The 144,179-nt window shown below is 38.6% G+C and overlaps 1 pseudogene; it reads right to left on the bottom strand.

Annotated features, from left to right (window-relative positions):
* Window positions 1–32,618: 32,618 nt before the first annotated feature.
* Window positions 32,619–132,689, bottom strand: LOC142440207 (caspase activity and apoptosis inhibitor 1 pseudogene; annotated as a pseudogene).
* Between the last annotated feature and the right edge of the window lie 11,490 nt (window positions 132,690–144,179).

Genomic DNA, 144,179 nt, shown 5'->3' with positions numbered 1-144,179 from the left:
ATGGGTTTAGACTAAAGATTTGTTAAACTTTTTTAGACTAAAGATATCTTGGCTATCTTCCATCTTTTTTCCTTTGTATATTTAGTTCTCCCATTAAATATTTTGTTCTATCAAATTTAAAATTGAGTTTTAGGAGGTAATGTTAAGTTAGCATTACAGAAATATTAGAGTATATTTGAATACATATATGTGCATGAGTTCATAGGTAAATGAGTAGTACAAAGCTGTGTGTAAAAATATTGTTCACCTGTGTGTTAGGCAGAGTTCCCTAGAGAAACAAAACCAGGACACTTATGATTACATACATATACAGATAGATTCATATACAACAAGAAGGAATATAACAGCTAAATGGCCCACACAATAGTACAGAGGGCTCAGTTCAACTCACTTCTGTGGAACAGTTAATATACTGGAAGTCCTTCAATTCAGGAGGGCTTGTGTGTCCAAGGTCAAGGAAGCAGACAGCTGAGTCTTCCATCAGGCAATGCAGGGAGTCTGCCCACTGGCAGCAAATAGCAGGGTGGGTCACCGATAGTCAGCAGCTCAATAGCTTAGCAAAGCTAACCTGGATAGGGCATCTAATCAATCAATAAAAGATGACAGGATCCACCATCCTCAAGTCCAAGGGATATACACACCAGCAGCCTGGCAAAGCAGGTATTGAAGGAACATCAAGCCCTAGCTACAAGATCCATGGGTTGGCTGTCCCACAGGCAATGTAGCTCACAAACTGAGGCAGAGAACTAGCTAAAGCAGCTACATGCTGGTCCAATAACCAGAGAGCAAGAGAGAGAGAAGCAGGTCTGGAGGGAGCCATACATCTCTTTGTCCTTCAAACTGAGACCTTATTAATCCCACATGTTCCTATTGGCCAGGTTGGCACAATGAACCTACTTATCACAACATGTATACTTTCAAAAGTTAACAATTTTTCTTTTTTTAAAAAATTATTCACTTTATAAAAAGTATCTATTGTAATTTGTCCCAAACCCTGGTATTTTCAGTTGCTTCATAGGTGTATAGAAACTGGACATTGAAGAATAAACAATAAAGAAGTTTGCAATTAGATAAGATGCTGGAGAAGAATGCTGAAACTAGTATGGACCACCAAAATAACAAAGAATCTCTCTTGGAAGATATAGACCAGAATGTTCCTTAGAAGCAAGATTAATGAGACTGCCTCACATATGTGGACATGCTACCAGGAGAGACTAGTCACCAGAGAGGCACATCATGCTTGGTAAAGTAGAGGAGGAGTAACAAAAAAAGGAAGGCCCACAACACGTTGGACTGGCAATAGCTATACTGAAGTTTTCAGAGGTTGTATGTCATGATGATCTGAGATTTGAGGGGGAAAAAATGTTGGCATGAAATTGACAAAATGTTGAATTAATTTTATATACTTTTTCATATTTTGATATACTTCCTTTTACATTTTAAAAATATTTCAACATGAAAATGTAATATAAAAATGCTATAAAATATAAAATTTGAGGGTATTCTAATTAACATTTTGCCAGAAAATATTTTCTCTTGGGCATTAGTCAGAGTATACTTAACATTTCAGAGAAAAGTTTTCAAGTTAATATCAATTTTTATTAACTATTAAAATATTTAAAATTGCCACTTCTTGCCTTTATTTTATTTCTCATTATTCCTCTCCATTCTCCTTTTGCTCCCCTAGAAATCACTGAGAAATCATTACTGCTACATTGTCTATTACCGGTCATATGAAACTACCAACTTCTGGGAGCAAACCTCTTGGCTCCCCTGCTGGAATGAAGAGGGCCCCACTCTAGCTGCTACATTGACTCACGTGTTTAAAAACAGGGGACAAAAATTCAAGAGCAAAGATTGCCACCTTAACTGAAAAATGATACATCGAATGAAGCAACCCAACTGATACAATTTTTATGATATACATGTTTCACTGGAACTTCAGGAAAGAGACAGACTAGCAAGAACCCACATCTCCCTATCACTGAGTCAAATTTGACTCACAGTGAGTGACACTCTAGAATAGAGCAGAGCTGCCTCCTAGAATTTCTGAGGCTATACATCTTTATGAGCGTAAAAAGCTTCATCAATCTGCCTGTAGAATGGCAGGTGGATTCAAACTGCTGACCCTGTGGTTAGGAACTCAAGATGTTACTCACTACACCACCAGAGTTCCTTCTAATCTACAAAGTAAGAGTCTGGCTATGTACTTCAGAAAATCAGCCAATGAAAACCCTATAGATCTCAATGGTTGGATGCAGTTGTTTGTGCCCTGAGTCAGGAGTCTTCCGAAGGCAGGTAACTCCACTGTTAACTGATTGAGGCGCCAGGTGACTTGTTAATATACTGGGAGTATAGTTTTCAAGAGCAGCAGGTCGAATTTATGGCATACTTAAAAATGAAAACAAAAACAGCATGTTTTGAACTATTTTCACCCTCTTGGTTGACCAGCATGGAGCTCTGCTGGTGCAGTGGTTGAGCATGGGTCTTCAGTGAGCATGGTTGTCAATTCCAAACCACCAGCAGTTCCACAGTAGAAAGATTGAGCATTCGACTCCTGTAACAGTTACAGTCTCAGAAACCCACCCGGATCTCTGTGAGTCAGCATTGACAGTGAGTTAGTGTTAGACTGAACAGCCTCTTTTTATAGGACCAGCCTCAGAAAGTCTGTAACTGAATCAGCTTGACTGAGAAATACGCAAAAGATTCTCAGCTTTGGGGCAGAAAGATATACATAGACACACAGAGAGACAAGATTTGTATTTTCGCAAGCAGCCTTGATTTGTGGCAGATTGCCAGAACTCACAGAAGCATGTTATCACACAGTTAGGAGGCATTGTAGCACGGAGGAAAGGTACCAGTTTTAGGTATTGTATAGAATAATTGTGGTGTAGGTATTCCAATTGATAAAAGAGCAGAGATTTTGGCATTACATCAATAAGCAGTATAATTAAGATAATAGGTAGCACGCCATTTAATCAAGTTACTTACTGTAATACCAATGTGGGTTAACATACATTAACACCCTCTGAATGCTAATTACTATGACTCTCAGAATTTTATAATGTGCAATATATTTAACAGAATTTAGCCTAGCTCGATAATTACTATAGCGCTAATAAATAAAAATAGTTATTATTCAAGATGCATGATGCTGCTCGTTTCACAGATTACTTCAAAAGTACTCTGAAGTTGCAATATACCACTATGATGAAAGGACAGTGATAAGTCTGGTTTTAATTATTAATGGAAACTTTGCATCCTCTATTCCTAATTCAGTTTGTGCAGGGCCACTTTTGAGGAACCCTTGTGGTAGTGTTAGCTAAATATTGGACGGTGAACCACAAAGTCAGCATGAATCCACCAGGCACTCCTTGGGAGAGATATGAATCAATCTGCTCCCCAAAAGATTTAGAGCTGCAGTGATTTGGGACTGGGCAACTTTGATCTCAAATAAAAAGCTTAAATACAGAGGTTCTTACATACACAAGGCTCTTAAATGCTCCCCATTAAGTAAGATGGCACTTTTAATTGTGCAAATGCATAGATGAATGATTCACTTGTTTAAAAACATTATTATAATTTAAGCATAATTAAAATACTTGAGAAATAATAGCAGTTTTTCACTTAAAAATAATATATTATTTTTAGGACAATTTTAGTGTGCAAAAGAATGGAGTACAAATAGTTCCTAAATAAATCTACCCACCTCATGCACAGCTACCCCTGTAACTATTATCCTGTGTTTGTGTGGTAATTTTGTTTCATTGATGAATGGATTCTTTATTATCTAATATTCATAGTTCAGTTAAACCTTTGTGTTTCAAAGTTCTGTTCTTTTTTTGAACAATATATAAGCAGGTATTGACTATCTGAAAGATTAGCTTTGCTATTGTTGCTGGGGGCAATTTAGTCATTTCTAGCTGATAGCATTTCTAACTACTCTCAGTAGAATCAACACCACCAGGCCTGCCCCCGCCTCACAGTCATTGGCACATTTGAGACCATTTCTGCAGCCACTGTGCCCATCCATCTCCTGACACTCTTTTCTTTTTCTTTTTTTCCCAACAAGTGACCAATCATGATGTCCTTTCCCAGGGACTGGTCTCTCCGGATAACATGGCCAAAAAACTTCAGAAAAAAATCCCTATCCTCCTTCCCAAGAACTACTCTGGCTGTTTTTCTTGCAAGACCGACTCCTTCCTTCTTCCAGTGTTCAAGGTGCATTCATTTCCCTCACCATCACTAGAATCAAATACATCTACTTGCCCTCCTTAGTTATTATCCAGCTTTCACTTATATATGGGACTCTTGAGAATACCTTTGTGAGATTCAATTTAGTCCTAAAGGTCACTGTTTTTGTCTTCTGCAGAAGATTTCCCCAATACAGTGAGTCTCTTGATTTGTTTGCATTGCGATTTACATGAACATTGATTATTTTTCAAGTAAAATTAAATCATTAACATCTTTAATATGTTCTCCTTTTATCATGATGCTGCTTATTGGCTCAGTTGTGAGGACTTGCATATTTTTCAGGGTGCACTGTAATTTTTCAGGGTGCACTGAAGACTGTACCCTTTGATCTTCATCACTAAGTGATTCAAGTCTTCATTTCCAGCAAGCCACGCTGTGGTCATTAGCACATCACATATTATTAATGAATTTTCTCCTATCTTGATGCCTCTTTATAATGATGGAAAGCAGGGAGATTACATTGAAGACTAATGCTGTATTTTATGCATATAGTCCAACTTCTAGTTGTATATGCTTAGTATATAGATTGAAGAGATAAAATGTGGATACACACCTTTGCTAATTCTAAACCACTCAGCATCCCTTGGTGGTTTCAAATGACTCTCTCTTGGTTATGTACATTTTTTTTCATGAGAACAATTCAATGTATAGGAAAATGAAATAGTTTAAATGTGGCTCTTTTCTCAATTGCTCTATAAATCCTATAAAATGAGTGGGTGAGACCATGCAGATAAGGTGTGAAGGATTAAACTCAGACATTGGTTACTTTTGTTCTGTTTTGTTTTTTCATTCTTCTGGGTATAATAAGAATCATCTCATAAGCAGGAATTGAGAGACTCCTGATGCAACAAGAATGAACGGTCAATAGACAAGTACGTGCAAGATCCTATCTTAAGCAGCAGATGTAGCGTGGGGATCTTGAGGAGACAGAGCACTGGTGCCAGGCCTCCCCACTGGGACAAGGGGATGGTGAGGCAGAGTGGCAGGTCTCCATTTGTGCTACTCTATTAACTTCTCTGATAATAAATAAATGAACTCTAGCTCACTGCCATCAAGTCAATGAGAACGCACAGGGATGCCCTGTGGGTTTCTGATACTGTGATTGTTTATAGGAGTAGAACGCCCGTCTTTCTCCTGCAGAGCTGTTGGTGGTTTAGAACTGCTGACCATGTGGATCACAGCCCAACACATAAACACTACAAATCCCTAATAACTCCCTATAAACGGTGAGTAGTGACTGTGATGGAGGCAATGACTTATTGCTTCTCGCTGGACTCTATGAAGAAGAGTGCAGCAACAGGATGGGGAAGATTATTAACAACCTATAATATGCAGATAATACAAATTTGTTTACTGAAAGTGAGGCCTGAGAGTGTTTGATAATGAAGATCAAGGATTTCAGCCCGTGGTATAGATTACAACTCAATATCAAGAAGACCAAAATCCTCACAACTGGACCAAAAGGTAATATCATGAAAAATGGAGAAAGGATTGAGATTGCTAAGGATTTTGTATTGCTTCAGTCCACAATCAATTCTCAGCACTCCAGAGAACAAAGATGTATTGCATTGTGTAAATCTTCTGCACAAGACTTTGGAGTTTTGAAAATCAGAGAGGTTTCTTTGAGGACTAACATGCAGCTGACCTAAGTTATTTCCAATCACCTCATATGCTTGTGAAAGTTGGACAATGAATAAGGAAGACTGAAGGAGAATATATGTGTTTGACTTATGGTGTTGACAAAGAATATTTAGAGTACCATTGACTGCAAGAATAGCAAACAAATTTGTCTTGGAAGAAGTACAGTTAGAATGCTCCTGAGAGGCGAGGATGGCAAGATTTCATCTCGCTGAATAATTCTAACTATAATACATTTTAGAAATGACAAATTTATTCAGACAGTAAAAAGATCAGTGGTTGCCAAGGTGTTCTTCAGAGAGGTTGTGATTAATAAATAGGTGGTAACATTGCCCAAAGAATTTGGAAAGGCGATGCAAGGAACTGGAGACTAGCTCGTTGATCCTTCATTCTGCACACCCCACCAGTGCATTGCAATCAACCTAACAGCAGGGTATGTTGGAAACTTAGTGACAAAAGTCACTCGGCTGTGCAAAGAGTTGAGCGTTTGACCATTATCAATAATTATAAAATAATTCAGATTGGACAAACCTAGATATGCCTCTTAGAGAAAGGACTGGTTATCTGCTTCTGAACATTCACAGCCTTGAAAATCCAAGGGGGGCAATTCTACTCTGTAATACATTGTGGTACCATGTGTTAGGATCAGTGTGAAAGCAACTAGTGTTATTTATTTTCTGTGGGGTGGGGGGTGAGGGGCAGTTATTCTGGCAAAAATCTGTAAATTGATTTCTTGATGGAATGATGCAGAGCTTATGAAGATTTAAAATACCAGGTATCGCTAAGGTTGGTGGTAGCATCTTGAAAATGGGCCTAGTAAGGAGTAAAAGTGCACTGAATGGTCAAATATGCTTCATCTGTCTACTGAGGATGGCTCACAAGCCTTCTTCCAGCCCTGATGCTGAAATAGTCTTCATATAATCTAGCATCGCTGATTATTTGCTCGGCATACAGATTGAATAGTTCTGGTGAGAAGAGACAACCCTGCTGCCCAGATTCCCTGATTTTAAGCCACGCAGTGTTCCTTTGTTCTCATCACCTGACTGCCTCCTGCTCCATGTCCTAGTTACCCACGAGTAACTGAAGCATTCTGCAATTCTCAGGCGCTCCGTGATTTGTTAGGATCCACACAGTTGAATGTCTATCTCAATAAAACACATATAAACATCTTTCTGGTGTTCTGGAATACTATAATTGCTATGTGTAGCCTGTAGGAACTATGATGTTCAAGCAAGGAGAGTAGTTAAGGGAATCCCCAGGCTAACTTAAGGAGGAGTTCTAGTACAAGGGTAGGACATTGAGCACATGAAGGTGTGTACTCAGTGAGAGAATCCTGGAAGAGGATAAACTGAATAGAATAGCTATTGTATCTGAACGTTTTGATAATGATTCATAGCATTGTACAAAGAGCTTGGAGATTTTAGGAGTAATCTACGGAATGCAAGCATGCACACACATAGGAGCATACAAATTTTGTAAGAAAGTGAATTAGAGGTAATTTTTTTCTCCCAAACATCTTGAAGCATCCTTGTATATGCAGGTAAGTCACTAGCATAGCTACTCGGGTTCTAGGTCACGTAAGCATGCGTTTATTCTGACAAAACAGGATTAAACAGGTTTATGTGACCAATGGATGGCTGTGGACAAGTTCTCTCAGTATTACACTGTGTTTTAGTTTTGTAAGGTGTCTTCAATACATAGAATATATATATATATATTGCTGTGGGAAAAAACAATTTTTGAGGTCAGGGCTTATTTCAAACATTTAAGAAAATTTAAGTAGGCATTTTACAAAGCAATTGACGCTTGGCAGCAATTTTAGAGGAATGATGTCCCAAATATAGCAACAGTTTTTGAAAGATCAGACATGAAAAAATAGATCACAAAGATCTAAACAATTTAGACAAGAGAGGAATGACCATCATTATTGATGAATGAAGAAACTGTGTCTGAAGTATGGAAGAAAGCTATGGAATTATGACTGGTATGATAGGTAGAGAAGTTGATATTTCACTTGACTCATCATTTCCAATTTTGAGCATATACTTTGCTCAAGAAAAGTTTTGACTCTGCGGAAGTCAAAAGCGTTGCACCAACCCAGCTCGCTCCAAGTCTGTCAAGCAATAGCTGAGCTGGTACAGATTAATTTATGGAGTGAATTAGAGTCGGAAGGAGCCCCAAATTTAACAGTTTGATACTGAGAGCAAAGTCTAATTAAAAAATTGCCTTCTGAGAGTATGTCGTATAGTTAAATTCAAGGCAGACACCCCAGCTGAGAAGGTGATGGTGACTATTTGGGGGTTCTCTAAGAGGTAATTTGATAGATTTGTTTTTCACATGATAAAAGATGATTCTGAGTTCTCTTGTGAAGCTATTTTAAGAAGACTACAAACTATATTCTCGAGGAAAGGCCAGGACTGTTTTTCACAGATCTATTTTCGATAACAATAATACACCTGCTTCTTCTTCAAAGGTAGCAGGGAAATTTCACCTCAGTCACCCTACAGCCCCATGCCTGTCTCTTCCAACATGCTGACCTCAACCGTGGAGAAAAACATTTCAAAGGAATACAATTTGAGTCCTTCAATGATATAAAAATTATTGTTTTGATATGGTTAAAATTGAAGAGGGCAGAATTCTTTAGCAAGGGTTAGAAAAAATGGAACACTGCTTTCAGAAATGTATAGAGCGAGATGGGAAATATGTTGAGAAAAGTTCATCATATTAAAAAAATATGTTTATTGAAGGTTTAAATGATTATGTGCCATGATATTGTAGATTTTTTTTACTTAGCTTCATACTTGTTGACAGACTATAGAGAACTATTACACACTGCATAGATTGATACATAAGTGACACAACAGTAAACACGAGTACATATACAAATTATTACATATAAATTAACTCGCTACATAGTTATGTCTGAAAAAAATAAACTCTGTGGTAAGTGATTTTTTTTCTTTTTCTGCTCCTTGAAGCAAAGAAAGAATAGTCAACATTGGAAAATAATTCTTAGGAAACATAACTCATCAATTATCTTTGAATCAACATCATATGGCCTGTACTTTTCAGAGCTTAGTGCTACGGAGCTATTACTAATCTTATGTTCTATTAACAGGCTTAGAACATTTGGTGCATCCACAGCAGGTACTACTGAATGGCTGCTGCTTCAGTCACAGCAAATTAAAAGTAATTATAATCTTTTAGTCAGTACCCTTGAAGAATCCCCTAACTTCAGTAGGCTTCAATGAAAATATTAATGCATCCCAGGGTAATTAATTTATGGTGTCATTAGGTTAATCACTGCCCCAAATAAATATTAAATCAAACAGTAGCTTTATTATATGCCTTGTTAGTTGTAGTATTAGATTATTTCAAAGGAATTGAAATGTCTACATATTTTATATAATTAAGCACATGTGTTCAACAGCACAAACAAAAAAGGTAATCAAATCTATCTAACAATGTAAAATATTCTTAAACACCTCTGACTTTATATGTCTTATTTCTATTTTCAAGCCTTTGTGCCTCAGCTTAAGCAGCAATAAATATCAGTGGTTGTCACCAGTCCCTAGATCTTAGGAGAGTTTGGCCAAGGCCAGATTTACGTTTCAAAACCTATCTTCACAACATTCTGTTTCATAAGGACATGAGTAGCATAATTGTTGCCTTACTTTACTCATCCTTCTACGATAACTTTCTGTATTCTCTGTCCTTAGCACACAAAAATATTTATTTAGTTTTGTCCTATATTGGATGGACTAAATTGTGATTGATCTCTAGTTCTGAAAGTTAGCTGTGAAAACTAATATTAATAAAGAACTTACTGTGGGTTAGGAATGGGCCAGCTATTGAGGAACAGTGTAAGTTACATAAATTGATTGCACAAAATGGGGAGTTTTCATGGAATTCGGGATTGTCTGAAATATGATGCCACCAGTAACGAGGAGGTAGAGATGAATTTCAAGAAAGATGGGAAGCTGTGCATGTCAGGAATTCATAAGCTGTGGTGTGGGCTTCCTCTTCCAATTCTGAAGTTTTCATCGGGAAACACATGTTTGTGTCATGGTGCCATTGCTTGTAGGAGTGTCACAGTAATGTTCCTTCTAACAAATCTCTAACATAAGGAATAACTGATATTTCAGCTGTACATTGGAATATGCAGTACATGTACGAAATCAGCTGCTATATCATAAAGTAAGGTTTACTGGCTGTTTCCCTACTCCTATGCTCATCTGACATAAGTAGATGTCTTTATTTGTCTTGCCATTTCTTTTTCATTATAGTGTTAGAGCCTTCCGATCATAGTTCCTCCCCTTCTCAATGCATTTTAAAGTTGGATATTGGATAAGTAAAACCAAAGAGAAATTGATGCATTTGAACTATGCATTCTCCATGAAAGTTGAAAGTACCATGAACTTTGAAAGAACAAGCATATCTGTCTTGAAAGGAATACAGCCAGAATTCTCCTTAGAGGCAAGGATGGCAAAACGTCATCTCCCATCCTTTGGACAAGGTATCAGGAGAAATCGGTCCCGGAAGAAGCCTTCCTGCTTTGTAAAGTAGTGGGACAAAGAAAGCGGGAGACCCTCAACAGGATGGATGGATGCATCTGCTGCAGCAATGGACTCAAATACAGCAATTGTGAGGATGGCACAGGAGTAGGCTCTGTTTCTTTCATTAAGCCCATAAAGTCACTGTGAATTGGAACTCACCAGAAGGCACCTAAAAATCCTATCACCTGTTTAAGCACATGAACATATACATCTGCCTCATCTTGAGTTACAATAGGCCTGAGGGCAAGGATGCTGTATTACCACAGGGAAAGGATGACCAAAGTGGGGCTGAGTGCTTACAGAGATTGTGAGTGGAAAATACAGAGAAGACGATACAGACAGAAGGAGAGAGCGGTATTGATGAACAGAGCAGGTGCTGTGTATTTACACTCATTTCTGGCAAACGACAGGGAACATAAAAGCAATTCAGTAGGTTTTGTCAAATTGCCTTCTTGCAAATTGGAGTAAGAGTTCTTGAATAACCATTTCAGTCACAAGAAGCATGGTATTTGTGTGAAGTCTTTAAAACCTATGTCAACCAATTTTAAATTGGCTGTAAGGAGTTGTCTTCCAAAATTGCTCCTTGGTTCAAATTTCTAAAATATCCATTTTATCCAGGGGACTAATTGAGTGTTACTCTATATATAATCATACTTTGAGGAACAGTCTAAAACAAAAGAAAGAGAGGTGAGTAATATCATTTGAAAACTCCTAGGCATGTACTCTGGGTGTTCAAGTCTGCAGATGCATGTCATTTGGATAATATTTTATTTATTTTTTGGAGGAAATATCTAATAACCATGAGTACAATTAGTCATAAAATGTGTAAATAAGATAAACAAGCTAATTATGTGATTTTAGAAAGCTAACTTTGATAATATGGAAAATTGAATCAAGAAAGTCTAAACTTAACACCATATATAAAAATAATTACTAAAGCCAGGTGGATTTAATTTTGTTATTATTATTATTACTATTTTTAGTTATAGGAGTATTAACTATTATTCATTGAGAGCACACAATATGCTATACTTTAAATTTCTTTATTCACTATAGTAATTAATGCTTATAACACCTCTTCAAGAGAAATATCATTTTTTCTCATTCATCAGATGAAGTTTAAGAAGATGAAGTAAAACTTGTGTGATTTCATGCAGTGAGTAGTTAGTAAGTTAAAGATTCACATTAAGTTCTTCTGACTCTGGATGCTCATGTCTTGAATAACCACTCTAACTAATCTTTTACTTCCAAGGACCTCAAGTGGTTAAGCCCTGGATGACCAGCCAGTAGGTTAGCAGGTCATATCCTCTCAACGTTGAATTGGAAGACAGTTCAGACCGTCTACTTCTAATGGACGAAAATCTTGAAAACGTGGAGCATTTATCCCCTGATGTGCTTGAAGTCTTCGTAACCTGAGATGAACTTAATAACACTAACACCACACCAGCCACCCGAAGAAATGAAACTGACATCATGGAAAGAAGAACCAGCAGTGGTAGATTAGATGGGGTGTGTAGCTTCGGTCAGTGAGGGAAAGGTTCAAATACGTTTATTTGAATAAAATTGTGAATCTAATTTCACTAGAAAAGAGTTTACATTGCAAAGAAGATTGGGGCAACAACTTTTCCCATGGCATACGATATTCTATTATATTTGGGGCATTTCATGGATGTATAAACATAGCTTATAATGTCTTATTAAATTAATTATATATGTGACATGACATAATTTTTTTGCATGAATGTTCCTAGCCTTTTTTATAAACTGTCAAAATATATCCTGACTTTATTAGTGAATTCTGTTTGGACCAGTGACCTCTACCCTCTGATAGGAATCTGCATATGCAAAATTTCTTTTAGGCATTTATTACATAACATGTCCATGCCAGTGGAAATACGAAGTTATTATTACTAATCTATGAAAAGACATGTATACAAATTATTGGTGCAAGGCATACGAAAGGTTATGAATCATAAATGAGAGAAGGTTTTATAATAGTGCTTCGCAGTTGGTATCTTTTTGATAATAATAAAAGAAAGCAATTAAAGAAGGTGAAAACATACTTGTGGTTGCTAGTCTTTGATTGAAGCCCTTGTCAGTGACTTAGTCATGGGGATTATGAGTTTAATGGAGCTAAAATTAAATACTCCTTTTCCCCTCTGAAAAATTAAATACTTTTTTTTCCCATTCCACGACAAGTAAATGTATTGAAGGTGAGAATAAATAAAATATGTATGTTTTTATTTACTGTCTATTTTCAACAAGAAGCTGGATAATTTGGCTTATATTCTCATACCCAAGATTTGAATCAATATTGTAACACGGGACAAAACTAAAGATTCGGCAAGGACATTTATGGGCCTGGAATACATAGGTGATGAGTTTTTGGATCTCAATTCCCAAATCATCTCGGTACTTAAATAGGAAGGGAAGGTAAGCTTGTCCTTTCTTCTTGACCATTGCCTTAATTCTTTATATGAGACCTTCCCCAAACTATGTCTCTTGGATCAATTTTTAGAACTGTTAATTCGTTGTAAGAAGTAAAATTTATAACAACAATCATTAAAAATTATCTATGAAATGCATTGCTGTTAGATGCCAAGCAATCCATTCTGACCCATCAGAGCCCATGAGTAGAGAGCTGACTGGCTCCAAAGGGATTTCAAGGATGTGAGCTTGCATATGCAGGCTGCTAGACTTTTCTTTTGAGTGTCTCTTCATGGGTTCCAATTGTCAATTAGGGGCTAGTAATTGAATGTTTACTTGTAATAACAACCCATTGTCATCAAATCAATTCTGATTCCTAGAGATCCCCAAAGCCAGAGGAGAACTACCAGATGGGGTTTCTAAGGCAGCAGTGAAGCAGTTGGTGGGTACACAGTGTTGACCTTTGGTTAGCAGTCCCACATTGAAATCTGTGTCTCTGACCTACTTCAACCAAGTCTGAATTTACCTAAGTAAGGGCTAACAAATAAATATTAGTAGCCATTGACTCTGAGATAGATCACTGAAGAGAATCCGAAAAGAGCAAAGGCAGAGACTGCCTATCAGAGCTGAGTTGATAATTCACCCTTAGGTCCAGGACGTAAACACAAGTTTCAGAATAACCACTTGGCCTCTACTAACAGCCATAAAAGCTTTTTTTTTAATCACTGAAACCCAATCTCCTAGGACCCTATTAAATAGTTATTGAAAATAAGAAAGGGTTGACAAATCCATATAAAGTTAGTTTATCAGAAGGGAAATCAAAATAGTCAGATGATGGAGACTATAAATAGAGTCAAAATACTCAAGGTGACAACTTACAGGTAGAATCTTACAATAGAAGAAGGCATACATCAAAGAATGAGAGGTTTCTAGAACAGTAATTCTAACGCAGTGGATTAATTATGACATGTGCTCACAATTTTTATTTAAAAAAAAAACTGAAGGCCAAACTCTATCACGGACCAATTGAATCAGATGCTCTAGGATGTGACTTGGTGGGTTTGAATAAAACACTTCCTATATGGTTATAAATGACAATATTATTAAAAATGATATTCTTGAAACTGTAACTGCTGTTCCCCCTGAACAGGAAAAAGATAGCATATCAACAAAGACTCCCCTGGTGAGGTGATCCCACCCTCTATTGGGCACCATAGAGGTTGTTTAAAAAAACCTTAACTATGTGAAAGAGTTCATGTTGTTTAGCAATGCCTGCTGCTGGCAGCAGACAGGAAAGGGCCAGGAAACCTGTGGAAGCAGTGTTGCTGTGTTTTTCTTTTCACCCTGGACAACTTACTAATGAGGTTCATCTCCCTCCCTGAACTCAGTAAGAGTACTTAGTTGTCAAAAGACTTGTGAATGAGGCCTGTGTAGCAATCCACATGAAAAAACAACTGTGCAGGAAAATGGCATTTCTTACACTCTCAGATGAATTTGGTGAGAGGACACCAAATCAAATCAAATTATTATCCTGTCCACAAAACTACAAATGTAGCTGGTGTGGAAATTGGACTGCTAATGTAGAATTATTATTTTTTAAATAACTCTCATTCAAATTGATTATACTACTATAATTTTTATAAGGCAATGAGGTCAATTTTCTTACAGTAAGTCAAAATACTTCACTCTACATTATGAAATTGTTACTTTAGTAGTGATAATTATGCTTGACTTTTCTAACTTGTGTTCATCTTACTTTCTTGTTACATTTAGTCCCTTTTTTATAGTCCTATGTAAATTACTTCAAATGATTTACAATCAGAAAGCGGTAATATTTTTCAAGAGGTAGTTCAAATACAAACCCATATTAATGCATTTAAAGTATTCCAACAAATGGGAGAAACATAGATACTATTCAATAGTAACATTTCAAGAAGCTTTTGATATTAAACTAATAAATTCTTTAATCCATCATACATTCTTGAATTATTCTCTCAACACATTAATGTAATTATAATATCTCTAAGTGTGTCAGAATGCTGAATATATATAAAATATATATGCAAATTCATGTAATTATTGCATGCTTATCTTTTGTCTAGTGCTTTATCTCTCAAATTAGATTTGAAACCCTTCATTGGCATTGTCAAGTTTTGAAATGTACCATTTTACAGGAAACTCAAGTTTCCTACATAATGGCAATTTTTATATGCATATTCAACAAAGTAAAGTAATTACAGGAAAATCTAATGTTAAAAGAAATAAAAAATAGGAGTGGGCTTTGAGAGTGCAGAACACTTCAATTCTGCTTCTCCTCCTCACCACAAAGAAGATATTTAAAGCAGCATGGTATTAAGTGATCAAATGTCTTATGATCCTTTTCATACCACTTCCAGTTAAAATACTTCCATTACATAAGGTAGGGACCATAACGGCATGGGACTTACTCTTTAGAGGGTTGGACGTGAAATACTATTCTTCATGAGAAAGCCTGATGTCTTATAGAAGGAAAACATGAAAGTGTCGTTTCCCCCTTTGTCGGATCACATCCGTTGTCGCTGAGTCAATGAGACTTCTCGTGACCCTATCGGGTTTCCCAGACTACAGCTCTTTATGAGAACAGATAGCCTGGCCTTTCCCTGCCAAGTGGCTGCTGGATTCAACCCGCTGCCTTTAAGGTTAGCAGTCCAATTCCTAACCCACCACACTAGCTGGGTTCCTTGGTTTGGAATAGATTATTTAAATAAAGAGGTGTCTAGCACCATGGGATAAGAATGAAAATTCTAAATGGCATATGAATGGGAATTCTCTTTACTGTACTTTTCTTTGCCATGGGGATCAGTACTATATTATATTAGCAATAAAATGGAATTGGTGGGAAAGATTTATAAAATCATTGTAACGTTTGAAATTATCTGACAGCATCTTTCATGAGGCAAATAAGCTATAAAATATTTACTAATTCCTAAGTAAAGGTGGTTTCCAAGCAGATATCAAAACAGTTCAAGATTCTAGTAGTTAAGTTATTGGTGAATGGTACAGTTTCACTTCATTACTACAAAGAGGTTGGCAGTCAGAATCCACCCAGATGCACTCCAGGGAAAGACCTAGTGATCTACTTCTACAAGATTACAGCCATTGAGCTGATCCCCCCTCAGAGGCATGCTGAATCTAATCTGGTTTTCAACATTTTCTGTATTTTTATTTGTTTTGTTTGTTCATACTAGGGTGTACCTCAGAGGTGTTATGTCATTGAAGGTCACGCTCATGAAGTTGTTTTACATGTTTTTTTTTGTGTGTGTGTATGTGTTTTCGTAAATGAAACCCAGGATTGATGAACCTATTAGGACAGCAAGTAGAAATTTTGGGGGGAAAGGGAGTGTACAGTGGTAGTACACATAAAGGAGAGAAGATATAAAGGAGTCTAGAAAGAAAAAAAAAATGAATGTTTGGAAACTGATTGTGGTAGAAATTGTATAATTCTGCTTGATGTAATTGAACTATGGAATTATATGATATGTGCATTACCTCTCAATTAATAAAAAAATTAAGAAGATAAAAAAAACCTACCTTATGTAGGAAAGTTCTACTGTGAAACATGTAGGGTTGCCAAGCGTTGACAATCAAGCCAACCACAACAAAGTCTGGGATTGGTTGGATTATTCATATGTAAATATGGATTATTAATATGTTATTAAGAATTCAACATGCTTTTCCCTATTCTAATCACCAATAATTATGAATGCATCAAGATAGAATAGTTCATCAACTACAGAATGAGTTAATTAGTAGAATTCTTCAGTTTTTATATCACTAGCATTAGTGGGCAGTATATACATTTGAATAATAGTTGTCTTGACAGGATTTCCTTGTATGCCAATAAATATTATCCTATCATAGATAGCATTGTGCTTCAAGACAGCATGTTATCAGGAGAGATCAGTCACTGAGAAAGGACATGATGCTTGTTTAAAGTAGAGGTGCAGTGACAACAAGGAAGGCTCTCCACAAGATGGATTAACATAGGAGTGGAAGCATTGGCTTCAATATTAAAATAATTGGGAGGACGATACAGGAGTGGGTAGTGTTTTCTTCTGTTGCACATAGGGTCACTGTGAGTCAGAACAAACTTAACAGCATCTGACAACAACAAGGGTATGAAAGGGGCCATGGGACTGTCATCCCATTGTTTTCTCCTTAGCTTATTTATCCTGCTGATATTATCTACATAGACATGCAGAGATAATAATATGCACAAACACAAGACTGAGCAAAACAAATCCACAATTGAAAATAAAACAATAGTTCCAGGAGGACATGGGAGAGGTGAGAGGTGGGGTGGTGGGGGCGGGGAGGAGGAGGTGGGTTTTAACAAACCTAGGGACAAAGGAGCAAGAAGTGACCAAAAATCAATGACGAGGGGGGTGTAGGAGGTCTGGTAGGGCTTGATCAAGGGCAATGTAACCGAGAGGAATTATGGAAACCCAAATGAAGGCTAAACACGATAGTGGTGCAAGAGGAAAGTAAAAGGAAATAGAGGAAAGAACTAGGAGGCAAAGGGCATCTAAATATAGGCATGTAAATATATTTATATATCACAATGGGGAAATATATCTATGTACATATATTTATAGGTTTATTTTTAAGGAAGCAGATGGACATTGGTCCTCTACTCAAGTACTCCCACACCACAAGAACAGTTGTTCTATAATCCAGCATTCTGAGATGATCACCTTCCTGACATGATCGCTGTAAGACAAAGCAGGTGCAAAAGCAAATGTGGTGAAGAAAGCTGGTGGTACCTGGCTATCAAAAGATACAGCATCTTGGGTTTTAAAGGCTTGAAGATAAACAAGCAGCCACCCAGCTGAGAAGCAACAAAGCCCACATGAGGCAGCACACCAGCCTGTCTGAACACAAGGTGTTGATTGGGTGAGGTATCAAGCATTAAAGACTCAGAGCAAAAAATCATAATGTGAATGAGGGTGGGCGGGGGGATTACGGAGTAGAAGCCCAAAGACAATTTGTAGGCAATTGGACATCCCCTTACAGAAGAACCATGGGTAGAAGATGATGGGCCAGTCAGGGTGCAATATAGCACCCATGAAACATACAGCTTTCCTCTAGTTTTTTAATGCTTCTTTCCCCCACTCGCATGACCCTAATTCTACCTTACAAATCTGGCTAGACCAGAGCATGTGCTTAGGTACAGATAAGAGCTGGAAACACAGGGAATCCAGGACAGATAAACTCCTTGTGACCAATATTGAGAGGTCAGGAGGGTAAGGGGAATATCAGGAGGGTAAGAGGAAGTTAGGGGTGGGGGGAAACCAATCACAATGACCAACTATAACCCCCTCCCAGGGGGATAGACAGCAGACAAGGGGTAAGGGGAGACATCAAACAGAGCAAGATATGAAAAAAAAATTATAAATTATTAAGGGTTCAAAAGGGAGGGAGCGAGGGAGGGAGGGAGGGAAGGAGGAAGGGAGGGGAAGGGAGGGGAACAAATGAGAAGCTGATACCAAGTAGAAAGAATATGCTTTGAAAATAATAGCAACATATGCACAAATGTGCTTGACACAATGGATGTATTTATAGCCCCCAATAAAATGATGTATTAAAAAAGGGATCATGGGTAAGGCAGATACAAAATATTTCTTTCAACGTTGGAGATTTACATTTGATTTATGGCCAATGCACAACCACTACATACAAGCCTGTCAATGGAGGCCTACAAGTTACCATGATATTGAAAGGGCCAGTCCACCTTCCAGACTAAGATGAACAGGGAAGAAAGCTATGCTGACTTACATAGGAAAATCAGTCCATTAAATCCTATAGATCAAAACAGTTCTACCCGAACCACATATGGAGGAGGCACAGTACAGAGCCAATATTTTACTCTGGTTCACATTGGGTTAACATTATTGGAGGCCTAATTTACGGAAGCCAACAGAAGGACAGGGATGTTAAGGATAGATCTAGAGAAAGTAGTTGGAGGAAGAGTGGCGGGGACAGTAATGGTAAATAACAAGCTGCTTCTGATGGCTTCTCCCACATGTGCCATCATATTTCTAGTATTTCATTGAATTTCCCTGTGCTAACTTTTGTAATTCATCATTCTGGAAATACTTTTCTAAATGTCCTACATAATAATTTAAAATGTATGCTATTTTTCTACCAAGGGAAAGTTATATGATTACACAAAAGCAAAGTATTCCTTCTTTCTAACTACTACACTTTTGTAAGAAAGATTAATGTATTTTGCTTACTTTTCAATGTTCTGTGAAAATAGGAATATGCATGGAAATTTAAACATTAAATAATTTAAAGTAAATAAATCATTTGTAATAAGTATTAATGGCTAAAGATAATTTGTGTGGGTTTTTAGAGAAAAAAATCATCCCACTGATAATAGCTATAAAAATTGAAGAAGCCAAATTTCAGTAATTTCCAAATTTTGCTTGGAAATTAAAAGATGTTGATGTTAAAATAAAGTAGAATATAACAAAACATCAGGTAGAAATTAAAAAAGAAAATTACCTCAAAGAGTTATATAAAGTCATGACAATAAGATAAAATGTTACCATGCTGGTGAAACAAAAATACATTCTCTGGACACTGAAAAAAATGCACTCTAAAAGTCCATTCGGATAAAAGTGGTTAAAGCAATATTTTTTAAATAATGAAACAGAGGTCAGAGTATGGAATAACTTTTTATGTTCATATTGTTTGGGTAAACAAACATCACTTTGGTAAAAATCTAATTAAAGGGTAAGGTGATTTGTGCTTAGAAATCAAATTTATTTCAGACAAATCTATGGTAATATGATCAATCTTATGTTGTTCATAATTCCATCTTCCTTAGATTTATTTGTGAAATGAAGTTGATAAAGTAGTTAATATCTGCATCAAAGTACATTAGTTTGTGCTCATCCGTCTCCTGAGAGAGTGTATGGTGAAGGCAGTAGATGAACAAAGGCACTGAGGGCAAAGCTGAAGCTGCACTTCCTATCGGTACTGATAGGGGAAAAGGCTCCGGAAACAAAGAAACACATGTTTAGGGACTTCACCAAATCAGTGTAACTTTACCAGTGCTCACTAATCTGTGCCAAGGAATTTGGAAGACAGCCTCCTGGCCTACTGACTAGAGAGTTCACTGCCATCAAGCCAATTCTGAGCCATAGTGACCCGACGGGATGGGTAGGGAGGCTGTGAGACTGCAGTAAACAGCAGTTAACTTTGCAGTGAGCAGCCCGATGACCCCTGGCAGGAAAATACCCACATTTGTGCCCACTGAAAGGTGATCGTACAGAAAATGGAAATTATCGAACAACATAGTTACTATAAAATAAAGTAAGGTTTTACTGAAATGATTGATGAGATGCTTCTAAAATATTTGCAGCGGTAGAACATTGGGAAAATTCCCAGAAGGAAGAAAGAGATCTGGGACGAGGGATATCATTGCTGATGTCAGATAAGTCTTGGGGGAAAGTAGGGAATGCTGTGAAGGTGTGTAACTGCTTTATTGAATATGAAATGCCACTTAACTGTGTATCACAATACATCATGTATAACTATATGAAAAATGAGGATTCTGAAATTCTTAATGTACTTAATTAAGATCAGGAAAGGTGTGTATTGGGGTTGCATACTCATATGCCATCCGTAAATTAGGTGAAACTATGAGCTGCGACATGAAGAAGAACACTTCACCAGAACCGGAGAGGCCCTTGGCAGCCTGCAATACGCAGGTGACGTAACCTTGCTTGCTGAAAGCGCTTAGACTGAAACGTTTACTAATGAAGATAGTTTGTTTGTACTTCCACATACAGAGACCAAAATGACACCCAACAAGAACGAAAATTTACAGCATACAAATGGATAAACGATTGAAGTTTTCTAGGATTTTGTTTTATTTTGATCACCCAATGGAAGCACTGGTCAGGATATCGAACGACATGTTGCCATGGGAAAATCTGCTGCAAAAGGACGTTTTAAAGTATTCCCCCCAAAAGTTGTCACTACGCTTTCATTAATAAACTAAAGTTTTAAAAAAAAAGTATTCATGCATTTAACTTATGTTGTGGAAGAATACTACTGAATGCCAGAAGAATCTATCTGGGAAGAAGTATAGCTAGAACATTCCTTAGAAGCCAGGATAAGTAGACCTTGTCTCACATACTTTTGCCATGTCATCAACAATGACCAAATCGCTGGAGAAAGACGGCCTATTGGGAAGAGGCTCAGTGAAAAAGAGGAAAACCTTCAAGGAGATGGGTTGGACGTTGTGGAAGCAACAAAAGCATCGACCAGTAATTGGAGAGGTGCCTGACCGGGCATCTGTGGTTCTCGTCTACAGATGAGTAGGAACCAAACTGATGACACTTCAAAATATACCATTGCTTTATGCCAAATGTGTTAAATAAATAATTGATAATTACCTAACAAATGGTGGATGAATGAAGCTCAAATCTTATCTTCTGGATTGAGGTGGAACCCCACATGTTTTCAGACAGTTCAGATATATGTTTCATTAAAACACTTCGTTTCAAAGGATGTCAACTGTAATTAAAGGTCATATTCTATTAAATTCGAATCACAGACAAATCAGATTTTGGATGTGTACATTGTTTTCCCTATTCTATGTGTTTTGTACTTTGTGGTTTTTAGTATTTTATTTAAAATCATATTTTAACTTAATAAATGCTGTGGGTTATGTGATCTCCTGCAAATCACAAGGTCAGCAGTTTAAACCCACTAGACACTGCTACGGGAAAAGATGGAGCTTTACTCCAGGGAAAATATACCATCTGCGGAATTTCATGTAGGCTTGTACGGAGTCACAAGCAGTTAGATGGTAGTGGGCTTTCAATGTTGCTTGGAGTTTGTTGCGTTACTTTCTGATCATGTAAATAATACAGATGTGAGCTTAATATTCGGAAACCATTATTCTATGTAGCCCATAAAAGCCCATAAATATGACCACACATAAGAAGACACAAACATGTACACCCCATTTAGCTGCAGAAAAATTAAGGAAATCATTAGATGCTAGGAATTTGAGGCGGCCTACTCCCTTAAAGGGGAGAAGTTCAGAGATGCTGGGAAGAAAAAGCACTATGTCATAAGAGGGTCACTATGAGTTGAAACAAAAGCTCTGTAACAGCAGGTTTGGTTTATTTTTGGTTTAATATGAAACGGCTGAATTCTCCGTTAGCAGGAACTTTTAGAAGGCTAAAGTCCCAGACTTTGTTTACAATGCCTTCTAAATGCTCCTGGAAGGCCACGCTGAAGGATCTGTTATCCAAATCCTCATAAGAGTAGGCCAATTGTGGGGGAAACAGCACAGAAAACATTCTCTTTTTTTCTTACTTAACCTATAGAGAAAACAAAATAAGTCATGTACTTTAATTTCAGGCCCACATTTATTTGGCAAGTTGGCTTTCACTCTGCTGTTTCTTCCTATGGGTACATTTCCACATTTGCCTTTCAAAGATGTTCGAGGAACCAAATTCCCTTGTCTAATGTAATTCTTCTGTATTTTTATCAGGCTTGTTCCTCTTACTCCTCCCTGATTCTAGCGTCATCAGAAGAGTTGATGCATAGCGTCCAGCTTTCTGTCTCTCCTGCTACCCAAATGCTTAAGCGAGGACACCAGCCTTCTTCAGAGACGTGCCCCGTGCAGAATCCACTCTTCTTGTCACTTAGGAAATGCTTCTGACCCCTAGATTAAGCTTCAGCGTAAATGTAGGACTACTGGGTTGGGTGTGAGTCTGTCACTGTAAAGTCACCTCTGTTATATAAAATGGAACTGACATTAGTTCTCTAAGTCAGATGGCAAATGTGTGAAGTGACCTCTTAATTGTTTTTAATAGCCTGTCATTTTAGGAGGTGTAACCTAGGTGTGTATTGCTTTAGACAGTTTTCCTGGCATTCAATGTAATGAAATTCCATCTTAGATCATTATTTAAAGGATTTTACCAAAATTATTTGGACTTTTGATCCTTATCATTACTCTCAAGAATTGATAGCCATGCTAATAGATTGCTTCTGACATTCTATTTCTCATCCACTCACCTGGGACTGTCCTGGACCTAACTTACGCCTGGCTCTATCAAGGACTCAGCAAACTGGGCATTTGGTTTTCTGACATTTGACTTCCTATTACAGCTGTTGTGAACTGTGCTGTGGTGAACATGGGAGAGCATCTGCCTGTTGGTGTTGTGTCTCTTACGTCTTAGGGGTGTATGCACAGCAAAGGCATTGTTCAGTTGTATGCTGCTTCAGGTAGCACTGTATCACTTTTCACTGTGGTTGTACGCATTGACAAGCCATCAGCAGTGGATAAGTATTCCAATGTCACCGCATCCTCTCCAGTATTTGTTTTCCTCTGTTGTTGTTTAATTGGGATTTTGCTGTGAATGTAAGATGAGAGCTTATTGTTTAAATTTGCATCTCCCAGATTACGTGATCTGGAGCATTTCCTTGTGTGTTTGTTAGTCATTTCAGTGTCTTCCCTTATGAATTGGATATTCATGTTCTTTGTTCATCTTTTTAATTGGATAATTTATTTATTAAAGTGCTACATATTCCTGTCGTTTTAATAATTAGTCCCTTTTCCATGGTGTCATTGCAAAAGATGTTTTCACAATCCATGGGCTCTCGTTTTACTCTTTTGATGAAGATTTTGGATGTTGCTTTTTTTTTTAATAAGTCCTAATCGTGTATTTTGTCCTGCAATATGTCCCACATCATTCCCAGACTTTCTTCAGGGTCTTTTGCCTTTGGTGTGGATTGTTTTTCTGGTCCATTGCAATTCATTTGAATGCCTTGAAGCTCACTGGTTTGACTTTCCCTTTATTCCCATTCTATTCCTCAAGCCTTTTATTATGTTGACTAATTCTGGTTCCACACTGATAATCTACTTGGGTTGTTTGTTTGTATGTTTTAAGGACGTTAGTTTTTCCGTTCCTTTCATTGGGTCCTGCACTTCTTTTGAAAGATCTAAACATCATTGTTCTGAATCTAGGATTTGCTCCTTCCAAGGACTTTCTTTCAGCCCACTCTATTAGGTTTGGGTGGTTTTTCAGTTGTTTGTGTTTGTTTTTCTTGACTTTTTGTGCTTACTCTGGTTGACTGTTATTTCCGCGGCATCATGTCATGGCACAGCTATTAGTGGTGTGTGAGTTGCTGGCTTCTATAAGGTCGTTGTCTCTGTAAGAGACTATTATTAACGTAGGAGTAGTCTAACAGAAGCCAGAAAAATGTATGGTGGTCAATTGGAGAAATGGGGAGCGATATGGGTTTGATGGTTAGATTCTGTGAACTAGACACACCTGGGTTAGGGGAATGGTGTAGTCCAATCTATCGATCAGGTCACAGCCTGACTATACCTCCTTGGGAGTGTGACCTTTTGAGTAAGAAAGACAGCAGAATTGAATGCTCTTTGGCCCTTTGCCTTATGACAAAGCTCCACCTTGTCTCTGGTTCCTCAATCGCCTGTCCTGTTATCTGCTGATTTCAGGAGCCATCAACAGATTAACTATGGTGGCCTCAATCAACCACCTTCCAATTAATTTATCTATGCATCTGTCAGCCTGTGCTTCTTCATTGTGTTCTTGTTAATCAGCTTCAATGAGACCACAGAAACCTGACTTGAACCAGAATGGACTTACCTGTTTCTACAACTGTGCAAGACACTTCTCAATATAAGTCTCTTTCTCTATAAAGTGACATGCAAATGTCACTGGTTTAGCTTCTCCAGAGAACCCAACATAACACAGTGGGCAAGTGGGGAATGTGGGAAAGGTGGGACTGAAGAAGTGAGAGGTTAAAATAAAAATAGTGATAGTAATAATAGAGAGCTATCTTGATAGGTCAATTGATTTGTAAAAATAATAGGAAAATGTATTTTAAGCAGGCTAAGCAGAATTAACATATTTCATAGAACTATATTTCTTGGGGAAAAGAGAGAAAACAGAAAGAGATAAAGAGTAGATTTGCAGAGAAGAGGAGAAATCAAAGAAACATAAGACTTGGCCACGGCTGTTGACGTTTTGTGGCCATCGAAGGGTGAGTGTGGGGGGGTCTCTGCACTCAGAGGTCTATGTTGAGTGGCTGTGCCTGAATCTACAGGCCTGGGATGATGTGTATTCTCAGGAGGGTGGGATAGTACTGGAAGAGTAAGTGAGAGAAAAAAATTTAAATAATAAAAATATAATAGTACAAAAATGCAAAAACCAAAGAAAATGAATAAGGTAGAACGTAAAACCACCTTGCAGATGGGGATTTCTGCTCCTCTGGTGGTGTTCCTGTGTGTCCATGCATGCTGTGTGGGAAGGTGGGCACTTGATGTGGGGAGAGCACCAGAGAAGAAATTAGGAAAATAGGAAGAGAAGAAAAATAATGGCAGCCTGTGGAGCTTGAGTGCTGAGAATGTCTACACCGAACTGCCCGTGAGACCGACTGTCCACACAGACACCTGGACACCAGCAAAGTGAGAGGTTTGCCTGGCGGGGTTGCCTCAGGGGCAGATGGAACTGCCTGTCCCTGGGCATGAGGGGCTCACTAAAGAGGCTCCTGAAGTTGGTCAGCAGGAACTGCTGCTCTCTGACAATAAAAAAATGTTGGTCTACGTCGCTGGTAAGTTGAGTTTCCCACTCTTCGGAAGTACAAGATACCCCTACTAGTGACTCCTGTCCGGTAGTTGCTGAGGAGATTTCCCCTCATTTTTATCTGGTGGCCAGATACCTCCAATTATTTTTAAGTTTTCTCCCAGAAAGTAGTTCGTTGCTAAATGCTTGAAAACCCAGCCAGAATAATCTTGTGTATTTTGTTTGTATAATAAAATGAATTCATTTTAACAACAATATATGATTCTTATACATATTGGTACTTGTATTGATTGGAATTAAATATGAATGATATAAAATCTCTTTGTGTGAATCAAGTTACTGTCATAAAGTTTTATATATCTGGTTGAAAATAGCAAAGAGTATTCTCTAACCCAGTAGTTTTCAACCTGTGGGTTGTGACCCCTTTGGGGGATCAAACGACCCTTTCACAGGCATCACCTGATTCATAACAGTAGCAAAATGACAGTTATGTAGTATCAATGAAAATAATGTTATGGGTGGGAGTTCACCACAACCTGAGGAACTATACTAAAGGGTCACGGCTTTAGGAAGGTTGAGAACCAGTGCTCTAACTCATCATAACTTCTTAGATTACATGGTTGTCTAAAACACTGTACAGAGCTACCAAACTACGGAACCGCCAGTTGGGCATCTTGTTTTGTAAATGTTTTTGATTGATTCCACTGAAAAATATATTTCACTGAATGCACAGAACATGTCAAGAAAGGTCCTTTGTGGATTGTGAGTTAAACAACCTTCGGTTTCCAAACTAAACATCAACATCAGGTAAGTCTTCGGAAATCTTTACAGGAGCATGCTTTGGAATTTAAATTTCTACCTTTCTATAAAGCCAGGTTTCAATTGCCAGCCTATCCAAGCCTGTTCTTCTCAGTCATAAGTCAATAATCTAAAGCAAGGTTTATATTTAAGTTGTCGGATGTCAATTGTTTCTGTCAACATTGTATTTGCCAGGAAAATCTGTCAGATAGATACGATAATGTGACAGCTCTGAACATTGTACCATGTATCAAAAAACATGTACAGACCCCAAAGAGTGATAGTATATCTCTTAGAAAAGACAGAAAAGGGAAAGGAAGCCAAAGAATAAAATTGTAATGCATTTAGGATTTAATTCTCTCTCAAGAATAATAAAGGGGTCGATATTATTCAAGTATTCCAAGCAGAGCGAGAAGTACAATGAAGCACCCTTCACAACAAGGCATTTCCATCGTGCTGTCTCGGAGACAGTCCCAGCTATGGAGAGTGATCTTGAATAACCCATGTCTGCGCTCCTCCCTGATCTTGTAAGGGAGTCTTGGCAGCAAAAGACTCCCCTCCGGCTACTGTTTGTATATAGAAAATATACGAAGAGATAAAGAGCATATCGATGTGCATCAATATGTGTATGTGTATATATATGAATGCATAGAATGAATGTATACATAATAATGCACAAATCATATTTATTTTTGTTATATAATTCCCTTGACCTACTCTTTCACCTAAGTGCAAAATATATGAAGTTAAAACTTCATGTTGTTTTCACATCTTTGTAGATTTCTTTGTTAAAACAATTAAAAAGGGAAATACAATTTCTAGGGGGAGGAGAACTAGATTACCCCTCAGGATTGGAAGTGTCAGTGTTCTGGGGGAGCCTGCAGATGTGGCAACACTACCAGGGTCATCTTTGCAAAATACAACCCAACTCAAACAATAGTTACTGCCTTGTGACCTTCTTGCCCTTTCTTATCTCACTACCAAGTTTTTCTTCTCTTCAAGAAAACTGTCACCTCCTTTATCAAAGTCTCAGTAATCAGCACTCCCTCCCATTGAAGTCACCTAGCGTGAGTAATAATTGGCATTTCAGTACCATCTCCTATAGGGGTCGCTGTACCAGACGCCAGCATAATCAAAAGGGTCCTGTGGGCTTGGCAGTGAGGTGCACACTCACTTCTGCTATGTTGGGGTTGGACTATTGACAATTACTTTTCCCTTGCCTTAGTTTTCATGTCTGCAAAATTAGGGTAATAATAGGACTTGGCACATGATGCTGTCAGAGTGAGACTTCCTTCCTACACCGCTCTCCCTCCCACCCCCATCCCCAAACACTGTCTCTGGTCATAGTTAGACAACAGCAACACTGTCGGACAGAGTAGAATTTCTCCACAGGCTTTCTGAAGCTGCAATTCTTCATGGAAGTTGACTACTTCACCTTTCTTCCACAGAGAACCTGGGGGTTCAAACGACTGACCTTTTGGTCAGCAACCCAATGCTTAGCAGGTTTATTACATAACTCGAGCCACTAACCTACCTTACAGAAAAACAAAATGGCATCACTAGCTCTGCTGTCCATGTGAGAAGCTGGAAATCCATGTGGACTTGGTGAGGAGATACAATCTTTTAACCACATAAAAATTGCACCTTGAGGTTTACACACACTCCTGCTATGTCCTAGTTGGACCTTTGAAAATTACATTTTCCTTGCCTTAGTTTTCATAACTGTAGAACTGGGATAATAATAAGATTTGACACATGATGTTATCCTCGAAAGAAAGAATTTTCCCCACCAGATTATCAGGTGTCCCCTTGCTATCCTAGCTATTATGGTTAGCATGGTAGATAGATTCTCCCTTGTAGGTGACGATTCTTTTGATAATATTGAAGGGCTTTCATTCAGATCTTATTAGTAACAATGTGTGATTCACATGTACTTCTAAAGAACACTCATTTGTTTATATTGCAGATTCCAATTTGGTGTGGGATTGTGAGAGTTATATAATCTGTTGTCAATTTGAAAGGATTATGAGTGAAGGAGTGGAGTCTAGTCTGTCAATCATTGTAGAGTCAATGCGGCCTCTGGGTGGGCATGACCTTCCCCTGAGGATTCTGGGAATTCCTGGATTTCTTCCTTGGACTCAGGAGACATTGCCTCTTAGCTCACTCCCTGAAAGACTCTCAGTTTACAAGACACATGGAACTACTCTAGACCTATGGAGCTGGAGAACCCACCTGGAGACCCCTGCCAGCACGGAGATGCTTACACCTCCAGTGCACCCACAAGACTTCCCATGCACTGGCCTGTCATCTCCCTGCAGTCAGCATCATTAAATGTGTTTCATGAGTCAGATGAGGACTTAATTGATTGGTATCAGACATATGGGCTAATATCAGACTTAAGGACTTTATCTAGACTGGCCTGGTATGTTTTCTCAATATTCAATTGCTCTTGTATATAAATCTATTTTTTATACACATGCGTGTCCATTAATTTGTTTCTCTCGTCTTCCCAGAGTAACACAGGGATTTAGAGGTTTTATAACAGAAATTGTGTTGTTCTAAAGATCTGATAAAAGTTATGAAATAAAATTATCTACTAAGGAGATGATGGTCCTAAATTATCTTTGTTAATTAAGACAATTCATTTCCATTTTAGTATTAGATGAATTCTCAGATTATTTTATTGATTATAAACTTTAACTAAACTTTTAATGTTGTTTTAGACTAAGATTTTCTTAGCAGATAGATCTGAACTCATGTTGGGCATTGTGCTAGGTTTAAATTAAATAGCACAATTTATGAAGTGACTATAGATCTTTAATAACATGTAGGGATTGATGACTTTTAAATAGTTAACTCAAGTGGAACTTATTCTGCTGAGCTGGATGCTGAATTTTTATATTAGGTTTGGTGCAGTATTTTATCAAAGAGAATTTCCTTCAAAATCGTGGTGTGAACTTTTGCAATTTTTCAACAGCTCTGAAGTTTAGGTATGTCATCTATGACATGTGTTACAGAGGTGATTTCTAAACATCATCAAAGGCCTAATTTTTAAAGAAATTATAGGCAAATAATTTTAGAATAATACTTAAATATGATCCTTAGTTTTGTCTTGTTTGGTTAGCAAAGTGGCTTTGAGTGTATCACATTTGAAATGATACATTTATAAACCATTATTGTCTTGAATGAGAAGATGTGCTGAACCTAGTAACATATTCCCATAAAACTCAAAATTCACTGCCATTAAGTCAATGCAAGCTCATTGGGAATATGCAGGACTAGTAAAGCTACTTGTCTGTAACTTTTCACAGGAGTAGAAACCTTATTTTTATTCAAAGAAGTTGGTGGTTCCAAATTGCTGACTTTGGGATCGCAGCCCAGCCCTTCACTCACTACACCACAAGGCTCCTGCTGACTCTCGTGTCATAGTCCCAGAGCATCTATCAATTGAAACGTCCCACTGATTCCCTCACTAGAGAGAGGCCATGGCTAACTCAGGGTTATCCTAGACCCATTTTACTTATTAATGGAGCCTATTATCTCCATGAAGTAATATGATTTAGTCCCTAGTGTTAGAAAAAAAAAAGAAAACGTAATCTTTCTTTTCTCCTTTTGTTCTGAGAAAATCAATCCATCATAATATCACATTCAATGTCATAATATTGAACTTCGTGGATACAAACTTTTTAACATATTAAAATGTGGGTGTAAGAAATATACTACTAGAATCGTCTTCAGTGAAATATCTGTATAAGTCTGGGTACTTTAGAGAAACAAGTCCACAGAAATTCATATATCAGAGAGAGTTTTGTATAAAGGTTAAATGTGCATCAAGAAAACATCCCAACCCAGTGCTGCCCAAGACCACAAGTCCAATATTAACCCATTAACCCATATGTATGACACCAATCCACAAGGTCCTCCTCCATCTCACAAAGCAGATGCAATGATGCCGACTTCAGGAGGAAAGTGGAGTCAGTGAATGTGTAAGCATCTGGCAGGAGTCTCCACACGTCTGCTCCCGCACCCAGAGCTGCAGAGGGGCAAGTCCATGTGACTTCTCCTCAGGGATGTCTTGCAGGAAATGAGTCTTGCCAGCTGAAGCACAGAACCAGCCAAGGCAGCTGCACCTTAGTCTGACCATCAGAAGGTAAAAGACCTGAGAGCTAGAAAGGCGAGGATCACTGAGCTGTTTATCTCTCTGCCCTTCAATTAACCCCACATGTGTGTATTGGCCAGGTTGGCACAATAAACTACCTCATATCAAAACTCTTTATTTTAGTCAAATGAAATAACAGTAGAAAGTAGTGGTATAGATATCTTATGCTGGACTAGATAATTTTAAAAAGTACTTTCAAAATGAAATATCTTAATCACTTATGTGGATGAAGTTAGTAATGTAAACTGGTAATATACTGCTGAGTGGTATATCTAGCACAACGATATTATATTGTATTGACTGTAACAAATTAAAGATAGCCTTGAAAAGAATGGGAATTCTATGATAGTTCATTGTGCTCCTTAGAAACCTGTACATGGCTCAATACCAACAGAGGAATGAATTACTGCATGGTCTAGAAAAAAGGAAGGTGTGGGTTAGGGCTTATCTCTCACAATACATAGTCAATCTCTATGTTGAGAGATGATCAGTGGGAGTTGGCTTATATGAAGTGGAATGCAATACCAGAATTGAAGGAAGGCTTATTAGCCCATGCTCTATGCAGATGATATACCTTGCTCTATGAATGAAAGGAAGAACTGAAGTACTTGCTGAAGATAATCAAAGATTGCAGCCTTCAGTGAGGAATACAAATCAATGTAAAGAAGACCCGAATCGCCCAACTGGACCGCCACACAGCATCATGCTAAATGGAGAAACGATTGAAGTTGTCAAGGCTTTGGTCTTCTTTGGATCCACACTTAATGCTCAATAAGCAGCAGTCAATCAAGAGATCAAATGATGCATTGCTCTGGGTGAATCTGCTGCATGAGATCTCTTTAGAGGGTTGAAAAGCAAGGAGTTTAATAAGGCGTGCCAAACCTAAGACATGATATTTTCTTTTATTTTTCAAGAAGAAAAATTGCTTTATTTTAAGTTCAGTGTCCCTATTTGAATTTATTTGGGTATCAAACAATCACAACTAGTCATAGGAGGAAGAAGCATCCTTCATTATTGCAGGGTTTAACTTATTTACAAAAACTATGCAAAGTACAATTCATTATGATGTCAATTTACTAAAGGTCCATGAAATTGATCTTGCCTTTGGAAATGTATTAAAAGTCCTCAAACTCCAAAAGACCATCTTCATTATTTTTTATCTCATCAGCATTTCAACAACAACAACAAAAAGAAATGCTAACCAATAAAATATCCTTCTTTTCTTGACAGCTTAAAATTTAAATAAATGCAAGTTTGTTCTTTTTAATTGAAAACAAATGAACAAAAAATTGAACCAAGTGCTGAATAATAATATCAGAAACCTGCTAGAATGATAGAATGGTTTGTCCACTGGAATTAATTTGGCCAAGTAGTTCTACATAGGTAATAATTGCCTTACGTTAAGCCACATTGTTTAAAGCAAAGTATCCCTTGGCATTTGAAATCTCTACCCCTGTCAAAGATAATCTTCCAAGTTTTAGCTTGTTTTCATTTTCAGCTTACATATCTCCTCCAATAGAAGCATGTCCAACATCCCCTTACAGAAGGGTCATGGGGAGGAGATGGGTCAGTCAGGTGCAGTGTAGCACCAATGAAACATACAGCTTTCCTGTACCTCTTTAATGCTTCTCCACCACACTCCCTCTATCATGATCCTAATTCTACCTTACAAATCTGGCAAGACCTGAGCATGTACACTGATACAGAGGAGAGCTGGGAACACAGGGAATCCGGCACAGATAAGCCCCTCAGGACCAATATTGAGAGTAGCCATACCAAGAGGGGAAGGGGAAGGTGGGGGAAGAAAGGGGGAATTGATCACAACGATCTACCTATAACACTCTCCCAGGGGGATGGATGACAGAAAAGTGGGTAAAGGGAGACATTGGTCGGTGCAAGGCATGAAAAAATAAAAATAATTTATAAATCATCAAGGGTTCGTGAGAGAAGGAGGGTGGGGGAGGGGAAAACATGAGGAGCTGATATAAAGGGCTGAAGTAGAAAGCAAATTGTTTGAAAATGATGATGGCAACAAATGCACAAATGTGCTTGACAAAATGGATGGATGGATTGTGATAAGAGTTGTATGAGCCCCTAATAAAATGATTAAAAAAAACCTTCATATACAAAATTCTATGACATGGGGTCATATCTAAAAGTCAGCCCTCATAACTGTGTCAGTGATTTGAGATCACCAGATTTCACTAGCGCCTTGACGGCTCTGGCCCTCCTCTCCCCGGCTGCTGTGCAGAAAGCAGGGCGTCCTCTGGTGGAAGCGCAGTCAGCGTGGCTGCCTGGGGTTCCGTTAGACAAGACTGTGCCAGTACCAGAATCCCAAAGACACTTTTCTCAATGTCTTCCTCCAGGTCGCCGATCTGACCACTTTCATTTTGGACCATAGGTTCTGAGGTCTCAGCTGCTCCTTTGCTGCCTGAGCCTTTAGGTCACTGTCAGAAATATCAGCATTTACACTAAGTACAGCTCCATGTCCACCTTTGCTTGTTTTATTACAAACCTCCAGGTTGCTTGTTCTCCGTCAGAGATGAAGTAGAATCTATGTCTTGTGGACTGACTAAATCTGATCCCATCTTAGGGCCATCATTGCCTCCTCTTCCTTCTCAGAATCCCTGCTACTGTCAAACTCAAGAATCTTCAGGGTTTTTCAGATACGAGCTCTAACTGGCCCTGGCACAGTTGAATTTCTCCCATTGAACATTTTTTAACACATCAGGAAGCATCTTCTGTAACTTCTTCTCCCCTGTGATACAGAAACACTGCGGAAGGATTTCTTTTTTGTCTGATATGTAGAAATTAATTGGTTCTAAGTACACAGTCAAGTCCAGTCTACTTTCTTCAAGGTCACTGTGTTCTGCCAAGAATAATACTTTTTCCAAAGATGGCACAATATGTTTGGTTTCGTGACACCGGAAGCCTGCAACATTGAGGGCAGGGCCGAGGCTCCTTCTCTTCCTGGGCAGCTCACTGCCCTCAAGGCTGTCCTCCCCACCCCGGAGCTGCTGAGGCCCTCACCCACCAACTGGTGACACCTCCTTTGCAGTTCCCTCAGCGGGTAATGCCACTGCAGCCACTAGTGCTGGTACTGTCACTGCCGCTGCTGGTGAGGGCGGGGCCAGGTCCGGCCCTGTGGCTGCTGGGGTGCCTCCTGGTTGCTCCCTTTGGGCCACTTTTCTGGAGAAGACTTCTTCATTATCTCTCATCAGCTACCATAAGATGAGAGCTGGCTGTCTCTGCTGTCTCTGCAATGCACCATGGTATTTCAATTGTCCAATATGCATATGTAAGTTGAACATTGAATGAGGAAGACCAACAAGGAGTGGACACATTTCAATTACAGAGCTGGCTAAGAATATTGAAAGTACAATGGACTGCCAAAGGAACAAATTCATCAGTCTTGGAAGAAGTACAACCAGAATGTTCCTTAGAAGCAAGGCTAATGAGAATTTATTTCGCATACTATTGATATGTTGTCAGCAGAGGTCAGTCCCTGGAAAAAGTCACCATGCTTGGTAAAGTAGAAGGGCAGTGAAAAAGAGCAAGGTTCTTGAAAAGATGAACAGACACCAGGGTTCCACAATGGGTCCAGATATAAGAAGAATTGTGTTCTGTTCTGTTACACTATGAGTCATAACCAACCTGACAGCATCTGACAATAACTGCTGAGCTTGCATAGTAACGTATGCAATAGTAACTTCACCAAGTATCTTAAAGAAAACAACAACAAACCAAAAGCCAGAACATTCATTTCTTATACAAGATTGATAAAATATGTAATCAGTAATCAAGAATAAAATGCCTAAAAGCAATGCTGATTTCAGAGAACTAATTATCTTATATCTAGGTGTAGTTAAAGCAAAGACCATGGTGGTACTTTCATAATCTGTTGTCAATTTGAGATGTAAGGGTGAATGGGGTAGAGTTTAGCCTGTCAAGCAGGTAGAAGTTTGATGACCTCTTTTGAAATTGCCAAGGAGATCAATAGCTCACTTGAGGCCAGATACATGCTCACACCCTGCGAGACATTATTAATGACAAGCCTGATAAAGCTACACTGATGAGAGAGGAGGAGCCATTTGGAACCCCCTGACAGCAATGAAATGCTTATACTGCCACTGGATCCACAAGATCTTCCACCCAATGTCCTGTGATCTTCTTGCATTCGGCATCATTCCATGTGTTTCATGAGTCTGAAGAGGATTTTATAAGTTGGTATCAGACATATGGGCTAATATCAGACTTCCGGAACTGACCTGGATGGGTCTGGGATGTTTTCTCAATATTCAACTGCTCTTGTATAAACAGCTGTTTCTTATATACATACGAGTGTCTATGGATTTGTTTTTCTAGTTTACCTGGAGCAACACAACCACCAATTATGACAGTATTATATCTCTTCCTCCCATTGAGTCAATTTTACCTCACAGTGACTCTATAGGGCAGGATAAAACTGCCCCCATGGGTTTCTGAGACTGTAACTCTCTAAGAATGTAGAAAACCTCGTCTTTCTCCTGAGGAGAAGCTGGTGGTCTCAAACTGCTGATCGTGTGGCTAGCAGCCCAGTGTGTGCAGTCAGCGACAATTATACTAAAATAATAGCATTCTATGACTCCCTAAACCCAACATAGCATCAGTTAGTGTGACCATTTTAGCCACCATTCGTTATGTGGTGCTCACTGCATTCTGGCCTCTATGCCCACGGTTATACTCTTATTTTGGGACAGGGATGGTCTCCAATATACTAAAGTTTATAAACAAAGTCACCACTTTGCTGAAAGATAAGAACAACACCCCAATTAAAGTTATTTCTCTGTGTATAAGAGCCATCTCAGGACTAGTGAGAGGAATCCCAGGACCACAAGGTAAGGAATGTCACCAATGGAGAATGTCCAAAATTCATGTCTGGAATGGTAGAGGCCAAGGACAGGCGCTGCAATATGGAGACCGTGGGACAGAGTGAAGGAACCAGGCTGAGACTGAGGCAAGGAGAATAGAAGACAGCAAAGAACCAGTACAGAGTTATGAGGTTGTGAGGCAGAATGACCAGCAGGCTTCCTAGCCAACACAGGCAGAACCCACCCAATGGACCACATAACAGGATGTGGAGGCCAAGGGAAAAACTTAGCTGCTCAATGAGAAGTACTCCTGTGAAGCAGTAACTGTATCCTTACTCTTTCTTGATCCTAACTGTGGTAATCTGTCAACTTCCCTAGGAAACTCCATGACTGTATTTTCTGTGAGTTCTGTGTGGTCAAAGCAATGGATTATCAAACCCAGCAAAGAAGTAGAGTGCTATGGGAGTATCCGTTGGTAGCAGAAGAGGTATGATAGGTAGGTTTATTGTGCCAAGCTGGCCAATAGGAATGTGTAGGATTAATAAGGGTGCAGTTTGATTGGAGAGCAGAGAGATAAATGGCTTTGCAAGTCCTGCTTTGGGATCCCTATGATTCCTATCAAAAAAGATAAAATGGATATCAATTCAAAATTTAACATTTCCAAGTACAAAATTATCAAGGTCCATGAGAGAAGATCAACCAACACAAGTTTTAGCTATGAGGAATTCTGGTATTGCATTTATAAGATACAAAATATAGTGTATTTTAAAATAGTTTTTGTGTTTTAATAAAGCAAATAGAGTCTCACGAGGAGAAAACAAACAAAAAAACCCATTAAAATGGGCTTTGGATGAGGCTATCCAAATGACACTTTGTGGAAAAAGAATAAAAGTTAAGTAGTAAGAATGTAAACCAGACAAATAAAATTTTCAAATAAATTAGAGATGAAGTAGTATTTGGAGAACCTGCCTACAGATCTGAAGAAATTATTCTTAATCAAGTCAGAGAGAAGAGAGTGAAATTTTAAAAAGATAAATAATGCAGAGTATTAAAAGTCTATGAGACGTTTAATCATAGTCTGAAACATAGTGAATAGATTTGAAATGCAATAAGGTATTAATAAAAATATAGAAAATTTAAAAATTACTACAAAATAGTTTTTAAATAAGCGATATCTAATTTGTAACACTCAGTTATTGAACAATGTATATGTCAAAATAGAGTACTAAGAGGTAACAGGTTCTAGAGTCTAGCATTTTTATGGGTAGAGGTTATGACATTAATAGCTATTATTATTTTACTTTAAGCACACAAATGAAAATGTACTGAAAGAATAGAAATACATGGGTACTTGAAAAATTTCTTGTCAAAATAAAATAAGATATTGGAGTTTGTCCTTTGAACATATTTAACCCTCCTTCTGGAATGTATGAGTTCACATACAGTATATAGAGATATAAATAAATTTGCACATATGTATATATATATGCTTCTATACTGAGTAAATGCATTATATTTTGAAAATAAGAATTCCAATGAATAAACTGAACAAAACAAAGCAACTGATCCCATAGTCCAATGCCTAAAAATGGAATGCTGTAGTGAATACTAGGGATTTTGCTGTAATCTAAATTTAAATGCAGTTTGTCTTTGTATTGTAGGAAGATCAATGATTAAACATGTACACTCTCAAAAATCTGTTGGAACTATTGAATCCTGGAAGCAGTTAATTGGGGGAAAAGTTAGGATGAGTCAGAACACAACTGTAAACTCTATTACTTGAGAACTGCTTGTGGCCCATATTAGATGCATGATGCTGATAAGTCAAGAGACCTTTCTGAGTCGAACAACTCTGAGATAACATACAGGAAGAATAACGCAGACCCTGGAACAATGTCAATGCTCAAAAAGTACCATATGGTAAGAAAACTATCCATGGTAATGATGATAGGTCATTCCCCAAAATGCTCTCTTGAAATATTCAGGTTAAACATCATTTTGGAGAACCTGATTGTCTAATTCAAAGATCCTAATTTAATTATATGTGCCCCTATACTCAAATAATCCCACATTCAAATATATTGGATTTATTTAGAACACGGATATATATATATATATATATATTTATATATTTATGAATTAAAAATTATTTTATTGGGGGCTCTTACAACTATTGTTACAATCCATACATCAATTGTATCAGACAAGAAGCTACCAACCAAAAAAGCCCTTGGACAAGAAGGCTTCACAGGGGAATTCTACTAAGCATTCATAAAAAGCTGACACCAATCCTCCACAAGTTATTGCAGAGAGTAGAAAAGGATGGCAAACGCCCAAACACATTTTATGAAACCAGTAAGACTTTGATACTCAAACAGGGCAAGGATCCCGCAGGTATAGAGAACTATAGATCAATATCGCTAATGAACATAGATGCAAAAATCCTTAACAACAAAAAATGGCTAATAGAACACAAAGGTATATAAAAGATATCATCCACCATGATCGGGTAGAATTCATCCCAGGGATGCAGGGATGGCTGAACATCCACAATCCATCAATATTATACACCACATTGGTAAGATAAAGTATAAGAACCACATCACATGATAATATTGATAGATGCAGAAAAAGCATTTGACAGCATCCAACACCTATTCCTAATTAAGACACTTGTAAAGATAGGAATGGAAGGAACATTTCTCAAGTTAATACAAGCTATCTATGAAAAGCCAACAGCCAAATCAAAGTCAATGGAGAAAAAATATGAAAATAATCCTTCTGAAAAAGAGGACCAGACAAGCATGCCCCTTGTCCCCTCTTCTATTCATTATCATATTGGAGGTCCTAGTCTACAACATAAGACAGCAGAAGGACATTAAATGTACCCAACTGGGTGAGGAGGAAGTGAAACTATCGTTATTTTCAGATGACATGATTCTGTACATTGGAAATGCCAGAGGCTCCACAATAGGAGTACTGACAGTTATAGAGGAATATGGAAAAGTGGCAGGATACAAGATCAACAAACAGAAGTCTATCAGTTTGCTATTTACATTGTACAGGACCCTGGAACCGGAGATCAAGAAGGCAGTACCCGTCACAATAGCCAAGAACAAATTGAATACCTAGGAATATATTTAACAAAAAAATTTAAAGACTTGTACTAGAAACACTACAGTACCCTACTCCAGGAAACCAAATGCGACCTCCACAAATGGAAGAACATCCCACGCTCATGGATTGGAAGAATCAATATAGTGAAGATGTCAATCTTACCCAAAGCACTTTATAAGTTTAATGCTAGTATGATTCAAATACCAACAACCTTCTTCAAAGAATTGGAAAAACTGACCACCAATTTCATATAGAGAGGGGAAAAACCCAGAATTAGCAGAGAACTCCTCAAGAAGGAGAAAGTCAGAGGACTTGCTTTACCTGACTTTAATACCTATTATATAGCCACAGTGATCAAAGCAGCCTGGTACTAGCATAATGGCAGATACTCAGAGCAATGGAAAAGACCAGAAAACCCAGAAATAAAACCATCAGCATATACACAACTGATCTTCAGCAAGGACTCCAAAAGCATCAAGTGAGAGGCAGATGCCCTCTTTAACAAGTGGTGATGGAAAGAGTAGATGTCCACATGTAGAAAAATCAAACAAGATGTTAATCTCACCCCAAGAACAAATTCCAGGTGGATCACACACCTAGAAGTAAATGCCCAAACTATCAGGACCATCAATGAAGGAATCAGGGCAAACCTAAGAACCCTGGCCCAGGGAACTCATAGGCTTCTGCAATAGGGAAGGGTACACCACACAGGTGAACTGGAAATAGACAAGTGGGATTTACTAAGAATTAACCACCTGTGTGCATCAAAAGACTTCACCAAGAGGGTAATAAGACAACCCACAGACTGGTAGAGGATTTTTTAGCAATGAACAGCAGACAAAGAGCTTACTATTAAAATCTATAATACCTTCCTTGCCCTGCAAAAGAGAGGAAAACAGTTAACCCCCTGAGGAAGTGGGCAAAATAAATGAAGTGAAATGTGACTAGGGAAGAGACTTGTATGGCCAATGAACACATGAGAAAGTGCTCCTGATCATTAGCCATAAGAGAAATGCAAATTAAAACAGCCGCCATGGATGCCAGGTATAACGTATAATATCCACATGGAAAAAATAGAAAACTTAATTGAAAGTTGATTTTGCTTAAGTTTATCCTATCATTTTCAGACACATATGGTAATATCATAAATAATTAGTAGAAAATTAGTGAAATGATAAATAGAACCTGGCATATTAAGAATAACTTAACAATTCAGGATTAAATTTTTAAATGAAATGTTTCTAGCTCATAAAATCCTATCACTCTAAAATAGAACAAAAGGTAAATGTATAAGACAGATAAGAAAAATGGTACAGATTAAGTCATAGAATATCCATGTGAATAATTTTGAATTTCAGATTTTTTAAATTGATGATATTCACAGGGTTTTTTCACCTATTAAGGTCCCTTCAAAACTCTCATGAATAGGATTTGAAATTCATTCTGTATTCTGAAATTCTAAAGAAAGTCTTAAGAGCTTATATGGATGATAACAGAATATTAACTTTAGGATTTTTGTTTGTTTAACTGATTGATTATTTTACTAAATATCTTCAACTACCTTAGAGTATTCTGGACCTAATTCTATTTTCCATAAAGTAAGCTTGTGATCAGCATGCATTCATTACCACCTCACAACAGATAAAATTGCATGTAGTCAAAATGAACAACAGGGGGTCACCAAAGGACAGCTGTTGCGAGGAGATAGGTGAATTTTGACCAGTCAGTTTGCTGTACTAAGGTGGCTGGAGATTAGCTATGATACATGAAACAACACCGCAAGTATTTCAAATATCAGAAGACTCGTGCAACCACAGACAGGTTTCAGTGGAGTTTCCAAACTACGACAAATTAGGAAGGAGGTAGAGATCTGCCCCCCAAATTAACCAGTGAAAACTCTACTGATCACACCAGGTTAGTGTCTAATGTGGTTCGGAAAGTAACCTAGGTCAGAAGCCAATGAAAATATACATGGCAGCAACACCGGACTCAAGCACGGCAAGGACAGTGAGGATGAGGTGAGATATGATTGTGTCTGTTGGACACGCGGTCTTCCTGAGTGGAAGCCTACCCAAGAGCAAGTAACAACTCTTTCAGTGATAAACTCTGCTTCTCTTCAAATGACTCAAGGATACAGAAATGGTACATTTGGATTTTTGTTTGTTTGTAAAAGATATTAAAATTCTGAATATTTAAGTATAGTGGTGTGGTTATGTATATCAGCTAAAGTGATATTTCTTCATATGGCTCTTCTAAGCATGCAGCGTAACTCCCATCAAAGTATGGATGGAAGTCTGTGAAACACCAAAAGAAGGGATTGGTCTGTTTCAGTTGCCATTCACTTGACCTTAAGAAAGACAGTTCCTGGTGTTTTCTGATCCTGGCTTGTGGTAGCCTGGTCACTTGTCCAGTAAACTCCATTATTGTAGTTTTGTAAGTATTGTAAGTATTGTTTGGGGGTTCTGTTGGCTATTGTAAAGAACTAGAGGGTCTTCAGGGGAATAGTTGGTGCCAAATAGGGTCAATCAAGGATGGAAGGTGGAGGCAGGTCTGACCTTTGTATTATAGCACTCGGCTTGGCCTGGTTTGGAATCTCCTCCCTTATGTAGCCAGGGGCTATCTGAATGGTCTCATGCCATTTTTTGTAGTGTAGAAATGGTGATCTCTTATACTTTTATTTCAACTAGTGAATATATTTGTGTAACCCCTAGGTGGTAATCCCCACGGTGTTGGAATTATGGATCTCAATCACATATATTTATGTGCACAGATATCAAACACATATTTATAGATCTACCTATCCCATTATCTATTTCACGAACAACAAAAGCCAAATATTTTAAAGATGGAGCAGAAATGAGAACCTACACATTAGCAGGTGCAGCCTACACACTTATTCTACTTTGTAGGCAACGTGCTCTCAGGGAGCTTTGAGTTGATCCTGACTACTGACCTATGTCCCACAGTACAACTGCCCTGTAATGTACCCTAGGCTGGGATCTTTATGAAGCAGGTTACCAGGGGGGTGTTTTACCTTATGGAACCACTTTAGCAATTCAAACTGCTGATCTTTGGAGGCATAGTCTAGTGTTTTAAGCATTGTGCAACCAAGACTACTTAGCCTTGTCATAGTAGTTAAGATCGAAGGCTCAACAGCTTAAATTCTTCCTCCACCAATCTGTGAAGTTTACATTAGTATAAGATTTCCAAGGATTGCAGGCACATTATGTTTTTCTAAATTCAGATCACCCCAACAAGAGTAGAATGAGCCGTAGATATAACTAGGTGGTTGTTTTCTGGTTTAGAATAGGTTCACTCCATGACCATTGAAAATCATAATTTTTAGTGGCTAATCCCTCAGAAGTGGGAAGCTTATTATTTCTTAATATTTTTCTGTAGGATGCATGTCCCACTGAAACACATTCACCACAGGTGGACCTACTAATTTTTGAAACACTGATGGCATCACCTCCAGCAACACAGAACACACGCTGCATGGTGAACAACTCAATTGCTTCCAGCCCAATTTTAATCACCTTAAATTTAGCATCGAAAGTCCCTATCAGCTAACGAAATCTGTCCTAGGCAAATCCAGGTGGTTGATCAGCAAAATAAACAAGGGAGTCAAATTTAACTTAAATGTTTAGAATAACTAGCAATCATCAGAAGAAGTTTTCTAAATAAATGAAAATATGCAAGTATAGAGTTAATAATTACAAAGTAATCCTTTGGGCGGACATGTAAATCTACAAGGGAAGAGTATATTCTCACTGCTCAGAGTGTGTCCTCTAACAGCCTACTTCACTTGTGATACTGATAACAATGCTGAACCTTGGACCACATTGCAGATACATTAAGCCAGAGTCTATATTGTCACAGGACCCACTCCCTTACATACCCTTTGTAAATGCTGATGTAAAATGTTAAGAACACGTCTATAATTAACATCTCTAGTGATCTAAAACAAGTAAAGTCTCTAAATCACCCTGGTAGGTTCCATAATCCGTATAGAGGACTTTTCAGGACATTCAGATTTTGGAGTGTCATCTGCACTAAAGTTTACCACAGGTTTTTCGCCACTATCCATTTGTCATGTTGTCCTATTGCTGTGGCCTTTGTGTTGCTGTGATGCTGGAAGCCATTTATATTTCAAATGCCAGCAGGATCCCCCATGATGGAGAGGCTTCAGTGGAGTATCCATACTGAAAACAGAACATAAAGAAAGAACAAGCTGTCCACTTCTGAGGGATTAACCACTGAAAATGTTATGAATAATAGTGGCATATGTTCAGATATACAGTCAGAAAATGAGCCCTCAGGATATAAAACGCTCAAATTGTGACTATGGAAGAATTAATACTTCAAAGTGAAGTAGACGCTAGTGATATGAATGGAGTAAAACTTTGGGGAACCTTCATTTTCTGATGGGACAAAACTCACACGGAGGAGAAAGCTCTGCACGGACCTATTAATAATCATAACATTGAATTTTCAAAGTATAAATATAGAAAAATGGAAAATTATCAAAAAGAAAGTGGAACATATAAAGATTGATGTTCCATGCATTAGTGAACTGAAGTGGATTACTGAAAGTTGGAAACAAAAAGGAAGAAACAGTATTTGAAAAATATAGCCTTGGAAAGAGAATTGAAGTTGGGGAGTACCTGACAGAATTTTGTAAAACCAGTTTTCAAAAACATAAAGGTGACTGACTGTACATGCATATGGATCTCATCAGATAGACTACATCGGAATAACATTGACTACATCACCAGAAGAGATGATGAAGAAGTTCAATATCAGCAACCAGAAACTGACTATGAAACAGACCATCAATTACTAATACGCAAGTTCAGGTGGAAGCTGAAGAATATTAAAACAAGTCCACAAAGGCTAAAATATAACCATGAGTATTTGAAGAATATTACAAGAACAAATCTAGTACATTGAATACTAATGAGAGAATATCTCCAATCTGTAGGCTATTATTATCAATAACACCGTACATGAAGAAAGTAAAAGGTCATTACAAAGCCAATAAAAGAAAGAAAACACCCAAGGGGATTTCAGTAGAAACTTTGAAAGTTACTCTTGAAATTTGAGTAGCTGAAGCCCATGGAAGAAATAATGAGGTAAAAAATCTGACCAGAAAAGTTAAACAGAAACCTCAAGAAGCTATAATTCAGCACAATCGTAGAATGCGACTTGGAGTTAGGAAGCCAAGAAAGAACATGCCTAGCAGACCTCAAGCTGAAAGCAGTAAATAAGTGTTTTTGAAAAGGCTCAAATTTTGATATTGAGGAAAATTATGGGGAAAATATTAAACAGATACAGGAAACAACAAAAGAAAATGAAAAAGGAATACACAGAGCCACTGTGTCAAAAGAATTGGTCAATGTTTCTTATTCTCACGAGGTAGCAATCATACTCAAGAACCAATGGTCCTGAAGGAAGACGCCCAAGCTGCACTGAAGGTATTAGCCAAAAAACAAGGCTTCGGTAATTGTTGAAATACCCTCTGCAATGTTTCAGAAAAACCCTAATGAAGCAGAGTAAGCACTTAATCATCTATGCAAAGAAATATGGAGGATACTACCTGGTCAACAGATTAACGAGATCCACATAGATGCTCATTTAAAAAAAAGCTGCATCAGAATATAGAAATCATCAAGCAATAGTATTGATATTGTATGCACAAAATACTTTGATGAAGATAATTTTGAAATGGTTGCAAGAACACATCAACAGGGACGGGCCAGTGATTCAACTGTGTGGATCAAAATAAACTATGCAGAATGTTAAGAATGGGAATAACAGAAAACTTCCCTGTGATCATGTGAAACTCACAGATAGGCTAAGAATCAGGAGTTTGAACAGAAGAAGGGACTCTTGCATGGTTTAAAATCAGGAAAGGTGTGCATTAGGGTTGCAACTTTTCATCATACTCCTCCAATCTGTTCACAGAGGTAATAATCTGAGAAACTGGACTATACCAAGAAGAACACGGCATCAGAATAGCACAGGATTGGGCAGTGTTTTGTTCTGTTGTACACAGGATCACTATGAGTCAGAAGCAGCCCAAAGGCACATTACAACAACATCAGAGAGTCTCTACTTCAGAACTAATCAGCCAGTATTTTCTTGACAAATAATCACCTTCTTACATCACTGCAGCAGATGCACCTATTGTTCAAGTGATTAAACAGCACTTCTCATACTCGTGGCATCAGACTCAGAAGGCAAATGGAGTGCATAGTGCAAGTGCAGGTCCGACAGCAACGCATAAAGACCCAGTGATATGGAGACCTGGCTGTGAAGGTAAAATGCTTAGGCTTGGATTGTAACACTCCCACCTAAGAGGTTCGTAACCTTAGTCAGTTTTATCAGTTGGCCCAGTTTTGCTTCTGTATCTTCAAAGTCGGGATAATTTAGTAACCATCCTACGTGAGTGAAAAAAAATAATTTATGGAAGCCATGGTAGCTTCTTTCAGTAGTTCTTATAGCTATTGATCATTTAGGTCTAAAATAAAAGAATACTGTGTTTAATGCTATCTGTTTAGGCCATTGAATAAGCTTATTGTTTATGACACTAGAACCATGACATGCTGTACATTAAAAAATTCAAAGGCCATTTAAGGGACAGGAAAAATTACATATAGCTTTCTCTTTCTCTTTCTCAGAGTCAGAATACTCATTAGCTTATTAAAGGCCTTGAGAATTCCTGTCATATAAATGCTATTTAATTTAGTATTTCTGAGATTTACATTCTGGGAATTAATATTCTTTGGATCGCTACTTTGAAAAATGCTAGCTTAGAGAGCTAACTTTCTTTAGAGGCACGAGGCTGTATTTTTTGTGCATTGATTTATCAACTCTAAAAATACTCCCACAAAGTAATCAGTATTTCATTGTAACTAGAGGGCACTATCTCTATCTGCACTTTCTTTACTTTCTTATCTGATAAGAAATCTTATGACAATGGATGAAAGAATGTCACACAATTGAAAGGGGTTTGAGAACAAGGGAAAGAAGACAATGTTCTATATGTGTAGACAACAATTAGTGAGAAACGCTTTAACCAGTGTGTTGTACAGTACTCAGAATTGTCTATAACTCAGCACTTGCAGTTTGATGAACCACAGGCAATGTTTCCTGATATCCTAAGACTAGAATGTATGTTAAATGTACCTCAGTTTAATTGTAAATATTAAAAAATAGTTTTCTATGAATTAAAGTGCTTAAATGAATGTTAGGGAAAATCTATTATTTACTAATTTATGACTATCTAACAATATTCATTAAAATATCCATCTTCCTCATTTTAGGTGAATTTTACTCAGACCATGGCTTTAAAATTATGTGTAGGTTGATGATTCACCAATATATTAATCTTGCTTTGACTTATCCTTCGATCTGGGTTTCTATATCTAGGCACTTTTTTGGCAGCTCAATTGGGGTGCTTAAGAAAACCTCAAATTTAATTTGTCTCATATTAAAATCTTGATTCAGCTCCATCCTACTCCATCCCTAACTCCTTACATGCATTCTCCTATAGTCTCAAGAAAGGCTCTGAGTAAATGGTAGCTATTTGTCATTTCTAGAATTTTATTTTAAATTTTAGTATGCAATTTAGTATGCTTTGGGGAGTGGGTGGGTAATGGAATGTATCTCAGTTATCACTTTAAGTAGACCTAGATTCCAATTTACTTTACTACATAATCAAACAATGGTGGTTTAGATGTGAATATATGTGGTTATATGTTGGGTTGCTAACCACCAGGTCAGTAATTCCAAACTACAATGCTTTCTACTTATAGGGTTACAGCTTCAGATAACCACAGGGGCAGATTTACCTTTGCCCATAGGGTTCCTATGAGTCAGCATCAACTTGATGGCAATAAGATGTTTGGTTTTGTTGAGTGTGTCTGTGTGTGTTTGTGCATATTCAAGGCTATGTCTAATCCTCTATCAATATTTAAATTCTCACCCAAATCGCCTTTATACAAGATAGGGATGTTATTGTGGTTGGTGCTGCTAGGTTGTGACTTCTGGTGAGCTATGTATAATAGAACAAAACCCGTCCTGCTCCTTCACCAGGCTCAGAACTGGGAAGCTTGCGTTCATTGTTGCCATCACTGTATTGATCTAGCTCCTGGGGGATCTCGTTCTTTTGCACCTGACCATCTACTCTACCAACATCATATCCTTTTCCAGGGACATCTTGATCATATGTCCACAGTACACAAGATTAAGTCTCTTCATCCTTGTTTATAATTAGCCTTCTTCCTCCAAGAGAGATTTGTTTGTTCTTTTGAAAGTCCATGCTATTTTCTGTATCCTTCGAAAGCACCACAATTTGAATACATCGATTCTTCTTTAGTCTTCTTAATTCCTTTTTCAACTTTCACATGAGACAATAGAAAAGACCATGGTTTGGGTCAGGCAACCAGTAGTCCTTAAAGAGGTATCCATGTTCTTCAAACCTTGGAGAGCAACTTTCACCGCTGCGTGCCATTTGACTCCTTGAGGGCTGCGTCCCTGAATTGGATTGTAGATCCACTTAATATGAATCATTTGCCAGTTAACTTTATCTATTGTTTCAATCGTGAGTACGTATGCTTTCTTTACAGTTAGTAGCACATTGTACTGAAGATATAGTACAATTGTTTAGTCATCTTTCTTGTATTTAGGAGAGCTCCTTTGAAGACCTCAGTACGGTTAAGATGGTGCCTGCTCTTATTATCTTCTGTTCCAGGTGTTCCCTGAAACTAGGGACTGATGGAGTCCTTTGTCCTACCCTGCGCGTGGCAGTAAGAATGTGATAGGGTCAAGGGGAAAGCTATTAGAGGAGGCAAGGTTTCTTGGCTAGCCTTATGGTTAGGGCACTGACATTTATATTTTCAGTGTCTCACCTTTTATTTTCCTTTTTGTGGAACATTTGCAAATGCTCATTGTGTTCCAAGGATCTGAATACACACTCTTAGGTTAGGAAGTCCAAAAACAAGCCCTAAAAGAGGCAAACAAAATTCCTTGTTTCCATAATAAAACACGAAGAGAGATCAGTCCTAGGAGAAAGATGCAATATATGGTAGAAGTCATGTAATATCTGGTTTACAAGAAGTAATACCAGACTGTCTCAAAGAGTGGGAGATTCAAGACAATGTCAAGATGTCCAGGAAGAAAAAGAATGTTTGGAAACTGACTGTGGTAGCAATTGTACAATTCTGCTCAACATGATTGGACTATAGATGATATGCCATAAGTATTAACCCCCAATGAATAATCATTTTTAAAGGCAAAATCACCAAGAAATCTCAACTGTCCGACTCTTCCAAGATGCTATGCTGATGCATTTTATCCCAGTCCTCCCTTGAAAATATTCCTTCTTATTGCTGGTTTCCGTAATTCCCTTCAGTGTTCCACGGCGCTCGTGAAAACTAGGAGGAAATGTCTCACGTGTTGGTGGGTGCTGTTCAGTCCCAAATCTGAAGGTCAAGCAGAGATGAGGGTCCAGAGCCAGAAACACAAAGTGTCCTCGAGTCACAGCTGCTCTTCTTCCTTCTACAAAAGCTCTTTAAAGAAATAGATGTCTGTTCTTCCATGTGAGTTGATGTATTTTAAAAGTGAATTTTAATACCAGTATACATAACTTTTCCATGATAAACAAAGGCTGACGTCATAAGTTACTCAAACTCCGAACTCACTTCCATGAGTCATAGAGACCCCCTGTGAGTTTCTGAGACGGTACTTGTTTATGGGACTATAAAGCCCCGTCTTTCTCCCAAGGAGCTGATGTTGGCTCTGAACAGCTGACCAAGCAAATTACAGCCCAATTCATAACCACTTTACCAACAGGGCTCCTAGTCTACTAAGGTGGAATCCTAGTGATATCTCCAAGGAAACAAGGGCATGCCTTGGCTCATACCCTCTACTAAAGTCAGGTCTCAATGCCACTCTAATCCTATTAGTTCCATAGAGAATGCCTTCCAAAACAGGGTGATAGGCACAGCTGTAGAGAGCTCAGAATGATACCCTATAGCATAAGGTATTATTACTCGAAGGGTCATATTAATTGACTATAACTCAGTACAGTGTCATCAAATAAGAGGAAGACCCCAAAGAGGATAGATTTGCATATTGGCTGCAACAGTAGTTTCAAACATAACAATTGGGAAGATTGCGCAGGCCAGGGCAGTGTTTCACATGCATGTGGTGCAACAAATTGTCTTAATATGGTTCATCTACCCAAGTCTCTGTAATGCCTACTAACTAATTGGGTGGGACTTTGTCAATAAGGTGTGCGTAAGACTAATAGAGAGGACTAGTCACATTTTGATGGCAAACCCTAGACTGTAAACATGAGCCAGCTTTGAAAAAGCAGCTGCAGAGAAAGCCCAGGACTCCTGGAGGAGCATGTTTCAGATCCCTGTCTGAAGCAACAGAAGCTGAGACCAGAGGCTCCAGAGACTGTGGCACAAAGATGATAGGCCAGAGCAAGAGGAGCAGCTCCAATTTGGGGACAGTAAGACAGAGCTAGAGGCAGGCTTCCTGGTCCACGGAGACAGGGCAAAGATTATGTGGCTGAGAAGCTGAGGACCAGAGAGAGACTTGGTTGCTGGCTGAAGAGAGTTGGCACCATAGACCAATAACTGTATCTTTATTGTTTACGGATTCTGACTTGTGGTAACCTATTCACTTCTCTAATGTGTTGTTGTGAGGTTGTTATGTGTCACTGAGTGGGCTGGGACCCATAGCCACCTTATGCACAACAGATTGAAACACTGCACCATCCTCACAATTGTTCCCATGCTGAAGGCCACTGTGCTAATTCAACATGTTGAGTACCTTTCTTTTCTCTGTGGATCCTTTGCTTTACCAAACATGATGTTCCTCACCAGGGACTGATTTCTCCTAACAACACGCCCAAAGGATGTGAGGCAGTCTCCTTAGCCTTGCCTCTAGGAACACTCTGTCTATCCTTCTTCTAAGACATATTTTTGTTGCGCCAATAAACACCATAATTATCAGGATTGTCTGTGATTTCTGTGTGGCAACTTTAGAGAATTAATGAGCTCCTCATAACCATAGAGTGGTGTGGGAAGAACGGTTAGTGGAAGAATAGTTCAAGATGGATGGGCGTGGAGACGTGCCTGACGTCTGCCTTGTAGCAATGGTGAAGCCAGAGGAGGTCTGCTGCGGTTCCCCCCAGCCCATGCAGGCAGCAGGCTTACTGGGAGGTGGGACCCACTCCATGCATCCTAACAATAGCAACATAATAGAACTAATATGCAACCAAGTATAAAAGTTTCAGTAACTTTCATTAAAGTATCTCCCACATTAACTGACTTCGGCTTCCCTAACTTGGAGCCCATTAAAAGGCACCGGTTTAGAATCTTGATGTATGTTGAAAGAGCAGGGACAGTACATCAACTGATGCTAAAAATAGGCACCTCTTGTTGTATTCCGACATTTCAGCCAGCATCCCGGAGCTCTTCTGGGAAAAAAGTATCAAACAGAAGGACAGTGGCTCTGCTCCTTGTTTATAATCTACAGAGACCTGCTGATGGTTGGCAACACTTTAACAATTTAAAGAGCCCGACCTCCATGCTCTCAAAGCATTTCAGTGAATATGTAAAAGTCTCCTTGAGGACTCCAGTGTTTGGAAACATAATGGCAAAATTTTGACTGAGGCCCAGTATTGATTCACCTCCTTAAAGGTCTGGCAGTGACATTTCTGCCACGAAGCAGTTTGCTCATGCACTTAATATTGGGAAAACTGGACGCCAGTGGTCAGGACCTTAATATGAATGGACATGTTTGTCTTTACACATTCTATCTTCTAAAGAACCCACTTATCACTGTCCACATCAGTCACGAGTGTATGTGTGAGTGGTCCCGTAACAACGCCCCAACACCCCTGGCAAGTGAACCCCAGGCAAAAGACAAGAGACCAAATGTATACTTTTTTTCTCTTCTAACTTTTACCTGCTGCTTCAGAAATCACTTGTGTACTCAGTGATTTCATTTCTTATCTGTCTAATGTGAAAGATTAAGTCTGTCCTACCTCTCAAAGATATTTGCTAAGAATGAATAAAGTTGGCATTGCCTTGTGGCTTGAGATAGGCTGAAATAGACATTTCAGTTCTGACCTTGGCATAAAGCGAGATTCATTTCCACATCTTGTATTCCCTAGATCAAAATAGGTACCATGTGAAGTCCCCATCTCCCACCCCTACTTATATGAGATAAAAGAGCCCAATCCTCCAACTTTCCGGTAGAATTGGTGATAAGAGAGTACAGCTGGGGGCCTGGGGTGATGCATTTTAGCTTGCCTTCTAGAGACAGAAATTTTAGTTAAAAAAAAGCACTTTAGCAAACTGTTATTAGTATCCCAGGTTCATATCTAAAGCAATTGAAATTTAGAATAGTTAAATATTCTGCCAGAAATATCATGTAATTATGTCATGAAAATAAAATATTTTCGTAGATAAAGGGTGATTTCTATTTCACATTTCTTCATAATCTCTTGGCATAACTTATTCCTCCCACTGTATCTTTTCATTCGTTTCCCCTTTTTTTGGTGGTACCACCTACAGACAGAGGAAGCAGTTGAAAATATGTGTATAAATCTTAACAAACTTTGATCAGAGGCAATCCAAGTTCCCAAGGCTATAAATCTCATAGTCACATGGGCATGTCTGTTATTTTTGCTGGACATAATGGAAAAAGTTTCTCAACCTAAACTCAGGAGAGGTTCATAAATTATTCAAACACTAAGTTATATTGGTGAACCCTAAACAATATAGTAATAGCAACAAAAATTATCTGAGGGATGAATTGGGAGGCAGCAGGGGCAAAGGTAGTGGAGGGACAGAGTAAGAATCTCATAGGGGTACTCCCCCCTATTTGTATATCACAATCTTTTACATGCATTTATTCATTTTTTAAAATTCTGCTAATTTATGCACATTTATGTATGTATGTTATATTTAGTAAAATGCATTTTATATATATAATTTTTCATAAAATGTAAGACCTGAAGTAAGAAAGTGCCAGTAATGCTCTTTTCTCCACAAGAAATACAATCTTTTGTGTAAGGAATATTCATAAAGAGGTCTATTTAAACTTTGGAAACTGCATTTTTAAGGTCCTTTAACTTTGGGAAGTCAGCTATTTTAAGAAGATTTAAGAGAGCAGAATATTCATCTCCAAATGATTTTCCTTAGCTCAGACAAGGATCAAGCTTCAGAGGCCTTTGTCTATAGGCAGCACCTGAAACAGCCTTTTTGCTCTCCGGTTGGCAGAGGAGGGAAACTGTCACATTGCCCTAAGGGGATCAATTCACAGGCTGCTAATCAGGATGGGTTCCGTGTGATATGGACATCTGTCTAACAAGACCCAGATGAAGACTGCCATGTCTTTGACACACAGGAGACAACTGCACCGTCTTTAGATAGTAATGCTTTCTGTCAGAGCAAACCTACCACGAACACATGGCACGAAATGGCTTAGAGTTGAAAGGTGCCTTCTCTATACCCTAATCCCTAACCGATCTGATTCTCTCTTCTTCTTCTTTTGACAAATGCGGCGTTTCATTCTTTCTAGCTATGAGACAGTACATGTGGTCCCTTTCTTTAAATCTGAAGTGACCCAGGTAAGCAATTGTTGAGTTCCTTTAAATATGTTCAAACTAAAGGGATGAACTTCATACTGCAAACCTATTTATTTTCAAGTGATAAAAATAAGAAGCTCATAGAAAGAAATTGGAGTTTCGTTAAAAAAAATACTGTGAATACCAGAGAATGTTTACAAGTAATTCCCAAATCTAAAGATCATTTAGTTTTCTTGAATATATGAATATTTTGTAAACTGGTAATAGCAGGGCTTTCTACCCTTAAATCTCTGTCCAAAATGTTTTATGTCATCTCTTGGCAAATGATTTTAACATTCACTTTTCACCTGATATAGCTTCCCACTCGTACAATTCATTTCAGAGGCATACCTTGTTTTCTTTGCTAAAATTTCATTTCCTCCCATCTCAGAATTTGATGAAATCTATTTCTTCGTTTCTCGTCTCCCAGTAAAAGCTGACAACAAGTATCAGACCAAATGTAGCTGTCCCATATGAAGTAATACATTTCTGTCAAAGATTAGACATTAGTTTTTTTCTTGACATGCGATGACTGAGATTGTTCTGTTAGTTCCCAGAGGTACAAACAACTTAACCACTTAAAGACTGAGCCTCGTTTTAAGAAGTAAGTCCTATTCTAAGAAGTTTGCTTTGATTTGAGAGGTAGTTTTTTAACTGAAATACGGCTGTTTTGATGGTGTGAATTTGACACCTCTGACAACAAGAGGAAGAACTCATTGTAGCTAATCAGAGTCACTTGAAAATTCAGGCTTACTTATGAATGTAGGGAAGCAGCCAGAGGATGGGCTTGACTTCCCCAATGTCAGGTTTCAAAGAGCGGGCCTCAGAAAGTCCTACCGCAGTTAGAACATGCGTTCCCTTTTCCAGTCTTCCAGAGCCTCTCAGCAACTTTAGTTATTTGAAAGAAGTACCTGGCCGGTGCAACTGGCTCACCATGTCTGTACCTAGACAAACTGCTGGAGGTTGAAATCCACCTTGAGAGGTGCCTTGAAAGAAAAGCCTGATGGTCTGTCCTTGTAAAGCTCGGCCGTTAAGATCCTGTGGAGCACATTTCTTCTCTGACACACGTGGTACCATCATGAGTTCATATGGACTTGAGAGCCACTGGTGTTTTGGTTGCTTCAACAAAAATGGGATTATTTGAAGCTGGGGTTGGCTTCCTCTCACTGACTGCCTTGGAGATGGTTCCACCTCGGACCAACGTGATACGGGGGTCACAGGATGGAGGTCTTATGGAAGCAGGCATTTCACATTTCTCCCTGGGAGTGCCTGGCATTTTGTGAGCAGCCCAGCGCCGATGGCCCCGCATTTCCATTCCCAGGAGTAGGAGAGAGAGTTACATTTAACGAGTCTTTCTATCCCCATTCCTGTCCTGATCAAACCAATTCCATTTGAATATGTTTTTACACACTGTATTTCTTAAGACGGTTCACTAAACAGAAGTTTGTAGTGTGAAAAGAAAACATGACAACAACAGAAAAAAATAGCCAAAATCTACAGCCACAAATCTAATCACAAAATTACTTCACCAGGCAATATTTCTTTGTGCAAATGATGAGACCAGCTATAAGGTAACATTCAGTCCTTCTCCATTGGAACTAAAAGTATGAGGCACCATCCACCATCCGGACTCTCAATTTCTTCATGATTGATTGAGAACAATAAATCGATCCTGTTCGCTGACTTCGCAAAGAGTGGTTTTGCATATCAAATTAGAGTATGGAGTGATTGCTTTAAAAATTATGAGGTGGTGACCATTGGTAAAGGAGCCCTGGTGACATACTGGTATGTCTGGCTGATGACCACAAGTTTGTTTCTAACCTATCTCTTCAAACTTATCAGCCCCCCCACCCCACTGCTTTTGCAAACACCCTAGCCCTGGAAACCCTATTAGACAGTTTAACGTCTGTCCTATAGGATCAGGATGTATCAGAATCAAAGGACAGAATTGGATTCTTTGGTAACCAGTGGGAAGTACTTTCAACACTGCCTCAGACAACATATTGCTATGGACTTAGAATGGCATGCAGTGTTTTTCCATTGGTCAGGAAGAACCAGGATTATTTTAGAATTATAACGATCACTTTTTCCAATAGCAACTAGTTATGACTGATAGCACTCACCCCTTGTCTGTCAGTGTGTCATTTTGTGGTAGCTTGTTTGCTACTATGACCCTGGAGGCTGCGTCGCTGAGATTTCCAATAGCTGCAGGTCATACAAGGCAAACTGGTTTCTGCAGAGGTTCCGGACTACACTATGAGCAGACTGTGGGAGGGAACAGTCTGTCCGCTGCTTGGGAATTAGCCACCCGAAGCCTATGAGTAACAGCAGAACCTTGTCAGATCCAGAAAAGCTCGTGAATGTGCAGAACACTGCAAGAGAGAGTGCCAGAAGGTGAGCTCCTCGGGCAAGAAGATGTTCCTAATCCGCCTGAGGCAGCACTGCCTCCTCAGAGAGTCAGTCTCGTGATGTAGACGGACAGAGGAAGCTTTCAGGACTTCCATTTACTGACGGGGCATGACTCAAAATGAGACGAAGTATCTGTAAACATCGATTACTAAAGAGGACAAAAATGGAAATGGATGATGTATTAATCTAGGAAAATTTAGACTTTATAAAAAATGAAACGAAGGATCTTACAATCAAGTCCTAAATATTAGTGAGCTGAAATGGACTGATATTGGCCATATTAAATCAGACAATCATATTGCTTAATATGCTGATAAAGATAAGTTGAAGGAGAATGACAAACGTGGCAGTTACATAGCCTTCTGTCAACGTGCAAAGGGGTAGAGTCTGTCCTGTCAATCAGGCGACAGCTTGATGACCTCCTTTGGAGGCAGGGAGGAAACAAATAGCTCACTGGAGGCCAGATACGTGCTCTGCTGCACATTCCTGCTGACAGGCCATATGGAGCCACGCTGATGGAGTGAGAGCCCAGAGACCCCTGCCAGGCCGAGATGCTTCCACCATCACTGGATGCACAAGCCTTCCCACCCACTGGCCTGTGATTCTCCTGCATTCCATGTCATTGCATGTGTTGAGTGAGTCTGAAGAGGAATTTACATACTGGTATAGAACATATGGGCTAATATTGGGCTTACAGACTTGATTTGGACTGGGCTGGGATGTTTTCTTAATATACAATTACTCTTTGATATAAAGTTCTGTCTTCTCCACATGAGTTTCTCTGCTTTTGTTTCTTTTGTCAAATGGAATTACACAGAATTTATCATCAAAATATGTATGTCAAGATTGGTCTTGAAATGCAATGCTCTCTGTCATAGGATAATATTTATCGACATACAAGGAAATCCAGTTAATGCAACTATTATTAAAATTTACTCACCATCTACTAATGTTAGCAATGAAAAAAATGAATCATTCTACCAATTTTTTAATCTGAAATTGAGCAAAGTTTCAGTCAAGTTGTATTGGTAATTATTAGCAAATGATCTGAAAACATTGGAAACAAAGACTAAGAATCACAGTCGGGAAAATGCTCTCCTGATACTATTCAAGCTGAAGAGTACATGATAGAACTTTTTAAGACCAATGATTTCTTCATCAAAAATATCATTTTTTTCAGCACCACAAGTGACAGCTGTATAAGTAGACCTTTCCAGATAAAATACATAGAAATCAAATTGATTATATCTGTGGGCATAAATAAAGAAGTTCAATATCATCAGCAAAAATTAGTTCAGGGTCTGATTGTGTAATAGACCATCAATTGCTTATATATAAATTCAATTTGAAGTAGAAGAAAATTAAAACCAGTCCACAAATTCAAAATACAACCTCAAATATATCCCACCTGAATTTTTAGAACATCTCAAAAATAGAATTGACCAATTGAATGCTAATTATAGAAGACCTTTCTAGCCAACGGAGGGCATCCAGACAGCGTACGTACAGAAAGTACATGATCATTAAAATGGCAGGAAAGGAAAAATATCAAAGGGGATGTCAGAAGACTATGAAAGTTGTTCTTAATCAAAGAGTAGCTTAAGCAAATGGAAGAAATGATAAAGTACAAGAAAAAATGAGGACCTATCTCTGGACTTGAACAAGAAGACCAGATAAGGTTTTTTAACAAAATTTTCAAAGACCTGGGGTTAGAAAACCGAAAAGGTGGGGCACACTCCTTATATTTCAAGTTGAACAAACTGAAGAAAAAAATCAAGGTTTGGGTTATAATATTAAAAGTATATGGGCAAAATATTGAATAGTAACCCCTCACCAGGCTATTTAATCCAATAATTGTAAATAATAAACTCCAAATCCAAAGGAAGGAGCCTAAACTCTGAACGCCCAGTTTGCAGAAGGCTGCGGATACAGTGGCAGACCAAACACCATTTGCACTGTCCTCACTTTGATGACGCCTAACGTGAATCCACCCTGACCGTAGGCCAGATGGTGAAGATCCTTTCTCCTGGACATCGTTAGGTTACAGTGTGACACCTTATCATGTGATCCCCCTTTGAACCATCTCAAATTTGTTTCAGTTGTTAAGATGTTTTGCTTTCTTTTGATTCACGTTTCTTTCTTTTCTCCATTTTATTTTGTCATTGCTGGTGCATGGCTCTTTTGTACATGAACTGCAAGATGGATAAATCTATAGAGACAGTAATTAGATGACTAACCCCCTTGGTACATAATAGCAGATGCTGTGAGGGCCTCGGGAGCTCCCAACACTACATTCAAGAGGGAAGAAAATGTTTTCAAATTGATTGTGGCGATGATTGCACAACTCTTCTTAATATGACTGAACTATTGGATTGTACGATTTGTAAATGATATGTCCGTAAGGCTATTTAACACTAAAGTAAATAAGATGGAAGGAAGACACAGTCATTAGAGTAGAAAGAACTGGTCAACATGCTAGCATTTCAAAGGGTAGAATGTGATCAGGAATTGATGGTGCAGAAGGAAGACATCCAAGCTGCGCTGGAACATTAGTAAAAAGAAATCTCTAAGTAATTCTCAGGATATCAATGGAAATGTTTCAATGAACGGACAAAGCACTCACTTATCTATGTCAAGCAATTTGGAAGGTAACTGCTTGGTCAAATGACTAGCAGGGATCCATATTTGTGCCCACACAGAATGCAGAAATTATGGAAGAACATCATCCATATCGCATGCAAGGAACATTTTGCTGAAGGTCGTTCAAAAATAGTTGCAATCAGAACCTTACAGGGTGCTACAAGAAATTCAGGCTAGAGTCTCAAAGGATGTGGAACAAGGGATATCATTTCTGACTTCAGATGGTAGTGGCTCCGGTGGTGATTATAGAAAGTTTTTATTCGTGTTTTATTGACTCTGCAAAAGCATTGGAGCCTGGATCATAACAAAGTATGGGTACCATGCAGAAGAATGGGAATCCCAGAACTTAATTGTGCTCATGTGAACCTATTCATGGGTCAAGAGGCAGTTATTCGAACAGAACGTGACAATACCACATGGTGAAAAATCCGGAAAGTGTGGGGCAAGGTAGCAAATTTCAATATACTTATTCAATCTATATGCTAGCAAATACTCTGAGAAGCTGGATTATATGAAGAAGAAATGGACCTTTGAATTAGAGACAATCCTAGAGACCTTTAATGTACTAATGACACAACCTTGTTGGCTGAAAGTAATGAGGACTTGAAATATTTTCTGAGAAAGAGAAATACTTCAGTATGGATAAATACTTCAGTACTCAAGGTAAAGAAAGCCCAAATCTTCACAACTAGACCAGTAAGTAACATCATGATTAATACAGTAAAAAAATGGAAGTTGTCAAGGATTTTATCTTGCTTGGGTCTATAGTCAATGGTGATAGAAGCAGCACTCACGAGATCAAATGATTCACTGTATTGAGGAAATTAAACTGCGGAAGAAGAAGAATAACACTTTGAGGCTGAAGATGCCCCCGTTCGAAGTCGTGGTATTTTTAAAATATTCCATATACATGCCAAAGTTGGAAATTGCATTAAGAAGACTGAAACATAATTGTTCCATTTGAATAATGGGTCTGGCGAAGATGAATTAAAGTGGCTTGGAATGCCAAAAGAGCAAACCAATCTTTGAAGAAGAACAAGCCAGAGGGCTAGTTAGAAACAAGATGGCAAACCTTAACCTCATTTACTTTCAATGGTACCAGGAGAAACTGGCCATGGGGAAGGATATCATGCTTGGTAAAACAGAAGGGCAGGGAAAAAGAGGGAGAGTCCAGATAGATGGATTGACGCAATGGCAATAACAAGCTCAAACATTCTGAGAATGGTGCGCCATTTTTTCTGTTGTTCATTAAATTCCTCTGAGTCAAAACCAGCTAGACGCCACCTAACAGTAACCAATTTATAACACGATATGGCGACATGGAACAATTTCCAGATTACAAATCAAAATTGAACAGGTTTGTTAAGGGAATGGTTGTAGTTAGACTGGCACCAGCTTTGGTACAACTCATGGCAGGTGGATGTAAACAAAGACATTAGCCTGGTCCTTTGCTATGTTCATGCCCAGTGCTATGCCCAAGGTGCCAATGCATCCAGTGTCCTCCCTCTGATCTCGGAGGGTCATCTGCAAGCATGGTATCAGATGACACTATATTGTGTTCCATAGAGATTTCATTAGCTAATTTGTGGAAATAATGTGTCAGGCTTTACTTTGTAGTTCATTTTGGTTGGGAAGCTGCACTGTAACCTGTCCATTATGCACAGCACTTCTGGTATTTGAAACACCGGTAATATACCTTCCAGAATCACGGCACCACCGGATTAGAAAATAACAGGCAGTGGTATGACGTCTATTTTGACTAATAATAAACTTATAGGATTGAGTAAAACCTCTGCACATGGTTTCTAAAGCAGTCATCATTGTGTAAGTGGCTTGTCACCTCTGTCTACCCTGGAAGAGTCATTGTGTTCAGCTCACAGACCATGTGGTGAGCAGATGAACGTTACCCACTGTACCTACCAGGCCCAGGAGAAATCGCCACGTTTAAAGTCTACATGGTCAGATATGGTGTTAGGAACTTGGGTACATTATTTTGTTCCATCCTCAAATAAAATATAAGATTCTTCTAAATCTAGACCAGGAAACGATATCTTTTACAAAATATCATTAGAAGTATCTAAATGTTGTATCCTAACTTCTATCTTGTGTCTAATTTCAAACTCTTCTAGTAGACTCAAAGTCTATATCATACTCTCTTTTCTGCTTTGTACAACTGCATATCGTACACCACTGGGGAATAGAACCACATTTATTCATTCATTCAACAAATCAAACAGCTTCTTTGTTGTGGGAGGTAGATAAATAGTGAACAAGCCTGAATAAAATTTCCACCATTTTTGAACTTAAATCCTATTAGTGGCAGTACTAATAAGCAAAATCATAAACAATAGGAATACTGAAATTTTGATACTATGTTAATTAGCTTTATATGTGGGATTCAAATGTCTGAGGGAATATTCTTTTCTGTGAGCTCCCTGAAGCTGCAGTCCATTTCTGAAGGGCAGCACCATTTAAATGGGTTTTCAATATTATGGGAATGTTGAAAAGAGCGGTTCTCTCCATTATCTTTCTGACTCAGTTTGGCTTATGCACGCAGCTCGTCTGAAACAGCAATGAAACACATCTGAACAGTCATCATGAGGATAGCTGCTCTCTTGTTTAACAGTGCTGCAGGTTCAGTTCTGACCCCTGGCAACCTGATGGGGCTCCTGAGATAGTAAAGCTTTTTGGGAATACAAAGCCACATATGTGTCCCGCAGAGTGACAGGTGGTTTTGGTGTGCTCTTCTCCAGGTTCGCAGCTCTGACTTAACCAATAGGCCACCATGCCATGTCACAGTCTCTTGTTCATAGAAATCTACTTTCTACTAACTCATACTTAGTCTAATTTCTCCTAGTCCCATTTTATAACTAATTCCTTATTAAATCAATTATCTCAATGTGCTGCCTTTTTAGAAATATTTCTTTGGCTATATAAAAAATACAAGGATGTGTCAAAGTGACATTTTTTTAACTGCACTCTATATTTCTGAAAGAAATAAAGCATCAAAATTAATTTTAAATTCCAGAGTTTGTCTAATTCCCATGAAGCAGGATAGCACCATATCTTTGCTGTAATATGTTTGTCTTGTTAGAAGTCAGCATCGTATTAACTTTCCTATTTTTTGTATACAGCCAAGAGAACCCAAAATCCTGGCTCTAGTGGTTTATCCTATGGTTTCACCTCTGTTAACTAATTCATTGCCATTTAAATGACACTTAGCTTGGTGCTTTCCCTGTTCAGGTATCGCTTGACATTTATTCGTATTAAATTTCATAGTCCACCCCTGAACTCTTTGGCAAAAGACATTCTAGAAACAGTGAGGGTTTTGTCGTTGTCGTTGTCATATCATGTCATTATTTCCCAGAACAATCTTCACAGTATTTACTTATTTATGCAATGTATTAATAATGCTAGTTACTACACATATTAGTCACCTGAACATCAGCCCTCAAATGTTGTATGCTCTACTTTCATCCCAAAAGAAAAGTCAAGAGTCATCTAAAATTGCAATATCTTATCCATATTTGAGAAATATATAGTATTATAAAAAATTAAAAAACTTAAACTTTCAGGAAACCAGTAATGAGAAACTTGAGTTTAATTAGGAAATTAAAAATTAATATGAATTAGGATGTTAGTGAAACATATTGTACATATGAGACAGCCAGAAGAAGATAAATATTTTGTGAGTAGAGTCAGCATGTTCCTTAGAAGCATACATGAAGCAAGGTTGTCTTAGATACTTTGGAAATGTTACTAGAAGAAATCGATCCCTGAAGAAAGACAGCACGCTTGGTCAAACAGAGTCTCAGAAAAAAAGGAGACTCAACAAGATCAGCTACAGCGACAATTGCCCGGATGACACAAGCGCAGGCAGTGTTTCTTGCTATTGTTTGCAAGATCCCTGTGAACCAAATTGACAACATCTAACAAGAAGAAAAACATGCGGAGCTATACCTAAAGAACTGTGCTGCTGTAGCTGTCCTTAATGAATAACAATGCTGCAAATACATCATCGACGTTTCTGAGTGTCATTCAGTATGGGGTGTGTTTTCAAATGTGACATTTAGCAAAGATATCTTCAAGTGTTTTTTAAAATATTGAAGTGAGGGTTTTACTTGTGATTTCTCCTCTGAGTAGCTCTCTGCTAACAAAGAGATTCACAACCCAAGAAAATGTAGGTTACCTTATTGTTGTGGTTGTTATTTATGACATTTTATCTGAGTATTTTAAGCTCATTACCCCAAACACTTGCAATTATTGCTAATCCTATCATGTTAATTGAAATATTGATCTGCTTATTAATAAAATTATACATATGCATTTATATGATCAACTGGCAAATGAAATCTTTCCTTTTTCTTTCTGTAAAAATGACCATTACAGTTTTGGGTCTTTTTGTTTGTTTTAGATAACTAGTTTTGTCCCATGTTTTGGTTCTATAATATTTTGGCTCAAATGTCTTCTTACCAAGCTTAGTATTACATGAGGTGAGTACTATATTTCTATCACATCGCTTTGAATACATTATATACACTCATCAACTTTTATTTTATACTGCTCTTAATAGTGCAGCAGTTTATTGTCCCTCGGAGGTTTTTGTGGAGCCATGGTTTGCTAACAATTAGCTTTAAAAAGCTTCCTTACATAAAAATATTTATGTTTCGTTTACGTACACCCCCCTAAAGCTATAGAAATAAAACTGTGCACACTCCCCCTGAGATAGCTCTGCACATCATTATATTTTAGCTATCTTTATTTTGATAGTACTTCTTTGTTGACCTACTCAGCTTAAAAAAAACCTTTTTTTATTAAAATCTGCCTTTGCAGGGACTTATTTACCTGTGACTTTACTTCTGTTCTTTCATCTGCACACCCACATTCAGACCTACACATCCCTAAAGACTGCCAAGGGAGCAATATTTTTTTTTCCAAGCAGGAAAAACAGGCATAGATCATTTTTTAATTCTCTAGTTCTCTTTGGAAAGGTAGCAATATGTTGGTCCAAGTAAACAATAGTCATTTCCAATAATGTATTCTGAAAAAAAAAAGATTGATACTGACCAGAATGACAAAATCAAAATAGTGGACACATAAATGATGTCACATGAAAGAGTAGCCACGCATCTGCACGTGGACACACGTGGCCACGCATCTGCATGTGGAAACACGTGGCCACGCATCTGCACGTGGACACACGTAGCCACGCATCTGCACGTGGATGCACGTGGTGGGATGATTAGTCCATTGCAAAAGGAATAAGTATTAACATAAAATCACTATTTCAAAAAGTCAAGAAAAGGTTTTCACCTAAAAGAAAGATTCTTTGATGGCAACAAGGGTTGGGAGGAGGAGGGAGGGAGACAAAGTCACAGGAGAGTTGATAGGTAAGGGTTAAGACAATGAAAGGAAAGGCAATTCCGGATGAGAGGGAGCTTGCACTAAATGATAAAGGTAAAATGTAGGAACCGAACCAGGGAAGAGAGTGTATGCGGACACACTCTCAACATTCATACATCAAGGTTGTCTGGAAGGCATCTGGGAGGCCAAGGCTCCCACCGAGGAAAGCTTCATGTCCATGGGTCGGAATTGTGTCCCAGTCACATTCTCCTAAGTGAAAGTTAGTCCTCACGATGTTCCCAATTACAATCCCAAATTTAAGGTGCTGCCAGCAAACACATGGTCACTGACTATACACTGGGATGTCAATTGCTTGAAGGTTATCTGCCTGTGTGTTGTCCTCTACCTAAGGCAATCAGACCCTATTGTCTGCCCCACTCCAAGAAGGATCCACTCACGTCTGATAAGGATAATGGATTGTTCACCTGAGGAAGAGCTCAAAGATGCCTAAGGTCAAGCCAAATCAGGTTCAGCCAAGGTCATGCTGCCATCTTGACTCTAGAGACCACCCATCTTCTTAATGATATGCCTTCCTGTCACACGTGTGCCCCTAGTGCCTTACCTTCCTACTGTGTGTACAAACCTAACATGTGCCTCTACTGTTGTGTATATTGTACAACCCCTTCCTGTTACATATGTGCTTACTAGGGCTGCATGCCTCAGAAGATATAAACTCCTGACGTTACCTTACCTGCTCTCTCTGAGCAAACCTGGCTCATGAAGTCATGATTTCAAATGTGAGCACTTGCCTGCTTTATCTTATCTGATGTCTCTTTAATTTAGCCCTCAGCCTTCATTTGTTGAAAGCTGGTCCCCCACAGGAGAGGAAGACATTGAGAAGTTTGCAAGAGCTAAAGGCACCAGAGGCAATTCCTGTTATTTACTCAGTCCTATAATGGTGGTAAACTAGACAAGCACCTTGAACAGGTGTTGCAGGAAGAGTGGGATTGCCAATAAATAAAAATAGGTTTGATGGAGGCTATTTATGTATGCTAAGAAACCCTGGGTTAGACGTGGGTTATTCATCTGCTAATCAGAAGGTTAACAGAACTCACCAGTCACTCTGAAATAGAAATGTGAGGTTTTGTGCTCCTATAAAAATAAATAGCATGGGCAATTCTAATCTGTCCTATAGGGTAAAGATGAGTCAGAATAAAGTGCACAGAAGTGATATCATGGCAATAAGTTGTCTGTTTTGCTAATAGACCCATGGATGTGATAGAACAGACAGTGGGCAAAGTTAGTTTCTCTGAGGCAATGAGTCACTGGGTCTGGAACTCAGGACCATAATCTTGGGTGACACTAGGTTGACTGGCAGAACACAGTTCACAAATACAAGGGTCCGCATCTTACTTTGGTGAGTAGTGACCTGAGTCTTAAAAGCTCATAAGCAGCCATCTGAAGAACAACTATTGCTCTCTCACCAGCAAGAGGAATTAAGATCGCCATTGAGTTGTAGTCATTTAATAAGGTGCTTCTAGCCATACTCCCTTATGTGAGGAATTATAATTCTGGACCATTTGCCTATGGCTATGATACTATTTTGCAGGGTGTTCTCTGCTACCGGATGATGGGGGAGGGATGTGTCTTTCAGATTACTTGACTAGAGCGTGGGACTGAGATATCATCCTTTGTTTTTCTTGTAGGTATAGTCAATTGAAAGACAAAAACTACACCTCCATCAAAGCCAGTTCCGACAGATCACAAAGCTCAGGACCATTTCACAGTACACATTTCTCTCTAAAGTGGCAGAGGCTGGGAACAGAAGCACCAGAGACTGGGAAACAGAGATTTAGGGGACAGAGCAAGAGGAGCCGTGTTGTGACTGTGGGACTGTATAACAGAGCTACCTGCAGGCTTCTCAGTCTGTAGAGGCCAAGGCCGAGGGCCAATGTGTCTGAGAGGCTGAGGGCCAGAGAGAGCAAAGAGATTTAGTCTGAGGAGAGGTGTAGCCGTGGACTAGTGATTATATTCGTATTGCCCCTGACTGTGGAAACCTAATAATTTTCATAATAAGCCACCTGAGCTGTGAATATTGTCTGTGAGTTCCATGCGGCTATTGAAATGAATTATTTTACCCAGCATAGAAGTAGAGTCATGTTGGGGGGACTCTTTGTGACAGAGTTAGTAAAGAAGAATGCGTGGGGAGGCATGACTGACCTTTGTCTCTGAGTCATAAAAAAGCCAGAGGAGGTCAGATATGCCCATTCTCCCAAATCTATGCACTTCACATATGGAAACAAAGAGCCAAATGGGCTAATGGGCTACATAAACAGTTGTCTCCATTACCCTGAAATCAGGGGGACTAGATAGTAGCCATCAATCACTACCGATTGCTCTGAAAAACATCACATTAGAAATTACTAGATAGAAAAGGGAGGCAACTGTTATTTAGAGCTCAAAAATATATATATAATATACGAATATATTATAAATATTCTTATATCATTTTCTCTCTTTTGATACTTGCATATCATTGACTTTTCTGCCCTAGAGAATTAATCTAACACAGGACTGTATTCACCATTCGGGTCTGGAACTGAATTCACCTCCATAAGAGATTAATCAACAATTTAACATCAGAGGGCAGTGTGTACCCAAGCATACAGTTCAGAGGGTGAAGAAAAAAAATGGAAACAGCAAACAATGGCAGGAAGTAAAATCCATGAGGGTAAATTGACACGGCTGCAATGGATGAGTTGAAACAACCTGGTTGAATGTAAAACTGATGATCTGTCATGTAAACCGTCATCTAATTTACCATAGAGCTTTATTACTTAATTTGTCAATTAAAGAAACAGTAAACGACCTTCCACCATTAATATATTGGCGATGCTGTTCGGCTTTTCTACTAGAGGTACATTTGTGGACAGGTGTTATTCACCACGACCGTAATATGCCCAACACAGATGTTTTCATTATTCAATCTACTTTCAGGAAACCTTCTTCTCATTGAAACACTGCACCACTCCTAATGCCCTCCAGCAGGTCCCCTTTCCCTACATGTGCTCCCTAAAACATGCTGTTTTTACAGAGAGGAACTGCATTCTTCCAAACCTCTTCCCTATGGTGGTGGCAGCACCTGGAGAACACGTTCTGTGGCTTCATTATGGAGCAGCCCATCTGCTGGCTGAGCGAGGCGGGGTGGGGGACGGGCAAACACACAGTTGGGGACTGTCACCTCATTTTTGAATTGGTCTCCACTTGCCTACATGACAAGCGACCTCTCCTTAAATGTAAAAGTGATCATGAAATACGCAGGACTCACTAACTCTGGATAGACCCTGAGCTGTACATTAGGTATTCTGACCTCCAGGTGTGCTGATCACACTACAGGAGAGCCTCACCTTTCTGCCTTCAATAAGACCAGGCTCATTCTGGGCGGTTTTCTGTCTAATTGCTCTTGTACCCCTGATTACTGTCAATTGGTGGTGCTCCTTGGCTGAAGTGCAATATCAAATAGCACAATTTACCTTATTTTCTTACATAATCACCCTGCCCACCAGAATCAAGAATATAACATGCTAAATTACTGTTTGTTGGAATATCATTTGAGAAATGCAGACTAAAAAAATGCTGGGTTTGGAGTATGACAACTGCCCAAATTACACTCTTTACTTTTGTCTTTTTGTTTTTGCTAATGACTGTGCAACGCATGGAGAGAAAAGTATTTCTAGCTCATTGCTAGTTGTAGGGAACCATGCAAATGCCAAGAATCTGGGGCAGATGACAATCTTCCATTTACTTTTCTCCCACAGAAATATGTAAGTACTGAATAAAACTGCTTTAGTTAGTTAAAGTGAGCAAGCATTCTACGGGGTCAGTTAGCAAAGATGTTGGAGTGGAAGGAAACATTCAAAGAATAATCTCTTTATTTCCACTAGTGTTTGTTGACTTTCCCTTGTCTCAGTTTGAATACTATAATTTCATATTTGTAAAACCAGTGCTTGTTTTCTGATGCTGCCTTCCTTGTGTGGTACATTAGTTTATTGTGCCAACCTGGCCAATGAATACATGTTGGGTTAATTGAAGGGTAGAGAGATAAATGGCTCGGTGAGCCTTGCCTTTCAAGTTCTTGGATCTCTTGCTTTCTGATGTAGGACCAGGGTGCAGCTGCCTTAGCCAGTTCTCTGCTTCAGCTTGCAAGGCTCACTTCCTGCAAAACATCCCCAAGGAGAAGCCACATGGACCTACCCCGATGCAGCCCTGGATGCTGGAGAAGCGTGTGGAGCCCCCTGCCAGTGCTGAGATGCTTACATGCTCCCTGACTCAGCTTTCCTCCTGTAGTCATCATCATTGAGTCTGTTTTGTGAGATAGGGGAGGACTTTGTGGATTGGTGTTGGACATATGGGTTAATGAGTTAATGTCGGACTTGTGGGCTGGGGCAGCACTGAGTCAGATGTTTTCTTGATGCACATGTAGCCTTATATAAAACTCTGTCTTATACATGAGTTTTTGTGGATTTGTTTCTTTAAAGCACCCTGACTAACACATTGGGTAATTTATGGATTGCCTGCTTTCCAGCCCAAGTCTACAGCACTCAGCCATTCATCAACAGATGAGTGTTGGTATATTTCCTTCCATTGTGTCTTTGAAGAAGGTCTGAGTTAGCAACATACAAAAAAAGTACTGGAAAGGACAAAAATGAGTATAACCAAGGCTTTAAGAACAAGGACCACATTATCAAATAACATAATATATAAAATTAGATTAGTGATTAAAATCATTTTAATTAAAATAAAATACAGAAAAAAAACAACCAAACCTGAGTTCCAATGGTTGCTCCATCAATGATGTTCTACAATGTGGTGGCACGGCTAAAGTAGAATGGTCTTGGTCCATGCACACCCAACTGATACGAATGCAGTGGAGTTCAAATGCAATGCACACCCAAGCTCCCTGCTATCAAGTTAGTCCCTTTCATAGCAACCCTCTCAGAGAAAGATTTGCTCCATAGGAATTCCGAGGCTACAACTCTTTCCAAAGCAGACTGACTCTTTGTTCTGCAGAAGAGCAGCTCATAGGTTCAAACCACTGACCTACTGGTTGACAGCCCAACCCTGCACCCACTGTAACACCCAGGCCACTCACAGCAAACTTAAATCAGCAACACTGATGAAATATCTAGCAAAGTGCCTGACACATCCTATATGCTAATAAACGTTAAAACCTAAGCTTTATTATTTATATTAAAAATTATACAATCATAACTTCATTTATACTCTCACAGTTAATCTGAGAGCTATTAATATATTTTTAAATAAAATTAGAAAGCTAGAGAGTAGAATAGCTTGCAGCATTAATAATAGATGTGGGCCAGTAACAATCATTGGGATACAAGGTTAAAGTAATGTTGGTTGTGATGGTTAAGGTTATTTGTCAATTTGGCTGACTTATGATTCTCAGAAGATTGGCAGTTTTGAAATGATGTGATTTGGCAGTTAGGGTTTAATAAAGCATCTTCCATTTTGAGATCATGCCAATTTTTGTTTAAGAGAATTGGAATCCAGCTATGTTGATAAGAGAGTCATGGGTATATTGTATTGCATTTAATTATACAATGAACTGTATAGCACATTGATTATTTCAAGGAGCTATCATGTGAAGACTTTGTTTTCACAGTGTAATCACAAATCACTTAAGTATACATGTCCTTACAGTGCAAGGGTGCAAGAGATGTTTGGAAGCTGATTTCGAAAGTATGAAACAGCAGATTAAATGTGTGATATTTTTAAAGGAGTTGTGTATTTACAACTAGATATATTAAATTCAATAGTGGATTCATATAATCTCCCCCTTTTTTTAATGCTTTCTTGTGGTATTTCTATTACTTGGGCAATCTTATCTATTAAGAAGTACCAGAGAAATGCAAGGGATCACATATTGGATAGATATTTATACTTGGATCATAATGTGTTCTTCAAAGGAAAGAGGGAATAGCAAACTTGTCCGCTGGAGTATAAGTGGGGCATGTCCCATGTTGAAATTTTCTACTACATTTATATTTTACATGTTGAAATTCTCTACTACATTTATATTTTACACAGAAGACATATTTTAAGAAACCGTGGATTCTCTGGCAAGAGTTTCATTCACATGTGAATCTATCAATGCATTGTATATGAACTACATAAAGAATAAAAATAAGAGCAGTCACTTAGCTCCTCCAGAGTTAATGTTTACATATAATCCTCATATTCAAGCCTCTTGTAGAATCTAAATGTCCCAATAGAGAAAATTCATGTTATTTCACATGAAACAACTTTGTTCCATTTCCCAAAGCTGAAAAATTATAAACTAAGAACTGAAAACCATCTATATATGTATCCAAATCTTAAACTGATTTCTTTAAAAAATGTTAAAAGTGCCATAGTTAATTTTGTTCTTTGAAATGGAAATCCATAGCTTCTACATTCACTTTTTAGGAACTTCTTTTATAACAGATGATATGTTCTCACTGCAATTTCTTCAGGAACACACTTATACTTCTCTTTTACCTCCAGGTTTAATCCCAATCAAAGCTAGCAAGTTCCATCCCTGTGGGGCACTAAAGAGAATTGTTTTATATTGTCATGGAAGGATTTGTAACTTTAATTATTTTTGCAATTATTTGCTACAGTTTGACTCTGATTTTATTTTATAATCACCGTTTTACTTCCTGATCAATTATTTGATGCCTCTTCAAAACAATTCGGCTAATCTAACTTTGGGCCTTCCACATTATGCCGTTTCATAAGTGCTCATAGTTTGGTTTCTTGTCAGAGAAGCATTAAAACTCCCCATGGGGCAGACATAGCATTGCAACTTTTCTGTAACAATTTAATTATCAAAATTATCAGAGAAATGCTTCCTATTTCTGTGATGTTTCAGTTCATTTTCTCTTTCCAACCAGCAACCCCTAGTTCTCTATTCAAGTGTAAAGACCTAGAGCACTGTTGTGTTACAGAATAACACAATCCAATTCTTTAAGAGATACAAAAAAGTTACAGTCACTTTTTACATGTAACTGATACAGTACCTAATTTTAGCTCCTTTAATTTTTTTATTGTAAAAGTGCAAGATATGTTTTAGATAGCATTATATTTTTCACAAATTGAGCCGCGGTAGTTCTATGGGCTAGGTATTAGGCTATTACTGAAAAATATCGATTCAACCTCATTCCACTGAGAAATTAAGTTTTCCGCTGCCATAAAGCCTAAGAGTAGAGGAAATCCTATGTTGGGTCACAACGAGTAAGTGTCGATCTGGCGACTGTGGACTTTGCGGGCATACAAATAAGACACTCCGTTATGTTTCCAAAACGAGGGACTTCTTCTAAATAGGCAACAACGAAGACGTCAACAATAATACTAATACACAAAACTCAGAATTTTTAGGCACACATTGAAACAAGTTTTAAGAGAGAAGATTTCAATTGATTCTCAAAACAAGAAAATTCATTTTACCTTATTAAAATGAACATTCAAGTTTATGTGTTTTCTGTAAATCAAGACTTACCTTGGTAACTTGCATAACCTCTTTCAAATGTTCCATAATACTCCTGCTGCTAATTGTTGAAAAAGTGGAAAATAACAGGGTGAGGGTCACTCAGCAGGCACACATACGATCACAGAGCTCGACTATCTAACTTCAGATGCTCCTAGTGCTGGTCTTCATAATTTCAGTACTGGTATTCACGAGTTGGTAAATATGAAAATCTCATAGACTAGAAATTGGTTTCTTTAGTGGATGTCTTAATTTACTATTGCTGCTTTAACAGATCTCCGCAAATTGTGTGGATGGAAGCAAGTCAAATTTATTATTTTACTTTGCTGGACAGTAGGAGCCCGAAAGTGTCCTCCATTAAAACCCACGTGTTGTTAATGACGGGATGGCAACCGACAACAGCAACAACAGCAACACCATGGCGGCGGGAGATGCTAGGTTACAGTTTCTGGTAGAAAAGGATATTTGGATGTGAGAGCAACATGGACTTACAGCTCAGGTCAGAAAAGTATCTTCAGCTGCCACACCTTTCCTATAAAATTCTCCAAGATCTGGAAAAGAAATCCAGTTTGCCATCAGCTTCCATGTAGGTGGGTGTTCTGGATGGATTTGGACTTTGTACTTTTTTCCCCCCGCTCCTGCAGGATGTTCTTGCTTTTCCTGGCTGTTGAAGAAATTTGAAGATGTAGCTGTGCTTTTAAAAAATCTGTGTAGTAAAGCAGCCTTGAAATGTGCTGAGGCACAAAAGATCTAGAGTTTTGAGCACTGAAGCACTGTGAGAAGAACTTCAAGCAAGCCGTTTTATATGCAGAAAAAATTGTTAAATGTGTCTGGCTTAATAAATAAAAAGACTGTGGGGGAACAAATAGAAAAGGATATTTGGTCACCGAATCTATGTCCTCCTCTTAATGAGCATGAGACCATTAATGGCTTCTAACAAGGCCGGCATTTGCTTATCACCTCTGGATTTCCAAAAATGGAGTAAAGGGAGAGCTTCACACATCCCATGGGTGACTTATTCATTAAAACTTACCTTCTTTTTTCCCTCTTAGCTGACTGAAATGGAATGTAACCCTTGGAGGTCATAAAAGAGAGTTTACCTTTATATGAAAAAGGTCTGTGTTCTTGTATTATTATTTGGAAGAGAGTTGAGATTCCTCACAGTCCCGCCAGCATTGAACTCTTACTGCTGTCAGAGGACATCAAGTTGGTATCAACTCATTGAAACTTTGTTCATAACAGAACAAAACACTTCCCAATCCTGCATCCTCCTTACAATTATTCTTATGCTTGAGCCCATTGTTGCAGCCACTGGGTCAATCCATCTCTTGAAGGCCTTCCTTCTGTGTCATTGTCTCTCTACTTTACCAAACATGTCCTCCTCCAGGGACTGGTCTCTCCAAAGTTTGTAAGATAAAGTCTCACCGTCCTTGCTTCTAAGGATCACTCTGGTCTTACTTCTTCCAAAACAGGTTGTCCTTTTGACAGTCCATGGTTCTTCAATGTTGTCCTCCAGCACCTCAATCCAAAGACATCAATTCCTCCTGTCTTCTCTATTCAATGTTCAACCTTCACAGGCAGGTGAAACAATTGAAATGACTATGGCATGGGTCAAGCAGATCATAGTCCTCAAAGTAACAGCCTAGCTTTCCAATAATTCTGAAGAGGTCTTGTGCAGCAGATTGACCTAATGCATCTCTTCCTTTGATCTCTTAACTACAGCCTCCATGAGCATTGATTGTAGACACAAGCAAGAGAAAATCCTTGGTACTTTCAACCTTTGCTGCATTTATCACGATACTACGTATGTGTCTAGTTGTGAGGTTTGTGATCTTCCTGACATTGCATTGTAATTTATACTGAAGACTGCAATCCTTGATCTTTATCAGCAAGTGCTTCAAAATCAAGCATTAATATAATGCTGCTTGTGATAGAATTATGCTCCCTTCAAGGAAATTCAATCAATACAACAATTATTCAAATTTATACACCAACCTCAAAAACTAGCACTGAAGAGATTGAAGAATTCTGCTTACAACTTCAGTCAGAAATTGATTAAACACACAATCAAGATGCATTGATAATTATTGGCAACTGGAATATAAAAATGGGAAACAAAGAGGGAGGAGGAGCAGCTGAGAAATATGACTTCACGATATAAAGGAAGCTGTACATTGTGATTTGAACTAGAGATACACTTTTATTATCTTAAGTCATTAAGATGTTGGCGATTACAAAGTTAATTGAATAAATGTTAATTTAATAATGAGAAATTAGACCATAAGTTCAGGTTATGTAAAATACTCATGAACTGCAGTGGGCAGGGAAGCATGGAAGCTGCAAAGTTAGTTAAGATGAGTACAGTTATCATGATGGATGGTAACACATAGAAGCACACCCCCAGGGACCTAAAGGGCAAGGCAACTCAAGAGCAGTAATTTCTGCCAAAAATATACATTCTAGATGCCTGTGATCATGTTGAAAGAATAATTCCATTGGCATGACAGAAAAAGGTCTCTATATCTGGAATTATCAGTACTGTGATCAGTGGACTAGAAGACATATGAACAGTTTCAATGAAAGACTTTGAAGAGTAGACTTGAAACAACATTCTGGTATAGTGAGTTTCGATAAATAGCTGTGTTAGAAAAATCCACCTAATTTCATGATGTACTAAAAAGGAAAGTAATAAAGATGAAAAACAAAGCCATTATAAAACAAAATTATTGTAGGAGAGAGACTTGTGAAGTTTGGGGGAGAAAGTTTTGACATAGAATAAATTTTAAAATTGACCAAACATTTTACCCAGAATTACAAGAAAATATGTCAGTCAAATTTGTTGGAAGGAAAATCACAAAATAGAAGCAAATAGCATTTGAATTGTTAGGTCACTGGGAAGAAAAACAGGGAGAAACATAACCATTAAAAAATAACTGAAGAAAAATGTCAAAGGGACAGTAGACAGAAATTAGAAAACAAGCGGCCAGGTTTGACAATTTCAAAGGGGGAGTTAGCCTGGGGTAGTGGCTATGCGTTGGGTTGCTGCCTTCAAGGGAGTGATGTGAAATGACCAGCTGCTCCGCAGGAGAGGTGCGGCCTCCGTTTCAGCAGAGCTATCCTCTCCGAGACCTTGTCGTGCAGGTGGCTCTGGGTCATAATCTCAGATGGCAGTGAGTTTCAACTGCAGAGAAGCATTCCGAGGGGCTCTAGTGATAAAGCGCGTTATGCCTTTGGACTATTAACTAAGCTCTGCAGGTCAAACTCACCAGCTGCTCCTCAGGAGAGAGCTGAGGCTTTCTACTCCCATGAAGAGTAACAGGTTCCACCTGCCCTACAGGATCACTTTGAGTCAGAAATAACGTGGCACCACTCAGTGTAAGCATTTAGAGTGGGGAAAGGGAGAAATGGGGTTACAGAAGAAAGACAAAGGAGATATACAATACCCTTGGCTCTCCCCAACAAATGATCCATATATATGAACAGAAAATTATGTAAACATGACATAATGCAAGGAGAGAGCCATATATAAATTAATCTGTGAAACCATGGAACTAATGAGCACACTGAAAGCCTGAAAATTTGACTCATAATAAACAATAAGGGATACAGTCTATAGAAACTTTCTATTTTGAAAAATGAGGAACCCATTTATTAGGGAGACAGGAAAAACAGACAAATATATTATTAAAATACTAATACTAATAGTATTGGGGACAGCGTAGAACTGCCCCTTTGGGCTTCTGAGACTTTAAATATTTATAAGGTACATAGCATCAACTTTCTTCCAAAAGCAAGACGAGAGTAAATAAAAACACACTGAGTTGTTGGCGCTCATAGTACAGTGCACAGGCAGCTTAATCCCCGTATGCTGCTTTATTTATTTAACTTCATCTCAATAACAGGTTGTCAAAAGGTTTTGTGTTTGTTCTTTAACTGAAGAAACTCATTTTAAATATATATTAGAAAAATAATAACAGTGCCCAATAGCACTTTATTTGTTTACCTGAGTGATAAACAAAGACTATCTTATAGAACCTCAAGAATTAATTCAGTCAATCGCCAGCTACTTTAGAGGTATAGAAGTATATACATTAAGTGGAAGATCTTAAACCAAACTCCCTGCCATCCAACACATAGCAGCCTGTGGGGCAGAGTAGAGCTGCTCCTGGGGCTATGAGACTGGGATCCTTTGCAGCAACCAAAAGCCTCATCTTGCTCCCATGGCATGGCTGGTGTCCAACTGCCACCTGTGCAGTGAGTCGCCCAATGCGTAAGTACTGTGCTGCCAGGGCTCCAAGCAGAGCATCTAGATAACTGAATAGAAGAGAGATTCAGAATGTAGGAAAAACACATGTTTTATATGGGATAAAGGAGGTAATTTAGTGTATTAGGTAATTAGTGTTTTATCAATTAATAGTATGGACACAAGATAGAAAATACTATAAGCAAAGCGCTAAAAGACCAAATAGGGGATATCTATTTGTAACTCATAGCACAAGGGATAGCAGTATGTGTGTGTGTGTGCATGTCTGCATGTGTGTAAAATGTATAACCTAAGTACCAATGTGAAAATACTGAGAAATGTGGATGTACACTTCACAGAAAATAAAAGAAAAAATGTCTAAAAATATATTCAAAGATGCTCAACTTTCATTATATCAACAAAACCAAAAACTGAAATTACAGGGAAGAAGTATTTTTCACGTAGTATATTGACTGATAGAATAAGTTCATTATCAGTTACTGATTTGAATATTATGGGGAAAACACTTTCATACATTGCTTGTGAAGGTATAAGGTTAATTTGATCTTTATATAACATAATTTCACAATTGCTATCAATACTATTATTATGTTTATCTTTGACTTAGCAATTCTGTTATTATCGGTATAGCTGACAGATATACTCACACATTTGTCAAATTGCATATATACATGCCAATCATTATAGTAATGTCTTTAATAGCAAGCTATTAGTAAAAAGACCATTGGTAGAATATTGCCTCATGTATCTATATAGAGAGACCTATTATTTAAAAGTATATATATATCATATCTATCTAATCTATCTATCTATCTATCTATCTATCTATCTATCTATCTATCTATCTATGCAACGCAAAGTTCCAGGGTGGTACAAATGATTGAGTACTGGACTAAAGATTTGTTGGTAGTTCTTCCCTACCCAGAGACATCATGGAAATAAGACCTTATGACTTGCTGAAAGTCCTTTGGAGAAGTTCTTGCTTGCATATGTGGTGTGGTCATGGTCTAGAATAGCTCAAAACGAACAACAAATGTGTATATAAATGCATGTGTCTGTATGTGCTTATACACACATGAAATAATCAAGATACAAAAAGGTATGCACACTTTCCTATAGTTTGTGTGTGCAGAGAATGAAGCAACATGAAGAATGTGCAGATGTTTAGAAAGCAAACAAAATGATTTTAAAATAGTGGTTCCCACTAAGAAAGTTGAATAACATAACATAAGCTAGTGGAAGACGTGAATGGGAGGAAATATCTTAAATAGTTTCTTTAGATAGAATCTAATTTTGTGTTTTTTGAATTATGTGAATGTATTTTATATCCAACAGTTGGGAATAACATAACATAAGCTAGTGGAAGACGTAGATGGGAGGAAAATATCTTTAATAGTTTCTTTAGATAGAATTTAATTTTGTGTTTTTTGAATTATGTGAATGTATTTTATATCCAACAACTGGATAAAAGAAAATAAAGAAAAAGCTCAACTTTTCCTGATGTTCAATTTTCTTTTATTACCCTCATTCAAACAATTATATCATGATTTTCACACCTCTAACGGAGGGGAAAAAATTTAATCCAGACCCAAAACTAAATAAAAAATCACCTGCAATTTCAGCATTTGGTTATTACACAGCTAGATAAATATGACTTGATATTTACAACAGACTAACACAAGAAAGTTTGATTTTTTATTTTGCAAAGATTAAAGTATCCACTTTATTGAGTCTAGCAGCAAAACTTTTCCTTGTCCTGCAAAGTGACAAAGATATTGAACATCAAATCCAAATTCTGTTTTGTCTGTGTGTATATACATATATATTTCATCTATATCTATATCATATAATCTATATCTAAACCCATCTATAACTATATTCAACTTGACAATAAAACAACTTTACTTTTGTGTCATCATCAGCCCTCTCGGAGATGTACTACAGTTTGAGAGGATGAAGTGAAGCTGCAGAGAAGAGCACTGTAATATAAGTCAGCCTGTCATTCGTGGACGATAATCTAAACAACTCAGCTGTCAAGGACCAGATACCCAAGACCCCTGTGCTTCAGATCAAGCGTATCACTGGACAGCAACCCGAAATGCGAAAAAGAAAAACTAGATGGACATACCTTGACAGGGTTCCCATTGAAAATGCTAAAATGAATGGCAATGGGATACTTTAATCTCAAGTACTAGGAACGTGCATAAATGATAGTATATATTTTATATCCTAGGCATTCTGCCAGGGATAAAGATGAGGCTTTCTGCTCCCATAAAATACTACAGTCAGCAAACGATCCCTGAACTAACTACAAGCTTTTCTCTTGTGAACTGTTTTGTTCTGTTCTTTGTCAGTGGTTTGTTTTTGTTGTTTTGTTGTCTGGTTGGATACTGTTGCTTTGTTTTCCTCTGTCTAGTTTTCGTGCATGTTAGTGACTCCACAGGTCTGTCTGAATAGGACAGGCTGGATGAACTATCTGGAGGAAAAACAACAGGACCGACAGTTCTGGGGGGACTTGGGGTGGGGGGGTAGGGGGGGTAAGGAAGTGGTGTTAACAAACCCAGGGACAAGGGAAAAACATGGAACCCCAAATGGTAGAGAAGGGGGAGTGTCAGGCATGGTGGGAAATGATCAAGGGTAAGGTTGCTTAGAGAAGAGGTATACTCTAGCCCAGGTGGCGATGAAGCATGGTAGTAGGGCAGGAGGAAAGTCAAGGGAGATGGAGGAAAGAGCTAGGAGTCCAAGGGCATTCATGGAGGTCTAGACAAAGACATGTACATGCAAATATATATAGGAGGATGGGGAAATAGATCTATGTGTCTATATTTATAGGTCAAGTATTAAGGTGGCGGAAGGACCTTGGGCCTCTACTCAAATACTCCCTCAATGCATGAATACCTTCTTTTAATAAATTGGAACTCTATGATGCTCACTCTCCCGACACAACGGCTGGAGCCAAAGTGGGTGAACAAGTAAATGTGGTGAAGAAAGCTGATGGTGCCCGGCTATGAAAAGAGATACTGACTGGGGTCTTAAAGGTTTGAAGATAAACAAGCGGCCATCTAGCTCAGAAGCAACAAAGTCCACATGGAAGAACACACCAGCCTGTGTGATCGAGTGGTCCCAAAGGGATCAGTTACCAGGCATCAAAGAACAAAAAATCATATCATTGACTGCACACCTCCATGATAGGATCGCTGAAGACAAATGGGTGCATAAGCAAATGTGGTGAAGAAAGCTGATGGTGCCCGGCTATCAAAAGAGCTAGTGTCTGGGGTCTTAAAGGCTTGAAGGTGAACAAGTGGCCATCTGGCTCAGAAGCAAATAAGCCCACATGGAAGAAGCACACCGGCCAGTGCGATCACGAGGTGCCCAAGGGACCAGGTATAAGGCATCATGCAAAAAAAAAAAAGATATAAGTGTGTGTATGTATGTGTATATGTATATATGTATATATATATATCATATTAAATGAAGGGGGAAGTGCAGAGTGGAGACCCAAGGCCCAAGTGTCGACCAATGGAGATCCCCTCATAGAGGGGTTTAGGAGAGGAGATGGGTTAATTAGGGTGTGAGGTAGTATCGATGAAGAACACAGCTTTCCCCCAGATCCTGGATGCTTCCTCCCCCCAACTACCATGATCTGAATTCTACCTTGCAGGGCTGGATAGGACAGAGGCTGTACACTGGTGCATATGAGGGTTGGAGGTACAGAGAATCCAGGGTGGATGATACCTTCAGGACCAAGGGTGTGAGGGACGATGCTGGGAGAGTGGAGGGTGAGTGGGTTGGTAAGGGGGAACTGATTACAAGGATCCACATGTGACCTCTTCCCTGGGAGAGGGACAGTAGAGAAGGGGGGAAGGGAGACTCCGGATAGGGCAAGATATGACAAAATAACGATGTATAAATTACCAAGGGCATATGAGGGAGGGGGGAATGGGGAGGGAGGGGGAAAAAAAAAAGAGGACCTGATGCAAGGGGCTTAAGTGGAGAGCAAATGCCTTGAGAATGATTGGGGCAGGGAATGTAGGGATGTGCTTTATACAATTGATGTATGTATATGTATGGATTGTGGTAAGAGTTGTATGAGTCCCTAATAAAATGTAAAAGAAGAAAAGAGAAAAAAATGATTAGGGCAAAGACTGTACAGATGTGCTTTATACAATTGATGTATGTATATGTATGAACCGTGAAAAGAATTGTATGAGCCCCAATAAATTGTTAAAAAAAAAATACTACAGTCTCTGAAACCCACAATGGCAGGACAACTCTGCCCTATAGGGTTACTGCAAGTTTGCATGGTCTCGATGGCAGTGAGTTTCTATTTTAGAGTCATTATTTTAAGCACTTTATTTTGTTGTTGTTACTGGTAGGTGCCATCAAGTTGGGTCCAATCCATTGCGACCCTATGCACAACAGGAGAACATACTGCACAGTGCTGTACCATCCTCAACAATTATTCATCTGCCTGCGATCATTGATGCAGCCACTGTGTCAACCCATTTTGTTCATGGGTTTCCTCTGGTTTGGTTGCCCTTCCGCTTTACCAAACATGATGTCTTTCTACAGCAACTAGTCTCTTCAGACAATATTTCAAAATTATGTTAGACCAACACTTTCCATTCATGGATCTTAGGAGCATTCTGGCCTTAATTTGTACAATCCAGATCAGTTTCTTCTTCTTCTTCTTCTTCTTTTTTTACATTTTATTAGGGGCTCATACAACTCTTATCACAATCCATACATATACATACATCAATTGTATAAAGCACATCCATACATTCTTTGCCCTAAACATTTTCAAAGCATTTGCTCTACACATAAGCCCTTTGCATCAGGTCCTCATTTTTGCCCCTCCCTTCCCACTCCCCCCTCCCTCATGAGCCCTTGATAATTTATAGATGGTTATTTTGTCATATCTTGCTCTATCCGGAGTCTCCCTTGCCCACCTTCTCTGCCATCCGTCTCCCAGGGAGGAGGTCACTTGTGGATCCTTGTAATCGATTCCCCCTTTCCAACCCACTCACCCTCTACTCTCTCAGTATCGCCCCTCGCACCCCTGGTCCTGAAGGTATCACCCACTCTGGATTCCCTGTGCCTCCAGCTCCCATATGCACCAGTGTACAACCTCTGCCCTATCCAGTCCTTCAAGGTAGAATTCGGATCATGGTAGTTGTGGGGAGGAAGCATCCAGGATCTGGGGGAAAGTTGTGTTCCTCATCGGTACTACCTCGCACCCTGACTGACCCATCTCCTCTCCTAAACCCCTCTATGAGGGGATCTCCAGTGGCCGACAAATGGGCTTTGGGTCTCCACTCTGCACTTCCCCCATTCATTCACTATGGTGTGTGTGTGTGTGTGTGTGTGTGTGTGTGTGTGTGTGTGTATATACACATATATATTTTTGTTGTTGTTTTTTGCATGATGCCTTATACCTGGTCCTTTGGCACCTCGTAATTGTACAGGCTGGTGTGCTTCTTCCATGTGGGCTTTGTTGCTTCTGAGCTAGATGGGCTCTTGTTCACCTTCAAGCCTTTAAGACCCCAGACACTATCTCTTTTGATAGCCGGGCACCATCAGATTTCTTCACCACATTTACTTCTTCACCCACTTTGGCTTTAGCAGTTGTGTTGAGAGAGTGAGCATCACTGAATGCCAATTTAATAGAAGAAAGTATTCATGCATTGAGGGAGTGCTTGATTAGAGGCCCAAGGTCCCTCCGCCACCTTAATACTAAACCTATAAAAATAGATCTATTTCTCCATCCTCATATATACATTTGCATGTACATGTCTTTGCCTAGACCTCTATAAATGCCCTTTGACTCCTAGCTCTTTCCTCCATCTCCCTTGACTTTCCTCCTGCCCTACTACCATGCTCCGTCCCCACCTGGGTTACAGCTAAACCTCTTCTTTAGCTAAACCTCTTCTTTATATAACCTTACCCTTGATCATTCCCAACCAGGCCTGCCACTCCCCCCTCGCTACCATTTTGGGTCCCATGTTTTTCCCTTGTCCCTGCGTTTGTTAACACCACTTCCTTAACCCCCTAGTCCCCCCACCCCAAGTCCCCCAGGAACTGTCAGTCCCATCGTTTTTCCTCAAGATAGCTCATCCAGCCTGTCTTATTTAGACAGACCTGTGGAGACAATAACATGCATGAAAACAAGACAGAGGAAAACAAAGCAACAGTATACAATCAGACAACAAAACAACAACAAACTACTAACAAAGAACAAAACAAAACACATCAAGAAAGAAAAGCTTGTAGTTAGTTCAAGGATCATTTGTTGGCCCTTAGGAGTGTTTTCCAGTCCAGTCTGTTGGAGCACCATGCACTGGCCCCAAAGTCCACTTTCTGCATTCCCTGGGGACCTTGCCACTCTATTCCCTTGCTGTTCCACTGCACTCCCCCAGTGCTTTGCTTCGGTGTGGTGGGATCAGGTCAGGTGCAATTTGTGCTCTGTGTCTCCAGTGCTGTCCCCTGTATCGCCCTTGGTCACTGAGGGGCATCATGTCTCATAGTGGGGCCTGCCATGTTGTTCTCTCTGTGGACTGGCTGCTCTACTCAGGACCATCATCCTCATGGCTTGGTGGGTGAGGCTGTGATCCACTCTCTTTTCCTCCCCCTTCCTCTGCTCCCGTGTGCTCTGATCAGATATGTCCATCTCCCGGAGCTGCAGAATCAATGTCGTCCTTTGAAACAAATTCTTCTCGGGGGAGGGGCAAGAATCCACTTAATTTTGGGTGCTGGGGCCAGCCTCCCAGACCTCTCCACCAGTTTCTTCTTTTAGCAGTCCATGATACTTCTTTTCTCCAGTATCAAAATTAAAATGCATAGATTCTCCTAGCTCTTCTTTATTCGATGTCCAACATTCATGTGTGGATGATGACACTGGGGCTGTAACTATGGGCTCAGGCATAGAAACAATTGTGAGGATGGTGCTAGGCCATGCAGTGTTTCCTTCTGTTGTGCATTCACTTGGTATGGGCTTCAACAGAGTTGATGGCACTTAACAACATGACATTACATTAACCCATAATGTGGGTCGCAATCCTTGATCTTCATCAGCAAGTGTTTCAAGTCCTCCTCACTTTCGGCAAGAAGGTTGTGTCATCTGAATATCACAGATTGTTAATAAGCCTTCCTCCAATCTTGATGCCGCATTTTTCCATGTAATCCAGTTCCTCTAATGATTTTCTCAGCACACAGATTGAATGAGTGTGACAAGCATGCAGAGCCCTGACATAATCCTCTCCTGATTTAAACGATGCACCAGTCCTTTGTTAGGTTCATGCAACTGTCTTAGCATCTGTGTACAAATTTTGCAGCACCACAAGAAAATGTTCTGGAATTCCCATTCTTCTCAAGGTCAGCCAGCTAGTTATGAATGTCACAGTTGAATGCCTTGGCATAGTCAATGAAACTTAAGACAACTTTTTTTTGGTACTCTCTTATTTGAGCTAAAATCCATCTGACATCAGCAAATGACACCCCTTTTCCCATGACTTCTTCTGAATCTAGCCTGAACTTCTGAAGCTCCCTGTCATATACTGCTATACCCATTTGTGTTAGTCTGGGTAGACTAAAGAAACAAATCCATGGACACACATATGTGTATAAGAAAGAGGTTGATATGCAAGAGGAATTGAACATCGAGAAAACATCTCAACTTGGTCCAGCCCAATCTATATGTCCGATTCCAATCTATAAAGTCTTCTTCAGACTTATAAAACACATACAATGAAACCAAATGCAAGACGATCACAAGCCAGTGGGTAGAAAGTCTTTGGGTCCAGTAGCATTGTAAGCATCCCAGTTATGGCAGGGGTCTCTCTGTAGCTTCTCTGGCTTCTTTGTCCAGTTGAGTCCATGTGCTCACAATGTCTCCCAGGGATTAGCAGAGAGAGAGAGAGAGAGAGAGAGAGAGAGAGAGAGAGAGAGAGAGAGAGAGAGAGAGAGAGAGAGAGAGAGAGAAAGAGAGAGAGGTGTCTTCTACCTCCAAGAAGGAAGTACCAGATATGCCAGAATTCGCAGGAGAAGACTATATCCACACAGAAGTCTCATTGTCTTTCTCCAGAGTGACAGCCTAGATCCACCCCTACACTCTTAATCCTTAAATTGACACCAGATTAGGTGACTACCACACCATTGTTGGATGATCTTGAGCAAAATTTTACTGGCACATGGTATCAGTGTTATTGTTCTATAATTTGAGTGTTCTGTTTGGTAACCTTTCTTTGGATGGGTACAAATATGGGTCTCATCCAGGGAGTTGGACAAATAGTTGTCTTCCAAATTTCTTGGCATAGAAAAGTAAGACCTTTCAGTGCTTCATCAATTTACTGAGATATTTCACTGGATATAATTCCATCAATTTCTGTACTCTCACTTTTGCTAATGCTTTCAATGAAGCTTGAACCTTTTCCTTCAGGACTATTGTTTCTTATTCATATACTACCACCAGAAATGGTGCAATGGTGACAAATTCTTTTTGGTACACTCACTTTATGTATTCTTCCCATCTTCTTCTGATGCTTTCGGTATCACAACTTGAGTCTTGAATTTTTTCACCTTAGGATATGCTGGGTTATTTATTTTTTAAAATTTATTTTAGTTTTTTAACTTTGATTTTGTCTTCCTGAGCTGCCCTTTGGAATTTTCTATTCAGCCCTTTGACGTCATCATTTCTGTCCTTTGCGCTAGCTATTTTATGACTAAGAGCAAATTTAAGAGTCTTTTCTTAAGCTGACTATGACCTCTTTTTCCTTTCCTGTTTTTTTCAATGACTTTTTTGCCTTGTTCATTGATGCTGTTTTGGATGTCCTCCCACAGCTGGTCACAACTTCTCTTATTAGCGTTTAATGTGTCAGAACTGTTCTTGACATTCAAGTGAAACAGACCAAAGGTCTTCTGTGGATTTGTTTTAAATTTTCTTCAGCTTTAACCAGAACTTACATACAAGCAGTTGATAGTTTGTTCCATAGTTAGTCCCTGTCCTGATTTAGGTCCTGACATTGGTCTTCCCCCTCATCTCTCCCTACAGGTACAGTTATTTTATTTCTGTGTATTCCATCTGAGGAAGTCCATGTCCATACATACCTTTGGATTAGTTAAAAAAGATATTTGCTATGAACAAGTCATTGGTCTTCCAAAATTCTATCATGCAATACCCAGCTTAATTTCTATCACCAAATTCATATTTTCAACTACTGTTCCTTCCTCTTTATCGCAAACTTTGGCATTCCAATCACCACCAATAATTATTAGTGCATCCAGATTGCATAATTGGCTAATTTCAGACTTAATAATTTGGTAGGATTCTTCAATTTCTTCATCACTTTACTTCGTAGCTGGTGCATAAATCTGAATCATAGTTGTCTTGATTCGAATTTCATGAGGGTTCACTGATAAAATTCCATCACAGATAACATTACACTTCAAGATTGATTTTGAAATGCTCTTTTAGACAATGAAGGTGAAACCATCGCTCTTGATTGTGTTATTTCTGGCATAGTAAAGCATATGTTTTTCTAATTCAAAATGGCCCAAACCAGTGCATTTCAGTTGGTTAGCGATCTTTATGCCTTTCATTTATTTTTTGACAACTTCCAATTTTCCTAGTGTCATACTTTCCAACCCTAATCATTATCAGAGTTTTGCAGAGTCGTATTCCAACAGTAAATAAATATCCCAAAGGTTCTATTGAATGCCGGTCACCATGACTGACTGCACTCCCCTCCCAGAAAACAGCTATTGCTCAGCCGCCTTGGGAGTGCTCTCTACTGGAGAGGACCCTACTGCAGGACCATTGCTGGAAACATTTGCTTCCATTCATGAGGCCTACAGTATCTGACAGTGTTTCAAAGTTATGCATGAGGTTTTCTACAGTTCCGCCGAAGTGGCCAGCCAAATCCCTCTTCATTGTCGGCTCTTAGGCAAAAAGTTCCACCATAACTTGTTCATTTTAAGTAGCCATACTGGCATTTGAAATACCAGAGACATAGCTTCAGTCATCACAGCAACACACAGGCCACCCCAGGATGACAAACTGAGAGCCAAATGGTGAAATGGAAAATGGAGTTTTCACTTTAGTGAAATGTGGAGCCCCGGTGACGTAGAGGTTGCATGTTGGGCTATTAATGGCAAGGTCCAAGGTTGGAAACCACCAGTAGTTCTGCTGGGAAAAGGTGAGGCTTTCTACTCCTGCAGGGTTACAGTCTCTGAAACTCACAAGGGGAAGTTCTACCCGGTGGAATGGGGGCTATATGAGCAGGCATCTACTCAATGGCATTGAATTTGGTTTGAATGGACTACATTAGGATATTTTGGTTGGTTTCATAGTAATTTTTAGCTTTTTGATAGAAAGTAAATGTAACTAATTAGGACTGAGATGTGGATAGTTACTAAATAAAACTATTGCAGTGGATTTTTTAATTTAATTTTTTATTTTGCAATGGAAAAGATAAAGCCTCTCCTCTTTTCTTCCCAGGTGGAATTATCTCTGGAACTGTTGGCATTCACATAGGATTTTGAAGATTATTAGCACACACATATACGTATGTTGTACATAAGCATATTGAAAACCAGTAGCTTCTATAGCAAGACACTTGGTAGACGACAAGGCCCTCCGAACAAACAAAGGCCTCACTGCCATCATATAGGTTCAGATGCCTTGGGAGGAGCAACTAGTCCCTTTAAACTGCTGTCCTTGCAATCAGCCGTGCAACACGGCTCAACAACGACCCCTTCAGGAGTCTCTGGTTCTTCAGTTGTGCAAATGCTCAGCTGGCATTGGAAAAAGAAATGGTTTGAACCCCGTAGCAGTAAAACCGAAACAAAGAAACCAGTTTGCGTTCATAAGGTTTACGTTTAAGAGACCCTATAGAACTAATTCCATGCTGAAACACACATGGTTACCATGAAGAGGAACCCTCGATGTGGCAGATGCAGGACACAAAAAGGAGGCCTCAGGTGAAGCCGCACCTCTCTCCTGACGAGTGCTCCTCTTCCATTCCTATGTCACGTTCACTCTAGTGATGCTGACCTTCCACATGAACTTCGCTTCAGTAAATCCAGTTTTACCTTAAGGTCTTAGCCCTTTATTTGCTACACTTTCTTCCTTAAACATTGGTTCCATCTTCCTTTTGTAGTTGAGTCCTAGTCTTACCTACCAGATCTAAGCAAAAAAAAAAAAATTACTTTTTTTAGGAATTCTTCCCTGGTTGCCAAATCAATTTGAAAACCAGAAACAACCAATTTCATTCACACTATGTAGCATTACTTTCTTTCCATTTCTTTCTTTCTAAAATATGTATGCCCTATAATTTATCTATGCTCCTGCTGAACTTGTCCTTGAATCAAGAGACAGTTGTACAAACAGAACAAGGGAGTCCTGCATGGTTTAAAATCAGGGCAACGGTGTTCCAGCATTGGATCCTCTCACTATACTTATTAAATGTGAATGCTAAGAAATCATCAGAAAAGATGGATTATATTAATAATGAAGTATCAGGGTTGGAAGAAGGCTTATTAATAACCTGTGATATGCAGACGACACAACCTTGCTTGCTGAAAATCAGGAGGACTTGAGATATTTTCTAATGAAATCAAGGACTGCAACTTTAAGAAAGGATTGCAACTACATATAAAGAAGACCAAAATCTTAACAACTGAACCGATAGGTAATAATATGACAAATGGAGAAAAGATTAAATTTGTCAAAGATTTCATATTGCTTGTATCGACAATCAATTCTCATGGAAGTAGTAGTCAAGAGATAAAAAGGAGCTGACTTAGGTAAATCTGCCGCACAAGAACTTTTTAGAGTATTGAAAAGCAAGCATGTTAGTTTGAGGACTGAAGTACTCTGATCCAAGCCATGGTATTTTCATTGCCTCATATACATGTGACAGTGGATAAGGAAAATCAAAGAAGATCTGACGCATTTGAATTGTGGTCTGGCTAAGAATATTGAAAGTTCCATGGACTACTAAAAGGACAAACAGATATGCCATGGACAAAGTATGGCTCTTTAGAGGCCAGGATCTAGAGACTTCATCTTACATGCTTGGGGCATATTGTGAGAGGAGACCAGTCCCTGGAGAAAGACATTTTGCTTGGAAAAGTACAGAGGCAGTGACACACAGGAAGGCCCTCAAGGGGGCAAGTGACAGAGTGACTGCAACTATGAGCTGTAACAACAACAGTGAGGATGTCGCGGGACCAGGCATGGGTTGGTTGTTCATAGAGTCACTATGGGTCAGAACGGACTTGATAACACATGACAACAGCATGTACAGGCATGGTGCATTATTTGTTTTGGCTCCTCTAGCCAAAGACTGTCACTCCCATGGAATGACTTTTTCCTGCATGGATCTGGAGAGAAAGGAGGGGAAGATAATTACAGGATTCATCTGTGAATCATTGTGACCCAGAGTCCCTGACATGCCATCCTGCTGAATATAAAATGAGCCCTCTGAGAAGGAAGAGGAGGAATCTCAGCAAGAGCCAGAAATGGAGCATATCCTCTGGATCCAAGATGTTTGTGGGCAGTTAACCTCCTGGATCCAGACAACAGCTACACCGAGAGGAGGAGATGCAGAACCAGGAGTCAGAAGATTGAACAGAGGGGTAGATTTCCCAAATCACAGAGTAAGTAAATGACATACTTCCATGCAGGAGACAGGCGAGAAGTGGGTGCCATAGGGCACTTGCTTGAGGAAGTTGGGGTGTGGCCCACAGAGCTTCAGCTGAATGCCTTCAGACTGAAGCTTAGAGTGGAGTGATATGCCTCTTTGAGCATTTATTAGAAAGTCTGAAAGAACTTTGTAACATGTCCAGGTGAAAAAATGTCCTGAGAATTTCTTGATAGTATTACAACTTGTTAACTTCCTTAAAAAGTCCTTTAACTAAGAATTTTGTCTGTGAGTTTTGTATAGCCATTACAATAGATATTGAACCCGGTGGGGGGGGGGAGGTGAAACAGAGAACACTAATTAAGACAACAGTCTATGGAATTACATTAATTTCCTGTTTGATATCTTTATTTGCTTTTAAAATGCAAATGACCTACCCTGTGGCCCTAGTCCCACCTTCTAGTACAACTCTATGATGACGGCATTTAAAGGTGCTCCATGAATATTTGTTGCGCCAATACGCTTAAACTTAAAGTTTTAATAAAAATACCAACTCTGGAAAGAAAACACAATGGAAGAAGAACAATGTTGCAATGTATTAAATAGATATCCATTATGTAATTATTATATACATAAAATATATAGTATTACAGAAAACATAACCTCCATTCCTTCTCTATTCCCCTTCTACCCGGATTTCCTGACAACGTGTAACTGAAGTCACACTATCCCATGGAATTCTCATGTCACCACTAGTTCTGTGTTTAACTAGTTATATGACCATGGATCATACAAAAAATGACTAATTCCAGTTGCTTTTTAAAATCAATGCTCCTATAGGTCCTTTACAAACTGTAATCCTATGATTTTATGAAAAGCGAAAATCATAGAACTTTAAAAATTCTGTGATTAGATGTGTACATAACACACACACACACACACACACACACACACACTTTTTGGAGCCAGAGATATAGGGATAAAAAGTTAAGACCACAGCATCTCTTTAAGATGAATTTCTATTAAAAAAAAGAGCAAGGAAAGCTCGGTAACATCAAAGCATGGCCGTCTATTTTTCGCACATGCACTCAAATCCCTAGAGCCATAGACACGTTTTTAATGACTAAAAAAAGTAGAAATTGCCAATTTATTTTTTCTCAAATAATTAAATCTTTAATTAATATCCTATAGTTAGTAATAAGCATCATCTTAGTTTGGAACTTTCAAGTATTTCTCAGTTTGCTTTTAGCATGCTTCTGCATTTAGAGGAGCTACTTCAGTCCCACAATCAGTTTGAAAACAGCTCTCAAACTTTTACTTCTTAAAAAAATACAACACATTCCAAGTGATACAGGGAGCTGTCGAGTCAAGAGATACAAATTATATGAAACCATAAAGTGGTATAATTGAGCAAAGCAATTTTGGTGAGAAACTAAAAAGGAGGGGGAAATCATGTAAATGTGATTATTTCTAATTAGAAACAATGAGTAACCAAATCAAATTATACAATGAGGATTTGATTTAGATCCCTGGAGGAAGGCGGCACATGCATTTGCATTCATCCCCGGTATTCCTGTCCGCTTATTACTTCCCGATGTTTTCTTAGCCCCTTAATTGTAAGTAAGAAGGTTGTTAGCGTGATCTGCAGACTAGTTCTGTGTATGGAGGTTCTGATTTCAGTTACACTTTCTGTTCTTTTAATATATTGCCCGTCAGAAACTTTCTGGGTGCTTGAGAACATGCCATTGCTCCTTACTGGGTGCTACCAGCTGACATTGAGAAAGACACAGTTTTCAAATGTATTCTCTCATTCTCTTACACAAGTCAGAGAACCTGGATTTCCCAGGAGCTCAGTAGTGCTCCTTACTTACTGACAATCAGCTCTGCAGCCTCGAACAAATGACAAAAACATAAACATCCTTTCCTTATGGAGAAAAATAAGCGGTGTCTTGGGGTGGGCATTGAGGAGACATCATTTTAAACAAATGATATTGAGCATTTACTACTTCTAGATGCCTGGCAGAAAGCCAGATTATATCTCTCAGGCTCCAGAAAAACAAAGAAACAATGGACAAGATGATATAAATAAAATAACCCTAAGTAAATCTTAATTGCATTACGTAGAAATTTCTCAACCAAAACCTCTGAAGAGGCTGTTTTAAGTTTAGGATGCATCCAAGTTATGCATAGCTGTTCAATATTTTCAAATTTGATTTAACAAATGGTTCCTACTGACTGTAAATTCAGAGTTCTCTTCTCAATCTTTCTAAAATTTGCCTCTTTGCTTTTTTTCTCAAAAGAACAGGACTGTCTGGTGTTTCAACTTCTGTTTTCCCTGCACCCTCCAACTGAAATCATTGTACTCCCAGAGAGGCTTTCTCTAACCACCTATCTAAATAGACCCCCAATGTGCTTTATACAATTGATGTATGTATATGTATGGATGGTGATAAGAGTTGTATGAGTCCCTAATAAAATGTAAAAAAAGAAAAGAGGAGAAAAAATGATTAGGGCAAAGACTGTACAGATGTGCTTTATACAATTGATGTATGTATATGTATGAACTGTGATAAGAATTGTATGAGCCCCAATAAAGTGTTAAAAAAAAACACCACCACCACAAAAAAACCCTAAAAAATATGTATGGATTGTGATAAGAGTTGTATGAGCCCCTAATAAAATGTTTAAATTAAAAAAAATAGACCCCCAATCAGGCTTCATCTTCATATCCTCTTTATTTTTAATAACACCGTGCAATGCCATTTTGTTAATACTTATTTATCTGTTTATTAAGCCACCCCCAAATTATGACATAAATGCCATCAATAGATAGATGACCCATTATTTATCCCAAGTCCTGGAAAACAGGCATGAAGCAGAGAGTGGACTTAACTTTCCCAGTGTTGTGACTCTTACATGACGTAACGCTATGCAAAGACAATGGGATTATATGCCATGCCTCCGATAAGTCAAGAGTGTAAATACAGATAACTATATCTACATCCACATCTATATTGATGAGTTTGAAAAGTTCATGGAAAAAATCTATTATCCATAAATTTTCTTTTTTCCCATGAACTTTTTCATGCTCCCACATATAATTTCAACATCCCAATATTAAAATGAATGTTACATATGCTTCATAGTATAACTGCAGATAGAATGACCACCTGTCAAAGTGCTAACTACCTTTGAGTGATTAAAATGTGAAGATTTAGTAAAGAGTAAATGCTTTTTAAATTAACTTGTAATGGTGGCCAGCAAATATAAGCAGAAAGTGATAAAAGGTCATAGTGATTGGTGATCTTCAAGTGACCTCAAGTTCTAACACTGCAAGTCTAAAGCTTCATTATATTAACTTGTCACGGGCTCAGTGATTGTCAGCATGGTACAGAACTTGTAATTTACTGAGTGTATGCAAGCATTACATCAGTCTGACATTTCTCAGTGACAAATAATATTATAGAGTTTTTAATTGAACAAATTTCTTGATTACATTAGCTTAGATCATGCTTTAAGATAAATACTCCTTTGGAGAATCACAAAATACAATAGTTTATAAAGGTTCTGAGAAGTCTTGTAACAGAGATATTTTTTCAAATGCTTTATTGATCCAGCATATTTCCTCAGTACACTAGTTTTACCTCTTCCCACCCAAATATTCTTTCAAATTTAGCTTAAAAGGCACTGTAATAAAAAGTATTCTCTTTGAAGGCAGGGGATTTTTCCTTATTTCAGGCTTTATAACCCACACCTAAATTGGAAATAAATAAACATTAATGCTGAATGAGTAACACTGAAAATGTTAATAAGTCATAACTTCTTTTTTCAGACTTAAAAGGAATGTTTTGAGATAGAGTAGAAAAATGATCAATATATAGATATTAATTTTTATAGACCTGTATCAAGAGTCCTTCCCATGCCAATTTTTGTTCCTGAACATTTCACAACTCCAAGGAGTAAGACCTCATGAACCAAGACATGTGATTTTCAATATGTGTATGATAGATTTTGTGACCACTTGGCTGGGTCAGGATTCTCAGAAGTTTTATTGCCAAGCTGTACTTGTCTCACATGATGAGAGCTAGCATCATGAAATCACTGACTTAAAGGTCTCTGCTGGAGAAGATGACAAGTTACCAAAGGATGAGGGTGGGACAGAGCCACTTGACTCATCTCACCGTCATCACACAATCCTCTCAAAAGGCATTTCCTCATTAGTGTGGCCTGTTTCCAATATCAGGGGACACTGACAAAGATCATATATTGTGCCTCTGCTCCACTGTCTTCTGATTCTTGGGACTTGAGCCAACAACTTACCATACTGCCTCCCAATCCTGACAGCCAGCATCAGCATGCCATCTGGCCTGCTGAGCTGCCATGTTTTTTGCCTCTGCAACCAGAAGACTTCTCTGCTGACCTTGGACTCATCCGTTCCTCTGGGCTCCAGTCTACCATCTTCCTGCAGATCTTGGGTTCACTATCCCCTAGAGCAGGGGTCCTCAAACATTTTAAACAGGGGCCAAGTTCACTGTCCCTCAGACCCATTGGAGGGCTGGACTATAGTTTAAAAAAAAAACTATGAACAAATTCCTATGCACACTGCATATATCTTATTTTGAAGTAAAAAAAAACCAATGGGGTAAAAATACCCGGCAGGCCAGATAAATGTCCTCGGTGGGCCACATGTGGCCCGTGGGCCATAGTTTGAGGACGCTTGCCTTAGAGGGACGCTCCCGCAGCTGAACAGCTGACCCCAGACTTGGAACTTGTCCAAATTTAGATTTGCTTCCTTCTATAACTGTGTGAAGCATTGTCTTGATATAAATCTCTCTCCTCTGTCTCTATATACACGTATATGCATTTCACTGGTTTTGTTACTCTAGAGAACTCAGCCTAAGACATCAGGCAAAAGCTGAATAATAAGGAAGATTGAAGAAGTATTGATGCCTTTAATGAAAATATCAAATATATCATGGAATGTGAGACGAATGGACACTATATCTTGAAAGAAGTATGGTCAGAATGATCATTCAAATCAAAAAAGGTCTATTTTTTGTTTGAGCACATTATTAAAAGGAACTACTCTTTGGAGAAAGACATGATGTTAGCTTGAAGGGCAGTCTAAAAGAGGAATACCCTCCTGGGGTGAAGTTACACAGGGGCTGCAGTGATGGCCTCATGTTGGTGATTACTATTTAACTCCAAAGACAAAGCCATTTCTTTCTAAGGTTTAAAATTTGACTTATAATATTAACTTGTGAGGTAGTTAGTTTATTGTGCCAACCTGGCCAATAAACACATGTGGAGTTAATTGAAGGGCCGAGGAATAAATGGCTCAATGAGCCTTCTAGTTCTCGGGTCTCTTGCTTTCTGATGGTCGCATGGGTCAATGGGTTAGTGTTGACTTGTGGGCTTGGGCAGAACTGGGTTGGGATGTTTTCTTGATGTGCACTTAATCTTTCTATAAAACCCTCTCTTACACATGAGATTTTGTGGATTTATTTCTCTAAAGTACCCAGACTAATACAACCCAACTGAAGAAAGGCAAAGAACTGCCTAATCTTATCTATTTCAACAGTCTAAACTCTCTGTGTATCACAATGGGAGGCTTCTCATATAGGTTTTTAAAAAAGAAGACAACTGATATTGGCTTAGTCAGTAAGTTGCTTTCAAGAAAAGATGGATAATATGCAGCTATTACATTGACCTCTATTTACCAAAGGTAATTCATCAGCACAAGTTTGATAAGTATCAAGTATATGAAAACCAAGCCAATGGCTCGTGCATACTTTATCATGCTTTCAGTCTTTGAGTTGAATTATAGAAGTAAAATTCATTATTCTCCTCCATTTACTCAAGTAAACCTAAGAGACCTGGTTGGCTTCTCTCACAGTGCAACAGAAATTCATCAACAATAAAATGTTACTCCTCTTTCATAAACTACTTGAATACTTTTGGGGAATTCACTGGTTTGTTTTCACCCTAGTTCAACATGCTATTATTGTTCCCCTGTTTAATACAATAAGGCATGAAGTGCTTGTTCGGTTTACACCCTGCTTCCTCTTTAGTCTCTTTTCAACATACGTGTCCTGCAAGTAAGTATAAGCAAGATATTCCTAGATGTAGGATATTCCAAATGCTTAAGGTTTTATTTTGTGTGAAACAGGATGGACTTGAATGCTTGAGGAGAGGCAGGACAGCCACCTTTGTGTGGACATCTCACAGAATGTCCCATCTCCAGGCCTCATGGACCACCCACTCCTTTGGGGACAATTTTCTTCTTTCTAGGGGCAGAGTTTACTTTTTTCAATTCTTATAGTGAGTCACTCAATTGTCTGTGTTTGAGTGTGTTCATTCTGGATCACCATATTTGAAATTAACCCCTATCTCTTTTTCAAGCAACGGGGACCCTTGCTTCTTTACTCCCTAGTATTATAATCACCTATCAAATGACATTTCATTTACTACTACACCTTATTCTCTGTCTTTTTCAACTACAATGAAATATGCTGGAAGCAGGAATACATTATTGTTCATTGCTGGATCTAAAAAATGTACTTGCTGTTGTTAGTGCCACTGCCTGTGTTCCCTCTCCTCCAGATCGTAGGCACAACAAAGTGAAACACTGCTTTGCCTTGCAACTTCCTCATATTTATTCTTGAGTTTCAGCGAATTGTTGCAGCCAATAGGTCAGTCCGTCTTGTAGATGGCCTTCCTCTTTCTTTGCCTTCTCTGTACTTTACCAAGCCAGGCGTCCTACTTCAGAGACTGGTTTCTCCTGACAACATGTCCAAAGTATATGCAACAGTCTTGCACTCCTTGGCTTGAAAGAGCATTCTGACTGTACTTCTTCCAAGGTGTTTTGTTTTTACTTTTGGCAGACAGTGGCACTTTCAAAGCTCTTCAGCAGCTCCATCAATTCTCCGTCTGCCTTATTCATGGCTGGATGTGCATATGAGACAATGGAAAGTGCCATAGCTTAGTCAGATGCACCCTAGTCTTCAAAGGAAACTCCTTGTTTTTCAGTGCTCTAAAAAGATTCCATGCAGCAGGTTTGTCCAATGTGATGTGTGGTTTGAGCCCTTGACTGATGCTTCCATGAGAGCTGATTCTAGAGCCAAGCAATATGAAATCATTGACACCTTCAAATCTTTCTCCATTTATCATGATGTGATTTCCTGGGGCAGTTGTGAGAATTTTAGTCTGGTTTCCATGGAGCTGGAAGCCACGCTGGAGGCTTCAACCCTTGGTCGTCCGCACAAAATGCCCAAAGCCCTCCTCGCTTTCAGCAAGCCAGGTTTTGTCATCTGCATATTCCAGATGGAAGCTTAGCTGAAACCTGTTCACTATGGGTGACCCTACTAGCATTTGAAATACCAGTGACACAGCTTCCAGCGTCACCCAAGCCACCAAAATATGACAAACTGGCAGACAAGTGGAAGATATAACTTTTAAGAGGACCTAATTCAGTAGACTGTTAATATCTGTATGAATCAAATGACCTAGTTCAAATACAACCCACTTACATTATTGAGATTAAGGTTTATCAAGAGAAGGAATTTTATTTTATTTTTCCATTTTAATATAGAGCCTCAGTCTTGTTTCAACGACCTTTTACAGGTAGCAGGTTATCATACCCAAACTACAGGGGCCACAATGCTAATTACATGGTAACCTCTGGACACTTTGACTTGCAAATTGTGTTCCAGTTTCTCAAACCACGGAACTTATAAAAAAGAAAAAATAATAAATATCTTAAAGTCTGAATGGCATTAATTGAATACCTTTAGTTAGTGTGTAAAATGTTGAAAATAACTGCCCAAATTAGAAAGTTATGAAGTGCATAACAATGATAGGCCTTTGGACTGGAAATGATTAAATCTTTCTTTGAAGAGAGAGATTAAATAGGGCTTAAGTGTGCACTTAATTTTGAAAGATAAGGCACAACAAAACCTTTTTGCACATATGCAAGCATCTAGGTCCCACATATTCACATGTTCCCTAGTTTGCTTTTGTGATTTCTCATTGTCCTGTTACATTATTTATCGGTATATGAAAATAGATCACTCTGATGGTACAGTGATGTAGGCATTGGGCTGTGACTGAAAGGTCAGCAGTTCAAACCGACAGACTCACCAGCCACTTCACAGGAAGAAGTGGAGGCTCTTGCTCCCGTGAAAACTTACAGTATGATTCCTAGCCTTGGAAGCCCAAGACAGAGTCACTATGAATTTATGCTTCAATAGATAGGTAAAATATTAAATAGACTACTTGCAAGAAATCCATGTGTAAACTTCATTAAACCCTGTAATGAAAATGATGTGCCTATAAATGTTCCTCTCAATTGCATTAGTCACTAAAACATTGGGCAATCTTTCTGGCCAAATACTGGACACTATTGGAAATAATTATATTTCAGATAGAATTCTACTCGACTTCAATAGGAAAGGACAAGGAATAATAGGTTAAGACCATAGATAGAAAGGATTTAGGCTAGACACCCATCCCCAAATTCCCGCAAATAACCAGTTGAATAAGTGTCATGGGGCATGAAATAGAATACTGGTTTTTAATAGAATCTATTCTTTTGATGAGTGCAATTAAAAAAGTACAACATTCAGGTTGTGATACTTTCACTGTGGGTATCTGTCTGGACAATTTCAATAGTCCTGATCATGTGGGTACTGATGCAACATACTTCAAAACACAGAGCTGTGCGAGCTACTGCTTAAAAAGACCTAAAGAATTGTCCGACCAGATTTCTCCTATTAGTTAAGATGCAAGTGGCTTTCTAACATTTCAAGCATCAGAGAATAGTAGAACCTCACACTAAACGAAGCTTTGTAAATGCCCTTCAAAATGATATGTTCTTTTTATTATTCCCAACACGTAAATATACTGGGTGCATTTATTTTTAATTTTGTAGTGTTGCAAGCAATAATGAATAGAGAAAAGTAATTGTTTTAGCATGATAACAATTTAAACCTATGTAGTAGTCTAGAGAAAAATGAAAAAAAATTAAGACCTATTCCTAAATTTTATTCATATTTTACTCATTTGACTATAGGGATATACGCTAATTTATCTTTATTAAGATTTGAAAAGTATTTGGTTCCTTAGTTCTACCTTTTGTAGTTACATCATGAAAATCTGATTTTTTTATGCAAAAATCATCCTTTAAAAATTTAAACACAACTGTTTTGCTCAAGTCAACTGATGCGCTTTTTTCTTTTTAATTTATATTTTTCTTTTCCTTTTCCCTTTGTATAAGCGAAACATACTACAGACCATACCGAACTATGAATGTCCTTGAGAAGAATGGAAATGCCAGGCATTTCATTGTGTTTGTGCAGAGCCATGTACTTGATAGAGAGGTAGTTGGAACAAAACAAGGGGATTTTGCATGGTTTCAAATCATTAAAGATGTGTGTCCGGGTTTAATCTATCTTCCTCTTTAGTCTGAATGCCGATCAAGTAATCAAAGAAGCTAGAATATATAAAGAAGGTTGAAACATCAGGAATGGAAGAAAACTTCTTAACAACCTGCACTATTCAGATGACACAACCATGCTTGCTGACAATGAGGAGGACTTGGAGCGCTTGATGATGAAGAGCAAAGACTGCAGCCTTCAGTGTGGATCATGACTCAATGTAAAGAAAACCCAAATTCTCACAATTGGACCATCATGAAAAATGGAGAAGATATTGAAGTTGTCAAAAATTTTGTCTTGTTTGTAATTACAACCAACGCTCATGGAATCATTATTCAAGAAATCAAAGACTGCATTGCATTGGTTAAATTTGCTGTACAAGACCTCTTTAGAGTGTTGAAATCACGAAGGTTACTTTGAGGACTAAGGTACGCCGACCTAAGCCATGGCATTTCCAACTGTATCACATGCATGTGAAAGGTGGGCATTGAATAAAGAAGACAGAAGAAGAACTGATGGGTTTTAATTGAGGTGCTGGTGAAGAATATTGAAAGAACCGTGTAGAACCAGAATGCTCTTTGCGCTAAGGATGGTCTGACTTTTTCATCTCCCATACTCTGGACACAAGAGAAGTCACTTTCTAGAAAAGGACATCATGCTTAGTTAAGTTGAAAGGCAGCTAAGAAGAAGAAGACCCTCGAGGGACCGATTGACACACGGCTGCAGTAAGGGGCTCGAAGGAAAGAACAATTGTGAGAATGGGCAGACCGAGGGGAGCACAGCGCTGCTGCTGCTGCTGCTGCTGCTGCGAGTCAGACGCAACTCACTGGCACTTAACAACCCCTCTCTTCTTTCGACGTTTCCTCATAAAATGCTTTCTCTGGACAGATTCCTTTTTAATTTTTGCCATTTGTCAATATTTGAGGCATGGCGAGAAAGCAGGCTGCCGAGTACAGTGTGAACACGGTGGAATGAAAGGCTCTGTCATTACTATAAGGACCAACTGCATTTGTATTTTTGAGGCATGTCACTGAATTAATTCTTGTTAATGGGTGTTGTCAACGAAAACTCGTCCATTTTTATATAACATTTCCTATTAAGTATGAGTGTCAATGTGTGTTTATACATATTATCTATCTCTCTATATATACATAGACACATACTGTGTGTAAATATATATAATATATAAATATTATATATATAGTTTCTATTTCACACAGATACACACATATAAATACACACAGACTGAAAAGTCCTTCCTTAAATCTAGTCACTGGCTCTGTGAGTTTGCTTATTTTTTCTTATTATTCTTATTATTTTTTAGCATCAGTTTATATATTTTTTAAAAGGCTCTCCATCGGTTGGAAGGCTAAAATACGTTAATTTGGATAAAGTACCCTAGCACAGTACTAACACACCGAGAAAAATATTTCTCCTTTTATTTTGAACATCTAATTATTATTGTAGGTTTTCTGGACCCGAATTAAATAGTTCTATTAAGTACAATCACTAGAGGGTATTTACTACAGAAAATGTATCATACATAAATCTTGGTTCATCTTGTTCTCTTACAGCACAATGATATATGTGTGTATAAATAAATGTATTGTACACACACATACATTGGATGTTGTAAATATATACACACACAATATGTATAATATTTTAAAATAATTACCAGAACACTCACCTACACCCTTGGAAAAAGATGTTGCATAGTGCTGAGTCTCCTCATTGAACTAATGAAAATGATTACTTATCTATTTGATTCCTCTGCTAAACTCCAGTCCAGACTTGATTTCTTGATGCCTTTTTGAATATGGAAATTTTTCTATTCTCTTGTTCATGCTTCATACTAGTTAGATTAAACCAAAATTAAAAATTTTCACTAAATAAATTATCACAATTTATATTTCAGGTATCCCCATACTTTTGCTATAAAACATTAAACCAGTGCTTAACCCAAGACTTACTTTTTTAATCTATAACATGGGAATAATATTATATAAATTTGATAATGATTTTGGGAATTGAAAGAGAAATTGAAATTGAAATTGAAAGAGAAAATGCATTGAAAGAGAATTGAAAGAGAAAATGCATTGAAAGGGCTTACCATAGCAGCTGCCACATATTAAACATACTTGTCTTTAAAAATTCTCCAAACTCACAACCATTGAATCCTTTCAACTCATCCCAAGTCTATAAAATTGAGTAGAACTGTCATTGTGGGTTTCTAAAATCTAAATGTTTATAAGAGTAAAATGCCTCATCTTTCTCCCCTGAAATTTCTGGGTGTTTAGAACTGTTGAATTTGAGGTTATATGCCCAATGTGTAACCCACTGCCCACTAGCAGAATGATTTAACCTCACTAATGTCCCCAGGCTACCAATTAACCTGAACACACAGTTTTTAAGTTATTAAAAATATATATGATGATTCTAGTACACTGAGTCTGAAAAAACACTAATTAAAGCATCTGGCAAAGAAGTAACTGGCAGTTCTTTACATGTTAACACACAAATAATTTCTGTGTTTCACTTTATTTTCTCTACTAAATATGTAATTTTCATGTTTCCATAGTGGATTTGTATTCAAGCCATGTTTCTTTTTTTTTAAATCTTTTTATGGGGGGCTTATACAACTCTTATCACAATCCATACATCCAGCCATTGTGTCAAGCACATTTGTACATTTGTTGTCATCATTATTCTCAAAATATTTGCTTTCTACTTGAGCCCTTGGTATCAGCTCCTCATTGTCCCCCTCCCTCCCTGCTCTCCCCTCTCCCATGAACCCTTGATAATTTATAAGTTATTATTTTTTCATATCTTACACCATCCAAGGTCTCCCTTCACCCACTTCTTCTATGTTGTCCATCCCCCAGGGAGGATATTACATGTAGATCCTTGTAATCTGTTCTTCCTTTTTCCCTCCCCTTCCTACCACCCTCCAGGTATCGCCACTCTCACCCCTGGTCCTGTGGGGTTCATAGGTCCTGGATTCCCGGTGTTTCCAGTTCCTATCTGTACCAGTGTACATCCTCCGGTCGAACCAGTTTTATAAGGTAGAATTGGGATCATGATAGTGGGGGCAGGAATCATTCAAGAACTAAAGGAAAATTGTATGTTTCATCATTGCTACACTGCACCCTGACTGGCTCATCTGCTCTCTGCGGCCGTTCTACAAGGAGATGGACAATTTCCCTCAGATGGGCCCTGGGTCCCCACACCATACTCCCTTTCACAATGCTGTGACTTTTTTTTGTGTGTCTTGATTCCTGATACCTGATCCCTTTGATGCCTTGTGATCTCACAGGCTGGTGTGCTTCTCCCATGTGGGCTTTGTTGTTTCTCAATTAGATGGCCCCTTGTTTATCATCCAGCCTATGGGATCCCAGATTCTATATCTTTTGACAGCCAGGCACCTTCAGCTTTCTTCACTGTCTGCTTATGCACCCGTTTCATATTCAGTGATTGTGTGGGGGTAAGCTGCCGTGCTTCTTCCAAGTGGGCTTTGTGTTTCTCAGCTACATGGCCACCATTTATCTTCAAACTTTTAAGACCCCAGATGCTATATCTTTTGATAGCCAGGCACCATCAGCTTTCTTCACCATATTTGCTTATGCACCCATTTGTCTTCAGCGATTATATCATGGAGGTGAGAACACAATGATATGATTTTTTGTTCTTTGATGCCTGATGACTTATCCCTTCAGCACCTCATGATCACACAGGCTGATGTGTTTCTTCCATGTGGGCTTTGTTCCTTCTGAGCTAGATGGCTGCTTGTTTACCTTCAAGTCTTTAAGACCCTGGATGCTATATCTTTTGATAGCCGGGCACCATCAGCTTTGTTCACATTTGCTTATGCACCACTTTGTCCTCAGTGATCTTGTCGGGACAGGCTGGTGTGCTTCTTCCATGTGGATTTTGTTGTTTCTCAGCTGCATGGCCGCTTGCTTTTCTTCAGGCCTTTAAGACCTCAGATGCTATATCTTTTGGTAGGTAGGCACCATAGCTTTCGGCACCACCTTTGCTTGTGCAGCCGTTGTCTTCAGTGATTGTGCTAGGAAGGTGAGCATCTCAGACTGCCGAATTGTTAGAACAAAGTGTTCTTATGTTGAGGGAGTACTTGAGTAGGGGCCCACTCTCCATCTGTTTCTTTAACACTAAACTTATAAATGTATGTACATATATTTATTTCCCCTTGTATATAAACATATTTAGAGCTGTATATGCCTGTATTTATATCTCTATAACTTCCCTTTGCCTCTGAATTCTTTCTTCTATTTATTTGCACTATTCTCTTGTCCTACTATCATGTTCAGCCTTAATTTATGTTTCAGAAATTCCTCTCGGTTACCTTGCCCTTGATCCAGCCCTGCCAGACCTCTTAAATCCTTCTTGCCACTGATTTTGGATCACTTGTTGTTCCTTTGTCCCTGGGTTTGTTAACAGCCACTTCCTTTCCCGCATGTCTCATTTTACTTCCGCAAATGATATTTGGAAGGGTGATGTCACATCTTGTAAATTCTTCCAAATAGCCTCCTCTCGTATATACAGATATCTATAAATTCTGCCAAGTTTGTATTTGTAAAAATATTAATGTGAAAAACATCAATCCTTCAGACTTAGTGAGTGTCAGAGTCATGAAGTTTCTAAAGAATGTAGGTTCAAGCTAGAAGACAAAGTTGTCTTTCCTCTTATGTATTGTATTACTTTGTACTTGGGTACTTTTTCAAAATATTTGGAAGAAGGTAAAATGAGGTATAAAACTCAAGGCTAAATGATATTGGGAGAAATAAGTATCCATGAATTTGTATTAACAATCTTTGTAATCTCAAAATTTGAATTGTGGATCTTCAATTTTACTTGACATCCTAAATACAAAAGATAAAATGAACTCCAGAGAAGAAAAGATATCACCTACTTATTAAGAGAAATGAAGACTGTTTTCAGTTGTCATAAAATCCTTGTCAGATACACAGACTATAATTAACCTGATATATGTGTATATGAATTGTTATAAAAGGTGTGATTACACTGTGGGTGAATTATGTTGTTTAGCTAGTTGTGAAAATATCAGAATTAAATTTATAATATCACATCTATTATAGAGTGGTTCACAATTTATTATCGAGTATTTGGAAAATTTATAACTGAGAGTCAGGGAGGGAAGAGATGATATTTTCCTGTTTCATAAAAAATCATCTATTTAACATGTACAACTGTTTGACACCTGGGGAGAGAGAACGAATGAACGCAGGAGAACAAACACAGGCTTTATTTCAGGACGAGTAGGAACATAGCTGCATTTTATTGCAAGGAAAACAAAAAGCCTTCTGATAAGGCTTCTCATCATTAATCTCCGTCTTCTGCTAGTGTGTAATCTATATGAATGGGGATGGGTTTGTGGAATTTGTGGAAAGTATTAGGTTGAATTTCTCAAGGAAATAACTTCTTGATGTATTGTATGTCTTAATATTTGTAATAGATTATTTTTATTAATTCTTATAACTTTTGCATGACCTTCTCTGGCAAAATATTTAATTTAAATGTTTTTGATATCTCCAAAAAAGATGCTCAGCAAAATTAATTCACAATAAAGCATAAGGAATTTCATCAGCCTGACATAAACAAATTCTCTAATACTTTCTCTGCTCACACATAAAGTGGTCCATTAAAATTTGAACTAGATATTTCCTGCTCATGCTTAAAAATCTCTAACTCGTTCTCAGTGGAACACTATTCACATTTTCACAGGTTCAAAAGGCCCTGCATGTGATATGATTCTGTGTTCTTCACCAATGTAGCCTTGTTCCATTTTCCCCACATTCTATGGTCTTTGGTTGTTGAAGCATACCAAGAGATCACAGAGTTTGTGTGTTTGCTTTCTTTTAATTTTCTGTTTTCTCTCATCCTGTTTCTTCTGACCAACAAGCACAGCCAGTTGCCATCAAGTTGACTTTGACCCATGACAACCCCCATGGTTCTCACTGGCTGATTTTTTAGAAGTAAATCACCAGGCTTTTCTTCCAGGGTACCTCTGAATGATGTCAAATCCTTTCCAGACTTTTAGTAGCAGCCTAGTCCTTTAACAGTTTGGTCCACTCAAGGACTCCAGACTCCAGTCTGGACCTGCTAGACTTCTGCTTCCTTGTCAGGTTCCAGGAGTGGGATGGGACACGGGAACCTCTTCAAAACCACTTTTCTCTATGTGGCAAATATTATTTATCGCTTTAGTGCTCTTCAATATGTATGCCTCCCTTCCTTCTTGGGCATATTATTGAGACGTTTCTCAACTTCCCTACCATAAGGGTTTTGTGAATAGTTAGAAAACGTGTGAGTGGAAGTGACAGGTGTCATTTCTAGGCTAAGGCAGTGAAAAGCTCCCATATGATTCTCTTCCCTTTACTGATAGTGACCTGGCTGAGTCGGGAGAGCTAGAGGAAGTACTGTATATACTCGTGTATAAGCCGAGTTGTCCGGCACATTTTAATATGGTTTTTGTGGTAAAATTAGGTGCCTCGGCAGATATTTGGGTTGGCTTATACTCGAGTATCTATGGTAAGCACCCTGGACCCCTACACATCATAGAGGGGACAGGAATCTTTGACAGTGGTGCGCGCACAGAATATTTTGTGTGAACAAAATGTTAACATTGTGTGAAACCATTGGAATTTCCAGAGTACTTATTATACTGAGCAAATAACCATAGAATGTGGATTATATGAAGAAGATTGTAGCACCAGGATCGAAAGAAGGAGTATCAACAGTCTGCAATATGCAGAAGATGAAATTAGCTTACTAAAAGGTGGAGGGATTGAAGCATTTGTTGACGAGTATGAAGGGTTGCAGCCTTGGCGTGGATTGCAAGTCATTGTCAAGTAGAACAAGCTGCACAACTGGAGCCATAGATGCCCTCATGATAAACAGAAAAGATCGACGTTATAAAGAACTTCATATGGCGAGGACCGATTGTCAATGCTTATGGCAGCAGCATTAGGGAGATCAAAGGATGCATTGCCTTGGGTAAATCTGCTGCACAAGATCTCTTTAAAGTGTTGAGAAGCTACGAGTTTCTTTGAGCATGCAGATGGACATGAGCCTAGTCACAGTATTTTCAATTTCTCTATCAGGTGAAACAGACAATGACTAAGTTAGCCCAGAGATAAATCTATGGGCTTGAATTATGGGGCTCATGAAGGATACTGAAAAAAAAGCACAGTGGGCTCCTAAGTGAGCAAACAAATCTGTCCTAGAAGTACAGACAGAATACCGCCTAAAGGCAATGATGGCAAGACATCATCTTTTGGACCTATTGACAGGAGACACCAGTCCTTGGAGAAGGATAGCATGCTTGGTAAGGTAGGAGGACGAAAAAGGGGTGAGTCCTCAATGGGATAGACTATCACAATGGCTGCTATAAAGGGCTCAGCTGTTAGAAAGCTTTGGAGAATGGCTCAAGACTGGGCAGTTTCTCTTGTACAAAGGGTCTCAAGTACACATTTGTTAGAATTAAATATAATTTCTTTGCTTTCTCCTCTAAATCAAGTGAACATTTTAAAAAATGGGTATATAACAAATCCTTTAGGCATTTAGGTCTGTGGCCTCTATAACAGGGTATAGTGGTGATGAGCTGGGCTGTGATCTGCAAGGTCCACAGTTCGAAACCACTAGTCACTCCTACGGTGAAAGATGGAGTTTTCTACTCCTATAAACAGTTACAGTCTTGGAAACTCACAGGAGCAAGTCTCCCCTGTCCTATCGGGTCGCTATGAGTCAGCAACCACTCAACTGCAGTAAGTTTGGTTTGGTCTTTATTATAATTAATTGATATTTTCCACTGCAGTGTGAAAGCCTTTAAAGATAGCATCTAAATTAATTATCATGCTTTTGGGCCAATTAAACTTTATTTACAAAAACAGACATTGGGCCAAGTTTGGCTTAACCAGTGTAGTTGATCAAATACCCTAGACTATATATAGGGGTAAACAATATTTTTTATTTATGTCGATACAATTATCATTTTGCAGAGAGTCAAACAAATGTTTGCAATGCGATTTGTTTAAAGAATGAGTGGACAGAAAAAGGTTAGGTATACTCTTAGTAACTCCAAAATATTTAGAAACACCTCAAAACTAGAAACTCTTTGTGTAGAAAAGAAAAAAAATGAATGTAAGATTTTCAAAAAGTAGACTCTGAATCTGAGAATATATTTAGTCTCCAGCTAAACTTTTAATATGAATTATTAAAGCATGTGCAATTAAAAATCCCTAAAATCTACAGGATTAAAATGCTTTTACATAATTTATTGCCAAAACCCTGCTTTTTTTTTTATTCTTCTTGAAAACACTGACATTTCTATACAAACATTATATGTGGGTCATCTTAATTATGCTTAATTTATCATATACTAAGTGATTATATATATTATTTTAACTTGTACATGTGGCACTCTGAGAAACATCAACTCAGTTGGAAGGAAACATAACATTTTAACTTGAGGAAATGGAAATTCATAGTTATGAAGAGGTCTACTAATTCATGCAATTGACCTATTTCTGTGGAATTTCAAAATTAGTTTTTGCCATACTACTTACCTTAAATATTGTATTAAATGGTTTTGATACTTGAGCAAGAAAGCACCCAAATTCCCATGATATGAATGGAGAGATTTCAAAAGCTCATTCTGGGTGGTTTCTCAAACACCAAATGCTTTCTTGACTGACATACTAATCACAACTCCATTATGTTAATTAAGTGATCACGTTTGAATTAGCACCATTGGAACAGACACATAAGTGACTAGGAAATTTCTAAAAGATAACCACTACTCTCTTTACTGAATAATGTATATGTCAAGCAAACAGACAGCACCAAAGAATCTTTGCTCAAAGCTGGAAACATTATATAGGGTTCCCATGACTGAAAATCTTTTGGTGACCAGACAGCCTCATCGTTCTCCCCTGAAGAGGTTAGTGAATTTTAACCCCTGACTTTTAACCAGCACTTATCTGATAGCGCCTCTGGGGGCTCCCAAACAGAAATATCAGAAAACCAAAAGAAAGAACTCACTGCCACGCAGTGGATTGTGGCTCTTAGCAACCTGACAGAACTGACTAGAACGGCCCCTATGGATTTCTGAGACTTAAGTCTTTTCAGGAGTCAAAGGCTCTGTCTTTCTCCTGTGCAGCAGCTGCTCATTTGAACTGCTACACTTCCGGTAGCAGCTCCGCACGCAGCCAATACTCCATCCGAATTCCTCACCGGAATATTTTTATTGGTTTTTGTGAATGAAAATAGACATCATAGTGATTCTAATGCAATGTCTTTTAATGTATAAAGGTGTGGAATGGAAAGGCATTTACTTGAGGATTAGAACTTTTTAAAAAATAAATTGAGCTCTCATTTAAATAAATATTTGTGAGAGTAGATCAGACTCAGTTGACTACTAATGAAAAATGTGCTAGCCATCTTACCTCCTCCACTGTCGTGAGGGATAAAAGGTCATGATCATTTTCTAGATGTTATTCATTCTGAATAAATCTGCTTATCATTAGTAATAATAGATAATGGTTTCTTTCAAAATTACATGTCATTCTTAATCTTTTCCTATTTTAAAAGATTTGAAAATTCATATTATTAGGATTGTGCAGAACAAAGACATTAACAATAATTCAGATAACTCTTAAGTTTTATTTTACAGAACCTTTACTCAATACAATATCCTACTTTGTTAAAATAAAACTTTCTTCAAAGTAGTAAAGATATAAACCCTTGGTAAATAAAATCTTCAATGCTATGACTCTGGAATAACTAATTTCTACTTTTATAGTAAAAAAAAGGGTTGTTAGGTGCCATCAAACCATTCCACCTTATAATGACCCTAAACAGAAAAAAAACGTCGCTCCATCCTGTGACACACACTGTGGTCGTGCATAAGCCTGTTATACGGTCACTGTGTCAGGCCATCTCCTTGAAGGACTTCCTCTTTTGTCACTGCCCCTCCAATATGTCCTTCTCTGGGTACTGGTCTCTTCTGATAGCATGTCCAAAGTACATGAGAGTCTCACCATTCTTGCTTCTAAGGAACATTCTGACTGCAGTTCCTCCAAGACAGACCTGCTTGTTCTTTTGGCAGTCCAGTCCATTACCAGCACCAGAGTTTAAATGCATCAATTCTAAATCGGTCTTCCTTATTCAAATGAATGTAGATTAACCTAACTTTAATGCTTTGTATTAAAAAAATTGATCGCACATTCAAAACATCAATGTTCAAAGACATGCAAATATTCTATTTAAGAAGGTTAAAATAATCTGTAGCAGATAATATGTAGGAGGTTTGCTGGTCAAGGTGTTTATTGATGGGTGACTAATTAGTCTCCTGTGCCTCTGTTTACCTTGCAGCTAAAAGCATTGTGAGATAACTCAGTTATTTGTGACCCCTTTATGACTCTCTGTAACCCTGCATGTCATTGTGCTTATCTTAGAATATAGTGCTGTTATTAGTCAAGTGTTTAGACAGTATGCCTAGTTAAGTAATGTTTACATAGCTAAAAGGTTCAAAATGTTTTTTTAATTTAGTGCTTTAAGATTTACATTGTAATCATTCCCTTGTAAGAAGAGTATAAAAACCAAGCTTTGAATTTACTCGGTACTTCCGTCCATCAGATTTTAGTCCTCCCGATCCCGTGCTTTGTGTGTCTCTTTCTTTTCCTTTCATCGGCACACCTCAGTTCGGACCCAGCTTGATGCGGGATAGCTGGTCTAATCCCCCGCAATAATATAGAGAAAAATCACAGTAAAACTGCACTGGCAATACATTAGAATTTGTGCCATAACATTTGGGATGTGGAAGAACCTTTTACAATCACCTGTTGGGATTGCATCATTAAAAATAAAGTTTAGAGAAATTAAATGGACCGGATTAATAGGGGCACATCACAAATCAGACGAAAGGAGAAAAATATATCAGACAACTCAGAGTTGAATTCCAGGCAACCCCAGAAACTTGTTAATTGCTTAAATTTCTCCATGCCCTTTTCTGTACAGATGACGAGTCTTGCATATAAGTCCATTTTAGGATGCATATTAGGTTTACATATTCATAGTGAGTTGTTGGAATAAGGATTATTTTTAAATACACCAAAACAAGACTTAGTATTTCATATGTGCTCAACAAAAGAGTGTAATTGTTTTTGTTATATTATCATTCTCATAATTATAATTTCATATTCATTGATGGTTTACTGTCCAATATAATGCTAATTAAACAAAACAAACAACAACAAAAGACAACCCCGGCCATAGGGAACCTCCCACAGGTTTCTGCGGATGTGAATCTTTATTTTCTCCAGCACAACTGCTGGTGAGAGTGAACAGCTGATTTTGTTAACTGTCCAATGGTTATCACACCACACCAGGCGAGCACTTTATCTTTCCAAGATTCGAACTCCTAACCATCAGTGCTCTGATGGTTCCAGAACAGTTACAATGTGAGCTGCAAGCTGCAGGTCGTCAGTTGGAAACCTGCCACCACTTCACAGGAGATGATGTGACTTCTTCTCCCAGAAAGAGTTTAGGGAATTCACAAGGGCAGTTCTACCCTGTCCTACAGGGTTGCTATGAGTTGGCCTCAACTAGATGGCAGGAATTTTGGGGTGCTGTGTGTGTGGAATAGCTGCACTTTAAAGAATTTAAGGTGCTGTGAACTAAAAGGCTGGAACAATGTTTATGGAGGGAAATGAAGTCAGTCTGTTGAGGATCAGTAAGATTGAAAAACTAGAGTGGAGGCATCCCAGTAGTTGTCAAAAAGCAAGTTAAATTCTTCGAAATTCTAGAAAAAATGCTTCAAGACAAAAAATTATGGTCCATATAGATTATTTTCTCCTTATCTAGAGGGGAGAAAGATATGTCAGGCTGAAATATGCAATGCTGGTATATTTGAGTATAAAGCAGAACAAACAAGAAAGCATATGCTTAATGGAGTAACAATATTCAATGGAGTAAAATGATGAACTATCTCTAAAATTAGTCTGTCCGTTGCTGCAACATGGTGTGAAGTGCGGGTAAAAGTTTCAAGCAGATCATTATAATCTATCGCTATGGCGTACTTTCCATGCTTTAGAGACCAGGTAGGACAGAGTCTAACTGTCCGTAAGGTGCTCTCGCATGTAGATCTTCAGGAAGCAGACTCCCTGGCTTTCTCCCCAGCGCAGTTGAAGGATTTGAACAGCCTTTTTATCAGCAGTCTAATGGGTAATCCACTGAGTACCAATGCTCAGTGAGAAGTGTTTTAAGGGTGTTCAAAAACCTTATTGCTTGTTTTTAGATAATTTTAGCACATTGTCAAATATGGAGAGATATATGGAGAGATTTAGGAGTCCTGGTGGTGTAGTGGTTACCGGTTGGGATGTGATCCACATGGTCAGCAGTTCGCATCCACCAACTATGCTGAGGGAGAAAGACTGAGCTTTCTGCTTCCACAGACACTGTTAGTATTTACTTGAAGGCAGTGAGTTTGTTTGGAGTTTGAGTATACTGAGATATTGAGATGTTTTTTCTTAAGTTTTGAGACATTTTATTGCAGTGGAGGGGAATAAGCTCGTGTACATTACATAATTGCAAATGCATGTATTCTTTTTCCCAATTTTTGAATGAAACCTCAAATTTTAGAAAATGTTCAAAAACAGCCTTAAATTTTGGCCACACATAAACTATACTCCATGTTCTTTTGAGAGCAATCTGCTCAAGGAGGATTATTGGACATTTTGGTTGGGACTGAACTTGAACCAGGTTCCAAGGATGAAAGCCCACAAACTAATCTGCTGAACTACCATGTCCCACCACTGTGCTGGTTTAGAGAAATCCTATTAACTGGGCGATTGAAGGGAAGGAAGATAAGATAGCGAGGTGTTGAAATTCAAGCTTCAGTAGTTTTAACAGAAAAGATACTTTTGAACTAGATAGGAACTAAATGCCACACACGTACTATTTGTGTGTGCGCACATGCAATGGTAGATATTAAGTTGAATTTTTGACATCACCTTTTATGCCTCCACTTCATGGCATAGAAAATGATCAATGTATTTACCGATGAAATATATATTGAACTTGAGATAAATATTCATTTCAGAATCCATTTTCTTATTAGTCTTCCAAGTGTACAACAGAATATAGTACTCAAACTAATCTTCTATCTGCAACACTAGCCACCTTCCAAGTGGGAAGAGTTATTAAAATAAGATTTCTTAATTCTGTCATTCCCTATCAGTTAGTTTTTCTTTTCTCATTCTATGAAATTTACCACACATCGTATTTTCAGGTAGTAATTCCAGTACAACCTGAACACACCACGAGAACTGCTTTAATTTAAAATAATACATTCTGAGTTTGTATTTGCAAATGAACTAGGGAATAAGATACTCACAAGTAGAACTGGCTGTGTCCCTTCAGGATATGATTGTACAATGTTAAGAAAATTCCTGAACCACATTCTCTTATCCAGAAAATGAAGAAGATGAATTGAAATTGGTGATATATATCATTCTGGAGCTGCATGGTGTTAAATGTCTTGTCAATGAGAAACCATAAGTAAATACAACTGCCAGATTTAAGGCGGTAAATTTTCCTAAAGGAGCAGAAAGTACTCTGATTTCAAATGTCAGGAACTTAGCAGGAGAGTGAATTCTGTCTCTAAATTGCGGGTAGGGTATGGGGATGCCTCAATTGCATCTGATCAAACCACATGATGCTTGCACTCAAGTCTAGAATTAAAATGTGCTTATTTATTTGTTTATTTAAGTTATTAATGTCTACACATAATTCCTCTTGTCATCAGATTAGAATTCTAGTCATTGGATGTTGCTGGACAGGACCTCATTTCTGAGCCTCTATTTATTATTTGTGAAATATGTTTACTGGCATCTACTCTTCACATAGATGTGTTGTAAAGAGCCTCTGAGTTAAAAGTTCTTTCTCTTTTATAAGGCACTCATGATGGTAAATGAGAGTTAAATAATCATTACAAATTAAGTAATTACTGACAAAGAAGCTTCGACATATTCTAATCACAGATTTCCAAAATTCATTTAATTTAAAGGAAACTATTTAGAATGGACAAAGTTAGTGTGTTCCCACAAAAAAATTATTTCAGAATTTTATGAATTAAACCTTTGTCTTAAGACTATTTTTATTTTTTCTAAAGTGTAGATCCTTAGAAATATGATTTTGGAGTTTTGCGACTAGAAGCCAACTAATTCTATTTAGTGACAGAAAAAAATATATATGTGAATAAAAATATACCCTCAAATGAATACCAAATATTCTCTAGATCTTATAGCTAACATATTGTCATAGCAAAGTATGGAACCATTAGAAATTATTCAGAATGATTAATGTCTCCTTGAGAAGACAGTGAAAGTGAAACTTTGTGTACTGCCCTTAAGAAGGCCTATTTCAGTGGGTTCTCACCCATAGCAATCTTACGTACAACACAACAAACACTGCATATTCCTGCACCATGCTCACAATTGTTCCCATGTGTGAGACTGTTGTTACAGACACTGTGAGACTCCATTCCTTGAGGAGATGCAGTTTTTGCTGTTCCTCCTCTTTCCCAAGTATGATTGATGTCCTTCTCCTAGCACTGGTCTCCTGGCAACATGCCCAAATGTATAAGATGAACTCTTGCCAATCCTGTCTCTAAGGAGCACTCTAATCATATTTCTTCCAAGACAGATTGGTTGGTCATTTTAGCAGTCCATGATAGCGTTCAATATTCTTATGCAGCACCACAATGCAAATGCATCAGTTCTTCTTCCGTCTTCTCTGTTCAGTGTCTAACTCGCACTCATAGCAGGCTATTCACAGACCATGGCTTAGGCCCAAAGCACCTTAGTCCACAGAGTGAAATCCTTGATTTTTCAATATTTCAAAGAGGTCCTGTGCAGCAGATTTACCTAATGCAATACGTATCTTGATCTAACTAAGGCTTCTATGAGCACTGATTGTGAATCCAAGCAAGACAAAACCCATAGTAACTTTAACCTTTCCTCCATTTATCATGATGTTAACTGCTGGTTCAGGTGTGAGGATTTGGCTCTTCTTTTCATTGAGTTGTCTAATTGATACCTTAGCCTGCAATCTTTGTTCTTCATCAGTAAATGCACCAAGTCTTTACTTTCAGCAAGCAAGGTTGTGTCATCTACACATAGCAGGTCGTTAATCAGACTTCCTCCAATCCTGATGCTCCATCTGTCTACATATAATATAACTTCTCTGATTATTTGCTCAGTATACAGATTAAGTATTATGAGAGGATACAGCCTGGCCGTACTCCTTTTCTGATTTTAAACTAATGCATTATTATTTTGTTCATTTCACAAAACTGATTCTTGATCCATATAAAAGTTCTTCATGAGCATAATGGAGTATTCTGGAATTCCAGCTTTCTCAAGGTTTCCCAGAGTTTTTGATCCACACAGTCAACTAGTTTGTGTAGTAAATGAAATACATTTAAACACAGTTCTGGTATTCTCTGCATTCATCCAACTTCCCTCTGACATTAGCAAGGCTCTGCCTTGTTCTCTGATCTCTTCTAAACACAGCCTGGACCTCTGCTTACCTCCATGTCAAGGTACAACTGTACCAATGGCACAATGATCTTCAGCAAACATTTGCTTGCATATGATATTGATGGTATCGCTCCAAATTATGAGCAAACAATTTCTGTTGGGTTGTCATTTGTTCTGGAATAGGTACAAATATGGATTACTTCCAGTTGGTTAAATAATTCTCTTAGAAATTTTCTGACATAGGTGAACAATTGTTTCCAGTGCTTTATAAACGTGTTGAACTATTTAAATTGTTATTACATCAATGATTGGAGCCTTGTTTCAGGCTAGTGCTTTCAGTGCAGTTTGAATTTCTTCATTCAGCAAAATTGGATATTTCCACGTGTTACCTCCTGAAATGGTGGACTGTTGAGAAATTATTTTTGACACAGTAACTCTGTATAATCTTACCACATTTGGATGGGCAGATATAATTCAATATTTTGTCCATGGAATTTTTCAATAATACAATTTGAGGCTTCAAATCTCTTTCTTGAGTCTTTTCAGTTTAAGATATGCATGAAATATGGAGTCTCTGAGATGTGCAAACGGCTAAAGTGCTTGGCTGCTATCCGATGAGAATATTGAAGACTCTCTTAAATTATTGAGTTCACCTAAAAGCATCTTGAAAGAAAGGTGCTTTCACAGGGTATCTACTTGGAAAATGACGGCCATTAAAAACCCTAAAAAGCATATTTTTACTCTGACCCACATGAAGTTACCGTGTGTTCGCAATGACGCACAGACACATTATTCTGCACACTTAGCCGCCCTGCATCTAGGTCTCCCTAGGGATTGTGTATCTGAAGAGAATGTCAAATTAAGAACAGAAAAAAAAATAAAAATAAAACAATGAAAACATTGTTGTAGAAACACATGGAAAGACCTTCTAGGAGAAAAAGCCTTATCCATACTCACTGCTTTATTTTTAAGGTAGAGAGCTCATCTTTTAAAAATTACAGTCAACAGATCCAGCCCAATTAAACATAGTTTTCCTCAATCCCAAAGTGCAGGGATGGGGCTTTGGCCCCGTCTGCGTGCTCCTCCTTGCAGCGCAGAACGTACAGATGGCTTTTCATCCAGTGTCTCTGAGTAGCCACTCAAGCTAGTCCCTGACCAGCACCTGGAGCCCTTCTTCTCAGTGAGGGGGTTCTCCTTCATGTGGCCTTCTGATCTCTTCACATGTCACTTTCAAAAGTACACTTTCCACTTTTCAGAGAAAAAAAAGATTTTATTCGCACCTAACAATCTTCATTGTACTAGGGGTTCTGACATGTTATCAGTCACGGTTCTCAGTTTCTACCCAGGATGCTAACGGATGCCTGAGAACCCAGGACGGAAAGCCCCTGGTTAACAGGTCATTTAATGAAAGTGATGACCATGAATACCATACGATGACACATGTGTAGCGTAGCTTGCTCATATTAGGAATCCACTTCTTTTCCTGATAGGATTAATTTTTCTTCTGGTCTTAAAACAGAATTTTCAAGACTATACTATGAAAAAATATTTTGAATCAAAAAAACTATTCAATGAAAAGTAAATATGAAAACTAACACATTTCTTAAAAAAAAGAACCCAAAGCAATCCTGATAAGCATAATAAAGGCTCTCTCAAATTGAGTAAAGAAACTCACTAGCCTTATTTTTGTATTTCTCAAATCATCTGATTATGTGATACTTTTCTCTAATGAAATTAGTGATACCTCCCATAACACCACTGTGGAATTAAGAGTTTTATTTTGAAAAAGACAGTAGAATTGCTATATTGGCATTTTCGATCTACTCTTTTCATTCAGTGGGAAGTGTTTCCTCTCTATGGCATTTATTGTCTTCAGACTAAAAACCAACTCCTTGCCTCCGCATGGACGACTCGTTGCTCCACTCTACATGCAGAGAGGAACAGGACTCCACAGCACTTTCAGCTGTTGTGACCTTTAGCAAGTACATCACATGTCTTTCTTACCAGGGTTTTCTGGGCAGATCCCAACGGACAATCTGCAGTCAACTTACTAAGTGCTGCATGGCTTGTGCTACCCAGAAAGCCCTCTTCCCGCCATTCTTTCTGGAGTTGGGTGCTGTGGAGTCATAGATGACTCGTGACTCTACATGACAATATGGTTTTCTTAGCTGTAATCTTTAAGCAGATGATCAAGAGTGTGCCAGTGGTCACTGGTGCTGTCAATTTATTTAACTGTTGCATCTCCAGGTTTCCATTACTCCATTCCAAACACACACACACACACACACACACACACACACACACACACACACACACAATGTTCCATGTCTGATATCAATATGTTTTCCTAGCCTTATCTTCCATGTCTCCCCATTAATGGGCGATTGTCTCAAAATGCATTGCTGGTCGGCTTTTGCACACAAAGTGGAGTGTGCGCATGCCAGTCTTCCTCAGTGAAGGTCCCTCCCCCACGCCTTGTGAACATTGTCTGAGTAAGCATGTATTCTTCTCGTGTCACCACCGCGACCGAGATGTGCCTTCTTTCCACTCTGTTGTGCTCACTGTGGCTGACATTTTCATGTGCTCATCTTTTCACAGCACTTACAATTAGTATTGAAAGGACCTTTATAATGTCTCTTCGCAATTAAAACTAAGATATGGGGTTAGGCGGTTATTTTCTAGGGAGACACATGAGTAAGTCACCTGGCATGTTTTAAAATATTAATATAGGTGACAATTAAATAGGCAAATATTCAAGAAATTGTAGGTTTTAAATATGGTCAGTGCATCTTTTATATTAATTAAATACTATAAAAAAGATTTTTTATTTTTCTATTTTTTATTTTATCAATATGTTAGCTTCTGAATTTTTTTTGTCCTGATGGAGGTTTCAATCTCAGATATTCCAGTTTTATTCTAAAACATGAACAACTTAATAAACATCCCAATAGCTTGCCATGTCCCCCGCCCACTTCCATTCCCTCCATCCCAGTTTTTCTTCCTCTTGTAGGATATTATTTCTCCTTCATCCAAGTTACCACTGACTACCCTCTTGCCTATTGCCATTACTTTTTGAATTTCTTGAAGGAGGACTTTTAGTCACCTTTTCTCCAATAGGTCTTAGAACAATGATATCCATGAATAATTGAATGAGCAAATAAATAGGCAGCCCTTTTTCTGAATACAGTTTTAGGTTGTAAAAAGAAGTACATATTTCAGGTAGAAGTAGCCTTAATCATTTGACTATAATTAGAGCAATCCAAAGACTTATACGGAGGATGACAAGAGAATGCTCAGACTGATTAAGAATTCTGAAGAGCGCTTTAGGGCTTGGCACCATTTCCGTAATGTAGTTCACCGAAAGGCTCAGCAAATACCTGCACCCATACGTCTTCTATTTGTTTCCTCACACTTAAGCCACATACCCTAAGGCTAATAAACAATAGACACATCCCTCCAGAACAGTAAATGTATAAAATGGACTCAAATATTATTACTAAACACTAAGGACCAGCTTTGCATAACTTACAGCTCGTTTGAATTCCTTGCCCTTGAGAATACTGTTTTTGAAAAGGGGTAGAGAGTTAGGAGAGACCAAAAACATAGAAAATTCATGAATCCTATTAAACTCCCTTCCTTTGAAGTACAAATTAAATGCCTACTATGATCCAGAAAATATACACCTAGGCCAAATGAAAATGTGGGAAAAACAACGTGTCTCTCTTCATGACCACAATGTGAATTCACACAGTTCTCTCTGTACTGATAGCTTTCTGTGCACATGAGTATTGAGTTCTTGTATAAGTCAATGAGACAGACTTCATTACAATCCTATAGCATAATGAGTAAAAGACTCAAAGATTACTCAAATAATAATCGTTCATGTATTTGCTTTTCTCATCTAAATTTGAAAATTCAGGAGGGTAAGATTCAGATCTGATACTTCTTTGATTCTTCCTCTATATCCAATGTAATGATGAAAATTTGGTAGGGTGTCATCTCTGGAAATATTCCTATTATGGGGTATGATCCCCTTAGTTAACTTCACCTAAGATAATATAAGACATTAAAAATTAATGAATACAAAATATTAAATTGCCTACAAGATATATTATGCATATATTTGTTTTAAGACTGTCAAGTTAATTTATATGAGTTAAATATTCATCCTCAACAATAAAGGTGTTAACAATCAAAGAAGTCACTTTGAAAACTGAAGTATGCCTGGCCCAAGATAAGGTACTTTCAAAAATTTCATATGCATTCCAAAGAGAATGAGTAAGAAAGACTGGAGAAAATGATTCCTTTGAATGATGGTGTTGGTAAGGGATATAAAACACACCATTGGTTTCCAGAAGAATGACCACGTCTGTGTTGGACAAAGTATAGCCAGAGCACTCCTGAGAAGCAAGCCTGCTGACATTGTGTCTTGTGTACTTTGGCCATGTCTGCTGGAGGCTTTACTCTCTAAAAGATATTCTGTTTATCACACAAGGGGAGGAATTGGCCCAGTGGCTGTAACAAGGAGCTGCAGTAAAGACTATGAGAACGGGGCAGTGTTTCCTTCAAGTGTGTCTGTGGTTCTCTGAATCAACCTACAAAGAGAGGTCCAAGGCCAAGAACAGTGTTCAAAGTACCAGGAAACCAATCACTTCAAATACACTTGTTACACACTTTCATAATAAGATGCACCTGTCCTTCCTAACACCATTCTTAACTGATGGTGAGGTCTGACATTAATTCCTCAACAGCTTTCTCACAACTCAATGAAATGTAAGTTCCATGTTGTAAAGAAATCATTTTATTTTAGCATTCTATCCTAAAATCTAGTGAAGTTTCTGATACAATGAATGTTTATTGAATAAATGACAATGACTTAAAAAATAACATAAATATTATTGATGACATCTGTTTGGTATGATCTAGGGTTAGCATGTCGTAGATACTTAATAACTAATTTGATAGATGACTATAAAACCCCAAACAACCTAATTTAGTGTAATACTGAAAGAATATGCATATACTTTATGTTTTATAACATTTATATGTACATATATAGATATTTATCTATATATGTATGCATATACTTCCAATATATATACATATATAACGTATATTTTTCTTTCATGGGGAAATGTCATTTCTTATATCACATAATGAAAGTTTTCTTCTGTTCTTTTTGCAGAAGATGGAGTAAATCTAGCAACTCATCTTTGCTAGAAAATATATCAATATCGGTTTACTGCTCCTAACTCCAGACAGAAAAAAAATAAGATAGACAATAAGACAAGGGGACCTTAGCTGCTGAAAGTAATTGGAATCTAAATTGTAGCATTCTCGAGAGGCCTTACTGGAGCACACTGCTTCTTCCCCGGACCATGCTGTGCCTCCCTTGGAATCCCGACAGAAGCCTTTTATTGCTCATTAAATATTTTTTTAAATGTGAATCTGCTCTTGGCATTTCTATTTTATAGTTTTTTCTTACAAACCTCCCCATGTTGCAGACCTCCTTCCCCAGGATGCGTAATTTAAAAGAAATTATGTAAGCTTATTTCTTCGATTAAGAAAGCTTTAATGCACAAACACACAAAGGATATGACCAGGGTAGCTCAAATAGCTAATGAATCTCGCAGTTTTAAACTCATTCCTAATAAAAAAACAGGCCCCACAAATCACTACAGAAATGTTTTATTGTACCTCAAGAGCCATAATTGTCACACATTTACAATTAATTCATAACCACTGACTGCAGGGTGCTTGCTCTAGTTAATTCTCTATAGAATGGTGATAGTGATGCTATGGAGAAGGGACACAACACAATCATCTGTCACTTGAAATGCTGATTTGGGAAGCCTCCCACACGAATCAAATTCTGAGATGTAGCTATGTGAAGCCTTAAAGCATAATTTCCCCTCAACACTTAGTGGTGAGCAAAATGTCAGTCACAGGTATCCAGCTCCTGACCTGGCGCAATGTGCTCCTGCCTGTTACTCCCTAATAATAAACAGAAAGCATACAATTGGCTGGTCATAAGGGTTTTGTGCCAAATCATATGGTACCAAACAGACTTTCAGACAAAAGACCTTCAGCAACATGAACACTGAGAAAACTGTCATGTCGAGACTGATTTTAGTAAATCATACTTGCATATGATATGAAGTCAAATGACTTAGACTCGTAAATGACCAGTAATAAGCATGTTCAATATATTCACGATACTTTTGCTAATCCAGAAGCTTGATGTAATTGTGGTATTAAAATGCATTTAAAGATTAAAATGTATTACATCTTTAAATTAAAGGTTCAATACAACCGAAATTAACCTAAACATGTAGACCCTAAATATGTCCATAACTGGTACAAGCCTACATAGTTCATTCTTGTGAATTTTAGATTTCCTTTTTAATTAAGTTATGGGTGTTTGATATGGGTTCTTGGTTTGGGTTCAAATGTTTAGGTTTTTTGTTTGTTTTCCTATTTTTTCATTTTAAGAAATAATTTGTAAAGTTTGATTATTTAGCCAATCTAACACAGTCCCAAAGTGAAAGAATTAGAATAATGAGCTGCGACTTGAACGATTGGGCCCTTTGTGTCTCGGCCCTTAAGAGCTAAGTCTCCTACAATTGCTCCGACATATAAACAGCAGAAACCCGTGTACAGTATGACATAATACCCCTGCCCCATGTGTTTGCTCCTTCCCTGAATACCACACCATTTAAAAAATCTTTTAGGATGTGTCCCTGCAGGCCCCTCCCCGCACTCCCCACCCCATCAGCCACTTTTCCTTACACGTTGTTGCAAAAAATCTTCTCCATCTGTTATTCAAAATATGATCCCTCATCCCCTGGGTTTGCAATTTTAACCATGCAAGCCTTTTAAGTTCAAAAGCAGAATCAAAATGCATGTATATTCTATATTACAATAAATGTGAATATCAAAAGATTCTCCCAGAGTTGGGTGACTGCTGGCATTTGTAAAAAGCCAGAGAATGCTGGAATTGTAAAAGGCAGAAATGTAGTCTTCAACTGACTCTGGATGGAGCGAGAGAAAAGGGGGAAAAAATGTTACTGCAACGCTTTCTATTTCTTTAAAATATATATTTATCTATTTTATAAGACCTAACATAGTCACAAATCATATTTCTTGAAACAATTGGAAAAGTTCTATTTATGTATCTATTTACCTATTTTCATAACATTGTAAACACATGGATGTTATGAAAATTAGAATCTTGACATAAACTTAATTGTTTCCATCTTATTTCCATTTCATAATTTCATACCCCTGCTGGCCTCAACCTAAGGTATCAAAGACCTTGAATTTCATATTGATTTTTCTTTATGTGTGTTTGCGTGTGTATGTGGTAGATAAACACATTATTTCTTCAAAAAGTAGAGAGGTTTATCTTACTTGTTTTTCATTGTGTAAAAAGGCATAGCACTATATGCAATGTTTTACCTTATTTGTATTACTCAATATAATAACTCTCTATATAATGCAAGAAGCAATAAACAGTTTGTTTTTATTATGAGATGTTCTATTGTTGTTAATCTTTGTTTATATTTTTTCAAACAAAAATATACTACATTGTCAGTGGTTTGTCTTTTTTGTAGGCCCAGGTAATATCAATAAAGAATAACATAGTAAAACTAATCAGTTTTGGTTCTTTTTAGAACTCTTTCAAATGAGTGAAATTGTAAGTGAATTAGTCTAAACTTCCTTTAAGACTCTAAGGCATTCCTATTTGCTAAATGATAAATTTTCTACTTTACTCCTAATAAAGCCATTGACATCCTTTGAAGGCCAACACTTTCAAGAAGAGTTCTACTACATTTCAATACCTGAGCTTTGTTTGTGGAGAGTTTGGTTGTGCCTCCCTTATGTCCAAGCATGTCTGGTGTATGCCCATGAATCCACCTGAGGGGGTATAAAGTCATCCCAATATTATAAAAACAGGTTTTGTAAGAAGAAAATACGTGACAGGTTTTTATGTAGCTTATTTTGTAGAGAAGCTACTGTTGGTAGTTGTATCACACATGTGACTGTGAATTACTGCTCTGTAAAGGTGAGAAATAAACTACTAGTATAGTCTCCCACCAATATTTAGATGTAATCAGTATAGTCAGAGAAATGCGTAGTCCAAGGAGAAGGGAAGGAGCAGTATTCAAGGACAAGAGCATATTTGCATGAATAAGCACATATTTTCATCCTTATCCCCATGTTCCGCTTTCCTTGAACTTAAGGAGTTTGTTGGATATTCTTCTAGATGATATACAAATTTTGTTGTATAATATCAATCAGTGACTTACAAGGGAGTACCCTCCAAAAAACAGAACTGTGCTGAGCTGAGCAGAGCTTTGTTGGCATTTTTCCCGCTAGGCACATGCAAAGCAACTTGCTCTGAGTCAGTGCACACAATGGCATCACCTGGAAAGGTTTTCTCCGGTCAGAGTGAATTATTTCACAAAAGTATGTGTTAGGGTTCTCTAGAGAGACAAAACCAGAGTGCTAATAATTATATATATTTATACAGATAGATAGATAGATAACACAAGAAATAAACAGTTAAATTATAAATCAGTACAAATGGCTCAGTGCAACTCACTCCCATGAGAGAGTTGTGAGCACTGGCAGTCCTTCAAGTCTTCAGGGCCACCAGGTAGTCCTCTGCAGAGCAATTTAGGCTTTCCAGGCACAGGCAGCAAACAGCAAACAGCAAGTCAAGTCACCAACAGTCAGCCAGGTCACCAACAGTGAGTCAGGTCATCAACAGTCAGTCCCCAGCTCAAGAGAGGTAAATTCCAATGATGTGGCGAAGCAGGTCTTGAAGGAACCTCAAATTACAGCGACACATTTCACAGTTTAGGTGTCCCACAGGTAGTGTAGCTTGAAAATTGAGGTACAGAACAAGCAAGGCAGCCGCACACTGGTCCCATGATCAAAGAGCAAGAGACAAGAGAGGCAAGGCTGACTGAGCCCTTTATCTCTCTGCCCTTCAATTAATCCCACATGTGTTTATCAGCACAATAAACTAACAACCTCAAGTAATTTCACTCAAACCTCAATTTTGTGATGGTAGAAGACTGTGAGGCTGTGAAATTTTGTTTCCTGTTTAGGAAAAATGTCTCACATATTGTTGGGATGCTGAACACAGCTTAAAAGGACAGGATTATGGGAAAAACTCAAGTATATGAGTAGTTTTCTTGTTTCAAAAGGGTGAAATGCAGTTGTGTCGGGAGGATGAGCATCGTAGAGTGCCAATTTAATAAAAGAAAGTATTCATGCATTGAGGGAGTGCTTGAGTAGAGGCCCATGGTCCTTCGCCACCTTAATACTAAACCTATAAATATAGACACATAGATCTATTTCCCCATCCTCCTATATATATTTGAAGCCAAAGTAGGTGAAAAAGTAATTGTGGTGAAGAAAGCTGATGGTGCCCAGCTATCAAAAGAGATAGTGTCTGGGGTCTTAAAGGTTTGAAGATAAACAAGCGGCCATCTAGCATAGAAGCAAAAAAGCCCACATGGAAGAACACACCAGCCTGTGTGATCACGTGGTCCCGAAGGGATCAGTTATCAGGCATCAAAGAACAAAAAATTATATCATTGACTGCACACCTCCATGATAAGATTGCCGAAGACAAACGGGTGCATAAGGAAATGTGGTAAAGAAAGCTGATGGTGCCCCGCTATCAAAAGAGATAATCTGGGGTCTTAAAGGCTTGAAGGTGAACAAGCGGCCATGTAGCTCAGAAGCAACAAAGCCCACATGGAAGAAGCACACCAGCCTGTGCGATCACGAGGTGAAAAGGGACCAGGTATAAGGCATCATGCAATATATATATATCATACACACACATATATACTATATATACCATAGTGAATGAAGGGGGAAGTGCAGAGTGGAGACCCAAAGCCCATTTGTCGGCCACTGGAGATCCCCTCACAGAGGGGTTTAGGAGAGGAGATGGGTCAGTCAGGGTGCGATGTAGTACTGATGAAGAATACAGCTATCCCCCAGATCCTGGATGCTTCCTCCCCCCAACTATCATGATCCGAATTCTACCTTGAAGGACTGGATAGGGCAGAGGTTGTACACTGGTGCATATGGGAGCTGGAGGCACAGGGAATCCAGAGTGGATGATACCTTCAGGACCAAGGGTGTGAGGGGCGATATTGGGATAGTAGAGGGTGAGTGGGTTGGAAAGGGGGAACCGATTATAAGGATTCACATGTGACCTCCTCCCCGGGAGACGGACGGCAGAGAAGGTGGGGAAGGGAGACTCTGGATACAGCAAGATATAACAAAATAACAATCTATAAATTATCAAGGGCTCATGAGGGAGGGGGGAGCGGGAAGGGATGGGGGAAAAAAAGAGGACCTGATGCAAAGGGCTTAAGTGGAGAGCAAATGCTTTGAAAATGATTAGGGCAAAGAATGTATGGATGTGCTTTATACAATTGATGTATGTATATGTATGGATTGTGATAAGAGTTGCATGAGCCCCTCATAAAATGTAAAAAAAAGGGTAAAATGCTGATTGATGAGAAACCTTATTCTGCACATCTCTCAACTTCCTGAACGCATGAAAATGTCTACTCCTAGTGCATTTGGAGCGCTTATATGCATGTGAACATTGAAGATTTAATAGGTAAGATTTAAGAATTGATATATTTGAATTACAGTGTTGTTAAAAGATATTGAACACACCACAGACTGCCAGAAGAACAGCAAATATGACTTGGAAGAAGTACATCCAGACCGCTGCTTGCAAGAATTACATCCTTGCCCCTTGGAAGCAAAGATGGAATGACTTCACAGCTGTGTTGCATTTGTTTCCCAGATATGTGCATGGCTGGTACTCATTTCACAGAGGCCATTCCTCAAATGCCATCTCATAAGTGATGTCCTGCCCAAACTTTATATGGTAGCATCGTCTTATGGCCATTTCTGCTGCTTTCCATTCATTTGCCCAATTTTACTCTACCCATTGCACTTAACATGTGTTATCAAAAATTGTCCATCCTTGCATTTTTGTTCCCTATTTTTACCAAATTGTAAACTTCGTGGAAGACAAAAGCTCCATTGTCTTGAACAATGCTGTGCATATTGTACCTATTCAATGAATATTTCATTTTTTGAGTTTAACATTGACTTATTATTATTAACCAGATTTATCTAGAGTAGGTCCTTCCATTAAAACCATAACCATTTTAACATATGGTAAAAGTGATTAATTGAATGATTTGCAGAAATTTTTCCATGGTATAAAATGTTAAATAATCTTTAACAAAACAGTGAAAAGTACATCAATCCACCTGAAAAATTCAAAACACCCACTGAAATGACTCTTAATTAAAACAAAAAATCACAGATATTTTAGACTATTTAGAAATAATAGGAGGACTCTCTACATGGTACAAATGCTTAAGCATTTGACTACCAGCCAAAAGATTATTGGTTCAAATCTACATACAAACTCATGAGAAGGTAAACTTAGAGATCTGTTTGCAGGGTCACAACCTGAAAGATCCTCTGGTGCGGTTGTCTTCTCTAAATGTGAGATCATTTGGTATTAGAATTAGGTTAATGGCAACTACCAAAAAACAAAGACGTAAAACAATAAAAAGCACTCCATGAATTGCTGCTCTTGCAGAATGCAGAAGTCTATCTAGAATCTTAAATGTCAACAAGGGAAAATATTAAGATTTTTCTAACAAAATAAAAACCAAATTACTGAAAAATTATGTAAAAAGTAAGAGAGAAAAGAACCAACAAAATATAAAAGAATTATGAAATTCAAATAAAATTTATCAAAATATAAATTACAGGAAAGAATTGATCAACAAAAACCAAATTTTTATTCTCTGAGGTTACCAAAGTTATCTGAGAATGAAAAATATATAACTAGAGAAATTTCTGAAAAAGCATGTTATATAACTTGAGAAATAAGTGATATGAGGAATATTATAGGACCTAAAATCATTTAGGAATGATATTCATCTGTATTTAAATGTAGTTATTGTTTGTCCATCCTTTTTATGGATACAGAGAAAACAGAGTCAGTGAGCAACTAGGAAGTTATTGCCGAGTATCTGAGAGAATGGACCTGCTGCTTACAGAAAATGTCTGCTCTGAGGTGAAATAGAGGAACTAGGTAAAAGTGCGTGATTGATTGGGTGAAGAGGTTAAAGAGAAATATAGCATTCTCTTGCTACACTTTCTCTGAAAGCTTACACTAATTATGATTTAGAGGGGTAAAGGTAAGGACCAGTAATTTATTTTCAATTAAAGAAAATGAGCAACACCTCCATTCACGTGAATATTTCAATTACTCCAATTCATTAAGCTTTGAAAATGGAAGGAGACCTGATGAGATTTATTCTTTTCAAAATTTTAAAATGGTACTTTTCTTTTGAGTGTTTTAAATTTTGCCTGATAGTCTCTGGCTGGAATAACTTCCCAGAGCAGTTCAGAAGGCAGGTGCATGGGGAGTTCATTGATTTAATTAATAAAATTAATATTGAAGTCACCTTTGAAACAAAGGTGAAGTACTTGACAGGTTATTTGAATTACTTCTTGCAAGTCCCGGTGTGAAAAGTAAACCTTCAGAAGAGCATGAGAATTGAGTTTCAGAGATTTGGACTGAAATTTCTAACGAGAAATTTTATAAAGAAAGCAAAAAACATGATCCTAGAACTACCAGGAACAATGTTGACTTCCAAGACATTGCACACTTTTAAATTTCCTCCATAATTGACTTCTCTTTGCTAGTCTATTGGCTTCTTCCTTCTTTATCATGTCCCCAGAATCTAAAATCCTGCAAACTCCAGAATTCATTCATAGAATCTCATCTCCTTTCTGTTTTCACATACTCACTCCCTTGGATTCCACCATCCATCCAGGCTCATGGATTTGTATATTCTATATAATGATAGCATAGCATCCACACTGATAATTCCAGCCAAATTGACCTTAAATTTCAGAATCCAGAAACAAATGCCTCTACTTGACTTATCCTGTATGAAATACAGTTGTGATTTCAAGCACATCTTATCCAGCACTGAAACTTCTTCCTCTTGTGGCATTTTTCATTTCAGTAAATGGAAATGTCGGCTTCTAGGTCACCCACCTCGGAGCCATCCTTGATTCCTTACTTGCTCACTCACCCCATCTATCCCTTAGCAAACATTGTTGTTTTCTATCTTCAAAATAGACATCTTTGCAAGTCGATTGTTGCCCTTCTGTTCCAAGATACCATCAACTTTCATTTGGGTTATTTAAATTATTGGCAGCTCTCTTTCTACTTCTTCATCTGCTTTCAGTGTCTCCTCTCTACTTTGCTAATCTCCGTACTTCTTCTTAAATTGTGGGTCTTCTTATTCAGTCTCTTTTTTCAAAATTCTCCAATGCCTTCACTATTCATTACAAAGCAAGCTGGAAATTTTACAATTGCCCACAGGCCTGATGTGGGCTTGTTCCACATTCACCCTGACTTAATTTTCCACTAATGTCCCTCTTGCATATTTTATATTGACCACACTGAAATCCCTGCTACTTTTGAGCACAGGACATATCTAATGCGAGTAAATGACCTCTTCTGGCTCCACACCAACCCAAGGCCATTTGCCACAAGGCTAAAGTCAGACATCACTCCATCTTTCTCTACCCTATTACGACATCAGCCAATCGTCCTGCAACACTATTGTTCTTTTGGGCTCAGTAATTAATTCATTGTTGTGGCCACATACAACACTCGAAATTCAGGGATTTGATTAGGGAAGTTATCAGGTTACCACAAACCAGAATCAGACAAAAAAAAATAAGGATATAACCATTAATCCACAGGAATACCTATCCTCAACCAGGAGCTAGGCCTCTCACTCTGGTCCTCAGCCTCTCACCCACAGGACTAACCGGCCTCTCCCTGGGCCAGGGAGTCTGCCCAAGGCTCTTCCTAACAGTCTCATCAACTGCACACCCCTCCTCTGCTCTATTTCACGGTCTCCATGCGGTAGCATAGAATGGCCTCTGATTTTTTCTGTCACTTCAAGCACGGATTTCAAAATTGCTCGGCAGGTGACTTTGCTCCCTGACGGGAATTCTCTTCTGCAACTTCTGAGATGGGATCACTGGTGGCGTGGTGCATTACATATTTGACTGCTAACCGTGAGGTTAGCAGTTTGAAACCACTGCTCATCTGTGCGAGAAAGATGAGGCCTTTTATCACTGGAAAGAGTTCCAGTCTCAGAAACACACAGGGGTAATTCTACTCTGTCCTTTGGGGTCACTATGAGTCAGAATTGACTCAGTGGCAGCCAGAGCTAGGCTTCTGAGTTTGCTCATTCTTATAACCTGGGGATGACAAAATCAACCTTCCTTACACACACACACACACACACACACACACACACACGCACGCACACGCACACACCCACGCCAAGTTAGAATACTCTATCTTATTTGCATGGTCCAAAACAATCATTTCCTGGAGGCTAAGTTGAAATTTATAAAAGAGTCCGAAGTAGTTAATTTCACTTCATCACACAATGGCATGCTCTTTTCTGGAAATCTCTCTTCCAGTCTTCCGTGTGGTTCACTCATTCTTCTTTTTCAGACTGCTGTTTAAGTGTTACTACTAAATGACACTTTTTTTCCTGCCATCTCAAATAAAAGTGTACGCAACCTGAAAGTTTCCCTTTCGTGCTTTGGTGCCCTGCACACCACCATCACCATGCAATATACTAGTTTTGTTATATGAAGTAATAAATGCAATACATTGGGCTCATTTATTGTTGAATTCAGGCTTAAATACTGACTTCTTCAAGTTATTTTCCCCCCAATGTCATGAGATTTAATCTATTTATAGTTAACCAGGGATCATAAAGTAGAAATATTTCTATTGGGGTTAAAGATAAAATACTCAGTACAGAACTCATTTAAACCACAGCAAAATTATGATCTCTTTCCTAGTCACATTACATCACAATGCATGAGATTTTTTATCTTTCAGATTTCAGGTTTACTAAGCACAGAAAATATATTTATTTACTAGAACTAGGAAATCATCTTAATCTACATTATATCTTAAACCCTATGCAGAGCATAGGTGTGCAATTGAGACCTCTCCATATGATGGAAGGGGTGAGGGTTTATTCTGTGAGGTAGAGGGAAAACAACCATTCCCTTTAGGAGGAAATAAATCTTTACAGAATGAAATATATATAAAGTGGAAACCTTCCACCATGAGATTCTCAGCATAGCTGCGGTCTTCTTTCTCTGTGGTTTGCTTTCCTCATTATTCACGTCCTGAATATAAAGATTCATTATGTGAGGAATAAGAAACAGACTTATCATGCTAGATATTCTGAGTATGTAAAATGAGTAGACTTTTTTGATAGTACAGGCAATGAGTATTTAATGTTGATTTTTCAATAACAATCTACAACTCTATGAGGGAGCTGGTATGCATAGCTACAGCTTGACCTCTTTCCCAGGGTTGAAATAGGATAAATAGCAAAGATTGAATTAATCCAATAGATAAAACTCAGTGCTTTCCAGCCCATTTCAACTCCTTCCTGCCTTACAAGACAGAATGGAAATGGAGTATAGGGTATCCACGGGCATGCGTCTCCATGGAGGCAGACCGCCACATCACTCTCACATGCGGTTGCCGTTGTGCTCAAAAAGTCAACTCTAATGTTTCAATGAGCACTTTAACTGCTGCACAATAACTCCTTCACCCAATATGTAGTATACTTTTTCGATGGAAATATAGCATGTAAAAACTATGTACTGGAAGGAATTATCAAAGGAGTTTAGTTAAAACAATTCGCAATATTTTATAGTCATAGCTTGTGTTTATATAAGAATTGTAAAATACATATTATAACATCTGTACTGATGTTCTGCCCCCAATCAACTAAATTCTCTAAAATGCAGTTTTCTTATATCGTAGATTCACAGGGCAGATATGATAGCTATATAACTGACACTTTAGTGAACACTGCATTGGTCTTACAGCTCCTAAATGTCGATTTTTCAAAATTTCTCATTCTCCTCCAAGAATTACTTTTCCAATCAGAATTACCAGGCGCTTACACATCGATGTTACAAACAACTTGAGATGCAGTCATTTTGCCCTCGTGCGTCTTTACTACTCCCAGCTAATGAAACTTCACACGCTTGCAGGTGGTTATGAAGTTACTACCAAGTCTCGGCGTTTTTTCTGGTAATTTAATCATCTCTGCTCTTCTACATAATTCAATTGGTCAACATTTTCTTCTGTGGGATTTAAAATTTACCACGACAACTACTTAATGGGCTGCTGCTCGTGATAAGGGGATAAGAAACTTACTGTTGGCGACATGTGCGGATTTCCTCATGGGTAATATTTAGTCTGCTTACTGCTGACTTAAGGTTTCTGCAACTTCAGAAATGTTAATGGTTCTTAAAATGTGAGGAACTCCTTACTTCACATGGAAGATTTCCCTTTAAAGCGTTTCATATAGCTCCCATCTTCTTCTAAACGTAGACTCCTCAATTTAAGAAATTAATGACTTTTTAATTCAATATTTTGACTAAAATAGGTTAAAACAGTATTGCTCAGCTATACGTATTAGTATTTGTTTCCCATATAATCACAGGTGGTGGCATAATAATAGTTACATGATTAGTTCTAAACAAAAGGAATCATAATATGATTTTTCTCTAAACACACATATATGCACATATATTTCCTTATTTTATTTTTGATAAAGGACATACACAAATGTGTTAGATACTTTTCAAATCAAATAATTTTTTGTAACAGAGCAAAAAAAATAAGGTACATAACTGATATATGCAACAGTGGGCTCAAACGTACCAAAACTAGTGAGGACAGCGAAGGATCCAGTAATATACGGAGAGTGGCTATCAGTTGGAGCTAACTCTCTGACACCTAACCACAAAACCACAACACACACGGTGGGCACGATATGGTCTAATTATGTTTTTGCGACAGCAGGAAAACAAATAGCCAGAAATGGATATTCTGTTTGATAAAGAAGGTAACCCAAATTGAGAGTGAGCGGCCCTGAGATAGAATGTTAGAATGTACCAATGTGTTTGAATAAATCAGATTGTGACCAAAGCGCGGGGTTTCCTTATGTTATGAGTCACATTCCGGAGTCACAGCAATTAAAAAAATAACACCATGTAGATGAAGAAAAAGGTTGAATTCTATTTATTTTTTTATCATTTCTTTGGGGGCTCGTACAGCTCTTATCAACTCCATTGAGTCAAGCACATTTGTCCATAGGTTGCAATAATCATTTTCACAACATTTTTTTCCTACTTGAGAAAAGGGGGGGTAGTGGTCATTGAGCCTTGAAGCATTAAAAGAAAGTTGGTTGATAAATAGGTGCTAGATGATTGACAGAATTCTAGTGCTAACAATAATACGAACAAAGGAAAACCAATAAGTGTTGTTGAGCCAATGTTTACACTTGTCAAATAGTGGTTGTGCTTTGGGTTGCTAACCACAAGGTCTGCAGTTTGAAACCCCAAGCCCCCCCACAGCAGAAAGAAGAGGCTTTCTACTATTAGAACAACTCGGAAACCCTTAGGGGCAGGTCTACCCTCTTATCAGGTTGATATGAGTCAGAATCAACTACATGGCAGTGAGTTTGTGGCTTTAAAAAAAATGTTTAACCAGTGCATTGTGCTCATGTGCGCAGGATGAGAGAGGAAATTCAGCTATTGGCGCACATTGCCTGCCCTGCTAGAGATAGCTATGTAGTATTAAAGAGCAAACAGTGGTTTTGCTCCAAATCATAGAAGAGATTTAAAATATATTCTATGAGGTTAAAAAGGGGGGAGGGGCGGTTACTGCCTAAGGAAGTAGTAACTGAAACAGCAAATAAAACCTCAACGCTACTAACTACACTGCTATGCTTCTTTAGCAAAGCTATAACAAATAAGAGCAGACAACCAAGCTGTGTGTTCTTACACTATGATTAAATGTATGTAGCACTGTTATAAATGTTCATGTCTAAAGTATTCCTGTTATTAAACAAAAGGCCTTGAAAAATAGGCGCATTGATGTGAGACCTTGATGTTTAGAATCCAAGGTGATTTGTGTCCCTGGGGTTGGGATGACATTGTAAATGAGTGCAAACTGGAGATGGAATGTGGAGCACAGAAGATTGCAACTCTACTCAAAGTTGATTCAATAACTGTGTCATTTTAAATGTTCCATTTAAAGAAAAAGTTCTATTAGAAGAGGGGAGGCTTCACTTACTCCTGAGGTGTTACTCATCTGTCAACAAGTTTACTAGTTTAACTGGATATGATGCAACCTAGATTGTGTAGCAAGATGAGACCGAGTCAACATTTTGCCACAAAGAATGGAACCATCTACAAGATTTCTTGAGGAAAAAAATGGGTGAGAGGAAAGTAGAATGAGCTAGATACGAGAAGAAAAGTACAAGAAACGTCCAGTCTATTAAATGGACTGGCTTCTTAGAACATAAAAAAAAATAGCTTAATCTTCTCAGTCACCACTTTTTTCAAACATGTTCCCTTGTTCCCTTTTTCTACACGTAGAAGCCATTCTAATTTTCAGTAGTAAAAATCCAGTCCAAAATTCAGTTTTTTCTTTCTCATAACTTGCATCTGACTAGGTTCCTGAAGATACTTTGAAAAGAAGTGAGGCATGTGAAGCACGGGTTATCCTTTTACTTTATATTTTGACTTTGAACTCTCCCAGTCTCCCTCGGGATAGGACCTTCGATTCCCGTGCCACCTGTGCCACATGCAGTCCTTTCTTAGACAGCCTGGCTGGTGCCCATCCAGCACCTATACTTAGAGTATGCTTGTGGATGTTCCTGACTCTTATTTTGCTCAGCTGGGCAATCTTAGCGTAAGATTGGCAATATGATTCTAAGTCTCATTTAAGATAGAACCATATACCTCTAGGCAGACTACACACAGGTAAATCAGGAGCCTTCTTTGGAACACTAACTGGGGCATAAATAATTTGTAGAAGAAAGAAACTGGTCTAATTCTTTGGAAGGGAACCCATGCTATTGATACCCTGCTTGGAAATCCCAATTATATCATCCTTTCACACTAGCCAGAACTATTAACCACTATGTATCTCATAAAATTTATTTTAATGCAAGACCCAGTCATTCCATCATGTCATATTTCTTCACACTTCTCATATAATTCTACAATGTAACTACATCAGCACTTCTTCCATATGAAGGGGATGATGAATTGAAAGTGATAATATTGGTATGAATCATACTGTAAACCATAATCTTGACCAATAGTAAAAGATCAGTATTGACACTAATTTGGAATATCTTATAGATTTGGTGCCTTGTAATGTGTGAATAATGTTTTTTTTAATCAATTCAATGGTAATTTAAAATATATCAAATAAGAAGGTCATAGGAATGATGAGCCTCAGAAAATCTTCCCTCTTATACTTGCAATTACTTTTCTTAGAATTTTTTGTCTAATTTCTCCTACTAAAAGAATTCTTTTTTTTTTTAATTCTTTTTTTTTTTAACAAGTCATTGCAATGGGGGCTTTTACAGCTCTTGTAACAATCCATGCATCAATTGCCTCAAACACATGTGTACGTAGGTTGCCATTATTGTGTTCAAAATATTTTCTTTCTGCTTGAGCTCCTGTTTTTCCCGCCCCTCCTCCCACCTTCATAGGCTCCTGAGAAATTAAAAATTATTATGATTTTCATATGTTACACCATCTGTTGTCTCCTTTTGCCCACATTTCGGTTGTTCATCTCCCTGGGGGTGGGGGGTGGGGCGGGGGGTGGTATATGTCAAGCATTATAGTCGGTTCCCATTTCCTCCCCTTCTCCCTGAGCTTTCCCCTACCCTCATGGTATTGTTACTCCCATTACTGTTCCTGAGGGGGTTATTTGTCCTGGATTCAATATGTCGAGGGCTCTTAGGTATACCAGGATACATGCTCAGGTGTCGCTGCACTAGTAAGGTAGAACTGGGGTCATGATAGTGGGGGAGAGGAAGAATTAACAAACTAGAGGATTGTTGTGCTAAATTAGTGCTATGCTGCGCCCTGGCTACCTCATTCTTTCCTTGTGAATCTTTTGTGAGGGCATGCCCAATTATCTACATTTGGGCTTTGGGTCTCCACTCTGCCCCCTCTCCCATCGTTTGCATCAGTATATTTGTTGGTTTTGGGTCTTCTGATGCCTGATACCTGATCCCATAGACACCTCATGATCACACAGGCTGGTGTGCTTCTTCCATGAGGGTTTGTTGCATCCCTGCTAGATGGCAGCTTGTTTAACTTCAAGCCTTTAAGACCCCATATACTATAGCTTTTAATAGCCAGACACCATCAGCCTTGTTCACCATATTTGCCTATGCACCCACTCATGGTATTCTTAGTGTATATCGGGACTTGCATTTTCTTTCACATAATTATCTGCATTATTCTTTTACTGTTAAATTTGTTTGTTAAAATAACATATATTAGGTTTTATATCAAATCAAATATTACAAGTAAAAGTTGAAAAGACTCATATGCCATCATTCAAACAAACCTTGTTAATGTTAGGTAGAAGTACAATAATTAAAGATACATGTTTCTCTCTGAGCCCCGGGTGCCTTAGAAACCGGGCGGTGCGTTCCCGGTAGAGGTGCACCGCGCTCGGTGCCCGCGCGTCCCCGCTGGCCTCCTTCCTGGCTGGCTGGTGGCAGCCGAGACCCTTCCGGCCCATGGTCCCCAGGGCGGAGCGTGGCCAGTGGTGCCAGCGTGCCAGTAGTAGCATGAAATGCAGATGGAGAAGTACTTCACATCCACCCAGAAGCATCCATGCCACCATCCCGTCCCTGCTGCCCCTCTGTCTTGGAGGCGGCTCCGACTCATGGCGACGCTGGGGAAGGTTTCCCTGACTGACAATTGCTCTGGGAGTAGACTTCCGTGTCTCTCCCCGCCTCCCCCCCCCTCCCCGCAGCATTCATGCCAAGCTCCGTTCAGGTCACAGGGAGCCCTTGCTGTTGTGTGCAGGTGCTCCCTGTGGGCATGCCGGTCGGCCTCGGCAGCCCCACGCTTGCCCCTGCTTGGGCTCCGACGACCGGGTGCCTCTCCATGCCGGCTCTGGCTCTGCTCCGTAGACCTTGACCACTGATCCACCACGTGGCGCAATTCTGGTGTCACGAACGGCCAGGATGGCCACACATCCTCCTACCTTAACCCGAGGACCAGGCCAGTTCACGCTTGTGAAAGCTCTCCTGCCTGTTTGCCCAGCAAGCAGAGGGTTCGCCTCGGATGGGCCTTTCTCCGTGCTCAGGAATTAGGCTCCGATGCTCAGCGACAAGACCAGCGGATCAGAAATGACGCATGTCTCCCAAGGCGGTGTACACACAAGCAACAGGCGCATGAGAAGACACTCAGCATCCGGTGCAGCCACTCTCAGACCAGGCTCACCGCCATCAGGTGCTGAGTGGCCCCATGGGGCAGCATCCGAGACTGTCACTCCTCACTGGTCGAAAAACCAGAGTTCTCCCTCAGCGCCGCGGCCGGCCTCAGACTGCTCACCTTGTGCTCCGATTGGTAGTCCTCAGGGAAATGCACACCAAAGCCCACACGACGCCACATCACTCCCGCCGGGGTGACTCCTGAGAGGGGAAGGGCAGAGGGATCCTTGCTGGGAAAGAGGTGGAGACATCGGAACCCTCCTCCTTTGCTGGTGGGATTCTCAAGTGGACCTGTTTGGTGGTTTCTCAGAGCGCAACAGGCAGAATTACCACGTGGCCCAGCTGTCACTCGCTTCGTCTCAAAGACCGGAGATACCTGTGCGCCCGTGGTCGTAGCACCATCGTTCACAACAGCCAAACAGTGTCCAGCCGGAGATGCATGGATGAACAAAGCGCCGTGTATCCTCACAGTGGAGTTTTATTCAGTTCTAAGGACAAATGAAATTCAGATACATGCACCTATGTGGGTGAGCCTTGGAAACATTATGCCGAGAGAAGATCCGATACTAAAGGCCCCACATGTACTGAACGATGCGAAGCTGCTTGCATCGGATGTCTACAATAGGCAATAGAGCCACATTTTCATCCGTGGCCACCACGAGCGGTTGGGAGGCGGAGCTAGAGAGTCAGTACTTAACTGATACTGAGTTTCCGTTCAGTGTGAAGAAAATAATTTCAAAGTTGCTTAAGGTTTTAAGAGAATCATTTCTTTAAAATCAGAAGCAAAGCAGGAATGTAGAGAGGCAGGACACGCGGTTGTGTGTCTGTCCCATGCAGCAGCCTTCTGCCTGACTTCGTGTGCTCAGTCCTCAGTCTCTCCCCGGCACTGTGCGTGGGACACTGACACCAGAGCTGCTCCATCGACACCTCTCTGAACACGTGGTATTGGGAAGAGACCCCAGAGGACACGAGAAGGAGCTAGCTAGCCAGGGGGCGTAAGGAAAGAATGCTTTAGGCCGAGCCGGACGCATGGACGGAAACCTTAGAGAGCAGGATTGAAGAGTGAGATGGGCCAGTCACCGGCCTGTCCAGGGTGGGAGCGAGGAGTACACATGAGGGCCAGAGGCAGTCCTCCATAGAGAGCAGCTCTGTGGCCCCTGAGCACAGGGGCTTCAAAGGGAGCTGCCTGATGGGGGAGTCGGGTGGAAGCGGGTAGTGGCCAGAACGAGGCTGTCGATGGATTCAAGGACACATGGTGGCTCACCTGCGCCACGCGGCTGTGCGGAAGCTCTACTCTTCCCACATGCGTGTCACACAGTGCCGGTTTCTCCAGGGACCTGGCCTCGCCGGTGGTTGTGGTCGATCTGTTTTACGCAGGCAGTGATGGGACCTTGGAAAGGTACCTAGCGCCTCTCTGAGCATCTGCCTCTTCACCTGTGCAGAGGATTCCCGGACTCAGAGCGACGTGGACTAACACCCCCTGGCCGACCGCACCCTCGGCGTGCTCTCTTGGAACCTGATCCAAGGGTCAGCCACACGGATAATTGTCAACTCTTACAGAACGAGGGGCGGAGACCGAGCGCTCAAGCAGAAAGAACATGTTTGGAACAGGATGATGGCAACAAATGTGCTTGACACGATGGATGGGTGGATTGTGATAAGAGATGAGTCCCTGATAAATGTTAAAACAAACAAACCCAGCAAGCCACTTAAGTTGTAACTCTGTCAGGCCCTGTTCTAAGTTGTGGGCTTTTGTCTGCTTGCTTGTTTAGTAGTAACTCAATCTTCAGCTCTCTCCTGAGGTGGATAACACTTATCCCCATTTTAAAAAGGAAGAAGCTGAAGAAAATCTCAGGAATTTTCTGAGGTCACCCAGCTGGTGGCACCAGGATTCAAACTCTGGCAGCGTGGTGGCAGAGCCCAAGTCTCTAACCCCTGTGCCATGCTGCCCACCTATAACCCTAAGCCTCGCCAAATGACATACTGTCACCGCTGCCAAGGGGCCTTCCACCCCTCACTCGTGACCAGCAAGCATCGACTGGAATGCATGCAGCGCACTGGGCACGGCTGGGCTTGTACAGGTCTCGGGAGGGTGATGGGCAGGGATTAGGGATGAGTGAAGGGGAGTAAGGGTGGCCGCCGAAATCGGAAAGGAAAATCCAGCTCTGCCTGCTGGAGCAGGAACTCCCGAGCCATCAAGCCTGCCCAGCTTCATGCCATCTGGCTTCCTCAGGGGCCAGCCCGGACCCCTTGATGGCTATTGACAAAGCTGCCCTTTGAGTCGAAGCAGTAAAACAAGCTATGTGCTTCTAATCTACCTCGTTGTCTAAGCCACCGACGCAGACACTGGAAGCTACGTACCATTAGCGATGGCAAAGGAGGAAGTGAGCCCTGGGTTCGCACTTGGAGAGGGCAAGCCTCCTTCCCTGGCCCTGACTGTCAAGCCTGTAACCATTGGTCATTAATGACCTGAAGCATTCCACAGACTTGTACGGTCTTAAAAAGTTAAACATAGACAAAGTTGGTCGTGGCGACGATTGTACAGCACCTCGCTCTCGGCAGGATTGAACTGTTGAACGGCATGACATTTGATGGTGACCCACTAAAACTGTTCAGAAAATAAACTTTTAAAAGGAGAAGTTAACCATCGACTTGCCATATGGCAGGTACACACAGGCTGTCAGAGCAGGAAGTGATCACGGTCGTTAAAGGGCGTGAAGGAGACGAAGCTGCAGGGAGCTGCTGGTGGCTGACTCGTTCTCCAGCTGGAACTGGAACCCTCTCCAAAGAGAAGCGAGGAGAACTGGACACGAAAGGGACGCGGCTGCGAGGTTGCAGGCACTGTCCACCACGAGGGAAGAGGAGTCTTTTCAGCGAGTCGTGTTTTAGGGGAGCCATGTACAGACGGATAAATTTGATGTCTCTCTCACACCACACACAGAATTAACTCAAAATGGGCCATTAACCTATATTTAAAAGCTCACATTCAAAAATTTAAAAAAGCTTACATTCTAAAACTCTAAGGGAAGAAGTAAAAAATAAAAGATAGGAGGTCCATCTTCTTGACTTGCGATTAGGCAAAGCTTTCTTAGACACAACCCCCAAAGCAAATGAAAATTTAACTGAACCTCCTCAAAGTTAAAAACCAATTATTCCCCAAAAGACATCATCAGGAATGTAAATACGGAACGTATAATGAACTCTTATGAGCCAATAGAGACAAACGCTAAGTGGTCAAAGTAGATCACTAGGCGGTTCTCCAGAGAAGATGACACAAAAAGCCGATGGTGTCGATTCCGACTCATGGCCATCCTGTGTGACAGAATGGCCCCTAAGGTTTCCTGGGCTGTGATCTGTTGCGCACAGAGTCCTTTGTCCCCGAGCCTCTGGCACGTGTGGATTGCCAATGTATGGCCAGTGTGCTACCAGGGAACCAGCAAAATTAGCCAAATGGAATGAAGACTTTTGCCACCATCTGATCAATTGAACTTGTATTGCCAAATATCTGATTTCTCCCTGGGTTTTTATGCTTCTGCATCAAGAGTTTAACAATAAGGCCATTGGTTTGAAAATAAAATAAAGATACATGTTTGATTAAAAGTCACAGAGCTGAACAAAATTGACCTAACCCCCATTTCCTAGCCTAAAGAAGAGCTAATAAATAGGCAGTAGATGTATTAGTAAGAATACTGATTCTAAATTGATCATATTGGCTTTGAATCTTGGCTATTTTTCTTAAAAACAATGCATGTTCTTTAGTAATTAGATTTCCTTTGATGCTCAATATTCTATACCGTCATTTCCTCATCTGTAAAATTGGGATAAGAATATGATATAGCACATAAAATTGTAATGTTTAATGTATTATTATAAAAGCAATGAAAAATGATCTGAGATGTACTAAATGTTTAATAAATAATGTCACATATGTTATTAGTCAAACTGCATATTGTAGTTTGTTATTTTAAAATTTGTTCAAGAATGAAATTTATGTCAATATATTATGTTCCGTATTCTGTATTTTTATCCAGTAATATATTTTAGAAAGCTTGCCATATCAGTGCAGAGAGACCTACCTTGTTCTTTTGCACAGATATATGCATTCTCTAATATGGAATTATGGGCAATATTATATTTGACCATCACTAATATATTTTTATTGCTTTCTATTTTCTTAAATATCATGAACAATATTTTAATGAATATACTGGAACACACTCAAATATTTCAGTAAATATTTTCCCCACGTCAATTTTTAGCTATGCAATTGCAGGATCACAGAATATTTCATTTTTTAACTTATAGAAAACAAAAAATGTAAATTATTATAATAAGACACAGATAATTACCCTAATTACATTTTACAAACACTATGTAAGCGCATTACCAGAAAGAAATATTTACATTTTTACCAAAGGACATAAGAGAACAGAGAAGCATACTTTGTTTCCTGATAGAAAAGCAAAAGGTTGTACATATTTTAATATTTGCCTACCAAAATTTTGGCATTTCATGAATATACTAATTAAAATATTTTTAAAATCATGACAAAATACTAGCATACATTTTGAAGAAAATATAGAATTATCTAGAATAAATGTGAAAATTTAAAAAAATTATAAGAGGGAAGTAGGAAAATAAATCCTAACAAGCATTAAGAACAAGTAATATTAAAAACAGATTATTCATATGATAGGAAAATGATTATGTAAAAGTAATAAAGATATCAAATATAAAATCATATGTGTAACCCCTGACATAAAACTGAATCTGACTCACAGTGATCCTGTATAGGCTTCCCAAGGCTGTAAATCTTTGAGAATAGGTAGCCTCAATTTTCTCCTGAAGAGTGATTGGTGGGTTTGAACTACTGACCTTGCCATTAGCCACTCTACGCATACACAAAAATACCACAATAAACTAACAAACAAACAAATAAAAACTCACTTCCATCAAGTATATTACAACTCATAGCGATCAGGACCCCTTAAATCCACAAAGTATTTCCAAATAATGCAAATAGCACTTCAAAAAAACTGAACTTGTTTATTAACAGTTCTTTGTATCCAGCTGCTCAAACTCACAGATGTAATGAACTTGGATCCCTAGCTTATATCATATGATAATAATCCAGATGTGCCAAGTTTTAAATATGAAGTAAAGAAATCATAATAGAAAATATGTACAGATATGTTTATGGCTGAAGTATGAAAAACCATAAAAGATCAAATGAATTAATTTCATTATGCCATAATGAAAAAAATGAATAAAAACAGTAGTAATAACTCTGATAAACCACTATGCATCTTGAAAAGGAAGGCAATGGAGAAGCATTCTATTTTATGTTTTGCGAAGAATATTGCTTAATCAAAAGCTATGTAATTATACTCCTGAAATGCTGACCTGCTGAATGGTACATTCTTTTGCAGGGTGAGGACAATGCAGGTGACTTCTGCTACATCTTGGAAGTCACGGGTTCATGGTATGTCCTGTGAAGGCAAACTTCTGCAGTCGGCAACATGGTAAGCAAGACTGAATGTGGATGCCTCCACTTTCGGGAACCTGAAAAGAACCTTGGTCCAAATTTAGAAATTCAGAAAATACCAGACAAAATAGTTTAATCTGATTTACTGCAGTCCCGATTTTTAACAGCTTTGAAATGTCTGCGCTTAACTGACTTCATAGATTTAGCACAAATATCCTTTGTATTCTTCAGGAGCAAAAGCAGCTTCATAATTGCAGAACGTTCCCATTGCAATGGCAACGAGAGAAGAAGAGCGTTTGGCAAGGGATGCTGGCCGCAAAGAGCATCTGCAGACTCCGAACAACACGAAATGCCTTGACCTGCTTTCCAGAGGTGAGTTTTAAATGTTTCCTTTGGTAAAGCAGATGTATAATTATAAATACAAAAGTGAGTACATGACATTTCCTTTTTGAATCCCACCAGAAGAAAAGATAGTGAAATCAACAAAACCTATTTTGGGGGTAAAAAATAATTAAATAAAAGATCAACATGTTTCTTCTAAAATGAGAAAGGTGAGATCTGAAATAAATGGTCTTTTGATTAAATCTTTAAGCTTTAGCCTTATTTTTTATATTTATTTTATATCCACTTTATGAAGCCCCTGTAGGAGTCTAAAACCTGAATCAGCTTTTATGAAACGGAATGTATCAAACTGAGATGCTCTCAGTGGGCAGATCATTTGAAGCTGGTGCTGCCAGAGGAGTTACTGGTCTTTTTAAAAACGTTTGCATTTTAGAAAACTGCCTTTTCCCTCCTGACCACCAATCAATTGTGAAGTCTTCAAAACTTACATCTGACAGAGGTAAAGAAATAGCCACTGTGGATTTTTGAGATCTTTCTTTGTATATGTAGGAGGGTGGAGGGGAAATGGAGACAGCATGAGGAGAGAATGTGTATGGGGGATAAAAAACAAACCTAAAAAAAACCATACATATTGGTAAAGAAAGATTCCTGTATTTAAACCAAACATATACCAAAGTCTAAAAAAGAACAAGGTCCTTCAGTGAACAAATTAATTTGTTATTTGGGGTTATTTATTGCCTTTGAAAAGTATATTAGCTTAAATGGTTCAGAATGTTGTCAGTGCCAATAATTAAAATGACAGTTTAAAAGAAATATAAATCAGAGAAAAAGCAACAAGTAAGGGACCAGTATCATGAAGCATCATGTGATCACATGTGCTCAAAGCAAACCCACTGCAGACTCACAGCGACCTTTCCGAATAAGGCAACATTGCCTTGTGCTCCTCTGAAACAATAACTCTTTATAGGGGTTTAGAAAGTGCTGACTTTCTCTTGCTTTGAAGCCTCAGCATGGCTGGTATGGACTGGCTGGCCTTGTGAACAGCCCAAAGCTTAAAAACCACACCATTAAAGTTCATTTCACATGATCAGTTGAAGAAATTAATAGCTATCATATTTCCATATATTGAACTCACACTCACTGTCACAACGTCAATGCTAACTCCTAGTGACTGTATAGGGTGGAGTAGAACTGGCTCTGTGGGCTTTTGAGACTGTAACCCTTTACAGGGGTAGAAAGACCAGTCTTTCTCCCATAAGTAGCTGCTGGTTTAAAAATACTGACCTTGCCCGGGTAGCATAGTTGTTACTGTATTGAAAAGCTGTGGTTAAATGCCAGCATTGCTCTACATGTGTCTGTGCTGAGTCTTCACTGAAATCCAAACGGCCCTGCCGTTAATATCATCTCCTATTTCGTCATTTAAAAAACCCAGAAATACCAGGAGTTATTAAACCCAAGGTCTCAATGAGCGAGAGGGCCTGAAATCAAAACCATGTGACCACACTCCAGTTTCAGAGTGAAGAACTGCTCTATTGTGCTTGCAATGCATAGTGGTTTGTTCACTCTGTGACCTATCTCACGTTTGTAGTGTCCAAGACTTATTCGGTAACCTTTTAATCTTCGATTGGAGATTTCTTTCAGAATCTATGCCAGTTCGATTGTTTGGCTTATCTTCCAGACTGTTTTTAACAACATAAATATGTGTGTCTAGCATTTCCATTTGAACTTTTCAGTTCTACTTTGGTAATGTTTAACTATTTCCACTTCTTTATGGGCTCTGCTATGAGAGAATACCAGCATATCCGTTACTATCTAAAATGTCATACATTACATTGTACAAAGACCATGATCCATTTAATATTGCCTTATGCATGTCATTACACTGAACTGTTGATTAAATTTTCTTTGTGTTTATTGTTGGTTCTTGTGGAAATCATTGATTATCAATGTTGGTTGCACCGGACATCAAACAATAAATTTTGAATGCCTGAGATCTCACCCCAAAGATTTTCTGGGTCTGGCTGCAATGACCAGGAACGCGATCTTCTTTTAGTTCGGTTTATTTGTTTGCCTATTATAAAGTTTCTATAAGACTTTAATGGACAGCCAAGGTTAACAACCTATGCATTAAATTTTATAGTGTTAGGCCTGAAAAGTTCTCAATAAATAATTGATGGAAAACTTAAGATAATTATTCTTAAACTTTGTACATGAATTGTTGGAATGAAACTCATGATTTGCCAAATTGTCTTCATTAAGTTAAAAAAAAAAAGTACATGAAAACCCCTTGCAAATGATAAATAAGTGTATCTTGTTACTTTTTCCCCTATCTAATAATTTCATAAGTGCATTAGGTGCACACGCTGGTTTTAATTCCAGCCATATTTTTAAATGGTTCTAACGTTAATGACTTTTGTACCACTGTGCCAGACTGTATCTATGTGTAAGTAAAATTGGTTTTATATGGATCATTTCTTTCTGAGCATCAAAGTAATGTTAAGTCCTTAAACAATTTTCATTCTAGGAAATGCCAGAATATGGTGTGGGCTGCTCTACTATTATGATAATGTTACTGTATCATTTTAATAGTATGCCTGTAACAATAAGCCTATTAATACTTCTTAGTAAAGGAACTAAAGCTTACCATAATGCAACTAATAATATTATTATAAAGATTTACAATTGCTTACTATTTTCAGGCTGTACACAAATTGCAAGGGAGCTTTACTAAATCCACAATGCAGTCATCTATCCTTGGAATTTCCTCCAGCAGTTGAACATGAACTAGCTCTTGTTTCTGGTCCAGTCTGATTTAGATATAATCATTAAGAGAGCTGTGATTTTTCACATTCCATGTTCTGTTCTAAGTCCTTTCTTGTTATCAGGCAAAAAAAGATTTTCAAGAAGGAGTCCAATATATACACATATTCTCAAAATTGCAAAAAAAAAGTAATTGTGAAAATCTACAGTTTTATCTCACTTTTAATGAATGAATATAAACAAATGTATGAAAGTATTTCTATTCGATTTCCTGTTCATACATGGAGGCTTCAAAGAGTTCGTGGAAAAATGGAACCACAATATGGTGTTACTTTTTCATCAACCAAAGTCCTCTTGCACAGGCCTAGGTTTATTACAGATGCACGACCCTGAGACATGTCTCTGAAATCAGCGGGTGACTATTACAGTTACATTCTCTGAGTCATACCCTTGCCAGTATAATTATAACACCATGGGAAAAAATGGTCCAATGACTGAAGAAATTAAGAAGTAGAAGAATTGAAAAGAAAATTCTAAAGGATGGCTCAAGAAGATGAAGTCTTACAATAAAAATCTAAAAGTAGAGATTTAGAAAAGGAAAGAGAAGAGTATATTCAGTGATTTTTCAAGCTGACAGAACTGAGGAGGAAAATATAAGGAATGCGTAGTCACTGTACCAAAAAGAATCGGTGTGCATCCAACTATTTGAGGAGGCAGTATCTAGTCAATAAATCATGGTGCTGATTGAAGAAGTTCAAGCTGCAGTGACGCTGTTGGAGAAAAAAGCAACATTCCAAGAATTAACAGAACACCGACAGAAAGGTTTGAACAAACGGATTGGAGATGCTCAATTTTATAAGCCAAGAAAATTGGAAGATAGCTGCCAATCGTTTGATAGAGACACATTTGTGTACATCCCACAGAAATGTGAGTGAATGGAATATAGGAAATATAAAAAATTACCAGTGATATCACATGCAAGTAAAATTTTGCTGAGAATAACTTAAAAATGGTTACAATACTTGGACAGGAAGCTGCAGAAGTTCAAGCCAGATTCGGAGGCTCTCATGGAACAACACATGCCATTGCTGACCGCAGATAAATCTTATTTAAAAGTAAACAATACTAAAAAGATGTTTACTTGTGTTTTAATAACTATGCAATAGCATTCAGCCAACTATTTATGATCTTGGTGCGCGGATGGTAATTCCAGAATACGTCATGGTCATCCTTTGGAACCTGCACCAAGAGATACTTAGGAGAACAGGGCAGATCCTGAATGGTTTAAATTCAGGAAAACGTGTTTGTCACGGGTGTATTCTTTCAAGTTACTGATTCAATAGCTGTGCTGACCAAACCAAATGCAGGAGTGTGACCTCGTGACTCATGCACGGGCTGCTCGAGGCGCATGACTGTGCCGTGTGTGCTCACAGGGAAGAGCACTTGAAACCCTGGGTGGGGAAGCTCGGAGACTACGCACGGCGATTTGGATTGCATTTTAGTATAAAGCAAACAAAGAACCTCCCAATTGTGGCAGCAGATAAGTGCGAAATAAGGAAGGTGAAGGTTGTCAAGAATTTAATTTCCCCTGAACAACTCTTCTTAATATCAGTCAACTACTGAGTTGTATGATTTGTGAAATATATGCCAATAAAACAGCCTCAAATGTTCTTTCTAATTAAAACAGAAAAAATTCTATGAATGCTCAATTAATGCTCAATAAAGAAATCACTGGGTGTGCCGAATTGGGCAAAAAGGTCTCTGGCAGGGTTCAGAGCACAGCTACCCCCTTGCGGAATAAGGTGCCCGAATCTGCACCTTTGTGTGTTCAGTCACTTGATAGCCTGATGAAGGGCAGTCAAGGAAACAATAAGACCAGGAGGAACTGACGCACCTGACTGTTGTGTAGGGGAAGAACATTGCACATATCCAGGATAACGAAGAGCGAACGGAGGATTTGTTTTGGAAGAAGTACAATAGAACCCTGGTGCTCGACCGCATCCCGACTCGACATGACCGGATTTTGACGCGAAATGTCGAGAAAATTTCGCATCAGAGCGTGAACCAAACATGAGGATCTGACCTGACGCTCGTGGTGTTTGTAAACAAAAGCAGTTCTTTCCATCACTTGGCGAGTTCGTACCCGTGTTTAACCTTTTGCGGCTATTTCCAAGCGTTTTGCTGTACTTTTCTTAGGGTTTGT

The sequence above is a fragment of the Tenrec ecaudatus genome, chromosome 2 (assembly GCF_050624435.1).
Source record: "Tenrec ecaudatus isolate mTenEca1 chromosome 2, mTenEca1.hap1, whole genome shotgun sequence".
Classification (NCBI taxonomy): Eukaryota; Metazoa; Chordata; class Mammalia; order Afrosoricida; family Tenrecidae; genus Tenrec; species Tenrec ecaudatus.
This window is presented reverse-complemented; position numbering and strand designations above follow the sequence as displayed.